The sequence below is a fragment of the Gavia stellata genome, chromosome 9 (assembly GCF_030936135.1).
Source record: "Gavia stellata isolate bGavSte3 chromosome 9, bGavSte3.hap2, whole genome shotgun sequence".
NCBI classification, from domain to species: Eukaryota; Metazoa; Chordata; class Aves; order Gaviiformes; family Gaviidae; genus Gavia; species Gavia stellata.
The window spans coordinates 35,854,185-35,998,363 of NC_082602.1; the positions used below are offsets into that span (position 1 = coordinate 35,854,185).

A 144,179-nucleotide genomic window follows, 5' to 3' on the forward strand; every position below is an offset into this window, starting at 1 on the left:
CTGGAAATGAAAGTAGTGTCGTTATGCAAAATGGACTATGTATAAATAGTGTGATATTTTACATAGAAATAAGTGTGATATTTTACACAGAAAATGTCAAGAAAAATATGAGGGGTGAGAAAAACATAGCACATTGTCTAAACTCCACCTATAGCAAGTGGACACCTAACATTTCTGGAAATAGGTTTAATTGCACCTAATATATTAAAAAGGCCTCAGACTTGTTGCGTATTGTGGTTGTGCCTCACCTATAGAGAAGAGGCACAAACCTCACCAGTTTCCAGCTCTTCAGCAGAAAAGAACTGCAACATGGCTAGACTGGCTTGTGTTCATTCCTTCCGACCTCACAGGGAGAATAAACACATTGAACATCAAGAGGAGTCCAGGTATTACTCTAAGCAGACTCTATATAATTACTAAAAATAGATGCTATGGAAAATCCCTGTGCTTTAAGCCCTTGCAGCTTTGGGCCAAATTCCAGAGGCTGTCACAACTGACAATGTGCACGTTTGTTAAGCAGCAACACAGGCCACATCTAGCTGATTGGGGACTTTATAACGTATGTTTTACTAATGAATTTTATACTAGCTGTGCCAAATCAGCTAGTTTATTTGGGCACATTCATGCAAATCGTACATCCACTTGGAGCAGAAAGAAAATTCTTCAACTTTCCAGCGCCGTGGAATAAAGGGGATGTGTTCTCCGAGTCGAGGAGCACATTTGGCACACTGAACAAGGGTCTTGAAAGCTTTGAGGAGGGTCTACCACAGCTTGATTAGGGGCTCTTGCATTTTGGAATGGATTTGGGGGGGGAGAAAATATTTTCCCCCTGTGATATTTCCTGTATAATCTGGGGGGAAAAAATAGGGTAAGTGATAGAAAATCATTTTTGCTCACAAGAACGTGTGTTTGGAGCCCAGTGTGGTGGTGTGACAATTAGGCAAGCGGGAGGGGGAGGGCTGCTGGTGCGCTGTGTCCCAGGCTGAGTCCTGGCTCGGCTCCCGCGCGCTGCGGGACCGCGGGCAACAGGGCTGACGCCGATGCTGCCTCCTACCACTCCACGGCCCGCGTCTTCCTTGGGGCCTGCAGCTATCGCTCTAGGACACAAGTCCTCAAAGACAAGATAAAAGGCGATTATGTCGGTAAGACTGCATGGGGAGCTGCATATTGGCACTCTCCTTAAAAGCGGCCAACGATCCTGGCCCTGTTGGCTGCTTCCCATCTTCGCCCCTTTCCAAAGATGGCTCGTCCTCTCCTGGACACCTGACTGCCGCAGCCTAGCATTAAGCAAACCAGGGTAGCTCTTTGCTCATCTTACCTGCATGAGAGACAGGAAAATCTAGTAGTACCCGGGCGAGCGAGGATCAGCTGAGCAGATATCTGCATTTACAGCTTTGCTCCATTCCCGCTGAGGGCTCTAAGCGCTTAGTCAAGAGAGAAAATACACGTATTACTAGGCTGGGAGAGGAGTCAGCATTTCCAAGTGAAAACTTGTTTCGTAGGCACGGTGTAAGCAGGGAAGAAAATCCCATTTCATACAATTTGTCACTCTCCTTTGATTAAGTCTTAGTTTTCCACGTTTTTCACCCTCTGTGCTTCTCCATCTCTCTTCCCCCCCACCCCTGTCCGCTCTCACAATTCCCAGATTGTGCTTCAAACAACAATACCGCAGCTGAAAGGCTATTATGCAGATTCATGAATACATAATTCAAAATCAAGCCACCACAACTGTTGCTCTTAACTTTTTTAACCCCATTGTCGGCCGAGCGGCGACGTTCAGCTGCGACAGCAGACGAGAGAAATATGACAGACGCAGGTTTTCCCACAGCCTTTCGCCCCTTCTCCACGCTAATCTCATTGAGAGCATTTATGCCCGGAGCACAATGCGGGGATCCCCGCCGCGGTCCGGGGACTGGCCGCAGCTCAGCTGCCCTGTGCCAGGGGGATCCCCCGCCACAGTTTGGGTCTGGGTTTTTTGGGGAAAGATGGACCTCTTTGCAGGGATCCAAGTCTGACCGTAGACGACTGAGCCGCTGTGTTAGCTTGAATGTGAGAAACATTCATTTATCGCACGACTCTTCAGGCACTCCAGTAAGCCAAACTGCACTACTGCAAAAATTTTCACTGTAAAATGAAACACCAAAAATCCTATTGAATTCACATCCCAGTGCTCATACTGGTTTGCTTCCGTCTGTTTGCTTCCTCCTGCTTTTTTAGGCTGGTTTTGGAGAACGCCAAGAAACAAGGCTTTATGATCAGCAGCTCCTGACAGGAGCTATGGTCTCTATACACCTTCAAACCAAAAGCGGCTCTTTCCGTTTAAAGGGTAAATTAGCGTATTTTGTCTTCCAATAACATGCAACCCAGGCAGACCGACCCACGGCACGCAGTCACTTGGACTCTGGCTCTGCACAATATGCTGCCCTGTTAACTTGCGAACAGCCCAAATGCAAGCCTCGGTACCTGTCAAATAGCCCCTTTAATTTAGCCCATAAAAGACTATTTCTGATTAGTGTCAGATCAATTCAGTCTTCTCGGTACTTTGCAGGGGTTTCCCAGACAGCTCCGTTCTCCTCCGAAGAGCAAAGAACGCTCATCCCAAAGGTAATTTTGGCATTTAAATTAAATCACGGTAACTGTGTGCCTTCCTGCCTATTTCCAGACGACTGTAGTCAAAGCAAGTACAGCGACTCCTCAGTGCCCTGTAAAGCTCCCGCACAAGAGAATGAGATAACCAACTCTTTAGCGAGTGGATTAATAGATAGTGAAAAGCCCGTCTCTAAAATTAAGCATAAGCATTTCTAATGGTCTACGGACAAGTGAATGATGGGCTGATTTTTATTAAGTTTCACACAAAGGTGAATTAGTGTCTTTCGCTATGGCAACAGCAATAAAAGGATACAGAATGACTCCGAAAGGTCCTGGCTGGCTGGGGAAATTGGTTGACATTCTGCAAGCCTATTCAACCAGGAAAGGGTTTCATTATGTGCACTTCCCCCAGGTTGACGAGTCCCATCACATGTTCTCCCCCAGCCCCCTGCCAGGGATGGGACAAGAAGAGAGCAGGAAAAAGAGAGCTCATCCAGACCCCTCAACTAGCGCTAAACCGTCCTGGTAAAAGGAGGGAGAAGGACATGGTTAATTGCTGCTTGCTGAAACTGTTGGGGAAAAAAAAGACAGGGAAAGAAAAACACCAGGTCAAAGCCAGCTTGAGGCTTCCTACTAAGCTCAGGCAAAGATTAGGTTCTGCTTCATCAGCTGATTCAGTGAACTGCATACCCAGAGCTACAAGATACCTGGCGTGGGGACGGACTGCAGCTTAACAACGGGAGTTACGCTTTTCGCCAACCAAAGAGCCACGCACAGCACCCGCGTCTTACAGCTGCTATGGCTGGTCTCTCAGAAGATGGACTATACGGTGTCTTTCCCTTAAAACTTCAACACTCTTTTCCATTGAACGCCATCACCTTCTATAGATCGCACTACCCAGAGACTTAGTTAATGATACAAAAAATACCTAGAAGAAAGGGCATCCTTATTTACAGTCTGAAGGGAGCAAACAGGGAATAGACCACAAGAGATTGAGCATTTAGGTTGATGAATGTTATGTTGCTGGGGCAGGTTCCTGTGCTGTGCTTTTGTCTTCCCTGGACAACCTTGCACCTGTGTGGCAAAATACAGTCTTTCTCCACTTTCAGGTGAAAAATGCCATCAACTTGCTGTAATAACACAGTCTTGAAGTTTTGCATGAACCTATCAAGCACTTCAGCTGTCCTCTGCAGAGCCGGATCCAAGCTGTTGATTTCTTCCTTGCTGACTCCGGATCGAGTTAGTCACACGATCCTGTGTTCCTCATCTGCTCCCAAAGTCCTCATGGGGATCTAATTTTGGTTTTCATTCAATTGTAGGCTTGGAGAGTAATTTAGGTGGGGAGGGGGGACCTTTGGATGTCGGCTGGTCCAGCTCCCTGTTATCCAAACATTTCCATTCAGCTATCTACTTTTTGAATTCCTAAAAATTCTCTTGTAGTCTGTCCCTGAGCTTCGCCTTATCTGTCATCTTCTTGATACAGCAACTGCTTGGTGGATTTTCACCCTCCTGCAGCACTCGTAGTAGTTCTTTGCACTTAAAATCCCTTGTCTGAGGATGTCAGAGGTCCTGGTGGGGCTGATTAAATATCACCCCTTGTTTTACAGAAGGGAGAACGTTGCCTTCGAAAGATTAAGTGGCTTGGCAAATTCTTCTTGTCCACGCGTTAGCGACATGCCCAGCTGGCCGCACCGCAGCGGAACGGAGCATCGCGGCAGCTCTGGCTCTGAGGAGCCTTCACTGCCGAAGGGGACTGCAAACCACTTCGTCAAAGCAAAAATCAGCAGTGAGGAGTGACTAAAGGAGGGGGAAGAAACTATGAGGAGTGTTTGAGGTCACAGCCTGAGGGTCCTAATCAATAAAAATAAACGGTAATCTTCCCCCAAGGAAATGTTCTGTACCTTTTTATCTCATTTCTTCTGGAGTTGATAGAAGCAGAGGGGAAAGGCATTGACTTTTTGTTACTTTTTATTTACTCAAATGCACTGTATACTGACTGTCTTACCTCCAGCTTCGCTGTTGTCTTATCTTACTTCAAATTCTTCCAGGCAGTTTGATAAATGAATTGTGAAGTGGTCCAGCATCCTTTGTTCTTCCTACAGTGCTATCAATACAATATGCTTTTAAAGTACAGATCTCCCAAATACCAGGGGAAAAAACCCTTTCAGGATAGCAGCTGCACACTGCATATGTGCTATGTTTATGGAAAGAGTAAACATGAAAAACAGACACATTTGGTTTTAATTCACTTTGACTGACCCGAGGAGTCCTCCCCAGAGATAACACAGGTCAGCCCATAAATTTTCAATACGTGTGCATGATTTTCACTGCATGTCCTCTATTAAAAATCCAGAGAGTTGTGTGGGGAAGGGTTTCTGAGCAGACATCCAATAAAGACACCGACACAAAACTGGCATATTTGTGGACTGTTTCACCAGAGGCCAGCCACTGTACCAGCACAAGCCATGGTGCAGATCAACAGTCCGTATAACACCCTGCTTCTGTAGACAGAAGTACCTCATGTTACCGGAGGCAAGAGTCAGAGGCTCAGACATAACATTGAATAATATCTTACCCTGCAAAGAGCCTCACTGAAGCCAACAGATGAAATCATGGGCTCGGATACCATTCAACGCGGCTATCGCAATTTGATCCATGATTACAGCTTCTGGGAAAATGTTCCCACTTCTTCCCTCCACCCAGTTTTTAGACAAGTTGAGGGGATTTTGTCACAGAAGAGCAAATTTTTATTTTATCTTAATTCTTTATAGCAACATAAATCTGGAAAATCCTGAAGCAGGTGCCAAACATGGTCCTATTAATTATAATCAGAATGTTGTTTTAAGTCCTCTATATCAAATCGCAATGCTGGACCACACTGTGGTGTCCTGGCTCTCGTGGAGTCCACCTCATCAAAACACTCCTCATGGGCTTAGCCTTAAGCATCTGTTTATGTGGGCTGCTGAGCCCAAGCCGTGCAATGCAACTGTTCCCTACAAGAAGCGTCCTTTATCAATGGAGCTACGCTAATCTACAGCGGCTGGTGTTATCGCTGTATAGCATTTCCATGTGCGGTGCTTTGTATTTGGTTTAGTTCTGGTTTTTACTTCACTGACACAGAGAATGAAAATTTTGACTTATCACTAAGGCAATGACTATCATTGCACAATATAAAGGATGCGAATATAGGATGCCGCCCGTCATGCAACTAGAGAACTCGCTTCTGATTTCCTGCCACTACCCAGATCTCCCAGCGCTTATATCCCAGCATTTCATCGTTGCTGCATTTGGGGTTTCTTTTCTTTTTGGACTGCCTTTTTGTTGACAATGGTGACTATTTCAGTGTTATTTTAAAAGATGCTTAAGTGGTACCCAATTCAAGTCTCTTACATCGCTTTGAAATTTGAAAAATCCTAAATTCACTTTCAACAAAGACATAGCTGGAAGCACAGGAGGGCAGCCCTGATGTACACCAATTTATCTTAATTCCCCAAACTCAAGCCAACTGCTCTCAGTAATATTCCACTGAGGAGGTGATATTGATGAAACTCAGGCAAATACAAGAGGAAAATCCCTTTTTTCAATTAGATGTTTTTAACATCTCCAAAACAGAGTTCCATCATGCGACAACATCTTGAATTAATTGAGCTACAGGCAATCCTCGTTCTTTTTGTGTACTATGAAATGTAGGAAACACAGATGCTGTCTGTTTAAACTGTCAAACAAGTTTCCTGATGGTAGCTATCATGTCTACTACAGACTTGTTGGTTTAACAAATGTTGTGAATGCAAAGTTGGAACATGTGTGCAAAATATTCCAAGCTATAAACATCAGAATCATTAGAAGTTTGGTGAAGGTTTGTACCGTCATCGAGAGAAGAGCCATAACTGCTCTGGCCGTTCTGCTGAAGGGTTTCAGGAAGGCTTTTCTATTTCAAATAGGACCACAGTGTGAAAAGCCTCGTTGCCCAAAACAGGAGATCCTTACTTAAAACTGCAGGCAACTAAGCAAATAGTTGGCGCATAAAAAGCCTTCCATTTTCCTTGGTTCAAGTTAACAACAAAAGGAATACAGCAGGTAACTTAAGCCTGCCTTATTAGTACAATCCTTGAAAAATAGGAGGATTAACTCAGCAAGAACATTGAGAAAGCTCAAATACTGCATCTAATGGCCAGGCACTATCTTTCCACACACACTTCTATAGGTAAAATTGTTGAGAAGTATGACAAGCATGAGATCTTGATGGGCTAGACACTCCACAGTCACTATTGCGGGTGTGCAGTAGGGAAAAGGGACAAGGCCACATGTGAAAACTGTCAGAAATGGGGTGAAACCACAAGATGTGTGGTTATTCTGCTAAGCTCCTGAAGTCAGAGGTGACACAATTAAGACAAACCATTGAGCTTATAAATTCATCTTACACCCTAACTTTAAGCTTTTCAGAAGGACAAGTGTTTACAGCTTTGCTATAGTATACAGTTATTTCTTGATCCAGATGATTTTTATCTCCAGTAAAAACAAGACGCATAGACAATTATTTGTTGCATTTGTAGTACCACCAGAAGGTTCAGGAGATCGTAATTCTGGTTTTACCTAGTATAAAATACACTAATGAACAATGGCATAGAGAGGTTTGAAAAGGATCCCAGATGCTGGCTGGAACAGGAGCTGGGAAACCTCTTTTTTGTTGTGTCAGAATCAAACTTTTGTTAAATATCCAACCATTACCACACATCACGAGCAATTGCAGGACTTCTAATGAGGACAAACTGCTGGCTTTTAAAACTGCCATATCGTTTCTGCTCAATGCAGAGTAAGAAAAAATGATTACGCTCCGTGGAGTCCGTTCAGAAGAGAGCCCAGGCTCGCTGAAGGCCAGATACCGGTGTATTTGATTTTTCCCTGACCTTACTTTTGAGAAAAGTGGAGTCCCTTCTAAAGCCTCAACAGCCATGGAAGGGTAGGAAACCATTCTGCACTCAGCCATCTAGATTTTAGAGTAGCTTACCTGCCACGCAGTCACACTCGGGAAGACTGATTCAGAATGATGGGACTCTGTGAGACTATCAACGCACTTTCAAGTACCAGCAAACTGAAAAATAGGTGGCCACGGGGAGAGTCATGACATTGCGAGGCTGTAGCTCCAAGGCATTTTGGATCAATGTACAATGTGCTGTTCATAGGGCTTAATGAAACAATTACAGCCCTCCCGTTGATTGCCTTTGTTTTCTACCATGAATCAATAGATTGTCAGCTGTAAACGTCAATGCATTCGTTCTTGCCTAGGAGGTCACTCTGCAAGGTACTGATGGAGAACACACATCGCTTGACTAAATATGCTTTTGAACTACTAGCTACGGACAAACGTCTCAATTTCTAAAGAGTCTAAAGAACGGCAAGTTGCTCATATGTGCAAAAGAAAAACTGAGGACACTACAAAACCCCCCAAAGGAAATGTGAATGGAAAATCGGCTGTTAAAAAGCGTCAAAATCTTCAGGCATAGAAAGTGTATTCCTCTTTGTAAATGGGAGGTACATTTTGACAACTTCACTCCTTTGGATCAAGTGGGTTTCTGTTAGGAAAGTTCTGCCTTTCCAGGAATGACCATTTTTAATTTTAGCAAGCTGCATTTTTCTATTTCAGTGTTCCACTTTTTCCCATTACGTAAATAATAATTATTATATTTTACAATACAAGGCAATAAAAGAAAAATATAAATGTACTATATTAAAAGCAGACCAAAAGAAGATACCTAAGCTCCAATTTCATTACACCCCCCTGGGATTCCTAAAATATCTCTATCCTGTTAAACAGGCCCAGGAATACAGGAGGTTTTAGAGGATCACCACCTGAAGCACGTATTGATTTGGAGTGAAGGACGTCAGTAATGAGACGGGGAGTTGCATGATGTCGGAAGCTGAAGCTAGTCGGTGTAAAACTGAAAACTACACGTTGTTCAAGGTGCAGCCTTATCCCAGCAGCTTTGTCGCCAGGTGGCACCTGGGGTCGCTACCTTTTATCCGCGCAAATGCCCTTCTCATCCCATCCGAACACTTAAACTGTTCCACGTAAGAATGACAACGCCTCTCCATAAAAGTATTTTTAGGAGACAGAGGGAAGAAGCTATGAGAGTTATCATAAAGTATACAAGCTCTCAAGGATGGTAACATAGCAAGGAGAGTGTAAAAATACAATATACAATAATATCATAGAATATTATACAATATTACACAATAACCAAGACATCAAATGTGCTGATTTGAAAGGCCAACAAGGGGGAAGTCCCCTTTTCCAGGGGTGAGCCTTAAGGCACCACTGTCCCTTGAGAAGAGGCACAATAATGGGAGCAGGACATTCCTCTGAACCCCAGTTCCTCCGAGCCTTCTAGCTTGTTCCTGGAAAGTAGTTATTCCCTCGCTTTACCGAAGCCAGCTTAGAAAGGAGTATTTACCGGACAGTTGGGATTTTATGGACTGCAAAAATTTCAGGGATGAGGATAAACTCAGCTTGTGGACACTTGCAGCAGCTGTCGCAGCAAAGCCTCTTCCAGGTTTCCGGGCACTGCAATAAAGTACTTGTATGAAAAATAATAAGTAATTTAAAATTGGGAACCTTGTTTTTTCAACTGATCTGTCTTTGACCGCTTTCATCTTGAGCAATAGAGACTAATATAGCCACAAACCAAATGAGTTGCAATGCCCTTGGCAATGCAGAAAAGCGTTGCAGTCTCCTGACCTCTAAGTTCACTATTAGAAACCTTATTTCAACATCATTTTATTCCCTGCATAGGAGAGAAAGAAATCATGATATTAAAATAACTTAGGTTAAAAACAAAAGAGGGATAAGGAGAAAGCAGAAAAATAATGCACTTTTGATTATATTTTTTTTTTTACCTTTCACAATCAATGCATTAGAAACCTCGCCAAGACATCTATTGACAATGAAGAGATTTTTTTTTTCGGGGCAGGTGTGATCTGCGCTTTGGTATATTTTAAATAAAATCTTGTGTTTGACTTAAAAATCAGCTGGCATCTGAAAAGAGAGGGCCTTAGCAAGGCAAGGGACAAGCTGTTAGTAACTGAAAGTGCAACTGCTAAGTTAATTGTCGGTTGAGCGCAGTACACACACCTCTTGCACCAGAAGATGCGAGCACACTTTGTTCATTTTTGGAGACAGCATTTTTCCTGAGATGCACCGATTTAGTTGTTGCAATCCCATTGAGAAATACAGAGCAGCTGTCAAAATGCATGCAATAAACAGTATATTAGACAATACTAATGCTCCTACTGCACACAGTTTGATAGGAGTTGATCAATGAACTGCAACATGGAAAGGAATAACAAGAATTACTTGATCTAGAATAGTATCAAAAGCATCTTGAGATAGGTAACTCTGCCAGCTGGCAGAGTATTCTATGGATCTTAATTTCAGTCATATATTAGTAGCATAACTTATCTAATAAATCCAGTGTTTTAAAATCTAGACTACTTGTCTTGAAATACCTTTTAATCCTGATTTTTGACAAATTTGTGCTTTGTTCAACTAATGAAGCGCAGACCTTCGGCAACCCCACCTGACAATAATCTTTTTTTTTCTGATATACCACAGTGAAGAGCAGGGTAAAATAACTGAAGTCGGAATGAGATGTTAATAAGAGACCCAGAAAACGCGGATCCTCGGAGAAGAAGTAACCCTAGGTCTAGGATGAAGTTCGCAAGCTGGAACTTGCCCTCTGGTGGCTGCAGGTTGAGAGAAAAATGATGTTTGCTGCTATAGTAAGGGTTGGTTCTTCACCGTATTTTACTGAAGGGTGGCAGATACACAGAAAATACGGGTCTGGGTTAAGCAGAAAAATCTGTTAGGATAGTGACAGTTATTATTTTGTGACAGCAACATTTGTTTGCTGATGTAAAACACTGAAATAATTATGACTTTGATTAGTGGAGCAGCTGGCTCTAGGGCAGTACACTAAAAAAGTGGACCAATGGGGGAATCCTTAAGAAAGCTCAATAAAATATCTTAAAAACATGACTACTTGGAAAGGTAATTGGGATCGGTTAGTTTAGGAAAAAAAACAGCAGGTTGACTTGGCAACAGTCTTCAAAAATGTCCAGAACTGCTGCAAAGAGGGATCACTCAGTGATCGCTCTTCATATTCGGGCAGGACAAACCAAACCGGATTCACTTGCAACTGAAAGTATGAAAAATAAATACCAGATATTAAAAACTTTCAATAACAAGGATACTACTCCCTGCAAAAAAGCACTCTAAGGAGCTCGCTGAACTGCCTTCGTTAGAGATTATTACAAACAGTGAGGTTCACCCCCGTGAGGGATGGTGGATGTCTTCTGGTCACAACAACCCCATGTAACACTCCAGGCTTGGGGACGAGTGGCTGGAAAGCTGCCCCACAGAAAAGGACCTGGGGGTGTTGGTGGACAGCAGGCTGAAGATGAGCCAGCAGTGTGCCCAGGTGGCCAAGAAGGCCAACGGCATCCTGGCCTCTATCAGAAACAGTGTGGCCATCAGGAGTAGGGAGGGGATCGTGCCCCTGTACTCGGCGCTGGTGAGGCCGCACCTCGAATGCTGTGTTCAGTTTTGGGCCCCTCACTCCAAGAAGGACACTGAGGTGCTGGAGCGTGTCCAGAGAAGGGCGACGGAGCTGGTGAGGGGTCTGGAGCACAAGTCTGATGAGGAGCGGCTGAGGGAGCTGGGGGTGTTCGGTCTGGAGAAGAGGAGGCTGAGGGGAGACCTCATCGCTCTCTACAACTGCCTGAAAGGGGGTTGTGGGGAGGTGGGTGTTGGTCTCTTCTCCCAAGTGACTAGCGACAGGACAAGAGGAAATGGCCTCAAGTTGTGCCAGGGGAGGTTCAGGTTGGATATTAGGAAAAATTTCTTTGGTGAGAGAGTGGTGAAGCATTGGGACAGGCTGCCCAGGGAGGTGGTGGAGTCACCATCGCTGGAGGTGTTCAAGGAATATGTGGACGTGGCACTGCGGGACATGGTTTAGTGGGCATGGTGGGGTTGGGTTGATGGTTGGACTTGATGATCTTACAGATTTTTTCCAACCTTACTGATTCTGTGATCCTGTGATTCTTGCCCTGCTTCAGCCTGGAGAAGAGAGGACAGGGGAGAAGCAGCAGTTTTTGAAAGTCCCATCCAGCCTACACTCTTCTGCTCCTATGCAGACATTGAGTGAGAATTTCAACAGAACTCATGCAACTTCATTCCTTAACTCAAGCTTTTTGCCATAAATGCAGTACACTGACCTTAACGTATTTATTTTTTTTTAGTATTCTACTACGGTCCATTGATTCTTCCTGGACAACGACAATCAGATGTCACAGACAAAGGGAAATGAATGGAATCGGACAGATTTATTTTAAAGCCTGCAGCAGACTAAATTGTAAATAAACCCTGCTTTTTTTGCAGCACAAAGGTTGCAGACTGACTGTCCCTGTGGACTCTGCTCTCTTCTCACTATTTAACAGACTTTCTAACACTTTCTTTTGTCCTGATAGCAATCTCTCAGCAGGACTTTTGGCAGACACATGTATTATGTGTCAAAACCAAAGTGGAAATAACTCATGGGAAGCACAAAAATCTGATGGGAATAGTTATAATAAGGAAATGAATAAACATCAAAACAGTAAAACAGAACCATGAAGAAGTAGAGCCAGAAAGCTTCTGAGCTATTACTTGTCTAAGATGGTCAGTAAGAGCCACTGTTTCCAGAGTTAAGATTGTTTCGTATGAGTATAGATAGCATTAACATACGTTAGACTTGGGTTTATACGTTAATTTCATCTATTTACGTTCCTATTTAATACTGTTAGAAAACAAAGTTCTCACAAGATGGGCTTTAAATGTGCTCTAGAGTGCATATAGTAGATTTATTTATAGAATGCTATTTTATTTAGGAATCCACTGACCACAACTAGCACCTGGATACTAGGTTTAGTATGATTTACTATTGTACGTCTGTTCCTGTAAATGCGTTTTGGCTTATTTTAACACCCTCCATTATCTTAGTACTTAAGCAGTTCTATTCACAAAATGTTCTGTTTAGTAAGTGCTTGTGTACTTGGCGACTTAGTCACCGTGCTTTTCAAAAAAACTCATATAAAAGGACCTTATTATAATCAGCCTAGCTGGTATACTCATTTTGTTAGCAGCTATGGGTAACATACAGGGCTAACACCATGTATAAATGGTGTTATTTATACAATTTGTTTTCCACAGTGCATTTTTATTTCCCCAGTGAGACTAGTATCTGTCTCATAACTAAAGGCAAATCACATGGGTACTTAAGCTGTTACTGCTCCCCTGACCAGCAGCCACCTTCGGTTCCCCTCTCTTGTCACGCAGGGTCATCGCTAACCCTTCCTCGGCTCAAGCCTGACAGAGGAACGCAGCTCACCACCCTGACCTCCCTAAGGACAGCCACAGAGTCAGCGCTTGGAAACTCTCACTTTTTGAGAAAACAAATCATTTGGCAAGTGGAAACGTAATCTGGCTTTTTTTATGCTCAGTATGTGAGATCATATGCAAGAGGCTCTGAAGGTGCAGTATTGTAAATATATTGGGTACAATATGTGGCTACGATGCTTCTGGAAACGCTGATGATTTCCCTGAAATGTGGTGATGATTTCTGCCCTAAATATTGTCTGCACCCTTCCAAATGCAGACTTTTCCTGTAGCAGGACTGGGATAGAACGAGCAAGAAGAAGAACCATTCATTAAAGCTTGGGGGGGCGGTGGAGATGGAAAGGCTGATGAGGAGAGCACATAATACATATCTGAAGGACAATCAGAATGAGGGAGTTCAGAAATACAGGGCTGATCAGGCTGGTAGCTTCAGAATGATCACCTGGCAAAGATACTAACAGAACTTCAAAAAGAGTGATGGCTATAGACTCCAAAGGAGTGATGAAATACAAAAAATAAATGCTGCCAGAAGTATGATTTGAAGGACAGAGCCTTGTGCATTGGACTACCGCAAGCCTTGGCACACCAAAATTTCGAGCCATGGTGGCACTGGGCTTCGATAAAAGTCTCATTCAGGAATCCAGAATTAGCTGGAATTCTGCCTCACTCAGCAGGAAAATGAATCAGTGTTTGGTTGTCTTTGTGCACATAACCCAGATTTCTGTGTTGCTTGTTTGGCTGCTCACGTCAGAGCAAGAGGTTTTTCAACCAGCTAGAAATGGTATAGCCTAACTAAAATAAACAGCTAGTCCTATCTAGTCTCCATTTGTGACAAGCCTCCTTATTTTATTTTATTCTATCCTATTCACAAAAGAATTATAAATTCTGTTTCAAAGCAGAAACTCTTCATTAATCTGTCCAGCTAGAACTAAAATTTAGTTCTAAAATACAGGCATGTGTTTTGAACTGATAGGTATCCTTTCTAATCACTGCTACTCTTTGACTTCTCTGATTTTGCTCTTCACTGGACACTTAGTCAACCTCCAAGATAATGAATTCCTACAAAGTAAGACAGAAGTCACACTTAGAGCTGTTACTTAATTATAATAATTCACAGAGACTAGAAATAACTTTATTTTCTATACTTATAAGACAAACAGGCCGGCTGAAAAGCAATTACAAACTCAACATGCGGTTTCTTTTGCATTTACTGAAATGTGTTGATGCTGGAAATTAGTAAGCTCCCCATTTATTTCCAATTAAAACAAAGAATGGTATTTTTTAGCACTGGTCACAGCTCTGCATTTTCTTATCACCATTTTATGCTCATTTATCAACAGACAACAGAACAAGGCAACCTTACTTTAGGGATTAACTCTCACAAACTAAGTACACTAAAAAAACTCTTATAAAATAGTTTGTACTAAATTAAATATCTCTAAATTCAATAATTCTCAATGACAACATCTTATTAGGTAAAATTGTAACAGTGGTGAATTTTCAGCTCCACTGAAGTCAATGGCAAAATTTACAGAACTTCATCCTCAGACTATTCCACTTCTCAAACAGGAATAGAGCTATCAGTCCTGAAAAATACTGCACCAATTTCCTTCCAAAATAACACTAAGGAAGCAAGTCAGATCTCAGCATCAGATGAACGCAATTTTTGAGTTCATCTCAATGTTGACTTTTTCTTAAAAATACATATATATATTTATACGAGAGAGAGAGAGAGAGAGTTCAGTAAGAGTCAGAAGCCCAGCATGCCATGGTGCTGCAGTTCCAGTGGAGGTCAAAAAGTGAAAGCACCGTGTCAGAATTCACAGGAAATGGTCATTTACCTTTAGCAGTCACACTAACGCCAACTTCAAGCTGTAGTCAATTTTCAATTTTATACTTATCTCGCTTTTCTTGAACTGCAGTCCTTAAAAGCTCCCCAAGAGAAACAAGAGCATCAGATAAAACTCTAATACACATCTAGAAGGCATATCAGTAACAAACAGTGGGCACAAAAAGATGGAGCTCGTCAAGAACTCTCAGTGGTGACGTCAAGTCTGCTCCCTTGCAATTTAACAGAAGCTTTAACTTCTCCAGGAGCACAGCGAGGCCATCTTTAAATGGCTTTGATAATCTTAATGATTTTGCAAGTCACACTGGAATTCCTCTGTGCCCATTAACTGATTTTATATCGTAAAAAAAGGTTTGCTCATTTATTTTGGTTTTAAGCCATACAGGCATCACCACTTTTCAACACTTTTCAACACTGTGCAGGCAGAAAACATTATCCTATTTGACATTTCAGTGAGTGGCAAGAGTATTTTCTCCACAGAAAGGAATTCTTTATAATAATGTTCATAAGTAGTATTTAGTGGTTCTCCCGTGGCAATAGTTTTAGATAAGACATGGACAAACTAGATTGTACAGTATACAGAAATGTCTCGGTACCAGGCAACAGGTAAACACATACCAGATATAATGCTGACAGAAATAATCAATTTTGTTGCAGACTGGGAGTAGATCAATACAATGCATCCCAATTAATAAAACATAAAACTACTTTTTTAAATTACTGTTGAAGCTGTACTCTATATCAATAATATTACAATGATCAAACAGAGATGGGAAAAAAAGTTAAATCTGCAATGCACTTGAATTCCAAAATTCTTACATCTGTTCCACATAAAAATCAACGATTAATAATATTGGCCAAGGGTTTAAAACTAAATCAGGCCCATGAATGACAGGAGATGTAACCCTCACAGAGTAAAATTGAATTTGGTTCCTGAAAAACACCTACACATATATTCTTGAATAAGAATCTTTCTTCAAAAGGTTAACAGGAAACTTCAAGTTGATTCAAGGTAAATACTACCTCCTGTTATCCGAGAAGATAAGAAACACAAATGCATTGGTATTGTTACAATGTTGTAATACGTTACTGAATTATACAACCGTGTCATTTCCCAAAATTCCTGTAACTTGTATGACTTGATAGGGACACAGACTACTAATGACAACGTTCGTATATCAGATAATAAAGTGCTTTCGTAAAGCATCACAACTTCCTGTGTTTCCAACAGAAGTATTCAGTAAAACGTTATTAAAGATGTTAACATGTGAGCTGCTGCACCATAAACAAGTAAAAACACAGGAATACAATATTTAAGTCTTTCCATACAATTCTGCAGAAAAAAATTGCAACAAAACCCAGCATTGGTACCTCATGTCTTTTTTTATCACAGTTCTGAAATGTGCACTGAAGAACTATAGGATAAACCTTCCAAGCTCTATTTCACATCAGTGATGTGCATTAAAATAGCCACTCTTTTTAGACAAAGGGTAAGGCTTGTACCAAAAAACCACTGTGCCACCTGGCTGCATCATCTTTGGTATATTTATAGTGCAACTATTCTGTTTCATCTCTAAAGGGGAAAGTTTTCCAAAGCACTGCATCCCCTGGCACTGAGAATCTACTATGAACTTCTACATTCACTAGGACCTCAGACACTAACATACTGCTTTAAACAAACGAAGAATGCGCAGTGAAAATAATGTCTTCCTGTTTTTAAAAATACTATTGAAATAAAATTAAACCATGCCAGATTTCATGTTAGAAAGTAACAGCGCATTTCAATTCTCTTGCAACAGTTTAGGAGGATACAAATGCGAGCATAAACTTCATGGCAATTTTTAATGACAGATATCCAAGGTGCTGTTTGAAAACATTTGTAATTTCATTATTGTTAATCTAGATTTAGTCAACCTTTGTCTCTACAAGAGTCACCTGTTTTTCATTTTGCTTAGATACTTCGAATTATTCAAAATGCATAAAAAGGCTAGAAGTACTTAATTAAAAGATATTGCAAGCATGTTTTTTTAAACTTATATTGCTAAAGCCTTGCTGTATTGTAAGTTTTATTGGAGTTGACCTTTAAACACAGTACCATATATTCACACAAGCCTAGATATATACCTGTATTTCATACTGCTATTTGAGTAGGCATACCAACACACAACTACAGTACGTATCATCCAGTGGCAGTGCAATAAAAATGTAGTGACATTAAAATGCCATTTAATGATTTTTCAACTTCTAAACAACAACATTCTTTCTGAACAAGCCTGTCCAACCAAACTTGCATATTGCTGAACACTGGCTTCGTCGCTTGGCCCCTTCCTTCTTTTCTTATACACACTGTAAGGCATCACGGTTCTCTTGTGAAGAACTCTCACTCTGCCCAGTTCCTTAATACGACCTTCATCAACTGCAAAGAGAATCAGAGGACACAAAAAATAGTTATGTATATTGTCCTTATGATCTTAATTTATGCAACTAACTTCAATACGCATAATGAAAACTGTATGAAGTAATAAAACTAATCTGCAGATCAAAGTAGAGCTGATCTACAGAGCAGTCTTCTTGAATCATGGTTGAAAACAAAACCTAGCTTACAAAGTAACTGTATTTGTGGTGTGTGAAAAAATAAATCATGCATCACACATTTCTAATGGTGATATATAGCATTTCTGAAAATACCTCTACTGCTGTATTTTAAAATTCACGTTCATTTAATGCTCACTGGAGCCCACTGCCAGAAGTGAAACTCTATCTGGGAAATACTTTCAAACACAACCGACCAGAAGAGACTTGCTGTTATTGCCATGTTGCACTTAATGACTACACCGCTTGCAAAATCCACCAGCACAGAGCACTCCCTTTCCCCAGTTGAGAAAAGTGTATGAAAAACCAGCAAGAAGCCTCCACACTGTTTGCCTTAGGTAAGCATCAGGCAATAAACTACCTTCCCAGGTGAAACTCCCTGGCTCTCCAGCCCCCATCTTATTTTCCTCAGTTATACTGGTTTCTGAGTTTCTGTAGTAGAATGAAGTTAAACATGTGCCCTTACTTCAAGTCTGATCACCGAGCTCTGCAGACCGACAGAGTTACCAGTGCAAGCAGTAGCTGGGTGGGCACGACATAATTCCTCAAGCTTTCAAAGATACACACACCGTAGTTGAATCTTATTAACCTCACCTACAGGCCCCCTGTGACTTAATTTAACAGAATCATACACATAAGAGCATCGTTGAACAAGTTAAAACTTCCTTATTTTTATGAATCCAATTGATGCTACTATTGATGAGTAATAATGTTATATAGTCGCTGCGTGTCAGAAAAAATGGCTCTACACTACTAGAAAGGTCTTTAAGAAAGTGAGAGAACATGGCACACACCTGAGGCCACTGCAGGATAAATTAATAAAATTATTATAAAATACCAGTAAAAGAAATCTTGGGAGTTTTCTAAACTTCAGGCTTAAAAAATCACCAATGTAAGAGTCAACTTAAACACTGAAGCTGAAATATGAGTTTGAGACTAGAACCATGTAAATTCAAATAGTAACAGAGAGGCTTACTAGGAGGTCAACATCTGGGGACATAAACTATGCAAAGACTTAATCTTTTTTTGGCACCAGGACATTATTCTGACTGAAGAGACAGCACAGGTAAGTATAATTGCTTAAAGTACTGCATCAATCTGCCCCAAATTAAAATACTTTATAAGTTCACATGTTTGTTTCCTTTAGGTTAGAACATTGTAGGCTCCTTCAACAGGATCTGAATGGTGGTATCTACTCTACACCGTTCCCCGCTTACAACACCCGCAATGAAGCCTTTTGCTGAGCATCAGTTGACTCAAAATCAAACCACCTGCTGTGGAAAATCAGATAATTTGAATAACTTTTTATTTATATGAAAATAAACAGAGATAGAACTTTTTCAGCAGGTTTATTGCCACAAATGGCAATAGATCCAAAGGGCAGAGGATATGACACCAGCTCAGGGAAGCAAACTGGTCACCACCAAGTCATGTCTTACTTTGTTTTACATACCTGAACTTACCTGTTTTACATACATAGCTTTCATTACCTGAAGCTCACTGGACTTGCCACAAGTAAGCTAAACAAGTTGTCTGGCAGAATCTGAAGAAATCTGTAAGACAAGCCTCGATTCAAACGTAGCCCTTACTATGGAAAAGCATAATACTCCCTTTTGGGCCTTCTTTATGCTTTAACTAAGACAAAGGAGGTCACGAAATGCTTTTCTTTGCAAGACATTCTTAAGAACCTGCCCCTATTCATCCACAGAAATGCCTTACAAACATTTTTCTGCTGATTGCCTGAATTTAGTATGTGAAACTTAACGAAGCCTGCTTTACAAAGTTTAGAATGACTTCATTACTTTTATCTGTGTTTTGATTCCTAACATGAAAGCACAATGTATTTCTTAAGACTTAACTAGGAAAACGTGGTTTGAAGGAAGAAAATCTCAATAGTACTTGCTAAGATTGCATTCTCCACTAATTACTGTTGGCAATTGCTTTAGATAAACACCCAAGTCAAAAACACTTTATGGCTTTCTCTCCCCCTTTGAAATCCATGAGGTTTTTGATGTGTGGCCAACACCTTTCTGATATCCCAATAGGTTGTTTTTACTACCAGCCCTACTGCCTCTTCTATTACAGCCTCCTCTTTTCTCAAAGTTCACCAAGGAAAAATTTGCAAGTTTAGCTTCTGGAGGTGACACAAGTGTAAAGTTATTTTAACTTCTTAAACTGGAAAGTTTATATTTGCTGCACCTCTAGGCTGACTATAAGTTTGTGTCCTGAAATGGATTTACGCCAAGCCTAGCCTTCATAGACTCATGCCAAAAGCACTTTCAAAGCTGTTCACTACTCACTGTTGATACTCATTGCTTTCAAATAATACTGAAGCCTGATACTCTGGATGAGTTCATCTCTTGGCTTGTCATGTTCCTGGCCCCAGATTCAATTTCTTACAGTAACTAAAGCTACCGTACCTTCAGCTTCACTATAGCCTTACTGGCTCAGCTGAACTCTGTTCTTGTTGCTCAGCACTTACACCCTTACTCCACTTTTACTCGTTACATCAAGCGCAGTCGGTGCATTATCCTTCTTGCAGTCAGACCCATGCTAGCTCTAGCTCTGCAGCTGGATGAAACAGTTGTTATGACAAGGGTTCTAGCAAATTTGTTAAGCACTGCAGCCAAGCATTTTCTGGGGAGAAGTAAGGCTTGCCAAACCATGCTGTAGACCAGTCCTTTCTTGGACTGTGGCACGGGTTTATAACACAAACCCTCAGGCAGAAGGCTCTCCCAGAGCAGTTGAGAAAATACCAGTATCTTGAAAAAAATCACTGTAATATGAATACTTCAGACATGTTTTAAGCTTAACACAGACAGTAAGTTCTGTGCATGAACTACATATATAAAGTTTAAAGCCAGCTATGTTTGGTCTTACAAACTTATGTTTGATTGACGGTATTTATATTTGTTCTACACATTAAGGTTGATTCCAGATTCTTCAAGTAAGGTTTGAAAGGCAGAAAAACAATAGTCTAAATGTCTACAAAGATTACCTGTTTTAGTGAACATTCTTCCATTGACTCCCCCAAAATAAAAACTTTAATGATAAAAATAACCTTCTGTAAAAGTACTTAAATATACAGAATTTAAACTCCATCTGAAAAAGAAACTTTTTACTGACATGTTAAGTATCAGTAAAATAATCTCAGGTACATAGTTAAGATTTTAGAGAAAGCAAATAGGAACTTGTGTCACCATAATAACAAATCTGTAAGTTAAAATTCAGCCACCTTTCAACTGCTACTGTTCTGGAGGTAACACCACATGAATTCAGGAAAGTACTCCCTTTATTCATGATTTAAACCTAAGGAGAAGAGATTTAAGAGAATTTAATGGAAAATAAAAGCAGACTGGGCTCCGGCATTGTTTAAAAAAGAAATTACCCTCCCAAAAAGAAAAATTAAATATCTGCTCCTGCTGAGCAGCACATGATAAAATCTGCTTTATATTTAAGAAGATCCCAACCGAATTCTAACAGGCCTTCTCTGTGTGACTGATGCTGGGATACAGGAGCAATCCCAATTCAAAATGAGATCATATGATATATTAAATTAAATTACTTGTTGAAAATAAGAAAAATATCAATAAGTATTATTTCCATGCTTTATTAAAGCAATTTCAGTTAGTGACTTCCATTTCTGGAAGGACTCAGACTGATCAGATAGTGGAACAATACGTTAGGGCAATTTGAATCATTACTGTAATTATTGATGCAGTGTTGTTACCATTAAAAAGCTAAAAAAGCTTTTTTTTTCCTTATGACACTCTCATTTTATACCTCCTGTGTCTCCCACTAACCTCTGCTTTGCCTCACAAGTAGTTGGTGCATTAATTTATATAACCCTCAAAAAGATAAAATCGAAGATTCGAAGACAAAATTTCTTTTGCAAGTGCGTAATTGTTGGCTGCCTCATCAAGTTCTCATTTATAGCCAGTTAATTTTCTAAGGCTTACTTCTTTGGCCACCACCCCTGTATGACTAAGACCGGACCTCGTACACCACGCTGTTGAAGACTGAGCCACACAGCTCACGTGGCAAGTTGCTTCTTAAGAATATTGTAGAAACCATCCTCCTGTAAGTCCACATTTTGTTGATCTAAAAAAATATCAGTGGGTCTTGGAACATATTTTTATGGGGTTTTTACGATTTATCTATTGCTGTGCATTCTCTCCTGACACCTCTGGAACCACTTCATCTTTATCACTTGAAATGACTGGGTTTGGTGGAAGCAGCTCTATCAACAAAGACCGTTATAAATGAACAATAGTATTAGAAGGAGGTACGGTACTGCTAATGTCCATTTGAACGCTTAGGACTTTGCCTTTGTAACTGTGAAGATTACCTTCTCATGGAGCTGTTGATTAATTGTAGTCTACATGTCACTTCACATGTAAAACATGCAAGGTTTTACCCTGTAATTCAGTTACATGTATCAATATAGTTTGGATGGCAGATAGATTAAAAACCTAAACTTCAGAAAAATCAATTCTGTAGATTGAAAGTACCTGCCATTTTCAGAAACTGAGCAACTGTGGATGCCGACTGTCTTTCTTTACAGAAATATCATCCTGTAAGTTTCAAAGCTAAAAATACATCTGAATTCTTGTTGAATAAATTAACTGTCACTTCTTTCTTTTCCCCCCTACAGTCCTAAACCAGCAAATTATTTATATAGCATTCGTCTATTGAAATTTGAATATAGAAGAGATTTCATATATAATTCAACCTTGCCACCGTGATCCCATAAAAAATTGCAAAGATTGCAAATAGGTGTTAAAATTCTTTGTTCCCAGCCCCGTATCGTTATTAAATGCAATTCATACATGGAGGATTTCTTTTCTGAAAATAACCCAAAGCATATCAGGTACATTGCTAAGTATCAGTAAAAAAATCGAAGCGAAAAGTAGAAGTGATCTAAAGACCCTCTACGCAATGGTTTGTCTTGGCAGACGTCAGGCAGATATCAGTTTGATTTCTCGGCCCAGCTACACACACGCACGCACCTTTGTCAAAAGCATAGTCAACATTGCTGAGCGACACTGAGTAGTAAGCTAAAAGTAACAGCAGTGGTCTTCAAAGGCAGCCTCATAAAGCAATCAGCCCCAGAAATACTTTTATACTCAAGGGACTAGGAGGAATGTGAAGAGCAGGAAGTCTGACATACTCCTGTACAATTCAGATTTTATTTCTCTGCACAACCCAATCCAAGCTCCCCCCAAACCTGCAAGCTCCCTCCCGAAACCAAAACATGAGTTTCAAATGCTGATATGCATTCCTGCTGAAATACCAACACAAAACAAGGAGGAATTAATTTACCATTTTAATTCACTGCAATAGCAAAATGGGCATCAGTGTGCATTTGCATAGAAATCCAAAGTTTCATGTTCTGAATTTTTTTCTTTCAGAGTAGGAATTGATTAGCATTTTTATAAAATTATTTTGGGAAGCCGATATCAGAACGTTTTTATTCTCCAAGTGCAATAATCTTTATTATTACTACCTAATATGAGCTGAAGTGAAAAACAGCTGCATCTGGTCAGAAAGCTGGGTAAGCACGTGCAAAGCCATACAACTGAGACTTGGAGAGGGACGAGCGAGCTCTGCGACAGCCTGCTGCAACTCTACGCAGGCTTGGAGCCAACGTCGCATTGAAAAAAGTGTGATGGTTCAAAGGTTTTTGTAGCAAACTATTACTGAACTAGCTTTTTGGTGGTGGCTGACTTGGGTCAAGCTGGTTTTGATCAATACTGATTTGGAAAGACAGCCTGCGGCGGCAGCATTCTGCACTGCTCTTCTTCAGAGCCATGTGTGATGGGTGCTGAGTCAATGGTACCTCTTCCCTCATCCCCTGGAATATACTCCTCAAAACCAGGACATTTTTAAATTTGTCAGGGGCGTAATCTAGAGATGCAAGCAAGCTAACATTTCTTTTAAAGTACATTTTTCCATTTACAGGAAAATAAGTGAAGTATCATTAAAAATAAGTGACAAATTTATTGACTATCTTATTTTTTAAATAGGAAAAAGGACAACTGCCAATTTAGAAAAAACCCACATTAATCACAGAAAAATATTTCTTACATTTTCTGTACCGAATGGATTCAGAATTAGTAAGAAGCCTTACTGAGGTCTGGTATTTCTAACTCAAAAAAGAAACATGGCACTCCTGCTAAACTCTGAAATGATGCTGCTTCTGATCATAAGTTTCAGTTTCCTTAAATGCTAGTTAAGCCCCCTGGAACAAAGAAAGTATTTGGCCATCTTCACATTGTGCTTCTGCATCCATGCTACACAGAGAACCTGGATTTTATTTTCTCCGTAGCAGGATGAAACAGTGGAAGAAAGAAAGGAAACAGGCAATGAACCAGTCCTAATTCAAAATTTAAAATATTTAGAATTGTGCCATTAACTGATACCTGTGATTCTCTTTGAAAGCAGTCTTTGAAGGAAACTCCCACATAAATAACTCACATTACAAATTAGTTTCCATTTTGCTTGAAAAATAGAATCTCGGAAAAACTATTTTTACCTCTAAACATTAAATCCACAGAAAAAAGAGTACGCAATTAATACTTGACAACTGCTGTACTTCCAGACTGACAGCCCCAAGGGGATGCTTGGGTTTTGGTTTTGTTTCAAGTTGTTCTCAGTTGTTAATTTTCAATTTTGAAGCAGTTAGGACTTGCATCGTTTTTAAAGGTGGGCAGAGTGTTCACACTTCCCAAATCAAAGAAAAATAACAGGTTTAAAATTCAATTTTCAAGGAGTTAAAAAGTTTCATGATAACCGAGCATTCAAACTTGGTGTAAAAATGACCAAAAGAAGCACCCATCCCTTGCTGGTTACACTACACAACGTTAATTTATTTGAGAAACACTACAGCCTTGTTGAATTTTTTTTGAAGAAAAGCTACATCTGGTTTACATGACCTTGTCACAGTTAATGATCAATGATTTTAAAACAATCAAACTTTAAAAGGAAGAAACAAATTAACTTTTCAAATTTTATGACTGAACTATAGGAGATATTAATTACTGGAAATAGAAGATGTTTCCACCTCAATCAGAAGTCTAATGTGTCTACCCTTTGAATTTAAGCTCGTTTCTTACTCAGTTTAAAGCATTATTTCTCTTCGTTCACCAGCAAAGCATAGGAAGTCATCCTCAAAAACAAAACAGACAATAGACAGTGACAAAATAAGGAATACCCATTAATAGTAATATTTATATAAAACAGCTAGTTGAAATGTGTTTTTTCTCATATTGCTTCTTTCATAGTAGACTCATACATTAAATTAATTAAATTAACTAAATTAAAGACCAGTATGCCTTGGGGTGTAAAACTACTAACTTGAACCAAAATAAGAGTACAGTTAAAATGAAACATAAACAACAACAACAAAAAATTCAATGAAAAGAATTCTTAATTAAAACCAGAAAGTACAAGTCACAAAGGAAGTACAGTAAAATGCTCAGGATATTCTCAATCCACCAACTCTTTGCAGCTACTCTAACAAGAAAAAAGTAGGAACTTTTGAAATCACTGTTCAAAAGAGAACATTTCTAAGGGGAAAAATGCACCTTAACAAAATATTATTAATGATCCTTAAAACATGAAGACAGAAGAATTACAGTTTTACAAGTATAACTTATAGGGAACCTTAAAATAGGTAAAGAAGTTGCAAGGGTCAATCCTAAAGACATCTTCGGAACAAAACGTTTGGGCTTTGTGCCTGAAATCATACAACTGGTTTATGATTTGCAATTCAATCTTGAGAAGCAAGCAGACTAATCACTTCACAAATGCATTCAAAATCCGCCTACCCTGCTGTGCCACACGGAAACAATAACTCATTGTGTTTTGACTCTTATTATTCTAGTAGTAAACATGAATAGGGGCCAATGGAAAACATTTCCTGTGAATACAGCAATTCATAGCAGTTCTCGTTTTCAGCTGTAATTCACAGCAACCTGCAAACGCTTCTGGCTTACCTGCAAATACAATCCTTTGACTACATTGCCAAACACTAAAATCCAAGTACGGCCCACTGTTTTGGACACATTTGAAAGAGATGCACATAAAACAATAAGTATAAAATGCCTGGTTTATTTATGAGGAGCTCTCATATAATACGATTATTCTAGCCTACCTCCATTTATTATCCTGAAATATGGTGACCGAGAAATAGCTACTGGAGGGCTAGATTTAAATTATATCAATATTTCTCCAAGGACTTGCTTTTCATTGATGCACTATAAAAAAACCTAGTAGTACCTGGGAAAATGTTAGTTAAATGACATTGAACAACTTATCTGAAAACAGTATCCAGCGTCTCCAAAAGCAAGACACTAAGGCAAAAAAAAAAAGGAATATAATCTAGTAGATGGTAGATCGATAAAGATAACTATTTCACTTTTAGATGCTCTTCCAGAAGACAAAATGAACTAGTCAATTCTTCTGAAGTTGTATCTCTGACACTATTCTTGATGACTTCAGATACGAGAAACGAGCAGGGGAATTGCCAATGAAGAATATTGACTGCATACGCTGGAGGCTTTTGTGGTTTTTTCTTTTTTTCTTGTTTTAAACACCCTTTTGGTCATCTAGTCAACTTTCAATTATGCCTTCAGTTGAAACGCACCATGCATACAAGGACCAGAAGCAAAACTGCAGCAGGTACAGCTAGGTTTTAAATGCATGAACACCCCGAGACCCTAGTTCTGTGCATGGCCCTGCAGACCGTCACCCTAAAGTAGGTTCTGCGGCTGCAGCACCCAGGCAAATCAGCAGACTGCACAAGGTAGTTTTGCAGATCCACGCTAGCCAGGTCAAGTTTACAAGCTCATTCATTGCCCAACTCATTTTTGCTGGGCTCTGCAGTCTAATGCATGAGTCTGATCATGCTGGGGTCTGGAAAGGTTTCTTTGCTCTGGGTCAGCATTGATGAGCCTGACCAAGCTTTATCCTGCATCAGATGCATCTCCCCCATGCTTCTCAGAACCCTTGTTAGCTGAGTTTTTCTGTTCCCCAAAGTATCCAAGATATTCAGAACAACATAGGTACGTTCAGTATTTTGAGCTGCTCATTTCTCTTTAGAGACAGAATGGAAAATGATGCTCAAAATCAAACTAGCCCTTGGAAACAGCAGATGAAAGCAGCTCTCTAATCGCTCGCTAATAGGGGATCAAAACTGCACACATAACCTTCCAGAGAGTTTAGCGAGATACCTGTCATCTCATCACCAAAAGTGACTCAGTTACTGCTGGGAGGGATTAAAACTTTGAACACACTATTAAATCTGTGAATTAAAGGTTGAGAATACTAAATTAGGGATGCATCTTAAATAGAAAAGATGAGGGGGTGGAAAGCAACTGCAACACAAACAATTCCTATTAGGGATGAATGAAATACTTCATTCATTTCTTATGAACAGGAATAAATATTTTTCTTAGTTAAACACAGAATGCTTACCTGATTACTAACTCTAGTAGAACTTTAAAACTAGTAACTACACTGACATCTCAAACAGAACAGCTTATTCCATCTATTTCCTGAACAGATTTTGCATAAGAAAACACAGAAACACTACATCAACTGCATTTTCATTTCAACTGGTAGCTAAAATACCTTGTAATTCAGTAAGATTTACCCAAGAAGCCAAATACTCAACTCCATTAAAATCAGTAATTTTCTAACTACAAAGTGACACTAATGAGTCAGTCTAAGTTTTGTAGCATGAACAGCGCCTTAGACGACATCCTGACCTTCATGCCTGGGTGAGAGCAAATCATCACTGTCCTTCCCCGTACCTGAATTTCTCCGACTTCCACTGACTGCAAAGCTGACATTTATGACATGTAAAAGCGTTTCAGACTTTATTTTTCACGGCAAATTAGTTTTACAAGGGCTAACGATGGAGGAATAGCGTCATTGCCTAATTTTATGTATTTTAGAGTCATTTTGCATTGCACAAACAAATTAAGAAAACACACTTTGTAACTTTAATAGGCCATCGTCACTGTCTGGATTAAAACCTTGCTTCCAGGGAATTAAAAAAATTTTTTATGGCTGAGATAGAAATATTAATTAAAATAAAGAGAATTTTAGAATTAAAAAAAATCCACAATCACTGTTTTATAAATATATTTCCATGTACTTATTTTCATCACATTTATGCAAGAATAAAAAATGTTGGCAGCTTTGTTGCTTTTTCTGAAGCAAAATCTTCCCATGGGACTGACCCCACGCCAGCTGATAGTGAAGGGGTACTAGTGAGGACTTCAGACTTTCACAAGAAGGCTTCCCAGGAGGCACTTCCACTTTCAGCCAGACTTCCAGGGACTTTTAATCACAGGTTTTAATGACAGTTCAAGCCGACAGCAAAACGCAGTACTGAGCCCCAAGCTTACAATGACAGTAAAACCAATGGTGTAAAAGATAGTACGAAAGACAGCAGTTACAGGGTTATGCTTTAGGGAGTTACAGCTCCAAAAAATGGGATGGATGAAAGAGTGAGAGAGTTAAATACTATTTATTAAAATATTACAACTGTATAGAAGTGAAAATGGCAGAAAGCACTAAGCGGATCTTTCAAAAAGAAGGGCAAAGCAAAGTCCTTGTTAAGACTGATATAGGAGAAGGAGGAGAAAAACCAAATACAAGAGTCAAGCTGAGAATTACAAATGCAAGCGTTTCCATGAAACAGGCAAAACTGAAGCAATTGGCAGTAGCTTATCAGCTAAATAAATCAGATTACAGCAATCAATTTACTGGTTAAATTAATTAAAACATGGAATCAATTATGTTGCATGTGAAAAGTCGGGATGATGTCACCAGAGCAGAGAGTAAACATGTTCTGAGGCACCGAGGATCGTTACAAAAGGTCTGACCCTGGAAAAAGCTTGCCGTGGTGGCTGGTAGCGTGTGGCTGCGCCGGGACTCAGCACATGCCTGCGGTGTCGCTTCCACGGCTGCTCTGTATCTGCGCCTAATTACAGCCTTTAACTTTTATCACATTTTGAAACTAATCCCATATGCTAGTTATCCTCAGCATGAAATAAATCTGCATGATCACTCTACTTATCCCACATTATTTAATTTCTAATTTCTGTTCTTTTGTTTCTAACACCTTCTGAGTATGGAAAATGATTCCTACAAGATTTGGCAGTGCTTGTCCTTCCCCACATTCCCCTGAATCTTCACCAACTAATGAGTTCACTTCTGGTCCAGTCACAAAAAAAAGCAGAATTATTCCACCAGAGAATCAAATGTCACAACATTCAAGTAGTGAAGGAGTATCTTGAGCACACAACCATCTAAGATTCATCTCTTCAATGTGAGAAGTATGCCAGGATATCTTTATTTCTCAAGCAGAGTCCTCAAAAAATTACGTAATTTCAAAATACGTCTGTTCGTTACACAACCTCTATGACAGTCATTTTGGATTAAAACATATTTTTGGGAATTTTGCAGTTCAAGCCAAATGCTTCATGAACTACACTACAAGTCAGACGACGGTGCTTCTTGAGGGGCGTTGGTTTTCTCTGCTACATGTATGTCAGAAGCAGATATATTTAGAACATCAATAAATACAAACTTTTAAATCACAGATATTTAGCAAAGTTTGCTATTTGCTAGAACAATGCAAAATGGAGTTCATATTATGACCGTACTTCAAATCCATTTTGAAGACCTTTCTGTCTTTGCAATTGATTGTTTTGGGAGACTCCAGAGCGGATGGTTCAGTCTAATTTCTAACCCACAAGCCAATTTATGCCGTGCCAGTAGTGTAGGACCCACAAATTAAGTTAACAACATTACCTTTTTATCACAGAAGCACTGGAATATTTGAGCGTATTTTTGCATATGAGGCTGAAGCCCCATGTCATTTCAATTTAATCCAAACATACTAAAAAGTGAGGGAAAAATTTGCCCGGCTACACCTTATTGGCATTATCTACATTGTTTAAGTATCTTGTATGCTCAAGGATCACACTGGATTTAGAAATATGCATTCTGGTGATTCCAAGTATTTATAAACTTAATCAGAAACAGATACAAACTTGTAAGATATGTCTCTTCCAGAGGAGCTGCTAGAAATAATTAATATGTCTGTCTTTTTCTTGGTTAGAGAATTCAAATTTATTACCTATAGCTCTGATAAGATAGTGGAAAGTTAGTTCTTTAGAAGAATTTAGTTCGTGATCTATCGGAATTTATTTAAACTATTTCCTAACTCTCCAAAGTACACAACACTATATCTTTAAAAAACTATAAACAGCAGTTGTTTTAGAGCAGACCAGCAATTTCTCCCTAATCAGATGATTGCACAGTTCTAAACAATTTGTGTAATGTTTTCCATCTGTGATAGTTTTGTGACTACATTTTTGTCATCTCAAGAACTTCAGTGCATTTATCCTTATAAACATTAATCTGCATCACACTACCCTTATAAACATGAACGTATACTGCCTTTTGCATTAATCCATCTGACTAGATTCAAAGATGCAACACTACACGTGTACAACACTTTACCAGGGATCTAAACTATCAGACGTGACCAAATAGCAACCGCAGTTCACTTTATGGATACAAATATGTGGTCATGGCTTTTCCATTAAGAGAGGGAGGAGGAATAAGACCAGAATCATGCTAATACACTACTTTATCTTAAAATTAAACAGCCTCTGTACTTGATAAGGGAAAAAAAGAAAAAAAAAAAATCAAAATACTTGCGTTCACCTGTACAGCAAATGTAAAACATGTCTGAAATACACCCTTTTTATTAGCAAAGAATAGTATCTAAATGGTACATAAAATTAAATGTTTTGAAAAACACAGCACTAGAAACCAAGGTTATTGAAATAGTTGTAACAAATTATTCTTCTAGTGAAAGCACTATGCACACAAATATGTATTTCAAATAAATACAGTTTTGTATGACTGCATTGCCCAAGCCTGCAGATTTCTAAGTTTTATTTACTAGAACTAATAACCCTCAGTTTCTTGCAAGAAGCATTAAGATGCATAATCAAGTCGCTAATAAGAGGACTCAGAAGCTATTAAATACTGGGAATGTTTGCCGTTTACTACTCTAGCTTACTATGTGCAGCAGAATAACAATGCTGTAAAGCTGTGAAAATTTTTATTTTGTGTGTAGCAAATAAAATGGAGTTAGTTCTGTAATATGTGAGAAAGATGTATTTCTGAAGAAAAAAAAAGGTTTTTTCAGCTTGTATTCCTAGAAGTTTTAAAAATCTGGTAAGAACTTGCAAATTTACAAGATTACTACAGAAAAAGACTGGAAATCTTAAGTAATTTTCTTTAGTTCAGTAAGTCAGGAACTAGTGATCTGGCATCAACTCTGTTCGTAAGGTAATACATTGAATGGAGTTTTTTCCAGAATGATTCTTGTGAGCCTGAAGTGAGACCTCTCACTTCAAACTCTGACCTCAGCATAGATAGGTGTAGTGTCCCAGGACTCTGGCATTGATCATTGGACTAATACTCCTGGAAAGGAGAGTTCAGGCACTGATTTTAGTGGTGTTTTCTTTTGTTCTGTTTTTGGGGTTTTTTTGGTTTTTTTTCAGATGGTTAAGACTTGAATGCGACAATGAGGCAATTTATAAGACTTTGGATTTCAACATCTTTCTTTTGTGTAGACACAGCCTCACCAGTTCCTGGGTGGCTGCAGGCAGATCACTGAAAGGCACAGAAAAGACAAATTATCTTGATTCCAATGCCTATCGTCATTTTGGTTCAGACCAGCTGGAAATAGTCTAAAGCCTAAATTCTTCAAAGGACCTCCACTCCTCTGCTGGAAGAAGCAAGGTCTTTATTGCCGTGTGGAGATGGCAGAGGCAAAGTCTGGTCTGCACCAAGAACAAGGAGAGGAAGGTGGTTGCTGAATTGTTAGGCACTGGCAAATTTCTGCTGGCATATGACTTTGGCTTTGTAATCTCCTCAGGTTTTCAGATCTAGCTTCTTTCTACATAGTGTATCTAAAAAACAGCCTCTCTTATTCATCTCTGCAAATACCTATCTAGATTTTCAAGTTTTAATCCTACCATTACTTATTTCAACAGCTTTCTTCTGTTCTTGTCAAGTCCTTCCTTCTTCTCATCGTTCTACCTATATGAACTACCGCAAAATTTACTTCCCCATCTTTCCATGCATGTCTCTACCAGCTACCCATACTCTAATCGCATCAGACCGACATCACTTCTAAAGCTTTCCACAGTCTGTTTCACTCCCATCTTCATTCCTAGCACCTACAGGCAGTAATGCAAGTTCTGCTTCTGACTACGGGATCTCATATCCCAGACCAGTTTACCTGTTTTTGAAGGAAAGTCCTTTGTGTCTCCCCATATTCATTTCTCCTACAACTCTCATGCTGCAAAAAGATTTCTCCATAAACTCTAAAAGATAACTAATGTACTTTCTTAGATCTCTCTTCAAAACTTTCCTTCACTGTGATGTTTACAAAATATTCATACAGTTTTGGCAGTTCAGTCTATTACTATTTAGTCTATTACTAGACTATAATTTAGTCTATTAGTATAACTGACCAGACAAACCAGAAGTGCTTCTCTGTTTCTTTATACCATCCTTTTGCATCCATCGTGGTTTGTGTTAGACTATACTCTCTGGAGCAAAGAGCGTCTTGTCTCTGAGACCACACAAAGCCAACACAGAGGAGTCTATGTATGCTTTTGTTATGTGATTTTTTCAACACTGGAGAAAGTACTTTAATTTTAATTAATTTATTCCATTCAATTCCATTTTGATTTCACTCTATTATTAGATATGCAGGAAGTTGAGCAGATGTGTATTAGCTTAGCCAATTTATCAACATCAGCAAACAAATCAGTCAAAAAATAAAAAGCATTAAAGTCCTTTTTCATCTGCACTACTCAAAGATTCTGCACAAAGCAGTGGACACAGGAAGGTGGGAAGCAGCTTCCACCACCAAGATTGCTGTGGGCCATGCTTTGGAATTCGGATCAAGCACAGCTCTGTCACTTGGGTAACAGCACCCTGTTCACCCTGGTTGGCACCCCCCCCGCCCCCCCACTACGCGACATAGTCAGGAGGCTATAAAACTATGAAAACTATGAAGGCTTTGAAGCCACTACTTTAGACTGGGATTGTATCTGCCCTTATCTGAAGTTGCTTCTTAAAGGTGTTGACAGTCCAGGGCTGATGGGAAGAAAGATTTGAAGTTTCCCACTAACTTAATTACCATACCCCAAAGTAGATTTTCATAAAGATTTTACTTCATGAAGACATTTCTCACAGGCTTCTCTCAGGAGCAACAAACTGGAATGCTCAACGATGTTAGAAAAAACGACACGTCATTGGGTTAGTCTCAGAGAAATGGAAAGTGGAAAGATAAAAGTATTGCCAGGATACCAAGTAAATTATTTACAATTCTTTTCATACTGCATTTGTGTTCTATGGGCAAAGCTGCTAGTGAAAGTACCAACAAAGTAAAACCCTGAAGAACAGTTCTGAGAGGAGGAAGTTAACTAGTATGACAGACAGACCATGCCCAGGAATATTTCAGCAGACCCTATCATGTGATTGAATTTTGCTCATCAGTTTTGATATGTTGTCAAAGGTTTTGATATGTTGTCAAAGTCACTGACAAGTACTTATCTGCAGAGCAATCTTTTAATTAACTTCTTTTTTCTTTAACATAACTCCATCTGTTCTTACAGCTAATGGCCTGTTAAAAGATGTTTAGCACTATCTCAATTTTCAGAATGCATCGATAGCCAAAGCCTCTATTACTGCCCTAATCACTAACTGCTTATTTATTTCCAAGTAAATGACTGGCCACTGGTTAATAATAAACACATCAGAATCCTAATAAGTCTCTCTCATTTATAAGATGATGCCACATCTTCTGAGTTTTTCAAATTGAACAGGCAACAAAAATGAAAAATCTGCTCTGAGGCATGAGTAATTTAGGCAAAACTGGTAATTTATAAAAGCAAGAATACTTGACAAACATGACCTTTTATCCATGAATGTTGTCTGAGTGTTGCTATGCAATTATTTTTTTCTGAAGGAACTGGTGTTTTTCAATACATGTTAGGAACTGCACATAAAGAGCCTACCAGCAGTTTATTTCAATATCAAATTTGAGAGTTTGCTGGCACAAGACCTCATTGTTGTCTCTGTATGACTGAAGTGTTTTGAGGTTAAGTAAGGTTGAATCTCACTACACTGGCCAGAAGCAGTAAAGAGTTGGACCTATTTCAACCACCAGACACCCATGATTTGCCATCCAAAACAATAAAAAGTTATTATCGTTCCTATGATTGCTTTTTTAAGTTATTAACTGTTAGACACTTTTTTAGATTTATCTCTGTGTATAAAGAGTTAAGAACTTTGTTTAGTTTGTCTGTCTTCTCTTCTTCATTCTCCCACTGTTAACAAAAGTATTAGACGTCAGAGGAGAAGGGAATGGAAAACAATACACTTTAAAACCATTTGAAAACACTCAAGAACTTGGGACAACCACATAATGCAAAACAGGGAAAAATCCTCTAAAAATATCAATTAATATTTTCTGATACTTTACAAAAATTTTGCTACTTTTTGTGAGCATCTCTTTTTTTCCTTTTTTTCAGGAAAAAAAATAAATCTGATTATAGGAAGCTCTGCAATGTAATGGGTATGAATACTCAGAAATCCTTTTCATATTGCAGAGACTTGGAAGGTCAGAGCACATAGCACAGAGCACCTAGCACCCTCTCCTGAAGTAGCACTCGCTGCTGTTCTATAGTGTGTTTTCATAACCTGGAACCGGCATATTTATTAGGTGAATTTTTTATTTTCTTAAAGGGAGGGAAAAGTAGTTCAAAAATTGCCGAACATGATGAACAAACTAGTGTGAGGTAATGTTTCAGAAATTTTCTGACATTACAGACAATATTAAAAGATGACCGTTTCCAGTGACTATTTTATTGCCCCAGGCAGCAATGCAAGTCGCACTATTTCCCCCAGTTGTTTACTGGATCTGGTTATCGCCCTCAGTTTCTATGTCGGAAGTCCCACTCCTGATAAATCACAACCTACTTAACTGACATAATTATGGGCAGTATTATAGAAAGCTGGTTCAAGAGGAATAAAGCACACCATCACTCCTATTGCTCTTTTTTAAATTCACTGTAACTTCATTAAAAACTCATATTACTGACTATTGTAGAGAGTAAAGAAGTAAGAAGGAAACTGATTTTACTGTTGAGAAATAGCTTCCTTAGAGCTAGCAACTACTTAAACCTCAAATGACTATAAGCTCACAGCAGGTCCAGTGCATTTCAACGTGTAGCAATGTTTTAATTTCCTTAAACCACAGGACATAAGCCACAATTCCAGTAGTGTCTGGAGTGAGATATTCTGTGCTGATAATAATGCAAAGTTTTATATCCTGCAGTTTCCAAACGCGTGGTATGCCACAGGAATTTCACAGAATCGAGATGATGATGCCCCTTTGGTTTGCAGTATCCTTACTGTATTATGTTTTGTCAGTAATATTTTTGACCATTCTATGCTGGCAAATCACTAAGTATCTATTCTACATAATGTAAAAAAAAAAAAAATAATGTACATCTCATCTACTTCAAGATGTTTAAGGTGTTTCTGCTGTTCATTGTATTCTTCAGATTCACTGACAGATTGTTAAACTAAATCTGCCAGTTTGTTTCTTAACAAAAGCACTGGATGCCTTTAAGCTTCTCCAGCCCTTTCACTTTCCTGTATTGATTCTAATGTCCTTTCTTTATGCATTCATCTGACTGGAATCTAAGGGAAGAACAATTATTTGATCGGTTTTGTTCACGCGCAGAATAACAAATATAATTATCTGAAAGGCAGCAATGTGTTAATTGTGAACTACATATAGTCTGTAAAGCAGAATGTATTTAACATTTGTATTGCTTATTTTATGTTAGAAGATAAAACTCTCTAGTCGCTAATGCTTGCTGGAGGAGTTGTGAATTTTACACTTTTTAGCCTTTATAGATAAGATTTCCATAATGCTTCAGCAACAGATGATACCAATACATTGTAAAAACAAGACAGACAATTTACAGACCTATCATTACTTGTAAACTTACCTGCTTTTACGTCCTGGTTGAATCGACAGTATTTCGAATGCTCGAGCAGGGGTAGGCATTGCTCAATAGGCGTCCAGACGTACGTCTCTGGACACAACAAGTCAGAGGGCCTGTACTGACCCTGGAAAGGAGAAAAGGGGAAAAGAAAGAAAAAGAGAGTAGTCATATCAGCGGCACAAGAACACTCTGGCTACAACTTTCCAGATTTTCCTATGAACAAGGAATAGTTTTAATCTCATCTACACCAAATGAGTCAGAAACGGCTTCACTGAATTCACAGGCTTACTCCTTTAGTAATGTCAGCACCATCTCAGGAATACAAACTTAACCTTGGCACTTGAAGAAAAAGTAAAATTAACATAACACATTTTTACAGTATCCAAGATGAACTAGAAAAGTTTTGGCTTTGCTTACTGCAACTCCGTATTTAAGTTATCCTCTAGAGTTCTGCTGAGCTGGTGCCGACACCAAAAAACTCAGCACCTCCAAAAGCAGCTTGTCCAAAGTGTTGGTCATTCTAGCAAATAATGGGAGACCCAAAAAAAAAAAAAAATTCTAATAGAAAAAAACACTTAACACTAAGCAGGATGCGATTTCTATTGCATTAGTGATGAAGCATTTTGTTCATTGCTACTTAAATACTAACATTTCTTTTTAATTCATGGAGTTTTTCCTGGAATAGCTTACAGGTAATGATTAATGAAATTCTACCATTTTTCATTGATTTATTAAAAAGATATTCTTTGCAGACATTCCCAGAAACTAAACAGCCATAATTATTTTCCCTTCAGCCACACAGAAAATCACCGCCTCAGCAATAACCACCTCCTCTAATCAGATCGTCATTTGATTTAGAATAAGATTATTCATCGGCCTATAAAACTTACATCAAAAAAATCCATCTTTAAGCCATTATTCGTTTAATCCATATCCGCTCAATATTCAGAGCCATATGGTGGCAATATCAAATTAATTTTTAAACTGAAAATTCATTACACATATCAGCATGAAAATCAGACATACAATAAATAGAATGAGTAAGTTTAAGGATCTCAATTATAAAGGTCTTGAGGCAACAGTTAAAAGACTGGGTGTTGTAAGAAACCACACTGCAGTCGATGCAATTAAGAGTTCTTCATATCAATACTACTAAATAGGTAATGAAGATGTTCATCTTGATATGAAGTTGGTTTTTTTTTAACATCTACTATGAAAGAAAATGCAAAGTGGTCTCAAATGAAGCTGACCAATGTTTGGGAAGGGATGTAGATAACTCCTGTGACTAGTCTGGTGATAAAGATGTACTTTAAAAAGTCACATTCAAAAGCTCTGCTATTTTTTTTAGACACACCCAGTTTTGGAGAATCAGAAGGACCATTTTTTGAATGTTTGCAGAGATTCCCAATTCCTTTTATTCTCTTACTGTTCGACTCTTCACAATATTTATAGCAGAATTAGCTTTTTTCCATTATGTATTTCCCACCAACTTTAAATTGTTGAGCAAGAAATAAAAAAATTGTGTCTCATAAAAACAAAGTCATAACTGTCCACTAAAAAAAAAAAAAGCTTTATGCTGAACCTTGTCTAATACCTGATGTATCATTCCAAAATGAGTCTGTATGACTCTGATTTTCTCATTTGAAAACCATTCAGGCCTGACTTGTTACTACCGTTGTTCATTTTTGGGTTTTTTTTTTTAATTAAATGCAAATTTCTATATTAAGTTAAAACAATATTCCTCCAATTCCATGCAGAAGCTTAAACCTCAAGGCCTTAGAAAATCCTCTAAAGCCAGAGAATGGAAATGACATTATTAAATAAACCGCTTTGAAATGTTACGCTATCTAAACAGAAATAGTTGAAAGGTATGTGAAGGTAATGCTTAAAGAACACTTTTAGTCACCATTACTCAGATGAAACAATTTAAGGACTTAGGGAAAGAATACGCCTTTTCAGACAGATTTTTAAAAAATTAGAACATAATTACTTGTTGATTTAAAGACATTTTCTCAACTGGCCAAGAAGGCAGGAATAGCCAAGTAACCCATCTTTCAGAGCTGTCGCGTAAGCACAGAAAGTACAAGGTGGCAGTTTAGTCTTTCCTAGTTGCACGGGAACACTCACGTTATGATTAAAGATCGCTCAGTCACTTACAGTTTTCCTAGAAATTACTGCCCCTACATCTTAAAATATATCACATTTATGAATGCCACGCGTTAAAATCATATCACTATACAGCCCTATTCTACACCTCCCAATTACTTCTATAATGTCATATTCTGTCATAAAATGGGATGTATAAAATTAACTGCATTGCAGCATTACTAGTTTGGTTATAACAAAAAAGAGCTTCTTTAGTACTGAGCAAAACAGTAAAGAGAAGATTTGATTATCCAATCCATCACTGTAGATTCAGTATTTATTTTAGGCATCAAAATACCCTACTTAGGAGGGAAAAAGGAAGAAATAGTTCCAAGGTGACTTCCTTTAGATGTTTTCTTCCCCCAAAATTTAGGATCTTGTTAATAAACTTCCCTGAAGATACATGAGGCTGCGGTGATGACACATCATTGACCAGTGACACGCAATGTAATTAGAGGTAAAAATTAAATAAGTCATTGATGCTTTTCAATACCCTCCCATTCTAAAAATACTTTCAAACTTACTAGAAGTAAGATATTTCTCCTGTAAAGGCATTTTATTTACACTACTGGTTAAACCCACATCCCATGACTCATTCCTTGGAGGAAGTGGGAACATGGAGACACACTGAGGTGAGTTTCCCAATGAACCGCATCAGCACTGTGTCTATATTGGTAGAATTAAAAAGGGAATCCACAGAATCTGTTAAATCAAATGCAATAGTTTCTAAGGGCTTTTCCCTTTTTCCCCCCTTCCCCTAAGCACTTACTCTCAATTTACTTTCTTTCTTAAAAATGTTTAAAACCTCAATATGAAAATAAACAACAAAGAATCCACCTCACTTTTCCTTTTTTTCCCCTCTCCCCTTATTCCTGGGCTGTGAAAAAATCTGAACCTGAGAACCCAGCTAGATTCTGCCTCATGTACAGGAGCACCTGTACTTCAAGAAAAGTGTTCAAATTTCATTACACACTCTAAAATGATTACATCATCTAAAAAAAATTGCTTCTAAGCATACTATTTATATTCCTTCCTACTCTTAATATTGCTGATTTGCAGTATACACCCAACATAAATCCAAAATCGAAAGGGGATCTCTTGAAGGGAGCTGCTGCAGAGCTTTTTACCACAGTAGAACAACTTCATCAGATTTGCAAAACTGTTTTTGAAAATCATTTCTCTTTGGCTTCAGATTAAATTAGCATACACTTCAGAAGTAATTCTGTCTATGGTAAAATTCCACAACTGAAAACATTTTGCTTTCTTTTATCTCATGATATAAAAGCTCTTGCACAGTAGCGCTGTTTATGCTGTCCACACCATCTTGGGAATACTTAACAAGACTTTCAACAAAAAGTATCATCTTACAGACCATCCCCAAGCACTTGTCTTATGTTTCAGCTTCTTAAATCCACTACCACCTGCTGATGAAATGCACTCTGTCAATATACAACAACTGCACATATTTCTGTCTATGCATCTACACTTTCTCAAGAAATAACCAAGACGATGTAAAATGTGCTATTTTGAGATGTTTTTGAAAATAAAAAATACATTTGCCTAAAATCTTATAATTTCTGATGCTGTTTAAAATTTTCATGGACATCCAGAAACACCCTGCTTGAGACAGAATATTAACACATTTTGAGCTGTTATAACATAATAGCCACTGCAGGTCATACCAGATGTCCATGGCATAGTCAAATATCCCGTCTCTGATGGCCATCAATAGAAAATACTCAGTGAAGACTAAAAGAACAGTATAAGCATATAAAGTTACCCTGCCAGTACTCTCTTGACCTCTAACAGTTTGCAATACAGATCCTTCCACAACCAGATAACTTCAGTAATAATGCATTTTGCCATTCGATAATCCTAAACAACTGCTTTGATTTACTTCAATCTCCAAACTGTAGTTCTGTTTGATGACCGTTCCTACCTCTACTACAGAAATGCAGTGGACAATCGTTGCCTTATCACCATGCCACTCATGATTTTACGGACAAATATGGTACCTCCATCAGTTTGAAGGGACCTAAATTCTTTACTGCATCCTCTAACATAAGGTATTCCGTACCTTTAACCATGCTAGTCAATCTGTCCTCTTTGCAATTTTGCTTTCTCTCCTTTGAAACAGGGGTAAATGGCCACAGGGCAAAAACATCCAAACTGCATTGTTCAAGGAGCAGGAGAGCACAAGGTATAACAAAGATATAAAGAAAACCAAAAGAAAAAAATTGCATCTTTATAAATATCTGACTAATTTATCAAATGGCTTGATGAAAAAGCAATACTGAAAATTAGTATAGCTAAGAAATTCCTGAGTACATAATTTCTTCTACCAAGTCAACACATTGCAATATAAATGTGACCGTTTGTTTAATAAAAAATACCTCCAAGACATTTTATTTTCACTAATGTTTGGGGCATTTTTCCTCCTATATAATATAAAAGAAAGAGCCTTTAAGGTGCTTTCCCTTATACTATTAGACATGATGCTTTTTAATTGGAAACTTCTGGAAATATATTTTACAGTGAGGCTGCCAAGCTTGAATTAATACTTCACACCATGATATTTTTTGTTTTACAGTTTCCAAATCAGAATCGACCAGAACTTCTCTGAACTTTTGTTCCACAGGAAGGCCAAAGGTTTTAATGAGACTTTAGTCTGGAGATTACTTTTTAAATATTTTGTAAAATCTGAGGGATTTGGTAAGCACTTGAGATGAAAAACACCAGCAGAGTTTGTTTTTGTAGTCTAAGTAAAATTTAAAATGTAAAACTACCAAGAAAGAGAACAGCCTCAAAAACCGAAGAAGGTCAAGCACCAGTAGCACTGAAAAAACAAAATCGGAAGGTTAAACACACATTTAATTCTTTTATCAGGTACAGTTTACATCTGTATTCTATTTTTTCACAATAAACCCATTGATCTTTTATTAAAAGTGAATTAAGACTCCCTTCATCTCCATTTCCAGCCAGCTGCTTAAAAAGAAGCTCTCAGACTACGTAAACAAAGTAACCCCAAATTATCAACAGCAATCCATTAGAGCAAGGCAGCACCGCCCGAGAAAGAGCGCGCCAGACTACAGGTTTATTAAATTCAGCCTATTCAATGAAAGACAACCCCGCTGGAATCCCATCAGCAAAGTACTACAGCAGACCCTTGCTCCCTGATTTCATTACATAAACAGAAATAGACTTTATCGATCCCCAGGAGAGTCCTCTGCAAGTAACTCTAACTGCTGTGTTTTCACAGACGGAGGTTGGACCGTGCCACGCTGCGCCCGCGCAGTGAGCCAGCGCCGGCGGGGACGAAGAGCTGGACATCTGAATCCGCTTTTGCTTCCAACCGTCTGCAGTCGCTCACATGGGGTCCATCTGTGGAAGGCCTGAAAGACTTGAAAAAAACAACAAAAAACCCCACCCCAAAACAACCCACACAAATTCACTCCCTCCTTGTAACCACCATTTTTTTTTTAATCTTTTTAAACAAACAAAAAAAACTCCAAGATCAATAGAGACAGAATAAATCAAGCAGCTTTATTTATCAATGAGAGATTCATCATCAAAAGTATTCAGCATACAAGTATGTACCAAAAAGAAGTTAAATCAGCCAATGTATAGTTTGTGGGTAACTCAATGAATAAGTAACAAGTTGGATTTAACCATGGAGCCCACGCTTGCACGTGCAAGCTGACTGCCTGATGCTCCAGTGCCAGTATCACGCGAGCTGATTTTAGCCAAACTGCAAACTTTGAATTAATTACGTAATCAACATTTTTAGGATCCCAGAGCTGCATTCTTGAGAGCTTAGCCACCTTTCTGTTTTATTAAAGAATAATGCATTGTAATCCTTAAAAAAAATGTTACGAATAATAACCAAACTTCATTTTGTAGCTCATAGAACTCAAACTACTTCAGAGAAGTATATGAAGTGCTAGTCCTTCCTCTTCAAAAAGCTGTGCTGATTCTCATTCTTTTAGTTACATTATCACAGGCACAAATCCTGTGTAATGGGAATTTTACAGGCCAGCCAGGGAGCTGTAACATGCTTCCCAATGCATCTCAAACATAGAAACTCAGAGTAAATACCCACCTGCTCCTATATTGGTTTGTTTCCCATAAGTGAAATATAAACATCACTTCAAGTTGTATTTTGAAAAGAAGCGTACCAACACTTTTTAGTTCAGTTATTTTGTTACGACATTACTTTATGTTGTTTTGTTTTTAAAGGTGCCCCAACAATCTTTAAACTGACTGACCAAAGCAATGAAGTCATTTGCCAACTTTCACCTCTTTTCTGTTTATTTCCCATTTCAATGTAAAGTATTAACAGAAATAACTAATGATAAACTGTTTCCAAGGAGAAAATAGTTATGGCACTTGTTTCCTACATGTCTTACAACTAGTAGGAAACAAATTGTTTCCTACAAATATTGACTACACATTTATACTTAGCTGTTCTTCACTCAATATAAAAAATGTTTACTGTTTCAGAAGGTTTTCATAGTGTCCCTCAGATAAACAAAATATCTCAGGTAAGTGTAAAACAGATTAAGATAATGAGTAAAAGACAAAAACTAATACAGACAAGATTCACGCTCAATATCCTACAACTATCATGCCCTTATTTGGCCTTTACCTGTCTGCATGCTCTTAACCCACCACTAAAAAGGAATTAAATTAAATTTATCTTAAATTTCACTCAGATTTAAGGTAAATTTCAGCCCTTTATTTGCCTATGGTGATCTGCACAGAAGCACTTACAAAGAAATACTTCCCCCCCTTGAAATACTTTCAGAAAGTATTATCGTTTCTTTGTTTTCCCAACACATGCTATTCCTAGGAATTCTGCTATCTTCGTAACTCAGTGTACAATCTAAATGGCTGCTTTCACCTTGTCCTCTTTCATAAAAATAATCTCAAATATTTAACACTTTCTAGCTTGCTTTTGATACCGGAAAATGGCCAATAAGTGTCTGAAAAGGCTGATGGACTGCTAGAAAAAAAATTTGCTTTCCACTGAGAAAAAAGGAGAAAATTTGGGACAGGTTTTCTTTTTTTTTCCTTTCCCCTTTAGTCTCTAACTCTGTCCAACTATTCTTCCTCCATTTGTACGCCAATATTATCTTTCCCTCCACTCACGGAGTACAACAAGCTAAGGGAGGCTGTGGATGTTTATGTGACAAGATCCAAGCTATGAAATGCTGCACATTAATATACAAATGTGCCATCAGCAAGATCCAAGAAGCCAACAAAGTGCTGCTTGAGATAACGTATATCAATGACCACACTCAAAGAGATCTCATTATCCTCTCTCACACCACTGTATTAATCAACAAGATAATTCTGGTTTCAAGTTTAAAAAATTAGTATGCTCAAGAGACTTTCACTTCGCTGTTGTGGAGGGCTGCTGCAGAAATGATGTGTGCATGGTGGGCGTTTATCATCTCTGTTATCACCTTGGGATGCAGCTGGCCAGAGCTAAAGATAACGCACAGCTCTGGGCGTACTCTGTCAACCACTTTCAAGCATTGCTCTCTCCTCCAAGACTTCTTGCCAAGAGTTTGTTCTTTTTCATTTATAAAGACCAATAAGTGAGAGTTTTCCATTGCTTGTTCTAAGCAACTAAAGCCACTCTATCTGAAGTCACCATATTAAAGCCGCTATACCTGAAATAAAGCCAGCAATTACGCTTGTACAAAAGAGGAAAAAAATCTGTATATTCAGGAATAACATCATAAAAACTATGCTTTTAACATCTCTTTGATGAATAGACAGACAAACATATATTTAAATGACTACTTAGGAAAAGATAATTTAAAGATAACTTTTGCAGGGGGGCAGTTGCCAGTCTTTTATGTTCATATTCTTTGCATTTTGAGATTTACTCAAGCCAATGGGTGTCTAGTGCACAGCAACATTTCTGAACTTGGACACAAGCCACTAAACATCTATGCCTATTCCCACCCCATACCTGTTCTCACTCATTTTTTTTTCTGGCTAAAAAAGATAGATGGATAGATACACATACACAAACAAGTTCTACACTTACGGTTCTTAGATTTCAGTAACCTTAATCTAAACAGCGAATGCTACTAAGCTGAATTTGCCATGGATATGGTGTTTCACACTGTAGAGACAACAGTACAAAACATTGCAAAATGGTCCCTTGAGGAGCAATAAGCAGCATTATTTACCCTACAACAGCTATTGTACCCTGGTTCCAGACATCTGATGACAGAAACAGCAAGTTTATGGATTCTGAACTGCCCTAAGTTGGCTGACTGTTTATCCAAGGCTGAAATAATAATATCCAAATGACAGACAAGTATGAAGACAACTTCTGAAACTGAGAAACAAAGAGAAATATTAAAAGTACGTAGCTACTCAAAAAAGCTTACATAAAATTAGGGTCACTTTTTAAGCATGTTTGCTAAGAACTTTTACATCATCAAATTATTGATGCATCTTATTTTGCCTTTTTGTATTTCCCAAGGTTCCTTTTTTTAGTATTATTTCCTTTTTTGTTTATCTCTGCTAATCTGTTCTGTACACAATGGCATTTTATTAAAATAGCCTATTGAAACTAAGTTTAGCTTTCAGTGTTGCTACATAAACTTTGTGTCCGGCATACAAAAATAAGAGATGCTGATATGGGACAGTACTTACAGGAAAATCATACTGTACCTTCCTGGCTGGAATTCCAGAGACTGCCACCAAGAATATTAAAACATTGCACAGCTTCAAATATTGCCATTTTATCTCTCTCATTTACTAATATTTAGTATTGGTGATACTAAACTGGCAGAATAATGACATCAACACAAGACTGAAATTTTAAAGAATGTTTCTAATTCAAAGTGTATTTGTACATGTTTAGAGACTGAGGTTCCCTAAGAAATTAAAACAGCCATATGTTCAAAAATTTTATGGGAAAAAACATGATTTTGTGATTTTAAATAAAAGGTATAAAACCAGTTAACATTTACTGGAAATTGCCATTAAACACCCAGTTGGGAACAAGCTAATCAATGATGGTACCACACGGACATACTTCTGAAGCTGGAAGCTAGTATGCATCTTGCTCATAGAGAAGCTACACAAGAATCCCAAAAAAGTAGCGCAGTTTGAGAAACCTTGAGTAGAAAACAATAATAAAGAAGAGTTAAGCTCGTACATTTGATGAATATTAGCTTCTCTGAATTTTAGCCAACTTTTTCAACAACTTAAAAAAATATCAAGTATATTACAGGGAAAAATGTAATACACGCTGCCTTTTTACTTCAAAAAACCAAGATCTTGGGGAATAAAAATCGTATGATTACTAAAAATAGGACTTGTTTACTTTAAATCTGAAGCAGAAAGTCTTAACGAGACCCTAGCATTAAACTTGGAAAGAGAGATTAAAAAAAACTATGACAAAAAGATAAAACCCAAGTAGGGGCCTCAAGAGGAATGCTTCATTAGAGACACATCAAGTATGCTGAGTTAGGTCTGTCTCAAAAGGAGTTTATTTTGGCAGCTGTGAGAAGCAAAAGAAAAAAAAAAGAAAACAGAAAAAGAAGCGAGTGTTTCAGTCTTGTGGATCCCATATCTTTCTCGTGAAGAGTTGCCATAAACTGACAATATTTTTTGAGTTCGTTAAACTAAATGTATGAAATTAAGTACTAAAGTTTATTTTCTTATATTTAGCATAAAGTGAAATAATCACAGGAAAAATATGCACAAACTAATATATCATACTCACGGTTTACACTTACATACACAAAATTGTCACACTGATATCAAATAGCTTTAAACATTCATTAATACCTCTCTAGCTGGAGTCATATCTACAAGAACAGCATTCATCTAAGCAGCTTACAGACATACTCAACAGGAAAGCTAAATTAATGCCCTGTCAAAGAGGCTTCTACTATCTACTATTGAAGTAAAAACACTACAGACTATGTTTATTTAATAGAAAGAAAAAAAAAATAACTAAACACAAAATTAAATTGGTAGAATGTAAATGAAAGTGAGCGTGTTTTAAAATATTTTTCTGTACAACTGCACAGGGAACCAGAAAATTAACATTTCCCAGAACTAAACCACCAGCACAACAGAAATGGGTGTGAGGGCAGTGTGCATAATTTTTTTATTTTTCTTTTTTAAAAACAGTGACCATGATTACGATGTACCAAAAAGTAAACCAATGCAAATTAACTTTTTAATCCTTTGTGATGACTAAAAGAAAACAGGGACTAAACCTGCTACCCTTACTTATATGACTCACTTCAAATCTGGTTTTTCCTCATCTTTTAAAGCAATAATTCTAAAGGATGACACAAGAGGAAAGCAGGTATATTCTACAGGAAGATACAGTATTTACTTTTCAGGTACCGATCAAGTCTCCCATTTCCTCTTTTTATACATGCGTAATACATGCATTACTCTTGCAACTTAACCCAGCTGCAGATTCTCGGCTTCTGGATGAAACTGTTCACTACTGTGCACCGACAGAGCACACAGAAACTTGCCTTTCTTCCTGCCCATGAATTTCTCTGTATTTTTAACCCTTTTGACCATTCTTTGCCTCTATGTCTATCTCCAAATCAAACTCCCCATTACAGCCGTTCTGTTTTGTGGTTACCTCTAAGACCTTGTGGCATCTTCCCCAGCAAGTGCCAGTGCTCATCAGTGTCCAAGCTTTCCCCATCTTTCCTACCATCTCTCCAATGACTCTCCTCAAAGAGTTTTCCCTGGAGCCCCAAACCTTCTCTTCTCCCAGTTCCAGAACTCAACCCTTCATCCCACTCAACCACCCACTCAACCACCAAGCCGCTCAGAGCACAGGCTAGCACTTGCTACGCAGTGCCCCTTCTTCTGCTCCACCTTACCCATCAGATCTATCTCTGCATTATCACCTACACCCATCACACCACCACTGGGAATACTACCTCTGTATAGACTTTCCCAAAGTCTTGCTTCTGCTTTTAACGGGGTTTCCAAGAACTCAGCCAGAAACACACAGAACTTGCCAAAAATCTATCCAGACAAGACTCTGAGGGCAAGAAAATAAGACGTACCCAGGAAAGTCTGGGCTGATGGTAGCCTTATACTGAATAAATAATTTCATACTTCACTTTCATGCCCAGCTATTGACTCAGTGTGTGGAATATTTGAAGACATAATAAATACTAGACTAATTGACAGCTTTTCAAATTGTGAAACACTGATACTCGCGAGTTGAAATATACTCCTAATTAAGAATTCAGATGCGAGACGTTGGCTTTAGATTACGATACATTATGTGGGATTTTCAAAAGCATTTATAGTGTTTATGCAATCAAGTCATGCTGAAAAACAACGTCACTTTAAAAATTGCCACTCCAGCTTTTTTCATTTCTATTTGCTTTCATACATCTAAGAATAAGAAATAATATTCTGAATTGATAATTCAGAACAGTACAAGTTTTTTAACCTTAAGGCTTTCTAGCAATACATGGCACACTTGACATGTTTTTTCAAGTCCAACAATAAAAAAACCTAGTAAAAGCCAAATAATTTACCTTTGTTATTCAACACTGAAATACATGCAACCCGGTACTGAAGAGACAACTTCAACAAGAGTGGTACATACACGCAAATAGGTGTTAACAGTAATCTTAGGACAGTAGGAAAGAGTGAAGTTGTAGGACAAAGCGGAGAAAACAGCACAGGAAAGCTTATTAGTAAAAACTTCATTTCTGCCAGATCTTGACTAAATAATATTAGAAAATTCAAGTTAATGCATCCTTAATAAACACAAAAAGATGTTATTCAGACTAAAAATCTAAAGGAGAAAATAAGGCAATGATAAATCTCAGCGTTTAAGTAGTCACAATTTATATTATCAGGGTAGAGTAACACACCTCTGCCAAAAAAATCTAAACCTACTTGTCTCCCCTACATCTGCAGATTAAAAAAAATGAATAAATAAATAAAAAGGCTCGCTTTACCACAGTATTCCAAGCAGGTGTTAGAACTTAAACCTTAGCAGCAAGGAAAGCAACAGCTACCTGTACAAAGTATCAACAAGTGTCTGTACAAAAATTCTGGAGCATCAAAAAAGTGCAGTTTAAAAGAATTTTCTTGTATTGTCCCTAAAAATGTTTATTTTCACAGTAATTTTTCATTCATGAAATAAGCATTCTAATGTTAGGTCCATTTTGTTTGTCAAGTGTTTGTTAAACAAGCTTGCTTTGTTCACTGGGAGAGGAGAATTTGTAAACAAAGCCACTCTGCGCTCTCCAAGGAGTCCGTTCTCAGCAGGAGACCATCCTCCTTCAGCTTGGGACCATCTCAGCATGTGGAGCTCACAAACCACACGTCTGAACTGAAGCCACTATTGACATCCCCACAACAGTCTCAAAATGAGACAAAAATATGTATTGCAAAAAAGTGCTAAGTTTTGTCACAATAGCAGAGATGCTATGCGGTCTCCAAAACTGGAAATGTGTAAAGCAAAGCAGCCAGGCATCACACCTCCCTTAGAGCGCACGCAAACACCTACTATAAAGAGCCAAAAACCCCCAGCGCTGCAGAAAGCCAAATCTGAACTGCCACCACAGCCTGTACCAGCTTCTGTTCATCTTCACTTGAAACTGAAAAACAGGCTGTAGCTATATTAGTTACCAGAAGAAATATTAAACTGGGAGAACCCCAGAGTTTTTGGGCTTCAATGCATTTGAGTGCCTCTGGGACCATGCTAAATATACGAAAGTGAGGAAAGAATCCAAATATAGAAACACTAAACAAATGTAGAAATAAGACATAGAAAATATGGCTAGATAGAGACATGTATTGAATTTTTGTCCAGCTGTTTTGCGGGGAAGGCTAACTGCCTGAGGACATACTAGAGCAAAAATAATTGTATCCTTTCAACATGTTCTTTTGACATTGACTTGTTTTAGAACTCCTCCTTATGTTAATGAATGCTGTCTCCTTAATTATAAAGAAAATATTAGACTTATAGAACAGGAATTCTTGTCAAATCAGTCCATTCTTATTAGACAAAAGTGAACAAAATGAAATTATAGTAGAAAATTCTGTAGCGGTAATTCTGCATGCAGATTTTGCCTCTGTTAGCAATGTAAATGCACACGTGCATGCTTGTGGCTCTGTACAACTCCCAACACTATTCTCATAGTTGGTTAGAACAGATTCACTATTACGCTTTCACCTGCATTATTACCATTAAAAGGTACACAAATGTCTAATAGCATGTTTAGGAAAACATACAGTTTAACATTATGCATCCCCAAAGTCTTTGAGCTGAAACAGCAACACTTCAGTTTTCTCTTAATGCCAGATGTTTGGAAACTGTTTTCTTTATAATCGCCTTTGCAGAAGAAAACAAGTTTGAAGGTGAATGGGTTGGAATCAGTAACTATACCCTATGCTACGTTAAGTCCTGATCATACCAAAACCTGGTAATTCAAGGGTATATTAAACATACATCCAAGTATAGGATTAGGGGAGTACTAAAATTAGAACTGCACTTATAAAAATCAAGCACTTGGTTGACATTCTAACAGTTTATAACCCTCGCTTTTCAGAGTTAAACTAATTAAGAATTGCCTGGGCAATCACCTTGCTTTATTTTAAAATCCATAAAGCTCCACACTGTATTCATGTGCACGCATATCTTGAAACATGAAGGCAGTTTCATGCACTTCCATGCATTTTTATCACATTTCTACAATAGAGAGCAAAGTATAATAAATACTTGTGTGCTTAGCATCATATGCCAATAAATATTGACACAATAGTTTAATCCAGATGTACACATCCAAAGGACAGCGGCCAAAAATATTTCTAAACTTTTCTGCCTCCTGTTCAGCCTTGGTGGCACCTGAAGCTCTTTCGATGTACAGCAGCTGGCAGTGGGCCCTGAGAGGCTGTCGTGCTGACGAGGCTTGGCAGAAGCGTGGCACATTCCAACTCCACCACCACTCCCTGCAGAAGGTCTCCAGCTGCCCCTTTCGGGAAGTTTTCTGTTGGTACTGCACAGTCCAAGCAACCGAACGCAGCCAGGAGCCAAAGATTTGGCCAAAAACCCAGAAAGAGTTCATAAATCTTGGGGAAGGAACAATATCTGCAGTTTTAAGAGACTCTCAGGAGAAGGTTCACACTAACTCTTGTCTGTTGTTGCTCTGAAGACATGCAACCACCACAGAGGCAAGAGGATTAAAGAAAGCCCATCTTAAGCAGAATTTAGCTTGTAGCACACTAGAGATTTTAGATACTTCTGTGGCAGCTGGCAGCTTTTCCAACTTAATGGGTATTGGCTTGAGGAATGTTAGCATCTTTTTTCTTGGATCATCACACTAACTTCTTCCCACATCACAAGTAAAGAAGGTAAATGTACTATCATTTAAAACTTCATCAGAAGGTGGGGCTGTTAGTACAGGCATTTGAGGACTAGCAAATTTAGTCATCAATGCGATCAGGAAGACACTCAACGCATAGAATTTCTTTACTATTCCCCCACTGACAGAGAATCATTTTGTGCTTATAAATCCATTAAACCATCATCAGCAACAAACAGCAAAACAGATACTGTTCTGAGAAGGAAACAAATTTATCTTCTAAAATAAAGTTTCAGTCAGGGCTTACAAATGGAGCTCTATTAGAAGCACACAATGATCTATGGGAAACACATAAAATACCATCCTGCAATAATTTAGGCTGCACAGGTGTTGTCCTTTGGATCCTTTCTCAATGCCACACCTAATTGAGCAGGAATTGCAGTGGAGCAGCCAAAGCTTCTCCCTGTGGAGACCTTCCCACCTGATCTCCCTGCGCAGCATCCTCAGATTGCCCCAACTGAGAAGCAGGGGCAGGACTTGGGACCGGCTCTCTGGCTCTCAGCCAGCACTATAGCTTTTTACTGTGTCCTCCACTGCCACTGTAAGATATAAACGGAGGATGCAAAGAGTAGCAAGCGCCCCAAAATATACTGTAATATCTCTCTGCTTTCCTCTCCTTTCCCCTGAATGGAAGATAATGAAAAACAATTAATAGCAAGCCACACGATGCCAACTGGTAAAGACTGAAATGGAAAAAATGTAAAAAAAAAATAAAAAATAAATTAATAAAATAAATCATGGGTCAACTTTACTGACCGTATTAGCACTAAGTAGCCCTTCAGAACACTAGCTTCAATATCTTAAATAAATAAAATCAGTGGAACAAAAAGCTCATCTTGTTTTCTGTCCATTCATAAAACAACACCGCATTTGTGTTGGGATGAACAGAGAATTTGGTTCCTGTGTACTTTTGCTCCACAAACCCATTCTTCTTCAATTAATTACAATGAGGTCATTTTCATACCCTTTTTTTTGTCATTCTAGCTCAGTGCTATTTGTGAAAACATTTTTATTCCAAACGAGAAAGGGGAAGGAAGCAAACAATGTAATATTCCATGAAAAAAGATGATCTACTCCCCTGAAACCTTTCTAGTAAGAATCCCAAAATAATCCTACACATCTAACACAGCAAATAACTACTCTCAATGGTTTCAGTCATTCCTTTTAGAACAGTTCAATTATTCAGTTGAAAACAACTAAACAAAATAAAGTTTTCGGCAGTGTTTAACTCTCAAATGCTAAGTGGAAACCTCAAGGCAGTGTCTGGAAACAGTAAGGGGGGTTTGTGGGTTTGGCTTTTTTTTTTTTGTTTTACATTCAAAAGACAACAGTTCGCCAAGCTCCCAGGTCTCGCTAGGCCTCCCCAATAAGGTAACCTTTGAAAGCCTTTGGGAACTGATTTTATTAGATTAAGAAAAAGCTTTAAAGAAGCTGTAACAAAAATATTTCACTTCTCCACTGACCCTTGTGCGTGGGGCCCTGCTCTGTGCAATCTCTCAGAGCTCCACTGCCCTCATGATAGTCTTCATGAAAACACGGCACCACCCAAGAGCCTGTCAGGCTCCACAAACTCTGACTACTGCCTCTAATACCAATTAAAGAGAGTATAGATATGTTTTTAAATTATTTCCATCTGAGTAACGTTGGTGGCTACCACAGGGTAAAACAAAGTAAGCTCCTCCCCTACTAGTGTTATGCTGGTGGCGTGAAAACACGATGAATTACCATCATCTGCAATCCAGTGCTAACGCGTCTTTGCTCTGGGTTTTGCTTATTCTCCATTCGTTACTTTCTTTGAGCTGCCACTTCCAGCATTTACTATAATACTATAAATAATAATTTACTTTAGTAAGGAAGATAAAACTCATCCAGCAGATCTCCACAGGCACTGTAAGGAACAACCATAAAACCCTCAATGTTTTGTCCTCATTTAATGCAATATTCTCTCCTGAAAGAAAGAAAATTGCAACTTTTAACAGAGGCTTAGCTAAACCAGAAGGAACAGCAGAGATTCAAGAGCATATACACATGTGCTTTCCTAGTCACGTAGTCACAAACCTTGACACTAAAAATAACTCATCCCACGTCCTAATTTAGCCCATTCTGAAAACTTTGTACCAGCACAATTCCCATTTTTTCTCCTTTCCACCCTTTCTCCTTGCCTCCAGAGTCTACTATCTTCTTTAGTACAATGAAAGCAGTAACTCACGTTATATAAACAAATGGTAGAAGCTGACATCAGCATTTGAGGGCCTTAGACAGAAGGCCTAATTTTAGACATCATTCTCTAGGACAGAAATGCAGACGTGACGGTAGCCATCAGGTTTAGAAAGAAGGGTGTTGAAAAAAAAACACCAAACATGTTTTTTTATGTGCATGGTAGGTAGGACAAAATGCAATATTCTTTCGAAGAAAAGTTCAGGTCACACATGAAGAAAAAAAATTCAATGGGAAGACTAATAAAGCACAGGAATATATAGGGATATAACCATCAACGCACAGAGACATGTATAAGCTTACTGAAGGAGACTTTTGGTCCACATATGTCCAACGGGTCTTAAAAGTTAACACAAATATACTTGACCCTGCCTTGGAGCAAGGGGATGGACTGCATAATCCCCCATGGCCCTTGACAAGTCTACTTTTCTATGATTGCACTATTCCCTCCTGGCTCCAAATCATTCCCCTCTATAGGGGTCTGGGACTCTTGTTCCCATTCAAACACTGATGTTGAACTTTTTGCAAACTAGACTGTTAGCAGCATTGCATTTAATATCAGGATTGATGATAAATAATAGAACCTCATTAATATACTTTTACTTGGACACTCAGTACAGTCACCAGCTAAACAAACTCAGACAAAGAAAATAATCATTCAAAATAATGAATTGTCATCTAGATTAAATGTAACACTTCAGAGAAGTGTACTGTGATACCTCTAAAATTAATGAGGTCTTAGTAAAACCAGACCTCATTAAAGTATCTACCATTAAATCTTTCCTGGAAAATCGGAGAAAAAACATCTCTCGTGTAGATTAACTGACTTGTCAGCCAGCTCCTACTGTAAAGACCACAAGGTGAAATACGGCAGAGCCAGCAAAAGCAGGAGTTCCTGGCTTTCAGACCAAATAAATTCCACTTGACAATACTGCCTAATTAGAGCTAATATAATCAGCAAATTAGCAAAAATAAGAAAGAATACAGTAAGAGCAATCGGATTTGAAGTTAAATGAGAGATCCAGTCCTCCAAGCATTGCCAGATTCAATAAATGTGGTGCATAGCTAGAACTAACCAGTGTTTCCATGACTTACACTTCAGTGACAGATTTAAAGGGCTTATTTTTCTCCAGGACACCAGAACTTTGGTATTTTGCCCTACATTTGAAAACTAGCATGGCCACGAACAACTTCACACAGAGACGATGTTAGTCAAAGCGAAGAAGAGCATTATCTTCATAATTACGTTTTAACCTTTTGCATCATGGCATTGTAAAGTGCCCATTTCAGCGTATTCAAATTCACTCACTTTTGGGAATATCCACAAAGAGACAGGTGGACAGACAAAATTCAGAGGTTAAGAATGTTAGCTAGTGGTTGAGGACCATCCAAAAATGATTAAATCAACAAAAAATGAAGCAAAGCTGACAAAGCAGCACTATATTCATTCGCTTGTTAGAAACTTTAAAAATACACTCAATTCCATGCATTCTTACACTTACTAGCAAGGATTAATGGATTTATGGAACTATAATTGGAACATTCTGAAACGTGAGTTGTGACCTCATTCCTCAGATGGAGAGAAATTAAAGACACATGAATTGTGGAATATATTATTCCCTCTCCAAAAAAACCCACTCCTCTTTTGTCTACATATTTCACAGTTTACTGTTCTCACTTTAATTGCTAATGGTTGCTACGGAGTCCCCAAATAAGCCTTCAAATAAGATTTAGTACAAGTCAGCAATAAGCAGTGAATTTATGACTATGCAGAGTCATGAATTAGACATGATAAATTTCTACCAGCTATTATCATTCAGAAGATGGTTTGACTCAGGTTTATTAACATGATCCTGAATAAATCTTTTTAGCAGTTCTTTTTGACAGAGACAGGCAAGTTAACCTCCAGTAACTCTGAAAACATCCACCGCTACAGAATTGGCCTACAAATTTAATAAACTATACCTCTTACTCTTGTGCTTTTATGAAAGTGAGGCTAGACTCTAGTTTACTTAAGCCTCACACAAATTAACAAAATCACGTTTATTAAAGAAACACTATAGGGAAGTTGTCCCAAATTAATAAAAGTCCTGTAGCAAGTAAAAGGTGTAGAACTTATCCTTGCTGATGTGCATATATGTAGGTAGTTAATACCATCTCTATCACATTTCTATGTTTATTCTTCAGAACATCTGAACTCTGAATCCTGAATATATACCTCCTTATGCACAAACATATTCCTGTTGTATGTGGAACAAAGCATCTTTACTGGTAGATATTAAACTCATTAATAGCATCAATCTTATCATTATCAAAATCATTAAATCATCAATATTCAAGTCTGATATTTAAACCACCTCATATTTGGAATTACTGAAAAGACACAGCGTATGATTTTGAACATTTCTCTGAAATAACCTGTATGGGAACCGGTTCTTTTGGGATTTTTCTTTTGGTTGGTTTTGGGTGGAGGGATATGTTTGGTTTTTTAAAGACTGCATGAAACGTAACCTGATCCAAGCCTCATACAGACGATAACAAATGGATAGTTTTAAGAGGGCCTACTCTTATTTAATAACATTTATTTCTCCAGTACAGAGAAGTAAAGCACCAAAAAAAAAAAATGTTTACTCAGTTTGAGGAAATTTGTTTTGCAATCAAATAAAAAGTTACCCATCAAATAAAAAGTTACAGGTGTACAGCTGAAACCCTAGAAAGGCCATGCCTCAAAAATACACCTTCACCCTGAAAACGACTTTCAGATACAATTTCTTCGAAGCTTGTACAGCATACACCCCAAAATTTCTGCTTTTGGACAGATGTTTATTTTCTCAAGGGGCAGCATAGTAATGAGAAAGAGACTTGGTCACTTCAGAGGTCAGCTGAGACCTGTACAAGAGACATTTCTTTCTGCCCTGATAAAAATCTACGAATAATACAAACAGGCATAAATATACATATTATTTTCACTTCAGTTTTGCTACACTTCAATCATCTTAAACTTGAAGTAAACAACTGAAAAGAAATCCACATTTCCAAAATTAGAAAAATAAAGCCACAGGGACATGTTCACATTTTTCCCAAGGGAGTTCTAACTGACAAAAAAATAAGTCCTTATTACAAATATTTTAAAAGGAAAAAAAAAAGTTAAGACAGACAGACATGGCTGGGATCTGTGTTTGTTTCTAGTAGAAAAGTGGGATTCCAACTGGTTTTAACCCTGTGTGACATTCAGCACAGCTTCAACACTTGCACCAAGGAAAAACTATAATAATTTACCAATTACAGTATAAGACAGCAGCTTAGGGAAAAAATATCTTTAACCTGCTATGAAAACAACAGGGAAACTGATATGCTGCTTTTAATAATTGTATTTTCAGTGAAAATCCACTGTCAGCATTTGGTAACAGCTGTTGCTATCCAGAACACAGCATCTCCCTATTCCTGCTTTTTGATGCTCATAATAATGTAGTTTTCACAACCTGACTAGAAATGTCTCAAAAAACAAAAAAAGAAAAACAACCTAGAAAGTGGCCTCAAACACTTTGTAAGATGCTGTTCAAAGTAACTAAGAAATACTTTTAAATATTTATTTATCATTAGCACTACAACAAGAGCTAAAGAACTAATAATTTTTCACCCATGGTATTTTTTACTCTGCCCCACATTCTCATAGTTGTTTATTCCAACATGTTCAGTTCCATTTACTCAGTGTGGGCTCTAAGTAGTGAGTAAGAGTCTTCCAGATGAGGAAAGGTGAAAGGAGAAAGCTTTTATGGAAGAAGGGAACAAAAGAAAAAAAGAGGAAAAAAAAAGCAGGGGGGAGCAGCAAGCTGTAAGGGACACTGCAAACCTGAACACAGCACATGACTTATCAGATCCAAAAATCAGACAGCGAGCCTTCTAGCCAAAACACATTCGATAGAATATATGTAGAGAGATAAGGACTTTTTTGTGTCAGTTACAACTTGAAGGAATATTAAAGCAGCTTGATTTTCAGAAGCATTTAACATATGTACACAATCATCCGAAATACTTTTGGAAGTCTTGGCCAGCCACTTTAAAAGACTTCCCAAAATCCCTTTGGGTTTTAATGCTAAAACTCCAATATAATTCAGAGTAGTCGTCTTCCCTCAGTCCCTAACCCAAACCATTGGAAGGAACACATGGGGTAAGTTCACAGCTCTGAAGAAATGAATGTTCAATCTTAGCTGCTGATGCTAACGCAGAGGAGTATCCTGGCCAGTGAAGAAATGGAAGGAAGGAAGGAAGGAAGAAGGGAGGGAGGCAGTTAAAAGTGATGTTAACAAGACATACAGATTAGGGATTTCCCCCCCACTTCTGCAACTCATCATTTTCAGGGCTTTATTATGATTGTATTTTTCTGCCTTTGTTTATTATTTTGTTGTTTGTTTTTAACAGTCTTGCCAAAAAAATCAAAACCACTGCAATGCCAAAACTTTTATTGCTTTCTTAGAGTAGATAATGGTTTTTCAACCCAGATATTTCAGTTCTTCATTAACAAATGGTATTGCAAGCAACAACTTGGCACTCTATAACAAGTACTGGCTTTTCAGAATATTTAGTTGACAATTTATGACCTGTTTATAAAAAAAAATTGTTTTGTACTAATTTGAATGCATATTTATTCCTATAAATCAACAAAATTAGTTCTGGAAAAGCCACTAGTACATGTGCTAACAGGCTTGAGCAGAGCAACTCCAGTTCTCCAAACTACTCCCAGCTTATCATCTCTCCCCATTATCAAGGTAAATAGCAACACCCGTGAGAAAAGCAGGCTGACAGCTGGTAGCAACTTCAGTATATGCTGAATTAAAAGACCAAGCATGGATGTATAAAAATGCCAGCTCTTTTTGCCTGGAACTAGTGACACATTTTGCAAAGCTGTCTGCTGCTCAGTGGCAGAACTGTAACAGCGTGTGCTTATACCCCAAAACCATAGAAGATCACATTAAGTCACATCACATTAAGTCCCTTTCCCTTAAACATTTCAGCTTATATAGCAAATCCAAGCTTATTGAAAAGATTAACTAAATTCCACGGTCAGAAACAGCAAAAGAGTCAGGACAGGCGAGGACAAGCCAGACCTTTGCAGATCCTGTGGACATGGAAGTCCAGGCTACCACTGGATGCATTTCACTGCTGCAGGAGGAGTGATGCCGAAATTCCTGAAAGCAGCCAAAGAAATTGGCTCTCGAGTGCCATAAAATTCCAGGGGCACCGCTTACGACCACAGTCAGTCCGAGGTATTTAGTTTAAGAATGATTAATCACAGATGAATCAGCCTTTTGTTTCTTTTCTGACATTTCAGAACCCTTTCTAGTATTCCATCTATCTGATGTCTGGCCATGCCTTGATACCAAAGGAGACTGTTTGAAATAATTCCATTTACTTTGGCCTGCATGCAAGTCTGGATAAAGATTTCAGTCAAAACACCTCTTCACATCATAGAATGGTCTTAAAATGGTACACAGAGATAACACAGCAAGAAGACATTAAATCTGTTACACGCTTCAAAGTACACTGGTGGTTATTTACAGGCTTAGCAGAGCGACTTCAGGGAAAGCAGATCATTGACCACAACAACTAAGGATACGTGCTCCAATTGCAGTATTCACATGCAAATATTGACATTGAAAAAGCCTCAGAAAACCCAGAAAGTAACGAAACTCACGTAGAAAACTTCACCAACAACCCCGTCTCAATGGAATAACTTAGAGGATAACTTGATTTCAGGTGAGCAGAGGTCTAAATGGCAAATGCAGGGCAGCAAGTACATTTATTATTTACACCAGAAGCACAAACCCAAAATTCTCTTTAGTGTCACCCACCACAAGACTCAAAATCAGTATCAAAGAACTGTAATGGAAAGAACAGAAAGGATCTCAAGGAGTTCAGTAGTGACTGGAAAATGTGAATTTAGTAACGAAGAGCCATGGAGCAAAATCTTTTACTTGGAAAGATGCAGGATAAAACAGACAGTATCAGTACAGGAGAAAAATCCAAGATCCTCTCAAGCATCCCTCTGATATGGCTGTTCACTAAAGGTGGTTCTTTTATTTCTGTAATTCTATAACTATGTTTGTAAACGAATGTCTTCAACTGAAAAACATTAATGAGTACAGATACAGTCTTTAAAACACACAAGAAGCAAGCCTGAGACCAACATCATCCTAAAGTAAAATACTTTGTTATACTTAGAATTTTATCACAGACTCCAAAATGCATTAGGAAAAAGACTTTGGATCTCATGAGTCCTGGAAAATTTTCCAGGAGACTATTTTCCAACATAAGAACTACCACATCTAACAGAGCCTGAGAAGTTTTACCACAAGGTCATGAATTTCTTCAGAGAACCATTTTAATCTTGTATTACCCTAACCTACCCGGAAAAAAAATGGAAGAAAGCCATTGCTTAAGGTTTTTCATAGCATTTTTCCATATTAATATAGTTAATAGGACCACAGAAATCCTTTTGTCTCAATTTAATGTAGATTTTATTTTATCAGTTCATAAATATTAACCCATACATGGGAACAAATCTGAGAGAAGCTAGGAACTGAAAAATAGCCTAATATTGCACTATATTCCCTTCCCCCATTTTTTAAGCCATTTCACCATTACTCCACTAATGTAAAATCACATTGCAATCAAATGCAAGTTATTCGGGAACAAAAGGAAAGGGAAGGGAACAGAGAGTCAAAAGGGACCTTTGTTTTTAAAAATTTCTGTAATTACGTCTGATCTATGGGCTGGATGATACTCATTAAACATCAAACTTCCTGCCTGATAATCCAGAATTCTTCAACTCTATTACTGACCCACAGGAATCCTGACTTGGGGATCCTCTTCCAGGACACTAAGGCCTCCAATCTTAAACTGGACTACACACTAATTATGTCCAAAATGGTACCATTCGTGGAAATAGAATATGTTAGATGAAGAAGTCCAATAACGTATTCTCTGCCAGTTCAGCCCCCGACCTGCTCAGCGGTGGCTAAAAACATTCAGGAGCTGCACGGTGCAGTTGCACTGCGGGCAACTGGTGTGACGTTCTGGCCATATCGGAAGATGACCGCTCAAAGAAACTTTCTTGGATAAAGCTATAGATACCATTTTAAGAGGGACTGCATAAAAAGCAGAGTAAGCATACTAGCAGCCATATTAAAAAATAAATACTTGAACAAAACAGTCTATCAATGCCTTGGACCTCCTTAGAGCACACAACATAACCAAGATGAACTGATGCAGAAGGAAGGAGCTGTTACTGTATACAGCTCAGTCAGTGGTATACATGACCACCTATTACTGATGCTTTAAAAACTGACGTTTGACTATTACTTTACAGGCACAAAAAAGTTAGAATCCAGGAGAGTTGTCTACAATTTGCATTCCCAGAAAGTACCCGTGCAGAACAAGGCTGTAATGTTTGCTGTTGGATATCTATACCGCCCATCTAGGAGTCACGTGTATTTAAAACCAAAGCGTCCAGCTATGTCTTCACGTGCAGAATATTAATGCATCAGCCTTGGATTGCAATACGAGTACAACAGTTCATTGCACAGATACCCAATTACTCCAACCACGTCTTGTACAGAAGACTGAGTTTTACTCCATGCAAAGTGGAACACTGTCAACTCCTTAAATTGACATCATAAAGTCACTGGTTCCTTATACATCCCAATTCATCAGCTATCGCTCCTCAATCAGCAGGAAGACAGACAGCTGTACAGCACAAACCAGCAGTACTGCGTTTCCGTCAAAAATCAAATACAAATGTCAGCTCAGGCATTTCCGCTGCTCACAATCTGTGACTAGAAGGAAAATTTTCAAAGATTTCCAAAATCCTGTCACTTCACTGTAAATAAGTGTAGCATATATGTGTTCTTCATAAGACACTGCTTACATAAAGAAGTGATGCTGTGCCTAGCCTCCATTTCTAAACATCCTAGGACAAATAATTTGCAAAGAACATTACAAGCAGAGGATAAAAAACAGTGGTTAGCTCTTCAGCTCCTTCCTTTTCTTTGCTTCATTTAATTTGCTTACCTGACATCAGTTTAACAACTATTACCTACAGCCTGTCATTCTTCCACACTAATATTCTTAAGGAAAGGGAGACTCTAACATCTCTATTAAACTGGAATAAAGCAAAGTCTTCAACATGTAATGCCTCTAAGTCAACCAGGCATTACTGAAATTACTTAATCCACAAAGTCAGTACTTACCCACCCTACTTTACCACTACCAATCACTTCACAAGAGTAGTAGCATTATCCAGATGCATTTCAAAGCTTAGTTTTAAAATTTGTTTCCGGTGTACTATTTCAGTGAGGGTAAAGTGGAACTACAGAACTAATGTCAACCTGATTTTCAATTGCATTACATTTGGCCACTTCTAAACCAAATATACACAGCAAAAGAAATATAAATTAAAATAAAAACCCTTGCAATTCATTTATTAAGTTATTACTCTCCCAACACAGAGCATTACTTACCTGCTAGTGTGTGTGTTCTAAATATACATGTGTGGGTTTTCTTCTTCTCCTCACCCCCTGCCCCAGTAATTCTCATACTGGGCCACACTTAATTACCTAAGCACATTGACATGTATAGGTTTCTGGAAGACTAAAATGTATATTCTACCAAATCACAGTTATATCAGATAGTCATTAAGTTTAAGCAAGGGAAGAAAAAAAGCTTTTGTGGAAATAAAAATAAATATATATATAAAAAATACTCCCACTACAATTTATTCAGTTTCCACTATTTGAGAATGAAAACTAGAAGCATTGTGAGAATCTTACATTCTTGATGCAATCATTTTCAAGTAACAGCACAGGCCCAACAAAAGAGATACCAGATTATAACAAATAATACAAATGTATAGCAGCTGCTGAGGTTAGCTCCCAGTTTTACAGCATTTAATCTTCATATTTTAATAGTTTGCTGACTACTTTAATACATTGGCTCATTTATGAGCTTTGTTTAATCCACGTATACAAAGTTCATGTTTTTATTAGAACTTACTACAAGCGGCTGAACCCAAAGTTTCATAGTAATGATATCTTTCAGAACTGGGATGCTTTTTGCCATTATAGTCAGATTTGTTTCTTTTCCCAAGTGCCCTGGTAAACTAAACACATTCTTTTTACAAGTAGTGAACTATGTAGATCGTAGAATAGACAAGGGGTGTTAAATTGCAGTGTCTCAACATGAACAAATTATGCCAAACTTTTAAATATTTCCAAAGAGTAGAGCAAGTAATCAGAACCTATGGTTCAAGATGGTGAGGCCATAGCCTTTAAGATGATTTAGATGACAGAGGCAGTGTTTTCCTCCCACTCACCCATTTGCTTCCCCCAAACTTAATATTCTCTTTGTTTGGCCAGCAGATGTAGATGATAAACTCAAGTTGGCAAAGGGAGGGGAAAAAAAAACAGACAGACAAACATCTTCTAACAAAAGGAGAGGGAGGGATTTGTTATTTGTTATTTTCAGAAAACTGAATCATCATGGTCACCTGTAGTGTAGGCCACAATAAAGCTGAAATGGTTTTTCCTTCATAACCATCACTTCAATGAGCCTCACAATTTTTTGGCTATTTGAAAACTAGCTGAAAACACTGCAGTTTTTTACCACACTTTGAGGGGGGAAAAAAAAAAAAAAAAAAACCACCAAACAATCCTGCACCTCTTACTCTAGATTTCATGAGCTTTTTATCTGTCCACATTATTATACAGATGTATTTGGTTACCTTTAAATGTTCAGCAAATTTCTATCAATTTTCAGTACTGTGAAATTGTATCATAGTATTCAAAAAGCAATGATACATTTACAAAGAAAAGATCCCACATTCAAAAGATCTAAAAACACGGAAGAGACACACCCTTAGGCACTCGGGTCTAAACAAAGTTGAAGCTAACAGGGGTTAAAAAGGAGGTTTGGTGACAGACTGGTTATTCTAAACGTTCTGTGGATTCTCCTGACCCTTTCCGCAAAAATCTGCTACCTGGCTCAAAATTGCTGCTGACCTAGCTTCTCACTGGTTTCACCGGCAGAGCAAGTCCCCTCTCTCTAACAAAAAGCAAAGAGGAAAAACCCAAGTACAGCCAAGACCACAAAGGCATGTTATCACTGCCTGTAGTCACTAAGCAACAGTTCCACAAATATGCAAGCCTAAAAAGGGGAGAATTTTAGTCTATTGGAAGATATACTGTAAACATGAGATAGCCAGGTAACCAAATGACAAACTATTATCTGACAGCCTTGAAAACCTCTCCACGTGAACTGCTTTTAAGCCAACTTGTAATAAATACCACATGCAGCTAAATTAAAAAAAAAAAAAATAAAATCCTAAGCCAAGTTAAATAGTAACCAACGTTCAAATTTAACCATCTAAAGTCTACATTAAAATCCAAAATGACAATTACAAAATATTATATTACTATGAACACCATCAAATGCTTTGAATAATAGTACACTAAGGAAATAAGTAAAAACACACTTTACCTTGTATCTCATTTTGGGGCATGAATGAATGTAGAAACCCATATAATAAAAACAGAGATCAGGAGCTTTTTCATGAAGTTGCCTAGTAAAAGCAATTTCCCTGTGAAAGGAAAGAAAAGACTAATTACTTTTGAATACAATTCTTACATTCATTTCACCTCTTCATATTGAAATATTTTACAGCTACCTGGCTCTTGACCTATTTAAAGGACTAGACTTCTATCAAATAAAAAAAATGAAGATAATAAACTCAAAACTAATGCTTAAAAAAATCCCACGATAATAAACTGAAAATTAATGCTTAAAAAACAAACAAACAAATCACCAAAATGCAAAACAACATGTCAGGCTTAAAAATACTTTCATTTTTGTGTTCTGTCCTGCCAATTGACTGACTTGAAATTCAAATAAAAGTGACTAAAAGCCTCCATTTAACAGGTTTCTTGTTAATATTCATGTACATTGGTATTCTACAGAAATCTGGCCCAGCTATTGTACACAGACTGGCTCACATGGCTCAGGAAAACATCAGAGTAATTTTAAAAAAAGAAGATTCAAGGATAAGCCTCTTGTTTGCTCTCTTATTTGCATTCTAGCAATTTACATGTAAAACCATCCACCTTTATGCAACAAAAGGTATTTTTCACCTATCCCATGTTTGTCTGTATGATTTTCTCATTTATTCTGAAAGAGATGTGTCAATGGATTTACTGGCACAAGGAAAATAGTATTATCACAAAGATTTTGCCAGTGTTTCCACTATAATGCTCATTTTTACAGCATTTGTAACTTTGCAGTTCATATTTGTACCAAATTCGATAAAATACGGATGTTGATTCTTACTTTCAATGTCGAAGGGATAGGAGGATATGAGCACATGCATATAGGAAGCATGTACAAATACTGGGGGTTTTTTTATCACTTAATACTAAGTTAGTAATGAAGATATTTAAATACACTGAAAACCTAACATTTCAGTTGCATGTAGTTTGCAGTCTGTATCAATATATATCCATTCCAAGAGAAGAATGTCTAGAAATGTCACTCCATTATCTGAAAATCCGGGTAAATACAACAGATTCCAGAAGTGAGATTTATGAACTCCCGAAAATCTACAAACATGCGCTTCATACATATAATCTTTAAGACATGGCAGAAAGTTAAACAACCTTACTGTTTCATGCAGATTATCCTGGACCTAATTAAACAAATACCTTTCTGCAATTCAAAAAGCTGGAACACTACAGGGAAAAAACATTATCTTTGCATTTCAAAATCTCTTAAACGCTCCTTCCAATTGGACTACACTGTCTGATTTAATAAAACAAAAAGACTCAAAGTGAACAGAAAGTGAAGTAAATAGACCATAATGTAACGAGGTAAAAATTGGGCTGCAGCAGCACTCTTACCACGGGCAACAAAGCTTCGTGCAAGTGAATTAGCGCACGTGATACCAAAGCTAGCTTGCTCAGTACTGCCAGTGCCTTCGCACGTTCTACAGTCTCCAGCGATACACCCCAGGTAAGGACCCTTAACTCAGGTTCTTGCTCTATCTTTCATTTATCTATTCGGGCAACCGCACTCCAGGCAAAGTTTTACTGGGGGGCTGCTAAAGCATCGTTCTCTTTCCTCTATCCAGGAACGTGTGCTGTGATCCAACACAAGAGAATCCTCCAACTCTGTCCTTTTAAACCAGGAGCAGCAATCAGGTGTCACTGTAATGCATAACTCAAATCTACCTGCGTTCGTTCTGCCTAAATCTTTCCTATAGAAAAGGGACTACAGACTTGCAATTACCTTTTTGTAAAGCTTTGAGTAAGAGTTATAATGGCTGTTAGCGCTTGGCAAGAGTAGTCAAGTAGTGAGGAAGACATATATTCATTTCATTAATACAAAGTTCAGATGTAGCATTTCCATGCTACATAACCCAATTCCAGAAGAAGTTCAAGTACTTGTCCTCTTACAAAACAGAGATTATGAATACTACTCTTGTCTACTATTCATGATTTTAGGTAGTAGGGGGAAGGTTTAACTTTTTTCTGCAAATGACAGTAAGTATCACTCGATATTTCTTGACTATTTTTTTTCCTTTGGCAAGACTGGTATTTCACAAGCAGCTTCTCCCCTCATGCATGCCCTACTTACATGCCTACAAATTTCAAATGATCTTCAAATCACATCCTTTCTACGACTCAGCAGCAAAAATTCGCAAAGTAGCATGAAGTGGAAATGACAGCACTGCAATGCAGTTTAACCTCCTTGGAGTAAAACTGGCAACAGCTTTGAAGCTATCAGATTCCTTTGCAACTTCCTAAATCCTCCCTACCTCTCAAGGTTTTTTTCCCATTTTGAAAGAAGAACAAGGTTGGCTCCCTCTAAGACTGTTGGGAACTCATTTTTATTGCCTTAAATGCTGCAGAATTTATAAGCTGCTTTCACTAGTTGAGCCACGCACGCATGTTGTGCCGACAAAGTTTTAAATTTATTATGTAGAAAATTTAAAATTGTTTCAAGAATTCATAAGCATGGATTATGTCAGTCTATTATTACATAAAGTAATTGATATGTACAAATACTAAAAAACAACTCTTAGGAGGACTTAGTATTTTATGTTATATGCTGACCTTGCATGAAAAAAAAAAATAATCAGTCTAATTTCAAGTATCTAGCATATGTAATAAAATATTTCTAAAAATCTAGACCACTAATAGACAGAAAAAAGATCAATTCTAAATCATAGGACTTCCAACATTTTTTTCTACATTTGTTAATCCTGATTAATTTTATAAAATGGCCAGTGCCACTGAATACCTCAGAAAAATGACAATTCAGAGTCTTTTAGACATGGACCACCGGACATGCTACAGCAACAGCTACATTAATGCTCATGACGACTTTGAAGTTAGCCCTGATTTGCGCTGGAACTGGACCAGATGACATCCAAAGGACTCTTCTACGATTATACAGTTTCTCCTTCATAAAGAACCATTCTAGAACAAGGTGGGGAGAGCCAACAGGAAGGCAATGTTACCAGCTCTTATTAAAGGTGACATACTTGGAGAAATTGCACTTTAGGACTTAACTGATCCAAGAGCTTACCAGAGAGCGGGAGGAGGTCCTGCTCTCCCACTCCCTAGCCATTCTCAGCTACACGTTGTGGCTCTGTCACAACTCTTGCACCAGCTCTGGTATTAAGAGGTTCTCCACTGAGCCAACTCAGCTCACTAACCAGGTCGCTAAAGCAAACAGTCTTCTGCTCAGTAAATTAAACTGGCTAAATATATGGTTGCCAGAAGCCCAGCATATAGCAGAGATGGAGAGGCGTGATTGCAGCACCTCATTTCAGCAGCAGTAAACCATTAGACTGATGTCAGCAACTTAGCAGTGAACTTTGTGGGAAAAACCCTATGACAGATGCATTTGAACAACTCATGTAAAGATTACTCAGAAATCACAAAATTCATCACTGCAAAGAGAAGAATACACGCAAAAAGAGAATACAAAAATTTTTAGGAAATCAAAATATCCTAATCAAAATCTAAACAAATTATGAGTGATTAGACTTGAGAGATTGCATTGCACATGGTTTATTATTTATTGCAAAAGTATATGAAGTAACTGTGTTATGAAGAGGTTTCCTAAAAATAGTGTTTGTGGTTTACATATTTCAAAAGTTATGCCATATTTACCCACCCTGGTGTGTAACACTAAACAATAGCTAAACTCCACCTATAGAGCAGATGCCTCTCAATAGGATGCCTTGGAGAAAGAAGAAAGCTGGATCTCACAATTCTAGCGCTTCTTTCGTACCTGAAAGTGTGTAGTGCAAATCTCAACAGGTAAAGACTTTTGCTAGAACTTCTCAGACCTAGGGAAACTTGAAAATAGGCATGTCTGGCACAAGGTTCAAACCCAGTTGCTTCATGAGAACCTCCCTGGGAAGACCACATGTCTGTAACCAGCTTACCTCAGGTAAACAGAGAAGCAAAAAACTAAGAAAAAAATAGAGATGCACAAACATTGCCACTTGTTTAGGGGTATTTTCATTATAATAATAATGGAATAATAAAATTGCTTATGGAAGAAAAACAGTTACTTGCAATTTAGCGTACAAGTCTTATTCATTACTCACTATTTCTACTGTTCTGCAAGACTAAGTTGATAGTAAATTTAAGGCTTTAAAATTCATAGGATTACTCTTTCCATCAGGCTTTCTAAAGACAAAGATAATGAGATTAACATACCTGAAAAATATACTTAGTGCTAGTACAGCAGGAGACTACTAATTCAGAAGACAACGGTTTTTAGGTACTCTAGTATTTATGATCTCAATGTGCATAAAACTATAAAAGTGATTAATTTCATTTGGTGGCTGGGCTAAGAAAAAGGTCAAAGGAAGAATTATTTCTACTTAAACAAAAAAGGGGCTTTTCCTGCTGAAACCGAAGCAGTACTAAATTATTTTCAGGGGCAATAAAAACTAGGTATCTTGTTTCTGAGTGTTTTTTTAATCTTTAAAAGTATTTAGCTAACTAGAAAGATACAACCCTATTCAATGATGACAATTAAAAGTTTATTTGGAATGCAACCAACCATAGAGAGTTAAAAAAAAAACCACACCAAACCACAAACACTTTGCTAGAGATAGTATTACCAGTATATGTTTAGACTGGAAATAAAAGCGCAAGTTTAGGAACAAGTATCAATTCTTACTATTACGTCTAACGAGGTAACAAAAATGTCTTCTTACCGTAAAGCAGAATAGACTCCCAAAGATAAGAAAGAATAGTCTGGATCATAGTACAGATAGACGGAGGACAGGCAGTAGGGCAGGATATCAATTACACCGACAGCAATTATCTTCCCATCCAGCCAATACTGCTGGTGGAAAGAACCATAGCCGCATTCTGGTCCATTCGGTGCATTCTCCGCCTAAGCAAAAACAAAAGAGGGATGTAATTGTCTGACAGGTAGACTTTCAGTATAAGAACAATTTTAGAAAGAAATATAACACAGAAGTAAATACTGTGAGAAATTACTCTTGCTATCTGTGTTTAGAAAAAGGAATTTGAGAAACAGGGAAAACAATGTTAGTTCACTGTATCATTTGTGACCTTTGCTGTACTCGTGATCGGTAAACTCTATATATCATGCATCCCAAACACGAATCTGCAAATAGCTTCTGCCATCCAGCATTTATAGTATTGAAATGATAAAACAACAATGTGATTCATCAAGTTATTAATGCATTATTACATGCAAACAAATTCTGCAGATACTCTTTAATCTGACCTACTTACTCTTCAACAAGAGATGAAGCCCAAAGGCAGAAAGGTGAAATGCAGACATTTCACTATGCTGGCACTTCCCAAAGCTGGCTGTGCCTGCCTAGCTTCTCCAACACTTTCTGTCACAGCAAGGACCCTACTGTTTCCTCTCCCCCATGCCCCCAAGTACTGGAAGCACTTTGGCCACAGAAATTCAGTTTCTCAGAGTGGCCGTTAAAGTTGCTTGAGAAGAGCATTTATAAAAAGAACTGAATGGCTTACTCTATGTGAGGTTTACTCTTTATGACCAACGAAACACCTTTTATCTAAGAACCTTAAACTCTGTGTTGCAACAGAATCCGTGGAGCTGCTTCTTTGTCAGGCCACATCAGAGTTATCTTCTGTAAAAACACTAAGGAACTCGCTATTCTTGTGTGCTGCGGTTTTGGATGTGCAGTGAAGTATGTCTCCAGACAGGGTAAAGCACCTAGAGCCAGAAACCGATGCTTCAAATTAAGAAGAAAATGATCTCCTAATTTAAACTGTATTACACAACCAACTTTGGCATGCCATTTTCTCCCACATCAAGTTTACTTTAATCCTGAATTCCACTGTGCTCAACTTAATTATCCATCTAGTCATGTTTTTCACTGCATTGCCAGATCTTCAGAAAGCTGCTTCTCACTCAATAAATCTGACAATATTGCCTACTATTACCAACTGTTTTGCCTTACAACAACAGAAGGTGGGTTTAATCAAGTATTTTGATACAGTAGCGCAGACTGAAGAGATGATGGGCAGTAGAAGTTATTCTAATAGGTACCACATGTGTCAAAAGAAATCAATCACGTGAACAAAAATCATTTCAACTGACTCACCCAACCAGTAAGTCCCAAAATACAGGCCATATAATAAAATGTTTGCATTTTTGTATGGTTATAGAGCATAAAATTAGGTATGGAGCTACAGATACTGTAAAAGTGAAACGATCAAATATTTGAGAGCTCCATCTGCAGTATACGAGGATATTAGACTCGGATACTAGCATAGTAAACTGGGTTTCTTCTCATTCAGGTAAAGCCTCCTTATTTAACAGTTATGGTTTCATACAATATCCTCAACTTTTCAGTAGAGCCAAATGAAATCACATGGTCAGTAGTAAAACTTTTAAGCTGGGACACAGTCAAATAAGAGATTTTCTCTAAGGATTTCTCAGCACAGGTTAAGTTCTCCTCTCAGCTACCAAGTTGGTGACAGAAAAAATGAAACATCTCCTGCAAGCCAAGGGGAAATGTGATTGGTAATACAACACAGACCTGCTTAAATAAGTTTCAGTTAAAACAGATTTTCTTTCTTTGTCGAAAACTCATCATATAGGATTTAATGAATGTTGAAACAGATAGTCTAAGCCAACATGGAAAAGATTTTCACTCAAAGCAAAGTCTTCTGAAGTTAAATGAATGCTGTGTCTATGTGTGACCCCAAGCCTCCAAACGGCATTGCATTGGTTCGGTCACTGGACCTCTGCAAACTGAAGTATTAGCATCAGTTAAGAACTTCTAGTAAAGTATAAACTACAGTTATTTCACTAACGCAATTACAATGAAATGTCATGAACGTAAAAGAGGCTATGTTCTGTAACAAACATAATAAGCACAACACTGATTTCAGGCAAAATGTTCAGGGATCTCCATTACATTAAGCAAATAACATTTTTAAAAAGAGCAACATTTTCCTCCTCCTTCAAAAGTTTTCATACAATGTAATCCTTTGTAATGCTTCTAAGTATTACGTTTTCTCCAATTTCTCAATGAATACTTGGCTCCTTTAACTTGATTTCTCATGCACCATCCAGGCAATTTGACATGAAACAGGTCTAGCATATGAAACATTTTCCTGAAGCAGGTTATACCATTTCACACAACTCACATGTCCACCTGGGACCGTGTTTGTCAAAGGGGATGTAAAATATACCAATGACATCAGGTGAGCAAACCCCACCAGAAAGGGCTTACCTTATCTACCCGAAATTATACCTTAGCCCTGGAATCAATCTAGAGGGACCAATTTATTTAAAATTAACAATTTATACTCAAACTTCAACACTGAATGATTATAATCGATGACCATGAAACAATCAAAAAAAAAAAAATCTAAATCCAGGACAAAAATTAAAACAAATATTTTTCTCTCCAATGTTTAGACTATAATGCAGAGAAAAATACAATATATGCCATCACACGTTAATTCTACCTGTCTCCATATTCTGCTAGCTAATGATTCCGTGAACTCATTTGATTGCTCATATTTTATAACTCCTTATTAATATTTAAATATTTAATAGCAACTGATATTACATATTGCCCCAATTAGTACACTTCAATGTAATAACTGCTTATAATTGAACTTCAATAACAGTGAGAGCACTCAATTTTCTTCAAAGCACATTGGTTTTTCTCTTTACTTTTAAGAGATGTTTTACTACTTTATTACTATTACTATCATTATGGAAATTACACTTTTTAACCCACATGCCAGACCAGTGTGCAACTGCAGAAGGCACTGCCTACTCACTTACCAAAAATGGGTCCTGACCATACGAACTGCATGATTATTTTTCTCTAGAAGGTTTCATGAAATTTCCTATTTTGAACTTTTCCATTTTACCCTCTGCTGTGGATGGAGGGAGGAGGAAGACACAAAATCTATGCTATCCTTTACACAAAGGAAAAAAAAAAAAAAAGCCAGGAAACCCTTGACTTCTACACTCTAGTGGAAATTACTTGCCGAAGAAGTGAAATGATTAATTCCAGCAGTTCCCTTCCCAAAGGCGCACACACACACACACTACCTACCATATGGTAGATTCCTATCTCTTGGTTAGCAACATATTTCCTTTTCACTACTACGTCCTCCTTTCATTAGGGATTAGTGGAGATGCTGTGAAAGCAGCCTACAAATATAGGCTGTGTCAGGAGAGAGGTAGCACTGCATGTTTTCATTTTAAAAAGGCAGCAACACACCCTCACAGCAAAAAAGGCCAACAGCATCCCAGGCTGCACCAGGCAGAGCACTGCCAGCGGGTCGAGGGAGATGAGCTTTCCTCTCTGCTCAGCACTGGTGAGGCTGCATCAGCAGCGCTCGGTCCAGTGCTGGGCTTCCCAGTACAAGAAAAATACAGACTTACTGAGGCAAGTCCGTAAGAGCCATAAAGACAATTAAGGGGCTCAAGCACCTGCTGTATAAGATGAGTTTGAGAAAGCTGGCACTCTTCAGCCTCAAGAACAGATGATATGGGGAGGTTTTATCAATAGGTAGAAATACCTGATGGAAGGGAATGAAGATCAGGGAGCCAGATTCTTCTCAGTAGTCACCACTGACAGAACAAGAGGCAATGTGTGCAAATTAAAACACATGAAATTCAATCTGAACAGAAGAAAATAGGTTTTAACTGAGAAGATGGTCAAACAATGGCACAGGCTAGCCAGAGAGCCTGTGGAGCCTCCATCCTTGGAGATATTCAAAACCCATGGTCCTGCACAATCCGCTGTAGCCGACCTTGCTTGAGCAGGGGGCTTGGACTAGGTGATCTCAAGAGGTGCCTTCCAACCTGAACAATTCTGCCATTCCATATCAAAACAAAGTAAATCAACTCACTGCATCAAAATGTAAGACATCGTTCACAGAGCTAACTTCTGTCCCTTACTGGAAAAAGTATAGTATTCGAGCTATACTGTCAACTATTTAATCAGGACAGCAATAGTAAGCTTAAAATGCTAAAAAGATTAGCGAAGCTGTGAAGGTACAAGGGACTTCAGTAGCAAGAGACTTTGAGTATCGCCATGTAGACATCATGGTGATGTCTACACCACTATAAGAAAAAAAAAAAGCAATTTGCCAAGATCTCTACATTCTACAGAAAGTGATCCTGGGAATTACAGACCTGTAACCGTATCATTTGTTATTGTATCTCCTAAAAATTAACACCTATCAATAAACAAAACAGTGCAGAGCAGAAGCTAATGTGCTTTTCAAAGAGCAAAGGTCTAGATTCACAATGGTCTTTCAGTTCTTTAGTATTCAAAAGCATCTCAATATGGATAATAGGAAACAAAGTGAAAACAAATGATCATTTACATAATGGAAAGCAGCTCACTTTCCATCATGCTGGATCTCTTCCGTTCTCTGTACTGGTAGGTGAATCACTGAAGACTGAACAATGTTGCAGCAAACTGAGTTGATGATTTAGAAGTATTTAGGATGGTTAAACAAGAGCTGAGTGTAAACTACTACAGAAAGATCCCATAATACCGAGTGATTAAAAAGGTATGAGTGAAATATCAAGTGTTCATAAATGCATGGAACAAACACATGGGGGGAAATATATTGCTATACACACATCCAAAACAATGGGTATAAATTAGCAATTCTCTCAAAAAGATGCTTTTGAGAGTAGTTTTATGAAATCATCAGTTTAACGCTTAGCACCAGTCAAGATGGAGAAAGACTAAAGAGCAATTAGAGAAGGATTTGGAAATAAAACAAAACAAAACCCTCATTCAACTGCGTTATGCCATGGCACATCTGTGTACCAAGGCTCGTTCCAACTGTTATATCAAGACGACATGGAATAACTTGGGAAGGACAAATGCAGAGATGACTATTAGTGACGCTGATACAATCCCTGGCCCAGAACACTCCCCCTAACTCACTGAGCACCAAAAACTAGGAATCACCCTGAGCAGTCCAGATTTTCCCTGTGCCCTTCTTCCATAAACACTCTCACCTTGGCAACAACAGGGTACAAGACCACGCTGGTTTTTGGCTAAGACGCCATTCTCCCATAGTGAACCACTACAACCGTACCTTGCCAAACGAGGTCGTATTTGCATATGTGAAGTGGTAAAATGGCAAATGTTTATGTGTAGCTTCTAAGACGAAAGGATGAACTAAAAAAAACCCAAACAGTTCTCTCTATGTTATCCTGTCTACTGCTAGAAAATTGCCTAGTTTTCTGCTACTACACACTGTATCATTTTTTTTAAACTATTCATTTTTTGTGCCAGAGCCCATAGCCAAACCAGAAACTAAACAGAATAATAAAATGAAGAAATAAAAAAAGACAGAAAGAGTTTCAGTGTTCATACTATTTGCAGCTAATAACAATTTTAAAAATTAAAAAAATTACAAATTTAAATCATTTAAGGTTTAAATTTTATTTTAAATTATTTTTGTTCAAAAGAGTAAACAAACTACACATTACTAGATTTGCTTGTGGCAACTGTTTCAGAATAAAGAATTTAAAGAATCCCTTGGCCTCTGATATACAACCCCTTTTATTTAACTTCATCTAATTGAAGACATCTGCAGTGGTGCCACACAAAATTTAATTCAAGCTTCAAAATGTCAATAAAAAGTGTCTGTAAGAAACAATACTGGTATAAACCTGGCAGGGAAGTGTGCATCAACATCTACGTAGCCATACAAAATTAAGAATATAATGGCAGTCTGCTGCCTGAGTTGACGAGGTGATAAAAGCCCTTTTCCTATAAAGTCTAATGAGCTCTATTACTCTTCAGCTTTCAGGAATGTAAAGGCCAGTGGACTCAGCAGAGAAAAGCAACAAACTCTCCACACATGGATTCATTCAAACTGCGACATATCAAATTACTAGCGTAATTACTATAACCTGACAACTTCATTACAGTCACGCGGTACTTAACTCTTTAAGACCAACAAGAAAGACAGTGCCAGAAATCTGTAGCAGTTTGCTTACTTGAAATGGAGCAACAGCATCTCTCCTAAACTTCTAACTCTGATTGTAGTCATTACAAGTTTAGCAAGTTATTTACTAATACATGCTTTCTTTCATAGAAATAAATCAAGAACAGAAAAGACACAGCACTTTCTGTTACTGTCTCTTACTGTGGTGATAAGAAATTCAGTGGTAGCTTATTATCCAGCTTATTATCCAGCAAAGGAGTCCTCAGACTCCTTTGAAAACACGGTGCTATCTTCCTTACCAGTCGGTGACGATACAAATACTGGTGACAGCCATCTATACCACCTATACCATAATGGTTTGCTGTCTACAGAGTGGAAAGGAAAGAATACGTTCATTTCAGAACTTGCATCTAGAACAAATACATACCTCCAGAGGAGAATCACAGAGGAATCGCGTGAACTGCATCGAGGTAGATTCACCAGAAATACGTGCCCAAGAAGACAGTCCAAATATGCAAAGCAGAAAAAGAAGAAGAATATTAGCAGAACTTCAGGATACATGAACAGTCAAATACACTCTTTCAAAACCATGTATTTGAAAAACACCACTAGATTTTAAGAGTTAAAATAAAATTTCCACAAACAAACTCCCACATCCTATTTTGTTTAGAAATACAAATAGATACAATAATTGACTAAAGTACTTCCTTTCTATAAGATAGAAGAAGAGTTTTTAAAATGTGATATGAGAGAATTATCACCTTGTAATACAGGTCTGTTTCTGGTGTTCTTTATTCCAAATTACACATTACCCTTCTCTGACTGCGTGCAACAAGGAGTCTTTTCCCACCGTTCCCCTGGTACCTGCCCCATCACTAGAGCAAGGGGGTTAGCGCCCTCATATCTCTTAATATAAATTGATTAAGTCTATTTACATTCAAAACCCTAAGCAAGCCTGTTTTAAGTCTAAAGAAGAGGAAGAAGAAAAAAAAAAAGAAACCAACTTCCTGAAAGTGCAAGCATTTTCAAGACTCAATTCTTTACTCAATACAAAATGATGTGCTGCAGATAATCAATCAAAACAGCAAGGTTTTAATGATCTGGAGCTTGTTCAAGATTCTGAGTAATAAAATATAATAGTTATTTATTTACCATCGTTTACTTACTTGATACAAATACTTCCTTATTGGTGGATTCCATATTAAACATGTTACATAGTTCTGGTGTGTATTTAACCCCCAAACATTCCCTTGTTAAAAAGCTAGTATGTGTTACACAGTTTAACTCCCCCTCTTGTAATAGCTGGATGATACAACTCCGCAGTTCCCAAACTGTGAAGTAATAGTAAATAGGAAATTTTAATTAAAGGTTTGATAAAAATAATATATATGGACACCTACAAAAATGTGACCGTTGTCAAGATTTTGTTGTCAAGAATTCTATGAATTTCTGAGATTAATTAAAGAAAATGTTTCCATTTAAAGGGGAATAGAAAAAAAATGGGGTGATTACTTGTCAGTCATCCCATTTTTCCCAGGGAAGGGGAAGAGAAGAAGGCAGGCAACAATAAAAAGTGCCAATATTGTAAATTGCTGACTTAGGCTGTGTATGGAACACAATCCTAACTAATTAAAACTTTCTATTTCCTTCAGAAGATGCTATAAAGCAGATTTTCGAAAATAAAAATGCAGCCTCTGGTAGATATATGCATCAATCTGCAAACATTAACCAGACCATTCTCACTGTAGCTCAAAGTGAACGCTGAACCTTAACCTTCTCTAAGATTGTGTCCCTAAGAAAGTGCATCTGTTGATGCTAAAAGAATCAAGACTTTGCATAAGTCTTATTTCAGACTTTCCCCCCTCAAACACAGAGCAGTAGCTGATCTATGGATGAATGGTAAACCTTTGGATGCAGACTACGGAAGAACGCTGAAATTCTATGGGGTGCTACTGAAGACAAGGGGATTGTGCATTTTCTCTAAGTAACCATTTCAGATCTATTCACCACCACTCTAAATTACTCAAGGGTTTGGAAAAACAAATGACTGCAATATCTTAATTAAATTCTAGAATTTTTATTGATTTGGTGGACAGGCAGAAGGAACAAGAGGAAAAAAAACAGGTAATACTTGAGGGGGGAAAAAAAAAAGTAATTCAGAATTTGAATTATTGAGCTATGTTCCCATAAAAAAAGAACAGCGATTTACAAATTCCTATGCTGCGAGTGCATCAGTTCTTACAGCCAGTGATTTTAGAATGTGCAGGCTTCAGAAAAAATAAACCATGTGTTATTAATTTTCATGTCAGAAGACCCCCAATAGTTCTTAACCTGTAACTTTAGCTTCATAGTGCAAGTTAAACCCTATGGGTGAGAAAACTGAGCCAACGACATTTTGCAATAGTTTTATCCATTCTCCAGGCTCTGCTGTACAATCCCTTGGCTTTGGGGGTGAGGGGGAGCACTTTTTAAGTGTACCTGAGCATAACTGCTGCTTGCTAGGGAGTATATACTGTTACAATGATCTATACTGCTGGCTAAACAAAAAATTCTTAACTGCACTTGAATTTGTATCACAATCTTATGGGGGAAAAAAAACCCAACACCTGTGAATACTTGCTAAAGTTCTCAGGTTAGACAATCTTCTTAATCAAGTCCTAGAAAACTTCAGAAGGATGTGAATCTTGTCTAGAAGTCAATTAAGAGACAATCACCCAAAACCCCAACTTGTTTTGTTGTGGGTTTGTTGGATTTTTTTTTAAGGAATAATTTAATTGACACACAGAACTGGAGAATTTAATAAATCTTTTAGATCCACTGACCTCTGCTGTTACCTTCTCAACCCTTACTCTCCCCTCCCACCAAATCCGTAGCACTTTCTCTATAACCCAGGAATATACCTAGTCTATACACTTCTTTAAACTAAGTAAACATAAGATTCAGTTTCTAAATTAACAAACTCATTTAATACTGCAAGATTATTATGACTACAATTCAAAAACGAGTCAACAAACCATGAAAGAAGTACAGTCAAAAGCTGGTGTTGCATGTAAAATAACTCAACCTGTCACACAAGCACAATTAAAATTCCTTTCACAAAGTCATGCTTTTCTAATTTTAATTTCAAATTGAACTACATAAACTGTAGTCTTTTAAAAACTATATTTTATATATATATATATATGAAATCCACAACATTCTTACTTTGATGCAAACTAATTATAATTGCCAGAAAGAATCAACAGAACAACGGGAAATAAGTTCAAACATAATTAATAATACTAAGAGAGGAACACATCATTGAGAATTAAATCAAAGCAGGGAAAAAGGCAGAAAAAATAAAAGTAAGGTTTGGTTCAACTCAGAGCTACTTGCTCGAGTAAAAGCACATGCACAGCTTTAAAAAGCTGTAATAAAACTAGAGTGTTAACACCTGCTTCCTTTTACAGGTGGGGGAAGATACTCAGATGCTTTGGATGCTAAACCAGAGCGGGTTTCACCCAGTAGCTCAGTAACTTTCTGAGAGCGAGGGTTACTGATGTCACACAATGACATCATAGCCTTCTCAGGAAAAAAACAGCTTTGAGCTGTCATCACCAGTAACTGTAAAATTATCCGAGACCTTCAGTGCAAAGACATCACAGAAAGGCGTTCATTTATAATTTTCCTTTTGACAGTATTAGAGTTTGCTCATATTTGCAATTCACTATTAAGGAAAATTTAATATTTGCCCTTTTCCTTTGAGTAAAGGATGTATGAGGAATGGATATGGGATGAGGGCATTTTTTAATTTTTTCTAAATCTAATCTCTGAATGGGATTAAAATAAACGAAGGTGTTGGCTGTTTTTTGATTTTGTTTTTCATGAAGGTGCCAGGCTCACAATAAAATAAAAAAAAATGTTACGAGTGTCCATACAGAAGATAAGTCATACAACCTACAGTTCCAGTGTATCACCTTCATGTGTACCAAGCAAGTTTATTCTCTCTTCCCTCCCCTGTTTCCAAGATGAATATAATGAATGCTTCCCCATCTTGGGAAATAAAAGTGGCCAAATGAATCTTAGCGTACCCACTACCAGAAACGAGCCACAAAAAGAGGACATTCTCTCTAGAGGGCCCCTGGCATCCTCCCTATATATTCATTTTATAAAGAGTTTCTCCTTCTCAAGTAGGGCAATCTTTAGATATTTTAGATACGCAGGGACACAAAGAGCTAGAACTGGGTTTTTTTTCCTCTAGAAGCTCCTTTCCCAGTCAAATTTTTTTCTTGTTTTATCCAGCTCCTCTTGGCTTCACGCAAACTCTGTGTGAGTGTGCAGGACATCCTGCCACCAGCAAAGAAAGGAGAGATGTCCCCCTTTTGAGCTCTACTACTTTCAAGATATTGGCACTTCTTACAGGTTCAGAATAAATACGGTTTTGCTCTTAAACTTTAACTCTTCCTTGTCCATCAACAAAAATTGTTTCTAAGGCAGTTTACTTTTTAAAGAACTTGGTCTGTAGTCATAAACGCACTTAGTCCTTGGAAATGTGTTAGGATTTATTTTGTGCATGGGGCTGCCATATTTTAACTGAAATAACCTTCTCTAGCCAAAACAGACTAGAATCAATATTAACCGTAAAGTTGTGGAGTGAAATAAGTAAAAAAATAAACAATAAAAAAAAATAAGTCCAATTTTCAGTAATGCTAGAAGAAGCTGTTAAATGACACCCCACCCCCCCCCAAAAAAAAAACAAAAAACAAACCAACCAATAAAAAGAAACTATCTAGGAAAACAGATTGAAATTAAGCTGGACAATGAACAAAATTCTGTAACTTTCTGTAAAAATCAGGAAAATGGTACAAAATCTAGCATGTTTACAAGAAAGGATGGTGTCAAGCTATCCTGCTATCCTTGAAGCAGGCAATACGCTAAAGCTAAGTCAGCAGAGGAACCAAAGGCTTATTCCGGGGCTGGCTCCATTCAGCATTTTCAACAGTGACTTACAAAAACATAGGCATGCTAACAAAATACAGTTTCAGACATATCCACAGACCTGAAGGTGAAGAAAGAGCCTTCAAAACATAGTACATAAGGAAAGAGGGGATTTAAAGTTTAAATGATGTCTCAAATGTAGTTTTCAGTACAAGAACTGGACGAACGAAATAGAAATAATTGCTGATGGGACAGAACATACATTTCAGAATTGAAATCATAATTCTCTTATGGAGTGCCAAAAGTCACTGTGGCTTTGTCTGCTCAGGAGAAACTTACTCTCAAAATAATGGAGATTCGTCAGTCTTACAGTAAAGTTTTTTTAATTTTATATGGATTTACATAGAAAACTGTCAAAATCAGGAAGAACAATGTAAACCGTGATGCAAAAAGAATCTGAACTGAAATGATATGACTATGGACAAGTTACTTAATTGTCTGGATGCCTAAGTTATTAGGGTCTTACAGGCATTCCAAGAATAAAAATCCATGAATCCATGGCACTACAGTCACGAGGGCCACAGAAGTAAGCAGAAGGAATCAGGCTGATACCGAAGTACTCATTCTAAGTCTTTACGTTAACAATATCAGAGATCTGAAACGCAAGCTCATTGCCGTGAGACGCTCTGCCGCAGCAGCCCACCACGACGAGCCAACCATCAGATTAGCGCTGCCACCAACCAAAATGATAAAAGAACTAATTCAAGAGCATTATAAAAACGTATGGCTGCCCAGGCAAGCTACAGAAGGTTAACAATAACCACAAAGGCTATTGATTTTTTTATAGCGTTCTCTCACTTGAAAATAAAAAAAGAAAGAGGAAACTAGGTTAGAGACCCCTAAAAGTTTGCAACTGGCTGCTGATACCAGCTTTCAAATTGATCGGAACGTGCTCCTTGGCATTTCCCAGACTACTCACTCAGTTCTCTGTATTAGTTCAAGTGGATTTCTGGGAGGCAATTAAAAAAAAAAAAAGGGAAAGAAAAAAAACCCACTATACCTATTTCAGTAATTTTTTGCACCTTTCCAAACAGTGTATCTTTTGTGTGTTTTGAAATTCTTTTCTTCCAAGACAAATATTTAGTTAAGCACAAAGCAAAGAGAGTGTCCAGCTAGCTTTGCAGAGGGAATGGAGACACATACTATTTTTCTACAAGTTTGTCATTATAAAACACTCATGAAAAGTTAAATAAAACCTTTGCTTCAGAAGGTCTAAACAGCCATAAACTGTTCACTCTTGCTCTTTCTGGAAACTACTGTAGAATTTTTATGATCTTTTATGGAAATGTTTTCTAACTTGTGTAGATACCACATTGCTTGCTTCAGTTACACTTCAGCCGTGTTTCTTAAAGACAAAGGCTACTGTAAAAAGGCTTAAAGCCTAAAAATCACATTAATGGACTAGGAGTATTGTATCAGTGTTTTAAGCCACCCAGATCAATCATTAAGTTCACGAGTGAAGAGGCGGGAGGAAAAAAATGCTTAATTTCAAATTTTTACATGACAATATGTGGTCATGTAAAACTCGGTTTGGAACGATAGGCACTAATTTTTTTTAGCACAAGAACTGAATACAGCTAAAGAGCTAAACTAGCTGAGAGCTTTTAGAGATATATATATGTGTATGTGTGTCTCTCTATAAAATATGCTGACAGCTTCTATAATTGACTTCAAGAAGCATTTTAAAAAAGACAACATTGGGTCAGAAATGCAATGCCTCTGGTGAGATGATACTTCATTAAGAACTGCTCGAGGTAGCCCCTATTCTACCCAAATTAGTCATTGATTACATGACTGGGATCAAAAAATTTCCTTCTTGTGATGAAAGGCTAAGAAGAAATGTTTTCACTGTATTTATTTCATTGAAAATCTTTGCTACACAGTTCCACATCTGTATCTATCATTTAAACACCAAGAAATACATTCTGACACTTCACATAAAACACAAAAGACACGCAGGTGGCAAAATGTTCTGAAACATTTACGTATATATTTCCACATACTTTGTTAATCATCCTGAAGCTGGGGTAAAGTCGGACCATAGCATCTTCCGGGTGATTTGTATTCTGCAGAGCCCTCGCTACATTTCTTACACAGAAATGCAGGTATTTTACTGTCGAGTAAGTTAAAACGTTTGCAAACATGGATTGCTCTTAGCAAAGCAGAGGACAAGCCAGATCTATTACTAAGCTTCCTTAAACCCAATGTTCTCATCTGAAGAACCAGCCTATGCCCTCGGATCTTGTTTCTACCTTGTTTTCAGATTTTTGTACTGTAATCCTACAAAGCTAAAGCATGAAGTACTACCTGGTCACTCTCATACTCTCCTCTGTTTCTTGAAGTAAAACCAGAATAACAGACTGTGGTATGTCTGTAGAGAAAGCCACCTCTACTAGCGCTGTCTAGCATCAGCACTTGATTCAACGATTCATCAAAGCATTTCTGCCTCTTGGGACAAGACACATAAAAAGCTCACCCTTCTGTCTTATTCTCCAATCATTATTCTATACATTAGCCTACACATTTCCTCCCAGCAATATAACCAAATGCTGTTAAAGGTTACTCAGTTTTTAAAAAAAGTATAGGCTCCAAAACCACACTTGTCCATTTCTCTGTGCATGAGTTATTGTGACAAAGCTACGTTATGATTTACTATATTCCTCACAACAAATGAAGAAAAAAAGGTGGACCAACTGCCATTCATACAATTTGTTTGCATAATTATGGTACTTTTGAGCTGCTGATCAGCTCTATAATTTGTGCTTCAACTGATCTTTCACTGATGACACAGGGAAACAACACCTGTTCAGTGAAAGGATGCTCAGCCTGTTATCTCCTCTCTGTTCATTACAGAAGTCAGTTTTTCCAGGCTTCCATGATTTCAGGTTTTTTCATTATAGCTTGACTCATTTCACAGAATAAATATAGCCACCATCCAAGCAGAAAAAAACCCAAACAAGTAACTTGTAGACATGTAAATAAATCCTTGCAGTTGATTACATTAGTGGCTTTTTGTATGTTATAGACACAGATCCACATACTAAACAGGACTATAGTCTTCCACTATTTTAGCAAAAAAAAAAAAAAAAAAAATATTGGGAACAGTACAGGGGAACTACTGTCTTGGAACTGAGAAGAAGGTCCATATACAATACTTCCATAAAGGGCCAGAAGAAATGCACAGAATGTGACAAACACTAGATCAGATTCTTCCCTTGCACATTTTCACAGCTTCCAAAAAACAAGCAGTTCAAGGACTTGGCTAATTCAGGAACAGCCTTGGATAAACTTGTCCAATAGGCAGTGATACACCTATTTTCCATGACTGTATCTTACCTCATTCAGAAGCTATTTATACTTTACCACTTAATAATCTGTTGAGGTTCCCCCTAATTCTTCTGATTTTTTCCAACAACTCTTTTTAAGATAAGAATACATACATTACTAAAAAAGTGGATGACTATGCATTTACATAGCAGCATAATAAAGTTTTATGTTTCCACAGAGAAAAACTGAAAAATCAGTTCTTCCACAGCACTATTTAAGAGCAAGTATTATGAAGCAACCTTTAATTAGAAAATCGTTTGCTATGTTTTTCCTCAGGACATCAATTCAATTCAATAAGAACATGCTGACATAAATATTCTTAGATGCCAACAACTTTGCGTAACATCAGTACTTGACTGCACTCCAAAGCACAGAGACAACCAGGTCAGTCTTGAAGCTGAAATCCCGTAGCAACTGACCAAAGGTTTTTGAGAGGGTTGAGAAGATCTCCAAGGGAACTTCAATTTATACAGGGAAACTAAGAGAAGAGGGGATAATCAATAGTTAAAGAGCCCATGCAGAAAATAGTTGTAAGCTTCTATGTCAAGATAAAAAGAGAGATTTGAAAAAATTTCACTCACAAGCTAAATTATTTTTGATTACAGGAGCAACAAGATACTCAAAACCGTTCCTAGAATATTAAATTACTTGGCAGATAGCAAATATACTTCTACCTTACCATATTCCCTGCTCGCCAATGAGAGCAGCACTGAAGATCGTGATGATGCTTCCGTAGAAAAGGCAAGTTTCATCACCGCAGGGACAACGCCAACTCTGGGACTTGGAAAAAGTTTATTCCACTACGAAATTTCTACCTTGCTTTTTGTTAGAACAAACAGAAGCCACCACACCAGTCAGTAATCAGCACTGCATCACCAAAATCCATCGCAGGACTCTCCCAGCGAAACCTCAAACTAAATCCTTGTTAATGAACACATGCTATTATTAGTGCTACTGCAGTCTCCATCAGAGATGCAGAAGAAGGAGCAGAGAAAGCAAGGAGGAAAAGGCAAAATTCAGAAAGACCCACTGTCTTGAAGGGTACTGAAACACCAGTTATCACTGGTCTCACAGTGGCACTAACTAGAGAGTGCCCAGAAGTTCAAAGCAATCTTTGGTGTCAAGTGTTCAATGGATTCCCTGTCCTGGAAATTACCTATTCCCCTTTCTCACATAAAATCTTGATGAAAAGATGTATAAACATTGCATAGGTGCAAAAAGAGGGCCTTCTTACACACTCACTGAGTAATAATCAGCTTCATGGTTCACAAACCTTTTGTTAATATTGTGAACTGGTTTATAACTTTCCGCATTAGTGTTATTTTCAAATAATCACCAAAATTCTAAGTCTATTCCTAAAATTGCCTTTTAATGTAATAAGGTTAATATTAAACCAGTCTAGCAGCTAATATAGGCAGACAGTATATTGTAATGCCAACAACCTAAGAATATATTCCAAAAAGAAGTTGTTAATATATCTCATAATGATTTTTGTTGGATTCTGAATTTAGATGTAGACAGGTTTCTGAATATGAAGTGTTCAGCCAAATATAAAATGAAATACTTTTCCTAAACTAGAAACTTTCCAAACACAAAAGTGTGCAGGACTCTCCCTGAAAAGGAGGTTCACCTACCATACACAGATATGTTAGCTTGCACAGATGAAAAACCAAATTTAATTTTTAGTGAAAAAAAAATTCCTTGATGTTTGCCAGTTTAAAGCCCAAAGCAGACTTGTTACTACCCTGATAAAAAGGCCTGTGTATAGGACAGAATTTCATTCTACCTTTACTCAAAAAACTGCTTGGCTCCATAATGTCTGCAGGATATATTAAAAAGTCTGAACAAGAGGAAGAAGAAAAAGTTTGAGGCCTTTCAAATAGCATTTTCCACCCTTCCTCTCAATAATTTGCATCGGTTTTAACCAACTTGGTATCTTCTGTTCTTAAAAGTGACTCAGATAATTCTCCTCCCACACAGATTCAGTATTAAAAAAAAAAAAAAAGGCTTCTAAACTACATCAAGATACATTTTTTGTAAAGTATTCTTCAGTTTACTTCCTGCAGGGATGAAATACAAAATGCTTTTGATTGAAGCGTCAGAGCTTTAGTGCCTAATAACTGAACAGAAAGACCTTTTTAGCCAGATAGTCACATAAACACACAACATAATTTATTAGTGCTAAAGAAGGACCTAAATTAAAACCCATCAGCATCAGATTGAGTTTTTACATTTACCAGAAGCTTCAGAGAGGATCTTATGTCTCCCCTGGAATATTATACTAAGCCTGCACAAACATGACGCCAGAGAGAGAAGATAAAGGCAGAGTAGGGAAATACCTATGGCAAGTAACAAGGAAAAAGAGGAGGATAAAAATCCATTAAACTACTAGCAGTAAACAGAAATCCATCTCCTTCCTATTCAACAGCAATTCCCATGATAGACTTTACATCTTAAGGTGGTGGAAACCTGAACTGTCCTTAACACATCTTTATAAGCTTTCCTCACCTAGACTAAAAAAGTTCCATGGGTCATGAAACCCAAGTCTACACCAAAGCATGCACTCTGACCCAAACAGAGATTAGATGAACTGAGAGCTAACTGCTATTCAGAACTGAACTGCAAGCAGCCGTCGTGATTTTGCCCTTGATTATTCATGACCTAATGATTGTATAAAAAAAAAAATAAATCCATAATTCTAAACAAAGAGTAAGTATATGAAGTTCTTATCACCTCTCTGCAGCAACAAAATTTTCAGAGCAAAAGCATGGTGGCATATATGCTGTATCTAAGCATTAGGGCTGAAATACACTCATCGTAGCAGACAAATCAAGTCCCTAATCAGGCCAGGTAATGCCTGGTACAAATCTAGTAAATAGCTCAATCTTTCTCGGCATGTTTCCAATTTTTACATTATTATAATTAACTCAATTTATGTCAGTATTTATAAAAAGGGCAGAGACTACTACCTATTGTTATGAGTCCTATTATTTTACAAAACAAAGTGAAATAAATTTTATGGCTTTCCACAGTAGCATTACAGAGCTCTCACAAAAAAGTTCTCCTTACACTCTTTTGAACTAAAGCCAAAAATTATTATGTGGTTTTATTACTCTACCTGGAAAGCAGCCACAGCTTGCTAGGTATCACTTCTGCAAGTATTGCTCTCAAGAACAGAAAAGTCTGACTAGATAGTTGATCAATCTTGAAGTCTTACATTTGCAGTAGATAGAAATGACAGCTCTGAGGTAGCTGTTTCATTAATTCTGCTAATGAAAATGTGCCACCTGCCAGAGAAATGGAGAATTGCTACTTGTTCAGAACCCTACGAGTACTTTCCCCCCCCCCCACTTTCTAGATTAGTATCAGCATCCTGTAAACACCATTTTAAAAGCTGGCTTTATTTATATGCAATGTACTCTCACTGAATCTCAGACAATCAGCTGGTGGGATGTTTTTGCACTATTTCTGCTGCAAAGGTGAGTTCTATCTGAGAGGTATGCTTGTCAATGAAATGTGATTAAAACTGAGATTTTTAAAACCTTCACCTGTTCAATTAAGCAAGACCACAAAAAAATAAGGAGAAATGTGGAAAAAGATACCAAACAGCTTTAAAGCAGAAGATGCTTTTGCCATCAAAAAAGCACTTCCATACCATTATCCCATTTCCAGTGGAAATCTCAGTCCTAGACGTCTTCAGAAATGATGTACAAACAGCAGCTCTACTTAACTCATTACTAACATCATTTTTTTAGTTATGATGGTGCATAATCCCTCTCTCTTCAGCTCAGTATTCTCTGGGCCAAAGCCTGCAACAGAAGCTTACTAAAAACCACAATGCTTTCCCTCTCAAATGGAAACTCCAGTATTTTAATATTTAGAATCACTCTAAGAGACACCATTTCCCGTCATTTAACTGTGCATTAAAAAAAATGTTTTCGTAAAGGTGCATGCAGTGAACTGTACCTCATTTTCACCACAGTCAGAAGGTGTATCCTTGTGTATAGCCATCTGATACTTGGCAAATAAAGTAGCTGACTGGTTGAAGGATGATTTGAACTGGGGGTCCTCAAAGGAGACAGGTACTAACCTCACCTTCAGAGCAAGGAAAATACAAGCATACTATTTTGAGTGCATATAATCAGATAACATGCTTCTGAAGGTAAGGCTAGTGAAAGATCTCCTCCTATCCACTTCAAAGCCTCTGAAGTCAGTTTTCTACTTTAAACACAGTAACAAGAAAATCTCCTACAGGGGAAAGTCTGACAACTAACACTAAGCTTAAACTGGCTGTTGATACTTTCATTAAAGAATAAAAATTGTGTAACACTAGAACACTCCAAAACACCAGTTTATTCAACCTACTTTTTGACCAAGTTATCTAACAAATCAACCACAACTTTTATTCCCATTGTACAGTCTCAACGACTTTTAAAATTTATTATTTTTAACGGCACATCAGTCACTGCCCTGCTTTAGCAACTACATATTCTTGATACATATACTTCTCCTCCAAACTCCTGAATTTTTTTCTGCATAGTATTAAACAGGTAATACATCTGACAGTTAACTATTACACACCACCTGGTCATTACAAGAAACAGTAATGATGTGTAATTTAGATGGAGTGCACAGATTACTTCTTGTAGGGCTTAAATTGAAAGTGAAGAGGTTTATACAACTTCTGTGAACCTTAAACCAACAATTTGTATGTGTGATAAATTTTTACTCACATGTTGGCCCTGATCATGCTAGTTCCTCCTTATGGAAGCAAACCAAAGCCAATGAGACTAGTTATCACGGTGTATGTCCATCTGGTTTTAGTTCTTATGAGATTTGTATTTATAAGGCCCACAACATCTACCTCCAAAAGCCATCCTCACCATCTCTTACCCAATAGCATCCCCAAAAGAGTTTGCACTTTCAGGATGTTGATTTTATTCGATACAGTATTTTACATGCTCCTGACTATACAATGGATATAAAATCCACATTTGTTTCTCCTAGGAAAAAAGACACACGAAATGGAGGAGAAGCTGAGCTTTGCATAAAATTAATTTGGCCTTCTGACCTGATTTATAGTTGGTTTATCGGGTGGGTCCTTATGAATAACCATCTGGTAACGTTTATAGACCTGGTAAGACTCCTGAAATGTGGCTTTGAACTGTGAACTTGGTGGAGATGATCTCACCACCCTCACCTTCAGAAGAAGTTAAAACACATTTATTATTACAATACCATGCAATAATTATATATTTATACGTATACAAACATCACAACAGACAGAAATTTTTACTTCCTGCACAAAGGCCCTAACAATTAATTAATATTAGACAATTCTTCAGCTCAATTTAGGCTATTGAAGGCTTTCATATTTACACTGAATAACATACAAGGTTTTCAAATTACAAATTAAGATAACTAAAATGCCTATAGAAGAACTACACAAATAGTTTTTGGGAAATAATAGCAACAAATGGTATGCAGATCAACATTTTAAAGGAATTTTCTATATATTTTTCAAAATTTTCTCTTTTAGTCTTACACTATACTGAAAAATACTTGAAGGACCTATGCATTCGGAAGACTCGTATCTGTACTCTTTAGATAAAGACTATGTTTTTATTGCAATAATCCCAAGGGGATTTCTAGGTATTTTTCAAATTGAAAGAGGCAGAGGAAACAATGTTTCCATATTCAATTACAAGTTAATTATCACAGGAAGTTATCCATCTTCCCCACCAACATCCTTACACACACAAAAATAAAATAATTTTAAAAAAATCTATAAATTAAAAATTGTTCTTAGTAAAAATGACTGCTCCCTAACCAAAAGAATGATATCACATGAGCAACAGTGCCTTTCTTTTCAAGCGTATTTAAGGACAGGTTCATTTCAAAAAACACGTAATTTTCAGTATGGTTCTAGTTTCACAAGTACCATTGGTTCTGAGCTATTAAAAAAAAAAAAACATCAAAATACCCACACTTGACAGCCATAATAAGGAGCACAAAGACAATCTGGGAAAACACTGCTGGAACCATCCTCCTTTTAATTCTCCCTGCATCTTGTAAATGAAGATGCTCAGACAAAGCCATCATACTTCTGTCATACAACTCATCAGAATATCTGGAGGAGTTGGTGAGATGGATCAATTTCATGGTTTCTTGTCAGTTATTCAGTGAATCTTTTAAGTCATCATCACTACCTCTTTGAATAATTACCAAAAAAGTATTAAAAATTCCATTTCCAATATCATCATTGATAATCAGTAACTACAGGAAAATACTTATATTCAGATAGTTTCCCAGCTTCCAGAAAAAAGTAAAAAGAAAAAAAATGGGTTTATGATTAACAAATGTTAGAAAGTCCAAAAGTCTTCCAGATGACTGTCTCTATACTACTGATAGATTTAATGACAACCAGTATATTAAGCAAGATTTTCTACCATCACTTTTACAGCTTCCAAAGACATCAATACATATCAATGACATTTATAAAGACCAGCTATCTTCTTATCTGTTTAATTTTATGAACAGTTACTGCTTTCTTGTCAAGATTCATTAGCATAGATAGTTTAAGTATTTATACACTGCAGAACTAAATATTGAATCTCTCTCATCATTCAACACTCAGTTAATTCAAAGTCTTTCGTTTTCAAGTCACACTGTAGAAAATCAATTTACAAGTTATTTTGGTAACTCTACTGGTCTCTGCTACAACTCACTGCAAGTGCAAGAGTACCCTCTTGTGGTTACACAGCTGCACCATATATATATATATCATGCAGCACCACATAGATTCCAGGATTTAAACTATAACCATACCATAAAGTCACAGATACTAAACACCTAAGCATTTCAAAAACTCCTTAACTAGACTTTTCCTTAATTTACCTCCAACAACGATGAATGAGACATTACCTCTAATTTGTGTGGTGCATCATCAGGTAAAGAGACAAAAATGAAGTCTTCAATGGTTTTAGGTTGGTTTGTTTTAGATTTAGAGTTTTGCGAGAGGAAAACTTGATCTCCTGCTTGAAGTGGAGAGCCTTCAAACGTGCACATCTGGTTCTGAAGGAGTTTCTGCAGTTTTCTTTCTTTCCGTATGTCCTTTGCTTTTCGACATGGTGGCTTGCTCAGATCAGCCCCTTTGCCTGCAAGGGCACAAGCAAAGAATTAAACACCACATTCTGCTACAAACAAGCAGTTCTTACATAATCACTGAAAAGAAATGGTTAAAATCGTTATTAATTGCAGACCGTAGCTGAACATACATGTCTCTCCCATTTACAACTACCGACAACACCTAATGCCAAGCTAAGTTGCAGTGATTTTTCCTCTACAGCTGTTTAATGCAGCACTTTAATATGGAAACCCCTTGACCACGACTCCACTCCAGAGCCAAGGATCTATTTAAAAACTAAAATGAAAAGACTCCCTGCTAAGTCTGTCCTTAAATCATTTGCCACATCCTCCTCTCAGAAACAAAGAAAAGCTCCTGTTTAATGTACGGTGTGATGGTATACTACATCCAAACAGCTACAGGATCAGCTTGAAATACTGAAAGGAAAAAAAACACAACCACAAAACCTCACAGCCACATTCACAGGGAATTGTTCTACTGCATTAAAAACCCAGGTGGCTACACAACAGACTCCTGTAGAAGACACACACACACACAAAAAAGCATTTATTTTTTGTCACCTGGAATCCTTATGCAGTATACAGAAATGCTGCCAATGCCAGCGCCATTAGTGCCAATGCTACTAATGTCACGTAAAAGAGTAAAAGGCCACATAAGCTTACGTCTTTGCTTAAAATTATATTCAGATTGTCTGTTTTTACTAATCGATTCATTTTTATCAATTTAGCTCCACCTTTAACAGGTCAACTGTTCATAAAGTTCTATTTGTGAAATGCTATTTACTTGAAAGAGAAGTCAAACCTAGAAAACAAACGGATCAGCATGAAAAATAGTAATTAGTACTGCAAGAACTTAGTTTTAAAGGAATATAAATCCAAAAGACATGCACAAATAAAATTATAGAGTGGTCCAAATTCCCCAACAAAGGGACCAGATTAATTTTATAGTTAGGACAGTAATGTAAGATAAAAAGTCAAGATTAAGAATGCCAGTACTAGAAAAACTAATACAGACTTTTCTTCAATTAAAAGAAGAAAAAAAAAGATGGCTGGTCCCCATGCTACCAACCAAATGCACTGAAAGGATGGTTACCAAACAAATAATCTCCTTACAAGCAGCAATTTCCCTAGATGGTATTATTTTCATCAACGCTAATTTTAAATCTGTAAATTTAAATTTGTAAAAATTACAAAAAGCAAGAAACATTTTCCTAACACTCTCAGGGCTGCCTTTCATCTTTCCTTAAGCTTTGTACACCACTGTTAGCTATTCCATGTAGCGCACACAAGTGACTGAACACCATACCTCACCCTAGAAGCTATTTAAGAGCCGTATGCTGGAAACAGTGGTGGGAGAAATAATCCCTTTTCAAGGAATACCTGTCTCAGCCTGGCAGCTGCTGTTGCAAGTTCCAGAGAGAAGGAAAGTTGCACTCAAAATCTCAGCAGCAGCCAGCTAACGTAATAGAAAGTAACTCTAATTCTCCATTTTTAATCCTTTCTTTTAAGGCAGTGGTAGATGAGTTGCAGGCCAAAAAAAGAGCCCTAACATTGAAAAGATTCAAAAGGAGAGGAAGAGTGGAAAACTACTCCCCTACAGGGAAATACAGTCATGTATCTTTCACAGAACAAAAATTGTAACAACTATTATGACAAACTGCTGAAGAAGTCTTTTATGCCATTAGCTTTCTCCTGAAATACATGTATTTGCAAAAGACACACAGGCAACTTTTGAAAGACTTACCTTTTCAAATGGGTAAGTACCCTGAACGGTGAGGTGCTTTCATTTGAGACATTAGGAAGACGACACATTTCCAACTCTGTTAATATTTATAAGAAGTAAAGAAGAATCCAAACCCCGACTTAACTACAGCTTAACCCACTTTAGTCTCTTGGAGGGCTGGAAATTCTATGGAAATTGGTTTTTCCAGAACTCCTATGAAAACATAGTTAGAGCTTTCTTTCCTCCTCTTTCTTCTTACTAGTAACTTATTAGCCAAAAGTGACATCTTTCTTTTCCTCTACCAGCTTCAAACCTTCCCATGGACAATGGGAACAATTATATCCTCCTGCAAACTGGAAATGATGAGAGCGCTGATATTTTAAAAGCTCACTGATGTGTTTAAGAGTGACTCCACCTGCAAAGAATTGCAGCCTTCAGAGCTGCTGACTGCATCTTTGTTTACCAACAGATACACCGTAGAAATTGGCAAAATACTTTATATTGGGATCAATTTTCAAGTATTAGTATGGCTGTAAACTACTCTTTTTAATGTGCACACCATACTCAATTTACAGAGTTTATAAGTGCAATCCTGGGGCAAGTCAGCAGCAAGCTCTTCGTGGCTCCCCCAGAAAAGTCCCAGTCTGGTTGTGCCATGCAGACTCCATGACAGCTGAAATGTTGAAAGCATCTCAGGGACTTGGAAAAGGAGCTAATACCACTTTGGTGCTCTTCAGACATCCTACAATTGAACTAGCAGATTTTATGATCGAGTGTTCTCACCTCTCAGCTAAGGTTTTTGAGTATCTGTTTCATCTGTACAGATAAAATTATTCACCAGAAAAGGACAAATATTATGAGGAAATTACAGACGTTATGTGACCGGTCCATGGGCAAACAAGTCAGAGGAAGAGTTTATTTAAAATACTCATGATATATTTGACAAATGTTTGAGTACTTCATCTGTATCAGGACCTGTTTCATGTCTCATATCCTCTATTAGCTGCAAGTTAGCAAGAAAAACTTCTTAAAATAATGAATGTGTATATAGCCATAAGCAAACCTTTCTTTTCTGTCTGAAACTGTACAGAAACAGCCCATTATTCCTATAGGACAATGATCTGTTTTGTTTATAAAGGAATAAAAATTCAATTAAACTATCTTATTACGCAATAAGTCTACATGTTCCAAGATGAAAACTAAACATCTTTCTATCTGGAAAATTTTAAACTGAATTTGACCTGCTACATCACCTACCCTTAAAAAAAAATTAACGACAAATTAAATAAGCTTTCTGATGCATTTCTTATTCACTTTTATATTTCATTTAAAACCTCCAGAAAGAAAGCAGCAGACTAATGCATATTTCTCCTCTATAAAAGCAAATCCCTGCTTTCCAAAATAGAGTAAAAACAATGTTTCAGGCTTTATCTGCATTTCCGGCATTTCAAGTTTTATCCAATGTTGTTCTCAACATAACTGAAGACCATACCTCACCTTTTTCAAAACAATGTCAGGTTTACACTAATAATTTACCCAAGAGTGCCATCTGCTGTCAATACCCACTTAGTTTGCTACCAAAACAAAGTTTACATAACCCAAAGTTTCCCAACAATTATTATAAAAACAAGAGGGTTTTGAAAATTTGCACAACAAATAGAAGTTATATAAACTATAAACTATGTAAGGGCTATAAAAGTTTTGACTGCATTTTATAAAATCAAAATATAAAATACAATCTTAAAAATTCTGGAACAATTTTCCAGAAACATGTAATAGTACCGCTTCTATGCAGCACTACTGATTTTCTGATCAAGCATTTCTGAAAACTTTCCGTTTTGTTTAGATGCAGAATCGCTTGTTGAGCTGGTGAAAACCTGATCCAATTGGAATGAGTGTCCATTAAGGGAAAAACAACATTATTTTGCTTGAAATTAGCCAGCCTATCGAAGACAAGATTTTTGTGAAGGAAAAAGTACTTTGCAGTTCTTATAAATATTGGCACAATATGTAATAGGTGAGTGAAATTAGGAATTAGTATCACATCCCAACACGTGCAGAAACTCTGAAGTATCCAGTCTCCACTAGGATTTTACCTAACATTACTCGCCATGTATTGGCTAACTGCAATTCAGAAAATACCCTTTATTTTTCTGAAGAGGCTATTGTAGAGGCTATACAAAACTGGAAATATGATCTGTAAGACAAGGCTGCCTCATCTGCAACCTTTGGGCCACAAAGAGCCTGTCAGCAATTCTACCGTCTTTTCCAGTCCTGTCGGTCAAATGAATTATTCTGGCAATAATCCATCCACCCCTTACCATCTTCCTTCCAGAAATCGCCCATGTCCCACAAGAACGCAGCCTGGACACGAGAGAAGCCATAGGAGAGGCACTCTGCGAGCATGTCCTGGTAGCAGTAGTTTCCAGCATTTCTTTTTTCCTTGGGGCCCCTCAAGGACTCCTCTACATGATCACACCACACAGAGGATCATCCACCAGCTGTGACATATGGTCTTCCCTGTCACAACAAGCTACGTGAAAAGCTTAACACCACTGCAAGCAGATGTAGATTCCAGGCTGTCGTGCCACAGCAAGCGGTACCATAACAGCTATCACACAAAAAACATTACAGTCAGATGACTGACAATGAGATTATCCTTTTTCAGGGTAAAGATTCCATGCTCAAATTCAGCCCAAAGGCAGCACTGCAGAAAACTTTACAATTACAATGCAAAACTTTGACTGAGGGATAACTTCCATATTGAAAAAAGTTACAATATTAAAATTAGTATTACAATAAAAAGGCCACCAATATTCGATGTAGTTTCACACGAAACTCTAGAAATGAATAAGCATTTACTTTCAGTTTTTGGCACACGAGAGCTGTATATTGTATAAATACATTGTATAAATGCACCAGGAAGTAAAATGGGGGCGATTGCCTTACTTCTTTTACATACTTACTGTACTTCCTTAAAGAAATGTATTATTAAGTTCAAAGCAAGAAAAAAAAAGTAGAAATTACTACAGTTTTTCATTAAGTTCACATCCTCTTCTTACACTGCTTTTCTAATCTAAAGTTATCCAAAACCTAAAACAAGGCAAGCTCCCAAACAGAAGAAAAAGCTCAACTAGAAAGTGTCATTCTTTATAGAGGACCAGAAGTATCTGTGGTTTTGTTTTTGTGGGGTTTTGGGGTTTGTTTTTTCACCTTTTTTTTTTTTTTCTCAAATCAGCAGAAAGCTACACAATTTCCTTTAAGTCTAAGAAATAAAAACCCAATAATATACTGAATGTATGTGCAATGCCAGTTAGGTCTGTGGCAAATAGTCCATGAAAACATAAGAAATACAGCCTGAAATAAGTTATTCACAGAGGTGTATTCACAGGGTGTAAACAACACAATTTATATAACAAGATGACCTGCAGAAATGAATAAATACAAAAACAATACCTAGGGCATTTTTGTTGGGTCTTGAACTGGTTTCCTACTGCCGCACAAGAGACAAGGTTAAGCCTTAACCTAACTCAGTAACTAGCACTCCTGCAGCATCAGCCAAAGCTGTGTCCAGCCCTTTGTCTTGCACAACCATACCTCAAGGTACATAAAGCCTGAGTCACCACATCTTAGAGAAGAAAAGGAAACCTGGATGTACACCTTACTCTGCACACAAAAGTATCCCAAACGGGAAACTGGTCCCAATGTCCGATGAGATTCAATCACCTTGACCTATCTGACCGCAGTCTAAATAGCTTACAGAAAACTATCAGCTGTAGATACGTATTCTCAATAACTAAACCAAAAAATAAAGAAATATAATGAAAATCAATGCAACTTTCAGGAAAAACTAGGAAAACAAGTAACGCACAGCGCCTCTCAATTTATACACTACAATTCCATAAACTGGCAAGAGTATAGGGAATAAAAAGAAACAATTATTGAATTACTAGGCAAGATAAAAAGGACTACCGAAATCACGATGGTATATTCCAACTGCTACCAGAAAATTGACTACCTGGCTTAGGTGGTGCATGAACAATTTTAGCTGAATGCGATGGTTCTCCAGGGACCGGTGTGTCTTTATCTGCACATATCTGAAGAGAATCCGATTCCACCTTCTGCTCATTCACCTCTTCTTTTGTTTCTCCTGTGTCCTCATCTTCATTCTCCACCCTCTCTGTGTGATCCACGCTCAAGGGAGTCAGTTCAGACTGACTGACATGAGATTCACTTTTGTATGCAAAATCGCATGTGACCACATCTTCTATATGGGAATCCATAGGCTCTTCTGGAAATAAGTAAAAGCTGCATGAGTTAATTTCTCTCTGTATAACCCCAGCTCACACTTTGCACAATTAATATTAACATTAAATTAACTCATTTTCAATTTTACAACTGTTTTCCAACAGATACAGTGACTGTTTGCAACGGTCTGAAAACAGAAAGCTTCCTGTATGACCCTGAATTACTAGCACCTACTCATTTCTGAGAACAGTTTTGTTTTCTCCACTAAAATGGGGCAGTCAACTAATCTCATGCCATAACTTCAAACAAACAACAACAAATTCAAATCCAAAAAACCTAACACACACACACACACAAAAGAGGCAAATTATAATGATTCAGAACCAACACAAGTTCCACCACAACTGAGAATAGCTGGTTTTGGTGTTGGATAAATGGGGTGTGACTGTTCAATCACCTGGAAGAAAACACCTCCTTTCCCCGCTTGCTCTTCCTTTTCTCTGCCACGCACTGTCCTGCTTAGTCCTCTCCAGATAATCACTTTTATGACAGAGGGTAAAAACAGGGTCTAATTCTCTACAGCACCCAGCTAGAATGTAAGCACGTGCCCAGAGATGAAAAAGAAAATAAACTGGTCTATACAAAAAGTAAGGAAACATATTCTTCAATAGAGCAAGTCAGCTGCACAATTTGGTCTCTGGGCTACATAGTGCTATTGATTCAAAACACACTGTAAAGACACAACCTACCCAGACCTTTATACAGGGGTCTATATGCAAAAAAACAAAGCATATGAGCCACTCGATCACTCCAACAGGTATTTGATCCTCCTTTCAAACATCAGTATTGGTCTTCAAACACTCAGAATTTCTTACCTTCACTCACTACTTTCGAAAGATCTCCCTTGGAAATAAATTTCAACATTTTCTTCAGAACTTTCTTGTGAGATTTGGAGATCTGGAAATGCAAAGCCTGGCACCTTAAAAAGAAAAAATTGTGACCATTTGTTTTGTGAGAGGTTATTTCAGAAAAAACACATTAAGGAACTGCTTTTAAAAAACTAAACTGTGTATGTATTTTCTAATTGTTTCTTAAGTTTCCCTACATTAAATGGTCAAATATTTTATCAATGCTTTTGAGTTAATAAAATTATGTTGTCTTGTACCACATAATATCATTCTTTATGGCATGTTTTGTGTTTATATCACTATAATTGCTAAAATATGCCAAGGTGACCTCAAGCACTGTGTAAAAAAGGCTTTTCTAGGAGGCTAATACACCAGAATTTTTCACTTATCCATCTTATAGATACAGCTTTGATACTAACTACTAACGCCGGAAAAGCGTATCTAGAATTATTCATAGCTATTCAACCGACAGCCTCTCTTATTTGGGCTACTAAAGCAGCGCTTGTGGGATACAGACATACTCGGTCACCTGCCACCAGTAAGCGAGAGAGCGACCGCAGGACTCTTGCTTCGGATTGCAACCCCGAAGCAAAAGGCAAGGGTGCACGCTTAGCAGGTTGCTTTCAGGAAAACATCCCTGAGCCGCTGACGTGCCTGCGCACAAACCCAACAGCATATATTTAATATTCAAAGTATCATCAAAAGTAGATAAACTCTTCAAGTATTCTGTATTTAAAGTAGTAAACACAAATGGTTGAACATATTTGAAGCGGTCAAATCACTTACAGTAGTATATGCTGAGATTCTTACCTTATTGTGTATTGAGGACAACATGTTTGATTCATGATAGGTTTGTAGACATATTTTCCACTTCTAAAAATAATAATAAAAACACATTGATTTTTTGTTGTTTATACTATAAATGGAAGACCAACTTTTTTTGTTGAAATAATATCAAAATATTGCATGAAGAGTAGCAAAAGTCGAAAAGCAACTTCAGCTTTTTGCCGCTATGCTAAAACACTATCCTTCTAAAATAACATTATTTTCCTGTTCAACAGTGTCACATTACAAAAAGTCACAGAGCATTGGACAAATACTTCTAATTCAGTTACTTACGGAAACTAGCTAACTGTTTTCACAGACCTAAATTTTAAATCTGGATTCTAAACCGTATCTAAACTGACAACACAGCTTTGTATGTTCTTTTTAAATTTACCTTCGCCATCCTCTATCTATGAGATCCTGGTAATCTTGAACTGTCATCGAATGTGCCCACATACCTGAAATAAATAATACAGTAATACATTTGACTGATGACAGTTATGCTTTAAAACTTTAAAATATAGCAAGTTCTACAGAAATATTACTGTAAATCTGAGCAGCTAATGGTGACTTTCGAACAGATGTCTCTCAGGGATTTGGCATATTCATAAATCTCATAAATTACCGATTTCAACACCCACATTAAGTGTAAAAAAAAAAAAGCCAAGACCAACATAAGTCTTGCGATGCAATCAACTATATTGCTCTGACTGTACAAATTAGAAGTTTACTTCTCCACCCGATATCTCTCCCAGAGGTTCACCAACAAAATCATGTAAAATTGCTCCTTAATTTTGTTAAAAATCAGTCGGAACACCGGGCCAGAAGAACTCTCCCGAGAGGTGCTGAAGCTGACACAGACCATTCCCAGGGACCCCTCGGAGAGCAACTGCCCAGGGGGTCACCGAGCTGAGCGGAGCTCAGGGACTGTCACCTCTTCACCAGGGAAAAGAATACGGCCCGCTTCCCGCCGAGCTGGCCTAAGCGAAACTTGTCTAGCCACAGCCTTAGCGGCAGGGAGCCTCGCCAGGCGCCAGGCTCTTATCTACGCGATAACCCGGACTGTCGCCGGAGGGTCAGGCAGGGCAGTTGTACCTGAGAAGTGTAACTGGACCAGGAGAACGCTTTGGGTGAGATCTTAACTGCATCCTCACTGAGGGTGCCTGTATTACGGCAGCAATAATTAAACCATTCCACCCTTTACAAAGCTTTCCCGTTATTTTTGATGGTTTGCCCTCACACTTGGGAAGTACTCCCATGAAACCAGACCATGAGGGAAGGTTTGGCAGCCCCGGCCCCACACCGACCCTGTCTCGTTAACCGCCCGCTTCGCCAGGGCGGCGACACCCGCCCCAGCCCGCGGGAACGCTGCCGGCGGCCGGCTCCGCCGCCGTCCCCTCGCAGGCTGCCCCGGGAAGCCCGCGCTGCCCGCCGCTCCGGCAAGCCCAGAGGAAGGGGTGTCGGGCGCGTCCCGGAGGGAAGGGCAGCTGCCCGCGCCCGGCAGGAGAGAGGCGGAAGGGCGGAGGCTGCTGCCAAACCGCCGCTGGCAGGCCTCCCTCAGCCCCGCCGGCACCAGCGAGGCGCAGCCCCGTAGCCTCCAGCCGCCCCCTTCTCCGGCAGCACCGGCGCGGCCCGGCCCGCTCAGGGCTCCCCTCACAGCCCGCCCTGCCCCCGGGCCGCACCGTGGGAGAGGTTGCCGGTCTCGTTCTTGCAGTAGCCGCAGCGGTAGCCATCCTCTCCGCCGAAGTACTCGACGATGCTCGGAGAGCTGCCGGCCGCCGCCATCGCTCCCGGTGACCTACGCGCCCTGCCCCGCCGGCCGGCTCAGGACAGCACCCTGCTCGCCGCCCTACACAGCACCCCGGGACGCCCGGAAACAGCCGTCGCCGCCATTTTTGCTACGGGCAGGGCACGGGCAGCGCCCACAGGAAACGGCGGCCCCGCCATGTTTACCGCGGGCAGCTGCAGCGGCTTCCCCGCACGCCCCGCCAAGTTCCCCCATCTTTAGTGAGGGCGGCCGCGCTCCCCCGCCCCCAGGCGCGGCTCCCGCCACAGGAGCCCGGGCAGCCCCGGCCCGTCACACCTCCTCCCGCTTACCGGCGGAGACCTTCCCCCGCTCCGAGGCGCAGTAGCCGCAGCGGTAGCCCTCCTTCCTGCCCTTGTACTCCACCACGGCGGCAGGCATGGCGCCCGGCAGCCCCGCTCGCCGCAGCGTCCCTGCCGCGCAGCGCCTCGCCGGGCCGCAGCGGCGGAGGGCGCCGCCTTCAGAGGCGCAGGCCGTGCCCCGGCCAGGCCTCCGCGCCGTGGGCTGGATTTGGATGAAGACGTAGCTCTCAGCTTTGCTGTAGGTGACCAAAGATGATCAAACTATGTTCCCACGTACCCTCACTGCCTCACCACGTGTTATCGCCCCCCAGAAACATGCTCTAAGGGTGGTGCTAGTAGCAGGACAGCAGGTCACCTGGTACCTACTGCCTCAGCTGCTTGACCAGAAACTCTGCCTGATGATAGAAGGAAGAAAGAAATCCTAAAAACTCCAGAGACAGGGGTCCTCCGAAGAGCATTTGCTGGAGATGGAGCTAGACTTTATTTATTTTAATGTCATGACCTAATATAGCTGTCCTGCCTAAGATACAAAACCAAATACACGTGATGGACTTAGGAAAAAAGGAAAGAAACGAGGAATTTTTATCTGTAATTGAGACCAAACTTCCAAACTCAAACCTTGATTTCCAGAAGAGTAAGAACAGAAAGACAATAGCAATTTCTCCTGGAGCACCCAAGATCTAGGTAACAAAATTATCACAGCAGAGATGGTTAACCATGTAAATTCCACTTGCAGGCTGCTACTGGGGAGGGACAAGGGATGGAAGAAGGGGGATAGCATTTCCTTTTTATGAAAGCTTTTAAGTGTCAGTAAAAGTTATATAAAGTAGTAAACAAATCCATAATAAATAGAAAGTATATGCTAATAAACCTGTGACAGGTATAAACAAGACAGCTTACATGTAGTGTCGAGATGTTCCAATAAAAATAATTTTAATTTTACAATATATACATATAAAATCTTCTCTGAAGGAAACATTTTAAAATATTTTCTTTAAGGCACCTACAGGGAAAGAAAAAAAGAGAAGACAATAAGATAATACGCATTAAGATTTGGAACTTGCCAAACAACTGTGACAACAAAAGAATTCAATCCTATTGTTTAAAGGATTTTAGAAGGAATGAGGCCCTCTTCCCTTCCTGCTTCCTTAAGTTCTTCTTCAGACTACTCCATTAACAACATCAGCTGTCAGTAGGTTAAAAAAAAAAAAGTATAAAAACTAAGCTATGATCCTTCACAGCATTGCATTCCAAGTATAAAGTTCCAAAAATTAACTCAAGTATATCACTTAACTGACCATCAAATGTAAAAATAAAGGGGTTTTTTTCCAGTTAATTACTGCATAGAAGACTAGATTACATTTGGTTCCATGAAGAGATCAAGTATACAGAACTGTTCCAGACGTTATACAATTACCCTGCTCATAGTTTTTCTACGTTTATAAGTCACAGGTTGTTTCCCTGCAGTTCTTCCATATGCAAAAGGAACTCATGCACTGTATCCTTATTTACTTTGATTTATTAAAAGAACTTACTTGAAGAATTAAGCTATGTCCATTTCATCTTCATTTCTCTGATAAGGAGGGCTAATCATGGGTTCTGTTATTTCATACGTTTCCACGATCTCCTGGTTAGAGATGACAAGAGCATCTAAGTTACAAGACCTGAACTACTGCAATTTTAATTGCAGTTACCACCAGGCAGGTAATGAAGTTTCTCATACTAAAGCACTATTTCAAATTACTAAGTTTCTTCTGTACATTCTGAGTGAGGGACAAAGGAGAAGAGTTGTATGTGCTAAAAACTACTTTTTGTCTAAGTTTATTACAAACAGCAAACTGAGGAAATTGTATGGAGAACTTCCCCTCTAGAAGCAAGTATCATATATAAGGGAAGAAACAGACTCCATATAAGTCCTTATACAAAACAGTAAAGGTAAGTCACTGCACAATTTAAAAGCACTTAAACTGACCAGGCTTCAAGGATCAAAGATGAAATTGCTATACCAATTCTCAGTTTTCTTGCAGTTAAAAGCATTCATTAGATTTGTGATTGTTCTGGAGTCCGTAAAATTAAATGTAGTGATAGTATACACAGGAACACCTATCCTCATCAGAATACATAACAGCACAGCTCTCGGATGCATTCTTAAAAAAAATTAATCAAAAGTATCAAGTGCTATCTATTATACCTTCCATTCTTGATGGTTCAGAGATATGACAACCTGGTTCCGTGCTCCAGCATTATGGTCATTCTCTCTTCCCCCGCTGTCTTTCGAAGGCTCTGTTCAAAATACAGTATTTTCATAGTCTTTACACTTGTAAAGTCAGTTTCCTCCAGGAACACAAAAGCTTCATCAAAAGCAAATCAATCATACATGCTCCACTAAGCTAGTCTCTATCAATAGCCTGTACCATATGCTTCTTAAGAAATTTCTGTAGTCTTACCTCCTAAAATTTTAGAAACTAACATTTCTCAGTCCCAAAAGGACCTAAGTACTTAATCCGTTATGAAATCCCACCAAAGTCTTTATCCCATTGTTATCCTGTGGGAATGAAAGCCAGAGAGCTCGTACATAGGATGCCATTTCCTTTTCAACTGTTCTGAAGCTGCAGCACTCCTCAACTTAGACAGACAAAGGAGACTTCTTGCACACAAAAATATCTTTTCTCAGCAAAGTGTAACAATGTTCATATACTTATTAGTGAAAATATCACTTAAAAGGAAAGATAATAACCTTTTATTTCTATTAATAGAATTTGTATATCAAATTCATTTGTAGATCAGCATAATGGCCTTTTTTCCATATTTTGATATATGAGACTCAATCCTTTCAGTTCCTCTCATCAATCTCTTCATGCCTTCAGTTACATTTACTGCGTATCCCCGAATCTCTACTCTTGCAGCTAAAAATATACTTAAAACTTTGTGAACACATAAGATATAGCTACCTTTCAATGTTGTAACAAAACCAATTACAGTCTTTTAAAGTTAGATTTTACCTATTATTGGCAATTTATCGTCATCCAGCTTTAATCTTGCAAAACCATCCTAAAAGACAGTAAGATTTAAAGTTTCAGAAATTAGAGCTATCTAATTAGGATAATGCACTGAGATTTCATATTTTTAATTAATATATTACATAATCATAAACAGGTACATACATTGATAAAGAATCTTAATTGGCATACCAAATAGGAAAAATTATTGAAATATAGCGCTTATTCATAAAGAATGCAGCTGATGTAGGACAGTTGTAACTGTTGGATTATTTAAAAATTGCTTTATTAAAAATCATTATTATTCATTAAATATACTTGAGTTAACCCTTTATAATCACTATTCACTATAAACCTGAATTTAGTCACAATATATTTCTAAGTTTTTCTCCTTTCCCAAATTCATTTTATTTATTAGACAAACTAAGTATAGTTTGAAGTGCAAATCTACAGATTCGAAAAGAACGTAAAACACTGCACTGACATACTTTCCTACAACCCCAATATCTCTTCCATACTCTACGACTACTCTTCTATAATCTAAAATAATGTGAGCTAGAATCCCTTTTTGAAAAGTGTATTGACAGCAAAAATTTCACTATTGTTTTGTTGGTAAATTGACTGTAGTAGAAAAATGTAATTAAAAAAATTAGTCTGTCAACTCTGTTTTCTTCTTAATTCAATTACCAAAAATATCATAGACTGTTTGTAGCAAACAAATTAGGATTCCTATTATTTAAATCCTAATCTGTCACTACTGAAGCCATAAAAACAACAAATCAATATTTCTAGATAATTCCAATATCTAAAATAGGTTTTCAAGAACATGTCATGCCTTACCCTTATAATGAAGGACACATGAAAGATGTTTTCCACAGTGCGTGCAAAAGAGTTTGGATCAATCACAAGATCAAAGAAGGAAATAGGCGTATCAGCTAGAGATGAAAAAACGTGTTTGTTAAAAAAAAAAAAAAACAACCAGCAAACAAGGTGGTTTATACCACCAAACAGGTAGTATACGCAGAGCTAATATATGTAAACACAAACTTAAGAAAAGTCAGTACTCCTTTTAAAAGCTAACCGAATGTTTATGTCAATGTAGTTACCATGCTGAATCCCCTGCTGCCTGCAGAAAGAACCAAAGTTTCTAGAGAATATTATTTTCTTCCATCTTTTGCCACGTGCGTATACATATACATATGCACTGACTATTTGATTGCCTTCAAAAAATGGCATGCTCCGATAAGAGGGAGAGGGTAGGATTTAAATTTACTTTGCAATCAAACAGCAACTGATTAGTGTTCATAAAAAAATACATAGTATATATCCTTCAACACAAAGACTGCTACTTGCAAACTCCACCTAATTTTGTTTCTATAGTTTAACCACTCTTAACTGTAAAAGATTAAGAGTATTCATTTTCTCAAATTAATGCTTTAAAAGCTTAATTGAATCACACTTACGATCATTTTTAAAATGAGTTTGCAATAATCCCAAGATCCTCTCCACTTCTTTTTCTGTAGCTTCCTGATGAGACTCCTCCATTTTTTTTAACTGGAAAAAAGAAACATAGTTTCACCTCAAATAACCACTATTGTAAGAAAAGAATAGGAAAAGGGCCTTTTATGAACACGTAACATAAAGATCAATTTTTCTCTGTATGCCACACATGCACAGTTACAGACACACTTATGCAAACATGACACAACTTACAGAGTGCTTTAGGAATTAATTCCCATCTTACAATATCAAACTGAAAGGCCACAGTTTGTATGTTTTGAGCCTGTTTACAGGCCTATGCTTACTTTCCAATAGTTCTCTGGAATTGGGTTACCCCTAGTGGTACATAGTCTGTGAGTTTACTGAAGAAGTTTATTTATAAGCGTAGAAGGGCAGTTCATGAAGATCCTTAACTTTTTTTCAGAAAAAACCTAAGTTTACGTGTAAGAAACATCATGGCATGAAGTTCGACGTGGTCAAAGGATGGCATTATTGTGATTTTACAGATTTATTTATTATCTGTAAAGCAGGATACTCCAAATCGTTCTTCAAGTACTGTCATCAGCAGACTACCAAATTTGTTTTTCAAGTACAGCTTTCAGTAACCTGTTTGCTGGTCCTGTTAGCTAACACTTTCCCTTTGAACACCTTGCAATAAAGCAAGCTACAGAAACTTTCACATGTAACTATATATCTAACACAGATTAACATGTATGCTGATCAGCAGCGTTTACCTAAGCAAACTACAAAGAGCAGTCGCTCACTTCTGGAAGTAACTCTCTCAAACCCTCCAGCTCCTCTTCTTCCCAGTATAAACTGCGTCAGATTAATTTCTATCACTATTTGGATTATTATGAAGTAGGCTGTATTTAAAAAGACATACTCAACATTTTGCCTCTCTGTACTGGCATTATCAGCCAGATGTTCCCCATAACAACACGGTTTACTTTTCCAAAGTTTCAAATGTAAGCCCCTCTGTAACTATTCTCAGACTTTTACCTTTCTGCCAGAGTAAGACAGAAAGAACAGGGAAACAGAAAGCAGGGAAAATAGTGGTTAAGTGAGCTAATCAGTTTGCTTCTGTTAACCACATTTCTGTGCAAATGCCACACCCTATTAGACACTTTTTAAATAAAAGTTGAAAACACGCTAATGTAAATGTTTCCTTTCAAAGCAACGAGCATCAGAGCAAATAAACTAATTTGAACTTGAAAAAAAATCAGTCTGTAAATCCTATTTCCTTCCACTCATTGAAATACTGCAGTCCACACAAAACAAATCAAGAAGCCTAATAATGAAGTCTGAATCCTTTAGTACTACACAGTTCGTAACTATAAAACCCAAAACAACACTAACAGAAAGATTTAAAAGTCACTTGTACTAACTATGCCATAACAAATCGTTATTAAAGATAACACTTCACAAACCTGAGCAGGCATTGCCCGTTTTTCTTCCCCTCCTGTAGTCTTCTTCTGCCTCTCAATCCGCTGCCTTGGTACAGGAGGATCAGACTTGAAAGATCCCAACCTAACCGAAATAATAAAAAAAAAAAAAATTATATAGAAATATGTTTTACATTGCATGTCAAGAATTCTATATACTGAGCAGTTGATCTCCTGATAAAAGTGCAAAGTAATGACTGATATCTAAAAATAAAGCCTCATCACATTTAGAGATTTCTGTAAACAACCAACCCCAAAAGTTGCTCCCAATATATATTGGCAGCCTCATACGAGAATTATCAACTGATGTATAAAATTTGACGCAATTATTCCAACTTTTTTTTTTTAAACTGAAAACTATAAATCTACTTTTCATAAAACTAGTTAAGAAATGAAACAGACTATATGGTTCATATCCTCCAATATCTCCAATTGAATTTATTACAAACTTTTCTGCCTGAAAACTCTCTCCATAAAATATTTATCTCTTTTTCATCTATTGTTTAGTTTCTGCAAGTTCAGGTTTGCGGTAAGCTTTTTTAAAAAAAAAAAAGCCACAAATTTTTTAAATATAGTCAATCAATAGAACATTCAATACATTAAGAGATCCAAAGTTTCTCATTAAACAATGTAAGCGTAATATACGTGCTAGATTTAGGCACTTTCTTGAAGTGCTTACCTCTCTCCATTGACTATATAAGGAACTTAGGCTCCTAACTTTGGTTGCCTTGAATCTCCACCAAGTTAGATGCCTAAAGGAGAGAGTGTGAATTGAGACTCAATTCAAGTTAGTTCAGCAGGTACCCAAAAATTCTGCAGCACATATTTTTCCCTATCTTGGGTGAGTTGTGACTGCTCAATTTCAGAAGTCATGGACTGACCGCGAAAAAAAGTAACTCAGGCCTCAGATAAGAATAGATGAAGTCAGAAATAAGTAGTTCTTCTCCTAAACTGAGAACTACTCTTTATTATTTAAAATTAACACTTTGCGAATATTCACACATCCTCCATAAAAAGAAGCCTGTCATGACTTAAGACATAAAATGCAGCTAATGAGAAAAGTCTTTCTTGCAGTCAGTTTTGTCTTATGATCATATAAATGATTGGAAAATATCATTTAGAGCTTATAGCTTGAAAGTGCAAACATAAGTCTGAAATATCTCAATTAGCTATCCAACATTAAATATCAGATATTGTATGTATTATATTGAGCAACTTTCTTACAATTACAATGTATTATTATTGGGACGTGGAACAAGTGTAAAAGCACAGACAACTGAACAATATTATATCAGATCTACTGTTGATAATTTAATTGAACTAGATCCTGCTATTGTAGGCTGACTTTATGAGAGATTTAAATTGGAGTGTTGTCTGTAAGCCAGATGACTAAGGGTCATTTAACAGCAGCTAAAAAGGCTCCTACTAAATGGGTTGCCTACGCATAAGGAGAAATGACGCTGATTCTACATGAGGCCACTTGCCAGTAATCAGGTGATTTCTTCTGAAGGCAGAGCCAGAAAGCAAGATTCTAAAAGACAACCCATTTACACAGACGTACAAGAAGATCTGTTGGTCTCTTTGTGATAATACAAGAGATAAAAGATATAGACCCTGACGGACTGACCTTCCATAACTGTCTGGGGGGAAAAAAAAGAAAAAAAGGTTCCTCTATTCATGATTCTGGCTGCAGCTTGTACAGGGAGAGAGACATGAGGGAAGAGTCAGCTTTTAAAGGAAAAAGGATCACTTCTACTGGTTTTGGTCCGAAACAGGTAAATCAAGAATACCTTACTATCTCTACCAGATACAAGTGATACTATTTTGTAGCCAAGCCAAATCAAAATCAAAGAGAGAAACGTTCTGAAATATTTCTGAGACAAGGAGTTCATGGAACCATAAGAACAGAGACCACACAGAAGTTCTTGTTGACACTCCATGACCCAAGATCAAACTCTATTCAAGCCCAGGGCATTAAAGATAAAACTCAATTAAGGCCATTAGCTTGTGCTGCAGTATATACTATTTCCTTAAATAAACTTACATATAGTGAAAAGAAGGTGCTCTTCTGAAGTACTTTTCTGTTTCTTCTCCCAGTTTATACCAGGCATTACTAGGTAAATAGCCACCTGCAATGCCCTCAGAATCACTATCATTTTCTTCTACTTCTATGCGATTTATACCCATGAAGGTTAGCTACAAAAGAAAAAAAGCTGCAATGAAAATTCACTTAGAGAAAGATCAGTAGATACGTTAATGGTGAAACACTGTATTATGGTGTTTGTCCTGCTAGATTAATATTTAATATCGCTGCATAAGAACCTTGACTTTCCTGAAGATACTGTGAAAACAGAAAAACACTCACATACAGACTTCTTGTGTTCAGCAAGCATCAATAAGCAATGAAAAAAGAGCTACAGGTAAATAAAACTGCCTATATTCCAACAGAATTTCCATGATGTATGAAGTAGCAAAGCATTAATTAAATTACACTATAAAGCTAAGATGTCTCAGAGTTTCTGAACACCACACACCTCCAGGGAGCTTAGCTCCTCAAATACCATAAAACAACTTATTTGGCCCAACCCTGCATCCACCAATCCAGACTTCCCTAGGAAAAACTTCAATAAAACAACTGAAGTTGATGGGTTTTTATATTGCAGAGCTCTAGACTTGACCAAAGAATCAGACTCAGACCAATAACTCAGACAATCTGCTGTAACATAAGAGAAAATTTTCAGGGAGGATGGAAAAAAAAAAAACCAACACCACAAGGCTTCTTCAAAGCTATTCTGAACTGACTCTTCCATCCAGTCACAGTACAAAGAGACAAACACATCAAGTCTAAAAACATGCAAGTAATCCAAAGTCCCGTTTCATGTCAGTGACACAGGGCCTTAAGAACTCCATCCAAAAACATGAAGAGCAGTGGACAGGATAAAGAAACTATAAAACAGTGAATATAAAAAAGTGCAAAAGACTGCCTTAAGAGCACGAACTGACTGAACTGTGATAAAGTAGCAGCAATGCAACAATGAGGGGGGGTGTCTGCATTTTAAGGTAGTTTTTCCCCTATGCGTATTGGAAATGCTTAATAGATAGTTTAAAACAATTAACACCACTAACCTGAAAGTTAATCAAATAAATTCATAAGAAGAGTGTTAAATTCCATGAGAACTGTCATGTACTGATTGACAATCGGAGGCTTTATTTTACGATTCTGTAACAAATAGGGCAAATCTCTAGCAAAATCATTGGCAAATTCAGAGTCTGGAACTTACCAAGTCTTCTGCAAATGCTAGTGAATCAAATGCTGTCATCTCAGAGTGCAACTCATTGGCCTTCTCCTTTCCTAGATTTGATGCTAAGACAAGAAATTGGGCATCCAGCGCAGCCTCTCGTGCACAGGAAACTGTCACAGAAGAGATTTTATGTTAATAATATGAAATTGTCAAAAATATAGTAATAAAATCTAGCATACAGACTATGCTGGGTATAGAGCTTTGTAAATCATTTTATTGCAATGACCTCTAACACACTTCCTTACATAATCCTTACAATAATATCTGCATTAAAAAAAGAAGAGAGAGAGAAAGGAGGAGGATGACACTGACAAAAGCAAGAATGGAAACATAATGCATTATCTTAAAGAATAAAATGCATTTTTCATTGACATGTTTTCCATCTCTCAAAGTGAAATGAACCCCTCTACACTGGTATCTTTTAGATGTACTACTTACATATATTGTTCTACAGAGTCAAGATAAGGAAAAGAGTATTTCTAAGTGAAAATAAACACGAAAGTAATGATATTTATTTTCTCATATCAACTTATTCAAACAATTCCTCTTCAATTAAACATACCTATTTCAAGTTATACTTTAGTAATTCTGATAAAGTACTTGGACCTCAACTTCATTCTCTTGCCCTTTTTTGATTATAAGGCATCATCACCTCACAGTTGGCCAACTGTCAAGCAAACAGCTCTAATAATGAGCACAGAATTTGTTTTACCTCCACTAAACAGTTTATTGGCTTCTTCCAAAGCTTCTGTCAGTCTGTTGCTTTTTGAACTCAGCATGTCCTCACGATTTTCTGGGGGGAAGGGACATAAATGAAATCCTAAATTACTTAAATATAGAAGCATCAAGAAGGTGTAAGAATACTTACACCTTAATCAAAACTGGCTGGTTCATAGACCATCACACACACAAAAAACCCGGAATATAATTATAGTACATTAATTGCAAGATTACGTAGGCTCCATTTTTATTAATGCTTAAGCATTAACTCAGTTTGAAGTGGTAATTTTCCATTTACTTCAATGGAATAATATTTATGTGCGTGAGTTTATGTTAGCAGATCCCCGATTCCTCTTGGTTCCAGTAAAATATCTATATCTGTATCAAAGCAGCTACCAGATAACCATAGTTTTCTATATGTTATTCGTCTTACCCGTAAGTTATTAAGGATTTTCATGAAAGAAACAAACCAATCCCCCAAAATGCATGCTTAGTGATTTCCAAAGATCACCATGTCAAGCACAGTTACTTATATGTAACGGTAATGTATATGATTTAACAAGGCTTTCAGACTACTTGCAGCACTGCTTTTAAGATCGTACCCCATACTCAGTGCACTGACATGACACTGTTGTTTTTCTGCATAAACACAGACTGGATCATCCATGAATTGTGTTGTATTCTCTTGTAAAACAACCCGACAAGTTTGCCAAGTATGCAGAAAACAACCAACCGTTGTTATGCTTTCGTGAGAAAAACGGCACACTCCAAACATACACGGGAGAAGTACTGGCACACCTATCCAGAGAGATGCTAAAAATCCCACAGCACTTTCTGGAAAGCCTAAGAATAACTTTCTGGGCCAGGCAGAGAGTGGTACCTGCAGTTTCAAATAAAAGCTCAAACACAAAACTAAAGGCTTTCCAGGTCTACAGCTGGTAGTTCCCCTGCACCAATGCAGTCACAGACGTTACGTGCAGGTAAATCCCTCATAACCCTGCTACCCCGTGGCATGCAAATGCTTCCAGGGAGACAAATTTCCATCTAACTACAGGACCAAAATTTCAGCAGGCCAAGGAACCTGGGGTTCCCACGGAAGCTTGGAGAGTTCCTCAAACAATACGGACGGGCTACCAGCCTGCCGCCTAAACGGCTGCCCCGGCCGCCGCTCGCAGCCCCCCGACAGACAAAGGGGCATCCCCGCCGGAGCAAAGGCGCGCCCGCCCCGGGGCCGGGCACAGGCCGGCGGCACCCGCCGCGGGCAGGGCCGCTCCTGAGGGGAGCCGCACCCCGGGCTTACGCTGCACGCTGTAGATGAGCTCCCGGTACTGGTTCCGGATCATCCTCCTATTGCGCTCATCGCCGGCGCCCTCGGCGCTCTCCGGCCGCCTGGGCTCCTCGCCCGCCGCCTCGGACTCCTCTTCCTCCTCCACGGGGGCCGGCAGGCAGCCCGGCGGCCGCTGCTGCTTGTGCTGGGGCACGGCGCCGTTACGCGAGGTGGACGGCAGCGAGAGGCGGCCGCCGTCCGCCCCCAAGCTCCGCGACGAGGAGGAGGAGGAGGAATCACCGCTTCCACTCGCCTCCGACATCGCTGGTCGGCGCCCCGGGCCTTCACGAGCTGCCGCGGAAGAGCCGCGGGAGGCCGCCGCCCGGGCAGCCCAGCCCCGCGGAAGGCGCCAAGGCCGCGGAGACGCCGTTACCGGTCGCGACGGCGGCCCAAGAGGGACAAACGCGCAGGGCGCAGGCGGGGCGGGGCGGAGGGGCGGGGCCAAGGCCGCCATAGCCCGCGGCGGAGCGGGCGCTGCCGCCGGCCCGTGAGGTCGCTGCCGGGACGGGAAAGCGGCAAAGCCCGCGGTGCGTTAGCGGGCGGCAGGGCGAACGCTCCCTGCTGCGCGGTGGCAGCCTGCTCGCGCGGGCCGGGTCACCCCCTCAGGGCGCCCGCCGGCGGGAGGCGGCCCGGGGGTCGGCGGCCCCTCTCTGAGGCAACAGCGGCCTCGTAACGGGGCGGGAACGCCGCGGCCGGAGCCCCCACCGCTCGCAGCCCCTCAGGCGGTGTCGGGCCTCGCAGGTAGTTGTCCTTGGCTCGCTCCGAAACAGGCTGCGCCCAAGTCGGTCATTTCCAACAAATCCCCGAAGGTCGGCCGCTGCGGTCCGCTCGGGCACGTCCGAAGCGGGTCTTTTTACCTCTTGGATTAAGCAAGTTTTCTGCTGTTGTCTGCTTTTAAAAAGCTGAGCAGAAAAGTCCTAGAACTTTCACCTTTGTTAAGGAGTGGAAATGTAAATTAAGAACCTGATGGTAACAGATTTCCATCTACTTTTAAGCTTCTTTAACGTCTGAGGAGCAGAAGAGGTGAAAATTAGAGACAAGGGGATGATGCACTTGCCTGAGCATCTCTAATACATGTATTTCCATGTGTGCAGATTAATCAGTAAGCAGGGATCTGTGCTCTGGCAAATAAAGTAACAAACGTATACTTTGAAGTGGAATAGACTCCTGAATGAGTTAATCGTGACTGGTGGCGTTGTTCATACAAAAGACAACGAAGTTAAAGCGGAGTTATATGTAAGAATATGTATTATTTATTTACCAGGAAAAAAATGTATCTTCAGTATTTTTAAGTTACCCACAACCAAGCATTACAAGTCTGGAAAATCAGCAATATTCAAATTGTCATTTAATGATGAGCATTTTATATTACAGACTAAAAAAAAAATTCTTTAATAAGTTTCTCCTCTCTTTCTATTCCTTTCCCAGTGCCAGTATCATTAGAGCTGAGTTTAGCATAATGGTGGATCTGGCTTCTAATTTAGAGCAGTGGGCTGTGTAATGTCCCTCATTGCCCTTATTTTCCCATAGTTCATTATAAGTAGTAGAACTTTTGTATAAATATCAGTAGTTTAGGATGTGTGCTGAATGATTATTTCTAACCTCCTGATGATCCTACTTTCAGAGTTCCTTGAAACAGACTTTTGCTTTATGTTACCACACCAATCGGATAAAACAATCATTAGCAATCTATTGCAGTTGCACAAGATTCTGATGGAAAGATAATTAAAAGAATATGTAGTAATATCAAGTTGCTACAATCTGTAAGAAATTTAAAACAGCCATATGTGCTAAAGGCTTAATTCCTGCTTTCCTGATTACAGCACATAACTCCCCTTAATCATGGAGTTCATAATGTTACAGTAATGCGTATGCTCTCTGCTTCAGTGTGCTACATAATGTTCAAACGTAGTGACAGGATTGCCTAGAAGTTTTTACAATTTCAGTAAATCGTGAAACAGGAGGCGAGAGTTCAGAACCTTCACTTTCACAGTGACTTCTTGAGGGCTTCAGTAGGCTGGAAATTGTCTGGTAAAGCAGCCGGAGAGACAAAAACAAGTAGCTTCATCATCATTCACATAATTCAAGTCCAATTTTGTATTGGTTCTAAAGCAAGTTCTCTTACACAGGATCCACAATGGCAAGACTGTATCTTCCAACTGACTCTTCTTTCACTGTTAATGTATATTTGTATAACAAGCTAGAAGAAGGCAGCATTCTAGCTATAATGAACACTAGCATTATAGGAGATTTTCAGATTTGGGAATCTTTCATGTTATTGATACAGGATGAAATACACTTTGTATTTCAGAAAAGGCATTGGGATGAAGTATTCTGTAATTTTAACAGAAAATAAAAGTCATTTTATTAAAAGGGCAGATCATTAACAACAAAAACGTCTTGTTACTTACATGGATGACTCCCAGATTTTCCAAAAGAACACATACAATAGCAGGGATTTCCATCCCCCTGAAGTCCCAAAACACGATCTTCTTTTCTTCACAGTGCATGTCAGTCAACTCCATGTTTTCTTATACATTCATAATTTAGTTGAGCATTAATCCAGAGGTGTGTTGGGTTCTCCTGAGAACTTAACATACTTGTGAAACTTGAGGCAAAATCTAAATACACGACTTACCGCAGGTTGGTACAATTAATACGAAACTTTTTACAAGTTTGCACAAGCTCTGATCCATGCAAAGGTATTGCTCATCAAAATTAATTCCTTGTGTGAATCCATTGACTCCAACAAAGCTATTCTAAAGAATGATTTTAACCAAATACATTGTTTCAAAGACAACAGATGCCACTTAATAAAATTCCAAATTATCAATATAAGGGTTTTATTATAATACATGATTAGAATAACAATATTGTACATTGAAAGTTGATTTCTAGGAACTTCCCTAGTGGCTTTTTAAAAATCATACCTTTTCATTGCAAGGAATCTAAGATTTTATTTGTAGCTCTCTCTGCTTAATTTTCAAAATGAAATTAATCCTGCAAAATATAAATACATAACACTTAGTACTTCATTAGTTGATTAATACTATTGTGTTGCTCTAATTATTGTGGTGGTTTATCTGAGTATTTTTAGCAGGCGTTCTAAAACATCTTCATAGATCAGACTGATTCAATATACAGTCATGGATCTACCTTGTCCCCAAACCAGTACTTCTGCTGGACTACAGACTGCAACTATGCGCAAGCTATCTTTCAAAATATATGTTTAAAATCTTTCATTTTTGAGTACAAAATGATTGAATTATAGTTTGGACTCTTCAACAATTTTCTATTCTTTTACTTTGTGTGACTAGCAGAGTGCTGTCAAATTTGCGTTGCAAATTCATTATGAGTAATATGCTTTTGGACCCTAACACAGAAAGTCTAAAGAGAGAATTGAAACAAGACTGGGGCCCATTCTATAATGCAGTACACAAACACATAGTAGGAAATATTCCCTATTCCAAAGACTTTGTAATACAGTACAAAATGCAAAATGCTGAGCTGGACAGGAGGCAAAGTGGTAAAAGGTTCAATATGAGGTGAAAGGTTCAATACCTTGCTGAGGAAATCCTGTTGTATCCAGTCTCATACAAACCCTAATCTTGCATTTCTGAAGATGATGCTTGCTTGCTTGAAATTTGTGTTTGACCTTTCTTAGTGCTTAGACAAGCAAGGCCTTTTACTCATTGAGTACAAGAGCAAAATAACCCACAGACTGCTCTTTGTCTCAAATATACAGCAAAGTAGCAAAAAGTGTTCTTAAAGAGGCAAACCACATTAACCAAAAATTAAACACTAAAAAGCACAATAGTACAACAAATATCATGCAGCATATAAATTCACATTTAACAAGAATGTTGTCCACTGTGAAAGTATTATTTCAACAATTGCCGTCACATTCGTGCAGTAGCTTGTACTTATATGTGAAATAAGACCACCCCACATAGATTAGTGGAGTTTAATCTAAATTCAGTTTTCAGTTTCATCACAAAAACCTCTTTCACTGAAGCTACACACATCACTTGGAAGCGGTAGGAATGAGAGGAAAAGCCTACTGCTCCTCTTCATGTGGACCAGTGTGTCACAGCACACACCATGCAGCTATGGGTGAGACAAGGTGGATGCTGTCAGTACTCCTAACTCCTATTCCATTTTCTTTTTGCAGAGAACAGACTGGCAGTTTCAGACAGCATAACCAAGTACATCATGTCATCTTGGGTCATCTGGAGAAACTGAATCTGGGAGCACGGAGCATAAAGGTATAACTGCATCTTTTTGCAGGAGGACAGAATTTCAGGGGTGGAAGTGTCAGCCAGCACAAGCCTCAGTGTGCTGCCTCATGACTGGAGGGTGACACAGAGCCATTGTGCCGGCACTGATTATCCTGCATGTAGGTAAGCACATACATTCTGCAGGCCTGCCTTCGATCTACAAAGACATCCAGGTTCTCGACTCCTGTTGATTTCAGTGGGAAGAAGTGCCTAAATTGTGCAGTAACTGGATGCTGTATTTCCAGCTCTCGCTGTAACGGTTGCCCATAAACTATCTTATCAAGTGGATGATTTTTGACCTGTGCTGTAGCAGTATTGTGGGCAGCAGGTTCCTGATACAGACAGTGAAAGGCACAGAAGAGCAGAAGAATGAGGGCTAAAAACAGTGTTGCAGGCTATAGAACAGGTCGTGAGGAAGTCTTACCAGTCTCAGCTATAGCAAGGGCATATTGTGCATTATTCAAGAGAATTCACATTAGTGTTCCCCTCCCATTCACAGGGATATGGCATCCCAATGGCAATTATTTTCTTAGGAAAACATGAGTAGACTGTACAGTAAGCTGATTTTCAAACATAGTTTAACAGCTGGAAGCCAGAAGCAGCATCATGCAACCAGCAGATTCTGCCTCCTATGCCACTAACTCTGTTTAAGAATTACATTATTTATCTGAAAATTAATTTACAACACATGCAATATCACCTCCCATGTCACAGTTCTCACCTTCCAAAATAATGCCATTGCCTTGTGCAAGCTGACAACACACAGCTTCAGAAAAAGGGGAAATACAGGGGGATATTATTAAGAAACTACCATATATGCCCTTAATGTATGTGGACTTTCTCCTTCCAGTGAGTCCAGATGTCAGGATGCAAATATATGCTTAACAAATGTGAGAATATGTGAGTTACAATTTTTTAATATCATCTGACTATGCTTAATATGAACTAAACATTTTGCAATACTGCCAGACATTCCCCTGCGTTTTTATTTTGCCAGTTCTGCTTGTCCACATGATCAGATCTCTACTTTCCTGACTACTATTGTGTAAATATGCCAATTGTTATTGTCAACAGTGAAAACAGTAACTTAAGAAAATGGTCTATGTTCAGTTGATTGTGAGATTTTCAAATTGTTTTTACTCACCAAGACTATTTTTTGTCTGGTGTTCATTCAGTTTTCATACATGCATATATACAAAACTTTATTCTCATTGAAATGAGAAGACTCACATAGAGGAATCTTAAAATAAATCTTTCAAATTTATTAGCAGAGATTCACTGTGTGCAGATTTCACCATTCCCTCTTTTGCCTCCTCTCAGAGTGCAGAAGTGCACATAAAGTTTCTGGCATTGAGCAGAGGATCTCCAGCTGAATTCTAATCCTTAACACTGCATACTTTGTATATACCATGATATGCAGCGGCTCATATGGATACTGTATTTCAGCAAGCAATAGGCAGTCTCCATTGTCATCAAATACAGAGCAATAATGTTTTTTTTTTACGGTGCTGAGAAGTGAATTACCGGTGGTGTTCACTGTGCATCTGGGATAGCTCAGGAGCTGCCCAGCATGCTGGTGCTCTCATCTAGAGCAAATAAACTGTGGCTCTACCACCATTGAATTTCATATCAAATCTAATCATTTGTCCAGTTCTGGAAGATTGGTCTCCTGATGTGAAGATCCCCGATCTACTAGCAGGTGTTCCTAGGCCTTAATGGAAAAAGATGTGTTTTTAAATGAGACAGTTTAGTCACTGCCCAGGAGTGTTGCTTATGATTTTAAAGCATAAACTTTTTCCATTTTCCTTGAATACACCAAAATAAATGGTACTATTCAGGACGAAGAGATAAAGCAAGAAATTCATTGTCTAAGAGCATGGCAACACAGGACCTGTTGCCCAGTGATGTCTGTTCCTGACATAAAGATAATCCTGGTAATATGAAATGGGGCTTAGGCTAATTGAAAACATCAGAAACAAAATGTCTGAGATACTGGCCATTCAGCTGCCAGCTCTGCAAGCAAACACAGATGAAGGGAATTTCTTCTAATGAGTGCAGCTAACTTAAAAAAATTGTTTTAGCAATGTAGAAGTGTAAGTTCATGTACTTGGATTTTGCAGAAGCTTTTATTTCCACATTTACAGATAAACCTGTGGGAGGTAAAAATCGGCACCAGATATTCTTTCCGCAGAGTGGATTAGATTACAGCCCATCAAATCACAGTATATATTGTGCCAGTCTAAGAAGGTATTTTCAGAGGAATATGAAAGAATAGTTATTAATAGAACTCTGAAAAAAAACTGGGGCCTAATCTGGTGGGATGTCAGGAGAAAAAAACCCTGACAGGATCAAACCCTTATTGGCACCAGGAACTCTCTCTTTTTAATAACTTCAAAGGTTTCATTAAGTGAAAGATTGACACAAGGTTGCTACGACAACATGTGGAAGTCATGCTGGCAGACACTAAAATTCTCAAAACCTTCCACTTTTTCCCTACAATCAAGCAGCAATTTAGTTCAGGAAAAAAAATCTTTGTAAAAGGAGCAGGAAATATATACATACATCAATGATGCCTCAGAGCAGAGAATAGCCAGACAGCTGCTGCCTTGGTGGTCCATCCAGTACATTTCTAGTGGAGGAACAAAGGAATTAAAAACAAATGCAGAACAATGTCAGATTTTTGCAAAAGAAAAAGCCAATTAGTGCTCTGTAGAGTTGTGCCCATATTTTGCATAACTGGATGGCAGTTTTTTGACACTGAAATTTTAATATGCCAATAATTTCTGTCTTCCCAGAAAATTCATAGGAACTCACTTTTCTTTATAACAATCTCTAGAAGTTATCACCTCTCAGACATTGCCAACACCATGCAAACAATTAACTTAAACCTAAGCACTTCTGTGATAGGTTTAATCCTATCACAGCAATAATTTCTTCACATCTTGTGCTGATGTGAATATATTTCTATTACATGTGTTTCAAGGCCTATAACTCACAACCTATTTTGAAAGAAATAATTCTTTTCCTCTCTGAAATAATTTATTCCAAGGGAGGATTTTCCAGAAGTACCATGTAACTGAAAACATGCTCTACTTAAAAGTCATTTCTATGATTGGTGTGGGTTTCCTATTCCAGTGACATGTGCTTTTGGGGTTTATAGTTAAGACAACTCTATACTGAAGTGGCATGGTTTTTTTTCCTGAAAGGCTCACAGATGTAATGCTCTAACTTCAACCACTACATTCAAACAAGTGGGCTGAAAGATCCATCTTACCCATCGTGAGAAGAGGCAAGCTGCTTTCCCTCTTTTCTGACTGTGTGGGCAAGAGAAGACTGAACACAGGGAATGCATGAAGAATGGAATGGAGGCAGGAGACTTCTGCTTTTTCCTTCTCTCCCTCCTGCCAGGTAATCTCCTAGCATTTCCAGACTTTAAATGTTTATTCTGAACTCCAGCAAATCATTCCTCATGAAATATGCGGACCAGTGCTGACTTGCAATGGTTTTCTTAAGGCAGCTATCACTTCTAGTGATGCTGTGGTTATATACATCTGTCATGTGCTAAACTGATTCGTTTTCCCAAATTTAGCTTACTAAGTTAGTCAGATGAGAGAGACAGCCTGGAACTTAGTAGTTACAGTCCTGGAGTGAAAAGCCAGAGGGTAAAACTCCAGTTACATTAGTGTATCGTGGAACTTGTCTCACTGCCTTAAGCAAACAGTATACTAACAACAACAGCAGTCTGCAGCCAGTGTAGAAGATCTATCTCCTGTTATTCTCATCCAGCAACTGAGAATTCCTGTGAAGAACTGATGTGTCATAGCCATACAGCTCCCTGGGTCAGATTCCTTACACTTCATAGCTATCCAGCATAGTGTTCTCAAACATAAGCCAATTCACATTAATAGAACACTTTCATGTGATCCAGGGAGAAAGGGGATCCATACACCAGCTAGGAGTGAAGGAGTGCAGAAGGTTATAAAAATCAGGGACAGAGTGGTACATTTTCATTTTTAGTCTAGAGGAAAATTGGGTAAGTAATTTTTTATTAGTTCTTTAAATTTAAAAATGTCTAGACTCAAAACAGTTTACTAATTATGTTTTAGACTCACAGAAAGGTAAAGGGAGTGTCTTATAAGTAAAAGAAACTTTTCTCCTTACCAGAAAAAAGAAGCAGCTCCTTTGAGGTTCTATAGTTTCATGATCTCTTGTATAACTTGTTTTACAGTCCACATAGCCTATAAAGTAGTCTAGAGGATGATGTCTATTTAGTCAGTATCTTTCTAAGACCAAGAGGCTGATCATTAAGTGTGCATGTCCTAAAATAGCTGTTTTAAAAACATGTTACAACATTACAGACTGTTATAGCTATTTGCAAATGCTGGAGTTTTTAAATATGGCTCTCTTCCACCGTTGTTCTTTTTTCAGAAATAGTTCTAAGGATTTGTTTCAGAAAGGATTGCTTGTTGATTTTAAGTTGCCATGTAACGACAAGAATGTATGTTTATCATACAGAATTTCAGAGATAAAATTAGCTGGCTACTCACTAGAAAGATTATGCAGATGTTTGACGGTTTTCTTAAGTGAGAACTGACTACGATGTTTTGTCCTTTCATGCATAATTGAGTTCACTCCAGGCTGTAAAACATAACACTGAACATCTGTAGGTAGAATATTGCCTCTGGTGACCCAAACCTTTTCGAGATCTTCAGGTAGCTGGAGTCACTTCTAGCCTTTCCCACTAGGAGAACTAATCAGATTGTAATAATACTTCACTAGTTTGAGAGTAACAAGAATTTGATTATTATTTTGAACATTGATGGCATTATATTGAAATATGTTGTCAACATGTAAGACCATGGCCACTTCAATTATTTCTGGATTTTTTTAATGAACAGGTTTTATATTACCACAATGTTTTGGTACGTTTTGTATGTTTTGGAAAATATTTTTCAATAGTTTAATAGAACTGCATTTAAAAAGATAGCTTTATCTTCAGGCAGAAGCTAACAATCATATTGACAGACCAAGGATGCAATGACAGACATGCTTTTATCTGTATTATAAAGTTGGGATTTCCTACAAAATCTGATCTTAACAAAAAACAGAGTGCTTACAGCTTGAATTTGTTTCTCATGAGTCAGCTATTCAGGATCAAGCTGCTAATTACCTAGGAGTAGACCTTTTTCCCTTTACACAGCCCAAGAGATGGATTAGAAACCTGCTATACATGTAGGAGTTAAGAAAAAAATCTCCATCCCTTCATGTCAAAGCTTTTTAATTATAGATTCAGATCATAATTAAGTAGATGCTAATACATATATCCACAAATCTTATTTTAAAGGGATTTTGGAAAGGAGAAAGGTAGAAGGGCTGGTAGTTGGCCAGAAAAGTCAGACAAGCCTATGGATGGAAGATCTAACCCTCATTGGCTTAGTTTTCAGTACCCTGCCATCTGTATCTACATCTACATCCATGCATTTTTCCATCTTTAAAACAGAGGTCTGTGACAATGACAGGCTTGGATACCCTGGCTTAGGGAGATCAGTAATCACTTTGCACATGCTCCAGAATTATCTAGTCAGTATTTTTCATCAAGTGTTTTGACAATCCCAGGGCAAGCTGTGGAAAGCAACCTAGTCTAGGAAAAAGCTGATCTAAGCTAACCTAAGTTATATTATAGCTTGGTTATTTTATCAGCAAAGCAAGTTGTCAGTGACTGGATGTGCTTGGATTGTCACACAGGCACTGGTTTGTGTGGCTGATTAGAAAAGAAACCTCTTCAAAGCCTACTGCAAAAAAGAAATAAAATAAATGCCCCCAGTTCCAATGTTATACTTGATACTCACAGGTATGCCTGCAGACCATTTCCCCTTACAAAAAAAATAATTTACATTGTAAATTGCTTACTAGTTCTTTTGTGGGGCTTGAGACAAACAAAGCAGGATAGAAATAGAAATAGAAGCAATAGTTTGGAGAGCTTCCAGAGTAGGCAGTGGAGGGGGGCCAAGGGGGAGACATCTCTGTGAAGGTTCAGGTTGTGAAATTTCCTGCAGGCTGTGGTAGGGTCCCTGTCTTCATTGGAAACTTCCATTCAGCTGGATGGGAGGAAGGTACTTTTGAAGAATATTGAGGATATTCCTTTCTTATCACTTGAAGCTTTCTTTAAAATTCTCTTATATCTATCATCTTCTATGGCAGTATTAGAGAATGATTTTTTGGCAGTATTAGAGAATGATTGACCTGTAACACTGAGCAGCTTTTAATCAGGGCTGTGTTGCTTCTTTCAGTGAAGGAAGGCAAATCAAGCTTTCATACTGACCACTGACCTTTTTTCTGGAAAGATGGGCCTTCATTCTGGGGGAGGTGGCAGCCACTACACAGGCTGTGGAAAACTTTCAGATCAGCTTTTGTGTTTTCTGATGCCAGTGGAACAACATTTATAGAAGCCCCTTAAGTCCATAACAAGTCTGAAAAGAGTCAAATTTTACCCTACTTCTATGATCTAGGCTTAAAGCTAAATGAATAGCTTAAATTCAGTTAATTGATTTTACATTCAATTGCGGAAACTAAAGGTTTCGACAGTTGCATTGCTGACAGCCAGTAAAAGAGCAGAGCCATCACAGATTATGGGTTTTATGTTTCTTGACATAATCCTTTTTAAGTATTGGCTTCTAAAAATCGCATGGTGAAACAAAGTTTGATTTAGTTTTTGTACCTTTTCATTAGAAGCACTTGAATGCAGGATACTACGAAAATATATCAGTTGGTCAAGATACATATAGAGAATATACAAGCCTCAGCAAGTTTGACAAAATACTGAACTATATATTCTTGCCAAATTAAATTTGTCATAAAATGCTAGTTAGGACTTGACAGACTCATTTACTTCTCTGGTTTCACAGCAAGCATATTATCCAGCTACCACTCTTGGTTCTTGGTCAAACCCAGCCAGCTCTAAGTCCTTGCAAATGGATTAGGATATGTTTCTTTGCTTCATGTGTAAACAGTAGCATGCTGCGGTGGATTTTACAGGACTGTAATAGGACTGTACATAAATAAAAGGTAAGAACGATTTATTTTGTTACCTAGAGGAAATCTGCTTTTCTCAATATAAGTAACCAGAAAAGATTTGCTGGTTCATGGCAACCTGACTGGGTGTATAGTGTAAACACTTTTTCTTGCTATCAAAACATAATGTGGTAGATATCATGCTAATTTTTTTTTTTTTTTGTATATGAACGGTTGCCATACTTGCAACAGAAGTATTTTAGAAGGAAACAGGACCAGAATAGTTCCAAGTAAGAAAGCAGGACTACAAGATAATCTCCCTAGAGACAATGAAAGAAAACAGGAAGATTTATTAGTGAACCAACACTATAGCTGTTCCTGCAGAATCGATCTGAGTGAGGAATTGATCAAATTAGACAAAATGGCATATATTTTCAAAGGAATTCTTTGGGAAATATGATTTCAGAACATTTTCTCCCATTCCCAAAACATGCTTCCTCCAGCAAACCTGTAAAAAAATAACTATTTTGGGGAGATACACACTAAAATAGAGGAGGGATATGTCCCTCAGCCCTATTTTCTATGATTCTATGAAGCGTCAGCCAAACAGCACCATTTCCGTGCGCTTAAGGTTCAATGTCAGGTTTTCACTCACCCTCCAAAAGAGGCAGAGAGGATGTATCTAGATCTTCTGGAGCACAAACAATTTTTGACGTTAACGAACTCTGACATTGTGAGCAACTCCTAGTTGAAGCCAGAAGCACAAAGATTGCTGCAGTAAAGGAAGGGGAAAAAAGTACAAAAAAGCAGTTCATGAGTATCAAAATACCAGTTTTTACATCACAGCTTAATAAATCTGCAGTTTTGGACCTTAGATGCTTAGATTTTAATGTGCTCCATTTTGTTTTTAGCATGGTACAGACTGTGAATTCTCCAACACTTCCAGGGGATATGTGTGTGATGTATTATACATAGCTGTCTTTCACTTTTGTTACTGTTAGCATAGTATAAGGTGAGCTGTTGCCCTATTTTTCATCCTCACAAAAAAGCTTTTGATTAGACTATAAAGATTTTGTTTTATATTTCTGTATGTGTCTGTGTATTATATATACAGCATATTCATACAATTGAAACTACAGTAATTATTAACTGTTGGAATAAGTTGCATGCCTACTTGTTACATTGTCTATTACTCACAGTTTCCATGCCACTTCCAAATGTAAACTGAAAATTATACTTAACCACTTTCTTTATGAGAAAGAGCTGATTTTACCCACAAATCTGGAGCATTGCACAGTTTTATTGAACCCATATGAAAATCTCTGCATGATGCAAGGGGGCAGAAGGTTTAAATTCATGGTCTACATCAAGTTGGGGTTTTTTTCCAGTTTCTCTGGTGGACTCTTAAATCATTGCAATGTTCACATCAAAAGGTGATGTGTGTCAGGAGCATTGAGCATGGAGGTATTCTTGCATTCTATTAAACTAGCCTTAACATTTCTTAATTGTCATACATGCAATATTTAGTCCCTGCATGAAGACTTACCAGCCCAAACCCAATATTCGAACCATGGCACTATTAAACCATTTCTATTGGTAAAAAGATTTCAAGAGTTTTGAAATTGCGCTTAAGCCTTTTACATTAACATATCCTACAGTCTCATCATATCTTTCTATGGCAAGTTCTGTTCTTACATCTGAAGTTTAAATAGGTTTGATTCAACCTATAGGCTATCACACTTTTCAGGGAAGAATATTACTCCTTTCTAGATGTACAGGACTTCACCAAGTAACCATTAAGAGTTTGCTCATACAAGAAAAAAAGAATCACATCTGGATACAAAAAGATACCAATCTTGATTTACTTTAGCCCTTTAATTCCAGAAGGCGGTACTGTATATACTCCAATCCTACATGATCTTTAAACTGGACAAACAATTGTAGGCCTTATTTTGTGCTCATTCCACTGACTTGACATATGGTTAGTATCCACTTTTGGGGTACTAGTGACTGACATTTAGTACCCTACATTCTGTCATGGTTTCATGTTAAGACTAGAAGTTTTATATATTTCATTTACAAATATCTCAAAGTGCTTTGTGATGAGTTAAAAACAATTGGTGTAACTGGGAGACAAAAGTTCCATCTGTGAACTTGCATATAGCATCAGCCTAGGCATTATTTTGAATATTAGCTCCTGCTCTAACAAGAAAAATGCATTTTTTGCCAGCAACTCAAGGATAGGCAGTACAAAAAGGCACTTGGATCTTTAATATCCAAAAGAAACAGTCCTAAGTCTTACATAAACATGTACTATTTCTATCTAGCTGAAAGATGAAATCTCAAGAAAAATCTGTCAAACTAAAAAACTTGAGTGCCGCTTTTCACTTTGCACTGGTCTTCTGCCATCATTTAAGATATCGGTGCTGACTCTTGGGATTTTGCGCCCCAGTGAATTATCATTTTTACTTTTGAGTCCACATTCAAATATTAATCCAGTCACTGGATTACAGTGATAGCACTGTGTGCTAAGGTTATAGACATCATAGGTGCAGCTGGAGAAGAACTAGGGCAATGTTGCTTATTTCCATTCACTTTATTACATTTTGTTATTTCTTAGGGATGAAAAAAACAGCTCAATGATAATAGACAAATAGATAACTAGTAGATAAATAGAAACCAACTGCAGAATCAAATTTCATCTGTTCATCTGTCAAGTTCCATCTATTGCAATGATCAAAACCAAAATAACTATAGCTGATGTTCTAAAAACATAATTTGATTCTGATGTTAAAATCTTACTGAGATGAAAGGGGAAATTCACATCTTTAAGAACCAGTCTGTTTGCAGACTCAGGAAGTCAATATTGCAGCCATTTGCAGATGATTTCTGAAGATTTTCTTCCCAAATTTTCATTCAGTATTATGTCAATAATAAATAAAATGTCAATATAGTGCCTAATTATGTATAACAACAATTATTTTGTGAGCCTGGTCTCCAGGGAACCTTCCCCAAATCAAAATTGAGTTTAAGTACTGTAAAGCCTGTGACTAACATATTCAGTAACGATGAAGAAATGCCAATGGAAAAATACACCTGTAAATTAAGAGTGAACTTCTGAAACCGGATATTGTTTATATTAGTGGAAAATGATCACATTAATATATATAGTGTAGACCCAGCTGGACAAGGCAATATGTTACATGAGTTTAAATCTGTCAGTAGGTGAAGCTGATTAGGTTTACGTCTGTCAAAAGGATGAAGACTTGTGCCATCTGTAACAACAGTGAGCAGCTTAGTTAACTTTATCTCCACCAACCACCATGGATCACTAGGACCACTTCCCATTAACATGGCATTAGATCATCTTATAAAAAAGCCACTACCACAAAGGCAAACATCAAGAGCTCCAATTTAGAGTAGGATAATGCAGTTTAGGTACCACACATTGTCACCAGATCTTCATAAAAACCTTAGGGACTGTCTTTAACTGACTTCTCAATCTTGTTTTGCATGCCTGCTCAGTTGAATCAAAGGAGTCAAGGGGAAAATAGGTTTATAATTTACATTCATCTTAAACATTCATTCATTATAGTCATTTTAAACATTATAACAGTGATGGAAGAATGGTAATGTCAGTAAGGAAGCATTCTCATTATTATGCAACTATTATCCTTTGGAAAAAAGCATGTAAAAATTATTTTAGCCTTACTGTTTTTATTTAGTTAGTTATTTATTTATTTATGATATCTCTGATAATACCTCTGTGATGTTACTGTGCACAAAAATGTTCTTGGCTGGCCCTTACAAATAAGCCTAAGGAAGTATTTCGATCTTGATTAGCCTTGAAATATGATGGAGTTTTTTTGTGCAGAGCTAAATCAGTGTAACATCCTTGAGAGAAGTCCCTAATCCAGTACATATTCCATGTAAAATATAGCCTATTCTTTTTGAACAGCAATGCCAAATCAAATCAGTAATCATTTTCATTCTGTACAGATATTCTGAGGGCTGAACACTAGCCCTATTTTCCTGTTTAGTCCAGGATTATACAATATATTAATGGTCTAATCACTCAACCCCTCTGTGCCTCAATTTCTACTTTTGTAAAATGTCGGCAGTGTTATCCTGTTTTGTGAATCAGTGAAGAACTTGCATAAGTAATCCTACCTAAATATTTATAGCACATGTATGTAAGTGTTGTGCTTACTTAATATAACTATTTTCAAGGTGCAGAAGATTGAAGAAACTCGACAAGTTTAATTTCAAAATAAGTATTTTTTCAGCCAACTTCAGCATCTTTGTAAACAAGGATTTATGAACACTATCTTGACTACAAAATTATTTCAGAGGTCAGTGACTCAGTTCCTAGAGTTAGTCCTGCAAAGATCTAGTATATTTGCTCGGACTAGAATCTGAAACCTAACCCTGGTCTGGCTATTACCAAGTTGTCTTGAGGTGCAAGTCTCCTGAGACACTTATTTTCATAGCCTGCCCTCACTACTGATAAAACACAGCACATCTGGAGTGAGGATATTGTTCACTGTTAAATATTCAGTAGCTGAGCTTATAACCTAATTTATTCTCAGCCGGTGATAAAACAACTATCATGCGATTATGAAAAACAGCTTCAGGCTAAATGGTGTCTAATTGTGGATGAAGGACATAACCTGTATAGGATATATGCTTTTATATATACATAATATGTAACATATACATGTTTATGTATGTGTGTGTGCATATACATGATTATGTACCTGTGTTGGGCCGGCACAAAAAATCAATAGGCATCCTCCCCTCAGCCCAAGGAAAGTCTCTGAGTGTTGGAGGCTTTCTAGAAGCCCAAGAACAAGTCCTGCTCTCCTGTGATATTTGTGTGGGCATGAAGGGTGTGTTAGCACGAAGCCCAGAAAGCAGCTGCAACCTGCCAACTCTGACATGTCAACACACACCTCAGGCCAAGAAAGCAGGAGATTAAATACTGCTGCCATCCGCAATTAGGGAGAGACAGTTGCTGGCAGCTGGTTCAGACTCCACAGCTACGGGAGAACAAGAAGGAAGCAGTCTCTTACCTTCTGAGCAGCTTTACGCCCTGCCTCTTCTCTGCCATTCTCCTCAGCTCCCAGAAAACCAGACCTTATGCCAACTCTTCGCTCTTCGCTCTCCCTTGTATTTCCACCAAGTATCTTGGCCACAGGGAGGACAAAAAAGGGAATGCATGGACAGAAGAAACAGGTAAACACTACAGGGGGGACAGCAAGGAAAATAGTTTGAAGGAGAAAGAACCTGAAAAGAGGCAAGAAATAATTCGCTTTGTGATACATTCTTCCCATGCTTTACATGTGCCTCTAGAGATGTGTTAAACCAACTGGTCACCATCTTGCTTATTTCTCCTTTTCTGCCTCAACGTAATATGGATTTTTGTCTCTCTGAGTCATGTCCCACCATTCTCAGTGCTGTGACTGGACACCACAGCAGGCATCAGCTCTGGGAGCAGAGAGCCAGCAGGTTCTGAAAATCCACCCTTCACCTCAGACCTCCCACCACTCCTTCCAAAATTTTGCCCCAAGTCAGAGTAATGTTCTTCCTGCCTCGTCTTTGAGGTTTAGGAACAGGGATCCTTCACTTGGAGTGAATGACTGTGTGCATTTAGAATGTGAAACACACGTGCACTCTGCCAAGTTGGCTATGGACCTGAAATATATAGTCACATATGTCTCATAATACAAGTATGGGTGAAATATTTTTCATAAATGATAATCAGCTGTTTATAAAAGGCAGGCAGTAATAATAAGGAAATAATTTGCAGTCCTGCACAATGATAGGCCCAGATTGACTAGGTGAGCTATATAGGTCAGCCTCCCCTATAGCTCCCAAGCCCTGTTAGCTGGTTGTGGTGTTAGGAACTTAAAACACAAAGCCTTTATCCAGCTCTTCATACCCAGATACTCCATGTGGACACAGAGAGAGAGAGTCAATGCCACTGCTCAGAGCTGTGTGTTTCATCTGGATCAACAGCCTTCCCACTGACTTAAGTGCTGCATATGGAATCTGGTGAAAAACTGCTAGTATAAATGTGGTTTGGAAGGAGAAATGCTCCAATACTTGGATGACATTTTTTGGATCAGATATATTTTATGAAATACTTTTGGTGTCACTTTTAAAGACTAGGTCCTCTGCATTACTTTGACATCTGCAATCAATGCAAACAGAAGGGAATAGACATATGCTCAAAACGTTTAATGCTCAATGCACAAGAGAAAGATTATTCAGATCCACAGATGTAGGCATTGAGCACCATTTTAGACACCCTGAGGTAGCCATGACATACTCATGGGACTGGTAGATAAAACACAGAACTAACCTGAAACCCCTGTCTTCCGGAGGGGCAGTTAAGGGATAAGCAGGATACCCTAAGGTGTCCAGTGTGACACTAGTTTCTCTTTCAGGCAACAGAATCGCACCTAAGATTTCCAGAATCACTTTTGCTTATTATTGCGTGAAACTATAGAGTATTATGAAAGTTCTGTTTAAAGCTGAAATGACAGACTTCTTTATTTGAGCTGGGAAAATATTGCCAAACAGAATGTAGAATAGAATTAATTAGCACCCCCACGTTGCTTTAGGAAGGGTACCTCCTGATGGAGGTTTGAATGACATTAACTCAAATTCCAGCATAGTCTGGCAACTGGAGCATGCTGAGGAAGACAGTGCTGACATCCTAGTTCTGCCACTCAGTGTTTTTTTTACCTTGGGCAAATCAATTAATCTCCAAAGAAATATGTGTCATCTTCTACATCTTTTGTGCCATGAACGTTTAGACAAAGATCTGAAGGAGGGAGGAGGGACTATCTGTACAGAGACTAAAACAAGAGGTAAAGTCTTGCAGGCACTTGATGTCTCTCACTACTTTCTAAAGTCACTTCTAAGGGTACTATGCATAATAAGGCAGGCACATCTTTCTATAACGGTTATCACTACCATAGAATCATAGAATAATTTGGGTTGGAAGGGACCTTTAAAGGTCATCTAGTCCAACTACCATATCCAAGTACTTCATTACTGAGCATGAGTAAAACTTTTCCAAATACTGTAGCTATATGAAGAGCCTAAACCCCATCAGAAGTCAAAACACTTTTGGATCACAGTGGTTTTTTCGAGGTTTCACACCGCAGCAAAGTAATTCCCTTTCACTTCCTCCCTGAACATTGTGATTTTGCAGCCTGACCAGCTCTGGTGTCACAGTTAGACCTCCCTGGGTCACTGACATCCGTGGCGCAGGAGTGGCCCAAGTGCCACGCTGGCATCATTAGAAGCAATGGAAGTATGCCATAGATCAGAATTTTCCAGGCCAGTTTGTTATACTGAATGAAAATTAGCCAGAAATGGGAAGAATAATTTTTAACTTTCTTAATCTGTTTTTAAGAAAAGCTTTTGTTTCTTAGTAGCAGGTACTCAGAGTCTCCCTGTTTCTTTTCTTTCTTACTTGTACATTAAGTGGAGCAAATCAGCCAAGGCTGGGCTGCATCAAAGAGCTGTCTCATTCACTGTCCTTCAAATCCTTAGTCCCACCCTATATTCAGTGGTGCCGTCCCAATAGGCAATTTCTGGTTATCATGGGGGGAAGGGCAGCAAAATACCATTTCACAACTCTCACAAAAGGCCAGCTCAGCTTTTTGTTGCCAAGCAACATCACGATTTTACAGCAGATCCAGCTGCTGATGTTGCTAAGCAACATTTCTCCCATCAAGTTGTGCACTTTTAAATCATGTGTTTACTAATTCTCATTGTAGGATTACGTTTTCCCTCCCAGATCTTGATATTTGGTCTGTTAGAAATTGTGAGAAAACAAGGGCTGAAAGACTATCATAGGTCAGTTGTTCTTGCAGACCTCTATGATGTTGTTCTAATATGCAGAAACTAAGAACTATTTTGCATTAGTTACATCAAGATCAGAGAACAGCAAAATGCTGAACACCCCCCCCCACACACACACCCCCACACACACCCACACCCACCCCCCCCCCCCCCGCCCTTTCTTCTCTTACCTACAAGAATAGCTGGTGCATAATGCTATGCTGAGTGCTTCAGCAGAGCTTTGCAATGCTTTATGTGTAGTATCAATCCTGTGAAAGTAAAGAACATAAAAACATTTTGTCTTATTTTGGCAGTATTTATACAATAAAGTAAAGTGAGCTCAAACTAAAATGTCTTATATAAATACCTAACGTAGCATGTGTTCAATATATAGGAAGCTAACGTGTCTGAGTAGTGTATGGTTGGTAAGTATACCGAATACTGCATATACTAGGATTAAATTTCATCACTCATGACCAATTATTTGGATCTTACTGAAATGCCTAGCTCATTAACCCGCTACATAGCTTACCTTTGAGTCTGAGCTGTGTTTTCCCCTAGTTTGAGTCTTCCAGGCCTCCTAGGTTAGATCCTCTTTTGATCAACAAAGGCAGTCTGTCCCTGGATGAGCGTGAAGCATGGTTAAGGAACCACAGGGGAATTCCAGCAAATAACAGTAAAGCAGCCCGATGTGAGTACATCTTCTCCCATCAGTTCTATCATAAAATCAAAGAGAATAAATGGAGACATCAGAGGATGAGGAATGCGCTCACAGTTAGTGGTTTACACAAACTGATTTGACTGCATACTGGAACAGAGCAGAAGAGCAGCACCTGCATAGGTGGAAACAACTTGCAGTGAATAGGTGTTGCTTGGGACAGTTGGGATGGGACCTGAGTGTATCCTAATTCAGACACAAGAGTGGGTCAGAAAACTGACCCAAAGATATAATGTCAGTGTTGTCAGACAGAGTTGTTCTAGGTCCAGAGATCAGAGAGCGTGGTTGCTGTCAGTTAGCATGTATGTCACTCCCGTCATTTCACATGACTCATGGTTTTGGCAGTAGTGAAGTTGCCTACGTAGCTTAGCAAACCTTACAGTAGGTTAGCCAAACAGAGGGATTCTCCTTTGCACATGTGTTCATAAAAATATACAACCAGAAATAGTGATCAACTACCAGAAGCTCGTTTTCCCCAAAGTTTGTGCCAGACAATTGTTTTGCAAGGCAGCTTCTTCACTTTCACTTCGTGGCATTTTCTGGCCTTAGCTTTAGAAATGGAATAGCACCAAATATGAGTTCAGTTTCTGTTTATGAGGAAATAATGCGCCTAGCAGAAGTGAGGATATAGTACCAGGCTTGTGTTTTCCTTAGCTCCCACAGGATCCCTGTTCTTAAATTCATGGCAGAGAGCCTAAACGAAAACATTGCATAATTTGTTGTCTATAAGCAGTGAATTTTACAATGGTCCTATTTTGTTCTCTAAGGAAGAGCACACTAAAACTTTGATTTGATGAACTTCAGCTTTCCTGGATTATGAAGTAGGCTGAGGAGACCAAAGAAAAGGGGATATGACAACCACTTTCCCATCTTTTAGTTTTTGAGCTTCCCTATAGATCTTGACTTTCCATCTTGAATTCTTAAGAGATATAGCACAGATTTATTTCACATATTATATTACCCACACGCCCCCAAACCCACTCGTATGTACTTTACTTTATAACCTGAAAAAGCTTGGGGAATACAGGTAATTTATTTCTGATCTGTGGAATTCTTTGATCACTAACAGTGGCTTAAGGTGGTATAATAATGCTGGAGGCTTGGATTGCTGGATCACCAACTTCATAAAAAAGACAGGCTAAAAAGGCAGGGCTGCTCATGGAGTCCCTGACCTTGCAACTGTTCATTCCAGCTCTTCACATGCCTAATGTTTTCAAGCCAGATGTTTGTAGACCAAGACTTTGTGGAACAAAGAACAACCACAGGAAAGCCAGCAGACAGCATATAGCTGCCCTATGAAATCTTGCCTCTTACTCATGTCAGATACGAATTTTCCATGCTAGAGCCAGTAATGCTGCCTAGCAGCTCTTCAAGGTGCAGTAAACCCACAGTTGACCATTCCTTTGCTCTGTGGCACCAATAAGCATCACTGGTGTTTACAGAAACTTGTTAATCACTTGCAGTTGCTACTAATGATAAATACACTGTCTTTTGTTATCAGCTGTCTTTCTGAGCACCCCTTTGTGGAAGCATTGCTGGAACGGACAATGAGCATTAATAATAACAATTAGCTCACCCATAAACCAGTACTTCTTGCAACATCACATTTCAAAGGGTTTTTGTCATGTCTCCACCCTTCAGGATGATTAAATGGGAAATGATTTCAGCATAACCTGAACAGGAACATCAACATTTGTTTGCAGGTATTTCTCAGAGCTTTCAAGAGTAATATGAGAAAATGGAAGACAAACACATAAACAAACTTGAAAACAAAATGCTGAATAGATATTCCCCCCAATACTAATTTTCCCTTGAAAACATGTGCATAACTTCAATATATTGTTGATAACTGTTTCACTGAACAATTTTTGTAGTGCCAGAAGCACTGCTCATACCATAGGCCAAGAAACACTGGAAGTGAAATATGTTTTAACCAAAATCCATTTTCTCTGGGGTTGCTTTTGTGAAAAACATTAGTACTCAATTCATAACATGCAGAGCCATAGCAGTCTCCTAGGAACAGGGGGAGGTCCGGGTGGAGGAAGTATAACTTGTTTTCTTTTTTGCCTGGGGTGGAGGCAACTTGGTTGTTCAGCAGGTTATGAAGGTGGGTCCCTGAAAGAAAGCCTACATTTCATGTCAGTCTGAGGAGAAGTAGGAGGAAAATAAGGTGAAAACTTGTGAGGTGAAGATGGAAGGAATGGTTTGAAGACATGCTCTAAAAGTGTCAGTGAATCCAAAACTGCCAGATTAATCCTGGAATGTAAGTGTAAAGTTAAATACTCTCTCACTCGCTCGCTTTCAGGAAAGCACTTGTTTTACTGTACAAGTACAAAAGTCTCTATGGGCTGATCAGACCAATTTGGTACTAGTGAGCAATTTTTGAGATATGTACTGTTAGAATTATTTTAATAATGACATGTAAATTGTAAAAGATAGTATAGAAAGATGAGAAAGATTATCTTTTGGTTAACCTATGTTTATTTAATGAATGGATTTTTAGCATGTTTTTAATGTTTATTTGAAATTCTATACATATGATAAAGCACTTGTAGTTTGCAACCTAAGTAATGCTTGTGCACTGAGAAAATGTTGTAGAAATAATGTATGTAAAAAAGATAACAATAACATCGTAATCTGAAAAATTATCTTAGTTACTCTGCAGTGTAATTCATGCATTATTATTATCACTTGTCCCATTATTGCAGAATCTATAATGACTTTATTCCCTATTTATGGCATTTATCTTCATAATTAAGCAGATGGTAATGTGAGAATTGTGTGACAATTATGAAATTTCATACTCTAGGGAAAGAAAAGAGTAAGTAGACAGCCTGATATGATATGTTAGTGGAGATTTGTGATAGCTAGCACTTTTGCCATGCTTTTGTAATTTTCTATGTTGATTCCTGTACATTTTAATAAAAAACTGTGAATAAAGTATTCTTCCTTTCAGCTGAGTATTACAAATTTGGCATCTATTAGCTATTGCTGTTCTTAACAGTCAATATTGCTGAGTTGATGCAGAAGCATTGAGCATGTATTATGCACTGGAGTGAATTTAAAATGCATAGAGTAACATTATGTCATATACTGGCTAATCTATTTAAGAACTTGATAAGTAAAATCTGCATTTTCCACAACTGATACACAAGACCCCACCCCAATTAACCATGGGGACTTGAAGAGTTTCATTCATTCCCCAGGTTATGTTATTACTGCAAGTGCTTGTGAGGGGACAGTTTTGAGAGCTTTAAATTTCCTGGTGTTTTCACATGATGGCTGTGGAAACAGAAAAAGAGATGGGAAGAGAAAAGCTCATTAGGTCAGTGGCACAGAAATGCCACTATATTCACTTGTAGGGGAATGTGCTGGCTGTTGAGATGATAAGTACATTGCTATAGCAAAGTTATAATTTCTCTTCTGTACATTGAAACCTTAGTTAGCTGCTCTAACAGTGTGAGAATAGTTTGTTGCATCAATACATACTGAAAATATTATAATCTTAATCTGTTGTCTTGGAACATTTTACTGATCTGGGCCTGAAAAGATTTGGTTGTGCACACTACTTCATGATGGAGTACTTCATACTTGGAGAATAGTGATTTTGAAAATATTACATACAGTCTCATACTTGGAGAATAGTGATTTTGAAAATATTACATACAGTCTTTAATTTAGTTCAGTACTATTTTAAAACAGTAGAGGATTTGGCAGTAATCTCAGCAGATAAAACCTAGTGTTGCTAATTCATCACTAAAAGCACAGTCCTGGCCCCAGTCATTTCAGCAGGAGCAAGTTCAAGCACCAATATATCCCCTGAAGACACTCAAGTTTGAACAGAGCATAGCTTAAAAGCACAATACCGAACTTCTCTCTCTCTCCAAACCTCCTGTGAAGAAAAATAATCTTTCAAGTTTAAAAAAGTGTACTGTACTAATAAGTAATAACATTCCTTAAAAGCTTATATGGTTTCCTTGGCTAACAAAGTGCAATTTTTCTTTTACAGCCTGACTTTAGAGTTTTTCTTGACATATGCCGCAGACCAATCTCACATTCTTTGGAAAAACAAACTGAAGAGAGTGTGTAATTTTCACCTATCCAGTAATACAATAAATACAGTGAATTTAAATGCCTGAGCCCCAAAATAAAATGTCTAGAACAAGAAGCAAATGTCTATAAGTGAATCTCTATTGTGTACATTTACTATTGAGTATCCTTTTCAAAAAAAATACAGAAATGAATGATGCCTGGGGAGACACTAATTCTAGAGCTGCCGGTAACAGTTCTAATGCTCAAAAAGTTTTTTTGAAATTAAATAATTAGAGTTGAACTAGTGTAAAACCAATAGTAATTAAGGTGGGCAGATCCTGTTAAGTGTAAGGAAAATGTGTTTAGATCGTAACATTGTAAGCAGAATAATGCCTAAGAAATGCAGGATACAGCTCCAGTGATAAGGATAAAAAATCCATTTACTCTTTCTTAAAGCTGAGTGCATACATGGAAAATTGTTTCTCTTACAGTAATGGTCAGGTTTAATGTTGTGGTTCTGACAATGTGAGCATGCAGCTCAGTCCAGGATCTCCAAGAAACACAAGTGGTTTGAATACAGTTAAAACAATAAGGTTTTCATATGGGCTGTCCATCCAAAGTAACTTTGGCAAGGAAAAAGGCTTTCTGCTCAAATGACATGGGATAATCCAGAAACAGAGTAACAAAGCTGAGTTTCAAGGAGTATCTTTCAGCATTACTGGAGCCAGTGTAGGGAAGACAGCAGAGAGACATTACAAAATAAAAGCATTAGGAGTTATCTTCCCCTGATTTATGACTTAAAATCATTGTAAGACCGAATGTCAGGAGGGGCAGCTGATAGGGTGACTGAGATGACATTCCTCCAAAATTTCCAGGGGTTTTTGTTGGTTTTTTTTTTTTTTACTGAAGACTTAGAGCTTTTTCTTTTCTTCCAGTGATCTTTCTTTAATTGCTGTGTGATACTGGACGTCAGCATCAAAATGGGCAATGAGAACAGTAGTGCAGAAAATCAGGTGAGTGTGACAGTGTGATTGCATTTCCCTTCCCTACTAGCCTAGAGCAAACCTCACAGAAATTGGTTTCACGGGCGGCTTACCGCACATTTATCTTCTGCTCCCAGTTACACTCATATTTAAGTGTCATTAATGGTAATTGAAGGCAACTTTTTGTTTGTTTGTTTTTTTCTTTGGCAATGACACTGCTACATAGCATCAGGGCACTGTGCGGGTGGTTGCTCCCTGGGGACAGGAGTCATGGAGGATCCCCATGGGGTGAGGAGGGCTGGCTCATCCCACCTGCCCAGCTAGGGAGCAGGGCAGCCGGGGGGCAGCTGGGGAGCAGCCAGGCGCAGCCCCAGCTCCAGGCATTGCGCACATCCCTGGAGAAAGGATGTCAGCCTATGGGTCAGTCTGGCTCAGTGGGGCCAACGGCCGGGCAGAGCAGGACTGTGGTGGAGCAGGAGACCAACATCCTAGGCATTGCTGGGGATAACGTCCCCAGGGGAACTGAAATGGGGTCCTGGGCCATGGGCAGAGTGGGGAGAGGCCCCGGGAGCCAGGCAATGCCTATGGTGCCCGCAGAGCCCTGACACACAGTAGCTTCTCCTTGTTCAGAAATGACCTTGCAATGTATATGTGCTGATCCAGGAATTTACACCCCTTTTTGAAGGGTGCATTGTTAATGCACGTTGGTGTTCGGTGATTTATTTTTAAATTCTTGAAATGAAGGGAACCCATATGCTGTGGCTAGTGGTGTACAATTACATTAGAAGTTACTATGTTGATATAAGTTTGAATAAAAGTTTTAATTCATTACTTTCAACAGTTAAAATACCAGGACATGTTTCATCCTCTCTTCTTCCATATGTTATGGTAGATGATAAAATGCATTAGGGCTCATTTTGCTTCCACTTCTGGTCTCCGCAGATCTGCTGTACCTTGTGCATTGCAAAGTGGACGCTCTCAAGGGAACCAGTATTACAAGCTAGCCAGATTTTTTCATAAAGAATTTTTTAGAAGAACAATCTTCTGTAATTCTCGGTTGTTCTGGCTAAGTTGTATTGTTAGCCCAAGATTTGATCCCAACTTTTTTCAGGGGTTGGGAAGAAGGGAATGTGTTAATTCCTATGACTAAGTAATGAGAATTTCTTCTCCATTGTGTACAACTTTCACTTAGGAAGTTTTTGAAAGTCAAATATATTTCTTCAGTAGTCCTCCTGAGGCTGAGAAGACTTTACTTAAAAGTTATTGAATTTCTTAAGAAATTTAATAAAAAGCTCTTCTTTTCTAATAAGGAAAGTAAGCTTCTGGTCTCTTTTTCAGACTGTAAAAAACCAAAACAAAACAACCCCCCCCCAAAAAAAAAACCCAAAAACCCCAAGCAAAACAAAATAAATGCGACAAATCCAAATTACTTTAAAAGTCACTATTAACAGAGAAATTACACGTAGTAATAAAACCTTAAAAGCCACTTAAGCTGCTGAACAGCTATTGAAAAAGTATCGCTTAATGAATAGTGAGCATTCATACAGCCACTGAAATGTTTAAATATGTTCATTTTTAGTTAGAAGTTCCCAATGCAAATAAAGTCATCCTTACACCACCAAGCCAAGGAACACAGCAGGTAGTGGATGATGAAACTGGTTTGCATGGTTTGCATTTCAAAATGTTAGCATCAGGCTTGGCTGTGCTTTTTCTTATGCATCTGCTTCTGGCTTTTGTTTTTTTGACACTGACTGCAAATTTGCAAGGCAGCTACATTTAAGTTTTCAGCAAGTTGTAAAAAAAAATCTGGTTTCTTTTAACTTTTTTCTTTGGTAGCAATCTACGCTTTAGAGAAATGGCCTGTATTTGACCCCCTTTGCATGCTGCCTTTCTTTCCAACTCTAACACAATTAAAATAGCTCAGTGGGTGTTGTTCTTATACTCAGTACCAATTGACATGAGTTGTTGTTTTTGTTTATGTATTTATCAGAGAACACCATTGCCCAACCCTAGCTCTCCACTGAGTCATTTGGAAGCCGTACACATGGTTTGCATTAAAGATGGGAGAGCTTGTGCTAAGTTTAGAACTCATTTAATAAGAGGGAAGATCTGTGGAATAAATGTGCTACTATGAAGAATGTTGTAGGCACTTAGAGAAAAAGTAAATACCCGATCTGTCTTGTAAAGACCAGCCTCTCAGGAAAATATAATCTAAATTTAGTAGAAATGAGCAAAGATAATTCTTGGATAAAACAAGGCTGGGGCCAGCAGTATATTTAACAAAGTGATTTTACATATACTAACTATGTTCTGTTTTGCTGTAACAGTGCAGAAAGTCCAAACTGCTGAGAGATTTCAGGTTTGTGCCCTGCCCAATTAGAATGGCAAAGCTTGCTTCCAAACAAGGGTCTCTGTCAGTGGCACAGCTTGTTGGGCTTATGCTGAATTAAATATTAGCTATTTTTAAGATGCATTTTCCTTGGAAAGCAAAATGCCACATGAAGAGAAATGTGTTTAAATTGAAAAAGAAACAATCTAGAAGAACAGATGTTTTGACCCAGCTTGACCCTTCAGATCCAGCCTTTAGCAGGGAAAATACAGGGGAAGTAAAGGAGCTATTCTTTAATGGGAAGCTATGAAAAGTACTACCGTTTATGGAACTCTAGAAGGTCTCAGTTATTGCGCTGCCCATTAGACACATCTTTCTTCATCCATCCAAATGCACTGGGTAGTATAGAGGAATGGCAAGGTCTGTCCTCGGGCTTTTCCCTGACTTTTCTAGACAGCCAACATTCAAAAATCATCTACGTGGCCATAATAAAGAGAAAAGGCTCATAGTTTCATAGAGACTGAGGTATCTGTGCACTTCCTCAGCCCTAGACTTCTTGATAGTCTGGGCTCAAACGCCAGCTAATAAAGCCACACTTGAAACCGAAACCAAGCGGACTAGGACCAACAAGTCTGCTCTCCAAAAAGTTTGACAGCATGAGGCACGTGGTCTGTGTGAAGCAGCGTGAGGCCAGCATACCAGCTCTTCAGCCCAGCCTTGTCCATGCTGCTCTGGGGGTTTGTGCAGTTAACTCAGGGACCAGCTCCCAAAGTGACTGTTCGTTACAGGGTTATTACTGACTTTCATGACTGTTTTTTATCATGGTTTCCCATCTACTAGAATTATGCTATTATCAGGACATCTTTGCTTTACATTTTAAAGGGATGGGTGGAGGATGTGAAAACCAGGAGTTTTCTATCATTGGAAACATGAGCACAAAATTTTCTAAAGCTCGAATAGGATGGATTTTCTAATATGTAATAATTTTAACTCAGGTTTTTAATTCTTGCCACTCAAGAGTTCTGAAGAAGAGAGCGGTCATCTTTCACAACCTTTCTTGTGATTACAGAAAAGTCAAAGTTACCAAGTAATTGTAAAGCTCTTTGAAGGTGAAAACTGCTGCTGAATTGAAATTCTAGCAGCGCATATTTTGCCCCACAGTTGAACAGGGAATTTCAAAGTCAGTTACCACCGAAGTTATTTCTATGTATTTTGCTTTATCCTTTCTTCTTCTTTGGTTTCTGAATAAGTAAATAGCCAAAAAAGGCTGGTTATTCTACATCTATGTTATTGTCCGTTTCTCTTTAAACATAAATTTTAATGTGTGGTTATCTTTTTTGTTCTTGTTTGTTTTCTACTGTGAAATGTGTAAGATAGGCAACACATGCATACTTGCCAGAGGGGCAATAACTTCTGAAGAGTCTATTTGTTTGTCTGAAGCATCATGCTGTGTTCCTGCTAGGGTTTCTCCATTTAATTGTTATGAACAAATATGACTGCTGCACATTCTGCAGTTAATATTGTGCGTTATTACTTTCCCCATATTTCAACTTCCTTATGCCTAAGCGAAATGATCGATCTAGTTAATTGTCACGGTTCTTCTTTCAGATCCCAGTATTACGGGGATCAGCTGAGAATGCACTGGCACAATAGCAGTTTCCCAGCCTTCAGTCTCCATCCCCACAGATGGTAACTGGTCAAATTCCTCTGAGCTCTGCCGCTCATACTGTGTGTTTACATACTTTTTGAATAGTGCAGTAACATCTGTATATGTTCCATTGTTTATGTTCAGTTGGGAACAAAAATACTTTCCCCATTTTCTGCATAGCAATTTTGCCTATAGCATTTTAATGAGGCACGCTGTTACCCTACATGGGCTTTTCTTTGCGTTTGTTGTGTCCACGTGATTCACCACTTCTACTTTCTAAATTATTATTTTCTTTCATTTTTTCTTCTGTTTCATCAATTGCACATCAGGAGCGCACAGGACAGCAGAACTGTTCCACATCCTATCAGTTAACATTTGCCCACAACAGGGTGCCGATGGCCAGCATGCCCATTACAGATGCTTATGTAGTTCTAGCATACCTCTGGTCACCATATTCATTAATGCTTACTTCCAATGATAATTACTACTGGTCCAATATTCTATGGTGAGTAAGGCCAAGTATTTGTCTGAGTTTGAACAAAAAGAACATTGTCTGTTTTCAGAGACTTATACCTCCATTTATGCAAATGCAGCAAATTCTGGGACACTTCTCACTGCAATGAATAATTATTATACTTGTTCTCATCTTCCCTGTGAATGAAGGAGGGGGGATGAAAGAAGAATAAAGATTCAAAGTTGTGGCGGGATTCTTAATTTGAAAGCATAGTGCAAAGGAAGTTGGAAGACTATTCCTTCTCTTGTGAATTAATGGTTAAAGCTTCCTTTGCATCTCTAAAGCCACCACCATTTCTAATGGGAAATGTACATTTATGGGTACAGATGAAAAGGAAAAATAATTTATATTTATAAAGAACCTCTATGATTATTCACTACATTTCTCCATTTAGAAATAGTGTGAAAATGTTGGACCTACATTTTCCACAGCTATGGGTAGTTAGAAATTACTAGGCAAGCAAACGCTATTGGCTGGGGTGCACAACAGATTTTAGAACTCAGCTTGGAGACGATTTTCGCAATAGTACTTCGTACGAATCTAACAGCATCTTCTCAAGTGTTTTATTGTTAGGCTGCTAAGAACCACTCATCAGAAAACTGCTTTAGCTAAAGTTATATTGACTGGAAATTGCAAGTTATGTGATGAAGATTTTTGTCCCAAGATCAACTTTATTCTCTCTCTCTTCCACTATATCTCATACACCTGCCATCCTTAAGAAAATAACATAGGTACTCATCAGACCTTCATCCAACTGTCAGGAAAGGGACAAAGGAAAATAAGAAGCTGCAGCAAGAGTAGTGGAGTTACAAGGATAACTATGAATTTTCCTTTGCTTACTGGACATAGATCACATAAACAGATGGAAAGATTAGGTTAACAAGAACCATGAAGCCAGTTACATAGCTATGCTTCATTTAGCCCAGCTCAGACTTGTGCTACGTGCATTCAAACAGACTAAGGCTTAAACATAGCTGCAAGTTGTTGAGGAGACACTTACATTGACGTTACAAGGATCTGAAGATAGTTTAGTGCCCTCAGTGGATTGGAAGGGTCATAAACACGAACAATGAAGCCTGAAGGTTTGAATTGCTCTTGCTGTACTGCAAGGAAGTTGTGTATTCTGTGAAGAATGCTAAACCAGGGATAAGATGGTGACTCTATGTAAATATATATATACACACAGACACAGACACAGACACACACAGAGTTTATTTTTATGTTTGCAGCCAGAATCATTTCAGTAGGGATTTCTCAGGAGGGAAGGCAACCCTTTTTCTCTAAGAAAAGGTTGTAGGTAGTTACAATAGAATGTTGTAACCAGAATTTTTCAAATACTGTTGTTACTGTATCACACTTTACTTTGCTTGTTATATTTGTAAGAAGCAGATTAAATGAGACTTCCACCAAATGCCAATTTTTGCACTCCTGTCCTTTTGAGGATTTTAATTAGAAAAGGCATGAACTCAAAATTCTACTTCTGCGAGAGACAAATAAACCAAGCCAGAAGCAATAGCAAATTGCACCATTACTGATTTTAAAAAAAATCTACTGTAATGGCCAAATTCTGTATGGAATCTCCCTTAAGGAAAGAGTCTGCTTTTCGCATCTGATTGTGCCGTAGTTACATCCAACTAATTAAATAGTTGTGATGTTTGGGCAAAAAAACAAGAAGTGGTCATGATGGTCATCCACCTCTCTAAACTGCTGTACTCCAGCCACTCTCAACAAGAGGCAGGCACTGAATAATGCAGATTGCTGCACAAGTTGTTTAATAAAATCAGAATTTAGCTCCCTTGCGATGTGACAAAACCAAGTTTTAGTGTAATTCTTCAGACCTTAATTGTCACATGGAGTTCAAACTTGGCCCAATGTGTCAGGTACCAATTTGATCCTGTCCCATGATCAGTAGTTCTTCTGACCAGTGTTTGCTGATTTGATTGAAAAGTTCTGGTTGTTAAAGCAATATCCACTCATTATCTAATTTTTATCTGCTTTGGTACCATTTCTCCAAACAATGGAAAAACAATGGTTCTCCAAGGATATAAAGATTGAAATATCTAATTTACTACTCAGTTACTGTACCTGCAGAACAGCCAAAGGGGAAAAAAAAAAAAAAAAAAAGCCAGAAGAGCAAAGAGATAGTTCCTAAAACAGCCATTTAAAAAATATTATTTCCTAACCATGTGACCTGTAAAATTATGTTTTTAGAACAATGTAACCTTGAAAACTTTTCTTCTATCCACTTTTCTGACATAGATGGGGTTATTCATATTTCATTGGTATTGATTGCTAGTAGGTATCAGGGTATTAGGCAGACTCATTCAGGAACTCTTTTGCTAACTTGATTGTTTTAAGAATCGCAGCAAGCCGTTTTCTGGCGTCGCAGTTCCGTTTTGAAGGAATAGATTTAATGCTGAAGTACAACAAAAATAACGAGGAGCAGCCTATTGATTAAGGCTGTGGATGAACAACTTTTCACTCCCTTTCTCTGCAGCCACTACTGCAGCGAAATGAGCAATCTCTGCAAAGCATTGCAGTGAAACCTTTCCAAAGAGTGCCATGGGCACGCTTTTTTGCTTGATGCCAGCCTGCTCAGCCACACATGCGCGAGATGTTTGGATGAAGAGGTGTGTGGCCCTAACGGGGACCATGTGTCCGTCCTCCCAATGCGGCCAGCTTGGCAGTTGATCCTGAAACCGGAGCCCGGGTGCTGAAGGGCCGACCTTTGCTCTGTGTCCCGGCATTCACCTGCACCACCGCTGCCTGATCCCCGGTCCCCGCGGAGGAGGTGGTGGCTGGTAGTGAACAACCAACACTTCCAGCAGGCAGATCTTAAAAAAAACTATTAAAAAACCCCAACTTGTAATGGAAGACATGGAGAAAAATAAAAGGTAAGTTCTGGTTTATTGACTGAGGCTTGTAAAGGCTTATTCCGGCTTCCCCCCCCCAATAACCAGAGGCAGTTAGTGGGAATGGAAACTCAATGTAACTCTTCAAAGATTACTTTCAGCTAGTCAGAGCTATGGCATGTTCCAGCAACTGCTATAAAAGGATGTGTGTTTAATGGAAGAATGTTGCAGAGGGCAGATGTAAAAGGAAGCAACTTTTATTGAGAGAGAGGAGAAAGGGGGACGAAAGGAAGTTCACTTATTTGGAGGGGTTTGGGTGTGAATGCTAGGTTTTAAAACCAGACCCATTTTGTGCTTTGTGAGCAGGAGCCTGGTGGCTTGTTGAGAAACACGAGGCTTCTTCAATCACTGTAACACGAGGCTGCGCCAGTGCCTAATGCTGTTGCTATGGCTTTGAACCAGGAGGGGAGAGTCCGTGTTTTGGGAGCTGAGCTGTGAACAGGCTCCCATGTAGCATTAAAGGAATTTCTTTCTGGTATGATAACTTTAGCCAGAGTACAGCAGTGCACATAATCCTTTTGGCTACAGCCTTAATGGAGTTTTCTTTTTTTTTTTTTTTTTAACTTTTAAGCTCCTGTTCAAAGTCATCAGGAAAATAAAGGGATTCTGTAGATTTTCTTTGTGTTCTTGCAGAGTCCAATGCTAGGGAAAGGTTTAATGCAAATTACATTGTATATTTCAGGAGAATCAGTTTTATTCATTTAAATACTATGCTAGCTTAAAGGAACAAAGTATAAGCTGTTTAGTTTTTCCTTCTGTTGTTTGTATACTCTCTGTAAGAAACTTGGTTTGTTTGTTGTTGGGTTTTTTTAATTATCCTAGTCTTAAAGGAAAAACTGCTGAGAACCTCTGTTTTCTGATTTTTAATATAGTTATTTCTTTAAGTCTTTCAATTAAGTAACTTTTTATAATCTCAGAATCCTTTTCAAAAAGCAGTATGCTACATTTAAAATGAATATAGAGCGAATTTAGCTGCAAGCTTCTGTAGTAAATCACTTCAGAGGCTGTATGTGTTGAAACCTCAAAAGTAATTTATTTAACAGCAGCTTTCTGACGATACTTTTGAAGAAAACATAGTCTTTCTAATTGTTTTCACAGATGTTAATTAAAAATAAAAAAGCATGCTCTGCAAAGCTAGTTCAGCACCTGATTTGCATAACTAGCTTAAATTTGAGAAACTTGGTAGAGAAATTGAATTATGTTTTTCTGCTGGCTGGCATAGATTCACAGAGCATGTTCTTTAATACATTAAATGTAGAAGACCAATATATAAAGCTTTCCTATATCTTGGAATATTAGTAGTTCCTTTTACATTTAAATATCTACATTAAGATTTATTTTACATTATTGTTAAAATCCTCCTTTGAGCTTCTTTTGAAAATATACTCTCCTGGCCATGTGTGCTCTTGCCTTACTAGGTAGGAGGGCAACTTTGCTTTTTGATCATTCAAACACCTGACAGCCCAGAAAGAAAGAA

At 38.2% G+C, this 144,179-nt stretch overlaps 2 protein-coding genes across 4 annotated transcripts; both read right to left on the reverse strand.

Annotated features, from left to right (window-relative positions):
* Positions 1–14,136: 14,136 nt before the first annotated feature.
* On the reverse strand, positions 14,137–98,852 carry ATE1 (arginyltransferase 1). Of its 3 annotated transcripts, none has more exons than XM_059820992.1 (12): positions 98,708–98,852; positions 97,420–97,483; positions 97,011–97,073; positions 96,168–96,271; positions 95,063–95,332; positions 89,100–89,332; positions 86,142–86,270; positions 74,299–74,331; positions 67,631–67,812; positions 62,881–62,980; positions 35,591–35,711; positions 14,137–17,283 (listed from the first exon to the last, which is right to left on the reverse strand). In XM_059820992.1, the coding sequence occupies exons 1-12, from the start codon at positions 98,808–98,810 to the stop codon at positions 17,105–17,107; spliced, it is 1,581 nt and encodes a 526-aa protein (XP_059676975.1). In that variant the 5' UTR covers positions 98,811–98,852; the 3' UTR covers positions 14,137–17,104. The 3 variants fall into 3 exon arrangements, with proteins under 3 accessions (XP_059676975.1, XP_059676974.1, XP_059676973.1); XM_059820991.1 differs by having other exon boundaries at positions 95,063–95,335; XM_059820990.1 differs by lacking the exon at positions 86,142–86,270 and adding an exon at positions 87,247–87,375 and having other exon boundaries at positions 95,063–95,335.
* Positions 98,853–99,781: 929 nt separating this feature from the next.
* NSMCE4A (NSE4 homolog A, SMC5-SMC6 complex component) lies at positions 99,782–110,481 on the reverse strand. The gene is made up of 11 exons (XM_059821391.1): positions 110,395–110,481; positions 109,087–109,167; positions 108,354–108,484; positions 107,117–107,268; positions 105,058–105,157; positions 103,594–103,684; positions 102,971–103,065; positions 102,134–102,182; positions 101,323–101,414; positions 100,667–100,758; positions 99,782–100,134 (listed from the first exon to the last, which is right to left on the reverse strand). The coding sequence occupies exons 1-10, from the start codon at positions 110,435–110,437 to the stop codon at positions 100,675–100,677; spliced, it is 918 nt and encodes a 305-aa protein (XP_059677374.1). The 5' UTR covers positions 110,438–110,481; the 3' UTR covers positions 99,782–100,134; positions 100,667–100,674.
* Between the last annotated feature and the right edge of the window lie 33,698 nt (positions 110,482–144,179).

Coding starts and splice junctions, on each gene's coding strand:
- ATE1 (XM_059820991.1), bottom strand. CDS start 98,810: ATGGCGGCGGCCGGCAGCTCTCCGAGCATCGTCGAGTACTTCGGCGGA. Junction 95,336..96,167: donor TTCGAAAGTAGTGAGTGAAG/GTAAGAAATTCT, acceptor ACTTATTTCCAG/AAGAGCCTATGGATTCCCAT. Junction 67,813..74,298: donor TCTGTGATTCTCCTCTGGAG/GTATGTATTTGT, acceptor GTTTTTGCTTAG/GCGGAGAATGCACCGAATGG.
- NSMCE4A (XM_059821391.1), bottom strand. CDS start 110,437: ATGATCCGGAACCAGTACCGGGAGCTCATCTACAGCGTGCAGC. Junction 103,685..105,057: donor AACGGGCAATGCCTGCTCAG/GTTTGTGAAGTG, acceptor TCTTTTTTCCAG/TTAAAAAAAATGGAGGAGTC. Junction 102,183..102,970: donor ATGTGTCCTTCATTATAAGG/GTAAGGCATGAC, acceptor ACTGTCTTTTAG/GATGGTTTTGCAAGATTAAA.